We start from the raw sequence: 108716 nt of genomic DNA on the forward strand, positions 1-108716 counted from the left end.
TTGGTTGCATAAACAGGCAGAAAAAAGGGGGCTTTGAGGTCTTTAAAAGATGGATAGGTATAGATAACAATAGGAGGTTAGTTATAAGTATATCTAAAAAATAAAAATTAATAAAAAACACAACTAAAATGAACTGAAGAGAGACTATTTCATTAGTGACATTAAGTGTAGCCTAATCTATATGTATTGTGTATTGTGAATGGTATGGATACTAAAGCAGGTAGTTTTGTCTGAAAGGATGCTTCAAAGACACAGAACCTTCGAGTGAGTCTTTGACAGGTTTGTTTTATTGGGCCTTATGAAGATCTAGCCTACTGTATTAACGCACTAATCATCATTTCAATGAAAGGTTATAACTAGGCTCTAATACACGAAATTAAAAGAAGCACAACAATAAACGATAAAGGCATTAATCCATACCTTTTTTGATAAATAGAGGTTTGAGACGCTGCGGACGACTCTCTGTTGAGTTGGGTCCCAGTTGAATATTTGTAAAGCCCGGTCTTCCAGGTCCCGTGAGCTGCAGAGGTCAGCCACAGCAGCAGCACAATCCAACGGAAACTTTTTCGGCAAAGCGCGGACACGCAGTCCGGTTGATACGCTCCCATTTCCTCGGCGTCAAAAAAGCACAGGCTGAAGAGTTCCTAAAAAAGTGATCTAGTGAGTGGATTTCTTTCCAGTTCGAGAAAAAAATATACCTCAAAGTCCAGGTTTTGGCTTCACCGAGAGGGAGCGCATCACATCATCAACCAAATACATAAAATACAAATATCAATTACACCTTTACCGTTTTAATAGCAAAAAAAGAAAGTGGCTGCATTTTAAAAATCACGAAAAGAAAGGTAAAAATTACACGCCGAAAACACAAATCTTCAAAAATTCACCGACTTTGCAGAAAGTTCCCCACATGCCCAAATATATATGCAGTGTTCGGAAGCAACCAGACGAAGTAGGTTGGCTAATGTGACTGGCCGGTCTCTTTTCTTTTCACTATCAGCTCTCCCTCCCTCTGTCTGTGCGTACTGTAGCCTGTCTCAAGTCGAGCTTCTCACAATGGGCAATAAATTAGTCTCATTGAGTCTTTTAAAAGCACAGCCCGCAGTCTTTTACCCTACCATTCTCTTTCAACCTTTCACCGCAGACAAGGCACGCTTAAAAACAGTTTCCCTTTACGCATCTATCGTCATTATCAACACTGAACCATCCCGGAGTGATTGATATCATTTCCTAATCCTAAATCATTATAGTTTCGAAATTCTACAATGGTAGGCTACATGTGGGATTCATGTGAACAGAATACATTATTGTGAAATAAAGAAGTTAGTCGGATGCATTCTCATGACAATAAACATGCATACATAGTTCAATATTATGGTGGTGATGATGCTGCATGAGTCTTTCATCTCTGTTATTGAGTGTCTATAAATGCCCATGCTTTATTCTAAGGACATAACACTCAAATGCCAGACACACTTTTGCATTGTGTCATCTGGTTTATATTATAATAGAGTAGACATGCTCTGTATCGTTCTCAGTGGCGTAGCGCAGTTTCGCAGGGCACCTTGCAAGGTCCAAGCAAACTAGCAGTTGTATAGCTAATCTCATGCTATTTTACACATTTTGCCATGAGGATGAGAGAAAATGTTGCTGTTTTAGAGCTCAGGGATTCTTGAAAGACGGGACAATCTCAAACATTTCTCTTAATATTAACAACTTGAAATACATATTTTGATAGACCAAAGTATCAGCTATCACACCATGTAAAGCAGAGATCCTCAACTAGATTTTTTTCTTGAGAGAATGGTCGGGCGGCGGGTATAGGCAAGGTCGGCAGGTAGCCTAGAGGTTAAGAGCGTTGGGCCAGTAACCGAAAGGTCACTGGTTTAAATCCCCGAGCCAACTTGGACTTAATCCTAAATACTCATGTAAATCGCTATGGATAAGAGTATCTACTAAAATGTAAACAAAAACATAATCGACTAAAACATAATCATTTCAAACCTTGCTTACGTTTGTTTACGACCACTTGGAAACAGGTTTCATAAATTAAAATCACTTAGAGCTGATTTCCTGGTGTTTTTACAGTCTATTATGTCGGAAAACTTGCGGGGCCAAATAAAACCATCCAGCTGGCAGCTAGTTGGGGAACCCTGATGTAAAGGAACAACCTCCTAATTATAATTTATTTCTCATAAAATGTAACTAACTGGATTTATGTCAACTCTGACAGACACCATAAAAGGCATTTCATTTTCACAATTATTGTCCAACAAGGCCTTGATTGTTTAATTCTAACATTATATTATTCAAATATGTAACACAAATCTCCACATTTATTTTTGTTTTGTTTTATAGCACTACTATATGCTCCAGGGCTAATTTAGTTAGCATTTTGGCATGTGTTTCTAGATTTAGAACATAAAACAAAATGTATAAAGCAAACATTATCCCTTAGGTCTAGCACAGCAAATACTTCAATTGTTTAAGCATATGTTGCAGAACAGTGATTACAAAAAAAATAATCAGAATACAAATAAATACAATCGATCTTAAGGAGGTTAGTCATCAGTGACAGAGTTGACAAGTCACTGACAGAGTTGACAACAGATACTCAAAACAGACATATTTTTGCCTCTAAAAATAAAAGTTCAATACAAACATTTTGTAAATATGGAACATTATTGATTTGAAAATCCCCATAACCATTCTATCAGATCTTTCAGCACTATTGATAAAAGTCACCTTTTCTGAGAGAGATTTACATGGTTATCAAAACGTCAGGTAAGCCTACACGAAACACAGCCCTTATTTGAAGTGTTTCTAAAATTCCCTGTGGGAAAAATGTATGGTGGAAAAACGATTGGAACCATTTCCTTGTTTGACTCATACTGTGGTACTCTGTTCATGTCCTCATTACATCTATTGCAACAAGACCAATCATGTTCTGTACGTTTTTAAGCTCAAATAATGCAAAAGCCATTTTTTCAACTATCAAAATAACGTTTTCGTGCCGGACAAGGATTGTCCCCACTTTCAAGAATCCCTGATCTTATTTCCTGCTATTCTACACATTTTGCCATGAGGCTGAGAGAATATCTGGCAGTTTGAAAGCTAATTTCCTGTAATAAAAAATAATAATGTCATGGTTTATGATGCGTACATATGCTATCTGGGGGGCGTGTGCTATGCCAGTGATCCTTCTTCCTCCAGTCCCTCCTAATCTTGGTCTTTGTCCAGCCTTGAGCTATGTGGTTGCCGTTTGCATCCTTACTCAGCAGCCTGTGGGCAGACCTTGGTGATTGGGCAAGGTCCAGGCAAACACAGCCAGAGAGCAGGGGTGGTGGGCTCTCTGTAACCTCTCTCCCTGTGCACAGTGGAGGTGGGACCTGGAAGGTTTCTGTCCAAACAGCCACTAACCACAGGGCTGTGGGCCGGTCCCAAGCTAAACACCTGGCCCTGCAGCCTGCAGCCCAGTAATCTATATCTGTGGTCAGAGTGACTACACTTCTCAGGTCTCTCAATGGGTAGCACTGTAGGGCTCACCAGCTGCACACAATCATGATGCTGAAGAGGAAGAGAGGCCATCTAAGAGCATGATTCATACCAGCACACAGTTACACCACAACACAGGACAGACAGCTTGGCATCCTGTCCTCCTGAGGTACACAGTATGTTGTATGGTAGTTTGACTCATATCACTCTACTGCATTGATGAGATTATCACTGCACCCCGACTGGCACAGGACTCTCCTCACAGTGCAGTGGAAGCTTTCTACTCTCTCTAAGGCTCACCTGCTCCGAATCACACCAAACGGAAACTGCTTCAGAAAGCTTGACGGGGGGATGGTAGTGTCTGCATTTCTTATTTCAGGGCATCCTTGGCATTTTATGAAGCAGAGTGGTGCCAAGAAGGAACTGGAGGAGTTTAGGGTTAATGTAAATCCCTCCAGTCTCGCGCAGCTGAAAATGATCTTGACCTCTGAAGGGGGAGGTAGGGGTCATTTGCGTTGAGGTTTTTATCTTTCCCCTTCCTTGTCTTGTTACCCTTTTTCCTTCTCTCCATTGTGCAATCAAATATAAAGACTTCCTTTACCTATTGTCTCTCTAAGGTAATGTATTACTGAAGTTCCTTTGACTAATTTGCCGTGCACATACATTAAAAAGTAGACCTTTTGGACTCCTCTATTCTATAGAGTGGCAACACAGACTTTTTACTGCCCCACCCTCCCTGTGTAGGCTCATAAAAGTGTCTCCCGCTCCTCTCCACAGTGCTGTCTGCTTTATGACAGCCATACCAGTGAAACCAGCAGGTGCTATCTGGCCTGCCCCCCTCACCCCTCTTACCATTGCCCCACACTGTCAGGACTAGTCCCACTGCTCACTGCTGTGGGATTATACAGTACAGAGCTCGAGCTGGATGACTTAAATCAGCTAATTCCAGGCAGAACTGCCTATACATGTGCTGTATGTCGACATCATGGTCATGCTAGAGCCCCTCTGTGACCCAGACCGCTGTCTCACCTCAGTACCTGAGATTACTCAATATGATAGTCTATTTGCTCACTCTGAATAGCTAAGGCAGAGAACAAACCACAAAACTTATAGCCAGAGCTCAGTCAAATAATTAAAAAGGAAAATAATATCGGAGGTCTAGGATAAGTTTCACAGTGTGCACTTTGGTCAATGTTTCACTCAGATACACATTTTCCAGACTCCTGGTTTTCCCAATGTGGCAGCTGTAATCCATTTTTAGCCTCTATAGGCAGGAAATATATCTCAAGCTCATTAAAAATGGACTGAATTCCTTTTGGATTATGTATGAAAAAAGATTAAAGATGTTTCAATGAATTCAATTACAAACATATGAAGACAGCACGTACACATCTGACATGTACGATCAGATTCACACCTAAATCTACATTTAATCTGTGGGGATATACATTTTAAAACGTCTACCTTTAGACTAAATCAGAATTGAAGGCCTCCCTTCCCCTATACGCCAGCTCTATGTAGTCAGGGAAAAGGGGGGATGAAATATAACCTGGATAAATAATGTTAAGATTTTAATTAAAACGAATACAAAGCAGACCTTCTTTTCCCAGTGGATTTATCTCCCCCGTCAGTCGGTCGGGCAGCCTGAGCACAGATGCTGGGCGTTAGAAATGTCATGAGGAATAAAGCAGACAGAGGACTTAATAAAGAGATCTGTCTTCAGAGATTAAAAATAGCAGGGGGTTGGGGTTAGAAGCTCTGAGATCCACTGGCACCTCTCCAGAGGACTGACTGGAGACAGGAGTTCTCCACTAGTCTGAGAGGACCCAGGACTGGGGTGGGATGCCACCTAGTGTTAAAGCCGTGATAAGAACAACTGTGGAGTGAAGTGATCCAGAGAAATCTAGTAATGTAATAGTATGCTAATAAGCATGTCACCAAATGTGATATTTGATAGTTTCCCAAACATTTATTTGTGTTGTAGTGATAAAATAAATTCAGCCTTTAAAATGTGTCTTTAAATTATCTTCATATAAATCTAAAAGAAACATAAACATCATCAGTCTGCGTTGAGGCACAGACAGACTCCCTGCAGCACCCAGTGGGAGATGTGCTTGGTGGTGAAGAGATCTGCCTCAAACACCAGCCCCACACCCATAGCATTCCTCCTCATGGAAGTTGTGTACACTGGAGTCCTCAGAGTATTCTACGAAACAAACACACAGACATTTGGACACAGTTAGAAAACGGCAAAACAGACATTTTAAAACAATGAAACTGCATTGCTAGAGAGGCCACTAGCGAAGTCACTTAGCACAGAATCTGAAGTGATAAGGTTGTGAGTGGTGCTGCCCCCTACCTGTAGTTTGAGGCGATGTGCTTCTATGGGGATGACCTTCAGGATGGGCAGCTGGACCACCAGTACTTTGGGTTTACTCCTGATCAGACAACCCCTCTCTGTGTCCCAGTCTGCTCCCTCCAGATACAGGCCTGACACGAAGCAGCCTGGGAGAACACAACCACAACCTTCAGTATCAAAGCATCACTGTGTGTCCGTCTGTCTGTCTGTCTGTCTGTCTGTCTGTCTGTCTGTCTGTCTGTCTGTCTGTATGTCTGTGTGTGTGTGTTAGAGGACTCTCACCCTGTCCAGGCCTCTCGTTGACCTCCTCCTCAGTGGTGTACTGGGTGACCTGTGTGTAGAGTGTGGAGCGGTCCAGCGGCCAGCCGTTCCTCCTGCAGGTGGCCTGAACCAGAGCAGTCAGGTAGGACTCTGGGATCTGCAGCCCAGACAACCACATCACATTGGGCTCCCCTTCATCCACCTGGGAGGAAGAACCATACAGGACAACATAACTACACAACCACTACATACACAAGCATGCATGTACATACTGTATTTACACGGAAAATGTATATTTATATTAATATGTACTATACATCATGGATACTTTGATACCAAGAAAGAGTGACCTTGAATAACATATCTGCATGAGCAACAGCTAATGGGGATCCTAAAAACTAAACCAATCTTCTGAGAGATATGAGCGCAGAATGCTCACCCAGGAGTTGTACTGCTCGTAACGCCTCTTGAAGTGGATCATCCAGTTGCCCAGGGACTTGAGGGTATCAGGTGCCAGCTTCCTCCAGATGGCAGGGATCATGCCGTTGAAGAGGGCGCGTGCCACCTCATCCAGCTCACTACTCATGCCCACCTCACCAGCCAGAGCCTAAAGGCACAAAGACACATTTCTTAGTTCATGTCACCATACCAAACTATAGGTGTGGTATCTCACCTGGTTCCTTTAGTAAATATGCAATAGACAACAGCAAATGTTCTAAAGATAATTATATTTTTATGTAGATACAAAGGAAGGCCACATGACAGTCTATAGGTGTGGTATCTCACCTGGTTCCTTTAGTAAATATGCAATAGACAACAGCAAATGTTCTAAAGATAATTATACTTTTATGTAGATACAAAGGAAGGCCACATGACAGTCTGTCCCTGTAGTTCTTCCTCTTTCTCTACCCCTCACTGTTCCTGCCTGTCTCCTCCCCCTCTCTCACCCTCTGCAACTCAGCCAGAGAGCGTCCAATCCTGACGATGAGCTTGTTGAAGCGCTCCAGCTCCTGCAGCAGCACCACAGAGGTGGGGGAGATCTCCAAGCCAAACTTCTTACGGATCACGTCCAGGTCAAACACCTGGGGCAGCTTGTTCTGGATGTCCCGGGCCACGTTGCTGATGTACTCATCCCTGCTGATGCCTCCGCCAGACTCACCTGAGGACCACGACAGAAAGGTGAGGAGGCCAGATTACCTTCAGTCTGTGGGTGTGTGTGTGTGTGTGGTTTCTGTTACCAGTCTGAGGCTGCAGATCTATCAGATGGGTCCACATGTCGCGGGCTGCCTGTGTGTAGTATCCAATCTCAGCATTAGGGTGCAGACCAAACACCTCTGGAGTGTTGGCCAGGGGCAGGGTCTCAATCTCCCCTGTGATACATAGCAAGTCAATCAGAGAAGATGGATGACAACTACAAGTTAATAACAACAAGGGCTGTGCAGCAGAAATCGTATGTAAAAAGCTACATTTGTAGTCTGTATATCAGACCAGTGAACTACATCCACTGACCAACATAATTTTCCTTGGGCCCGTCAGGAGGGATCTTGTAGTCCACCTCCTTGTTGTGGAAGAAGTGGAAGGGTTGGAAGGTGTCAAAGATGAAGTCTCCCAGGTACTCATCCATGTAGACCGTCAGGATCCTGCGGTCAAAGCTATCTATACACCTGCCTCCATACATTACCTGAGAAAGGGAGTGTAAACACACACACACACACACACACACAGCTAGGCTATTATACTAATAGGATTCTGTATTATCATTGTTAAGTCAATGTGATGTATGAAGAGGTGAGCCTGACCTCTCCTATGAGGTACTTGAGACTTCCCCAGGGGATCTTGGTGTCTCCCTGAGTGTGGGCTTTGGTCAAGTAGGTGTCCAGGATCTCCATGCACACCTGGTCAACATAGGAACATCCACATCAGCACACACAAAGAGTGGAGTTACAGACATTACATTTAAACTGATCAGCAAAAGGAAATTACTATGAAGTAAATGGACATGTAATCAATAGTGTAAGTCCTGTGGATGCTGTTAAAAACAGTAATTTTCCCACTCACCTGGAAGTCAGACTCGTTAAAGTCGTAGGACACGTTCCAGCCGATCTTGCCGTATTTGCGTCTCTCCTGCACCACAGCGTGGAAGAACGACAGCACATAGACCAGACTGCGGTAGGCCGGGTGGGGGCAGCCCATCAGAGTCTCGTGGGCGATCTTAAAGAAGGTTGCCCTCATGTTCAGCTTCAGCCCGTTGGGAGGCTCTGTCACCACCTGGACAAACAGAGAAACAGAGATCAGGTCCTAAAGCTCAATTCGCTTCAATCCTCAATGGCTCAGTTCTGCCGTGATTAGGTGAACGAATCTGGCTGGGAAGACTGTATGGTGTTGGAAGAGTGAATCAGAGACGGACAGACACTTTATCATAAAACTAAGTCACATTGTATACAGTTAGCTGCAGTAAGCAACAGTCTGTGTTAGCTACAGTAGGTAGCAGGCCTGTTTGACTGAGTTAGAGCTCTTCCTCACCTTGAGAGACTTCTGTAGGATGCCGATGGGAAAGTCTTTGATGGGGTCTGTGGTGAGCCACAGTCTGAAGTCAGGGTGTGCCTTGGTGATCCTCTCCAGGGACTTCTCTAGGTCCTTCAGCCACTTCACCAGCAGGTGGCAGTTCTGCAGCATCAGCCACTGGCCCCGAGATACCGCCGTCTCCAGCAGCTGCAGCGCCACCTACAGCACACAACAACAATACTGTATCGTACTAACAACATTACAATTAGCTTTGTGGTTGAATGTGCACCAAAAGTACATGTGGTAACATTGGAAGCTCTATCGCTGTGATTAATGAGTGTTGTCTGGTACCTTCTCCTGGCCTTGTCCCATGGCCAGAAACTTGAGCCTGCTGCCCCCAAAGCCAGACCTCTCAGCCAGCTTCATGAGATCACTGGCTGGGTCGGAGCCGGGGCTCAGGATGAACACGATCGGGGAGTTGGGTGTGCTCTGCTCATAGATGGCCTCGAAACTGATCACAGGGGGCTGCACATACCTGAGAGGGAGGGGGTCGAGGTAGACAGTGGAACGTGAATAGGGAGAAACACTGAGTCCACAAGTCAAGGTATTTTGGATCAAAGCAATAGGAGTTCAGGTTTGTTTACAAGTAGGAGAACGCTCTATTACTTCTCTCCCATGGTGATGGTGACATAGTCAGTGACAGCCCGGTAGACTCTGTCCAGGCGGAAGCAGCGCAGTAACAGCAGCTTCTGGAAGGCAGTCAGGTTCTCTTTATACTTAATGGGGAAGGGCGCCTGCTCCGGCCCATCCAGGTCATACCACTGAGAGGACAGCAGAGAGGAAGGTTAACAATGAACCATTCTACATAGGAACATATTCAGTGTGTCACTAGGTCACAAGATTGGATGGTGTTACTCACAGTCTTCCACTCTGGCAGGTTCTTCTCCACGTCGTCTGGTAGAGTGCCAAACTCAGCAGGGAAGAGCTCAGCCAGTCGTATGATGTCCTCCCAGCCCTGGCCTGGAAGCCAGGGACACGGCTTCTTCCTCTTGCTCATCTCCAGGGACAGGTTGCCTGGATTGGAGAGCACAGAGAGAGAAATGTAAGTGTTAAAAGTGTATGTGAGTTATGTCTCCAAGTTGGTGTGCTGTGTTTATGTGAGTGTATGGTAGATTACATCATATGATGTCTCTCACCCTTGAGGAAGAACTCCAGCTCCTCCTGGGGAGCCCTCCCCTCTGGCTGCCCAATCTTTATGGTCAAGTTGAAGGAGAACAGCAGTTTGTGTCTCTCAAACAGACCTGAGGAGTCACTCACACACATACACACACACACCACACACCACACACCACGCAGCACACACAGTTTCGTATCAATCCCAACTTCACATAACTGTTCCCACAAAAGTCCAGGTTCTACCATTCCTGGACACCCTGTCACCTCACCTGTGCATCCATAGTTGTAGACGTTGTATGTCAGGGTGTCCATGATATTCTTCAGCCTCTTGGGCAGGATGGAGTCAGGCAGGGACTTGCGCAGGGAGAAGTCAAACACCTCCAGGTAGGAGGCCAGAGAGTACTGGTACATGCTGTTCACCAGGGCCATCTCCGCCAGCACAAAGAACAGGATGGCACCGCGCTTGGCAGCGGGACGGTAGCCATCTCGCAGCTTATCAATGTCTGTTGATGTCTTCTCTGCCAGCTTCAGCTTCTCAAACACCTGGGGGGTTACATTAGAGAACACAGACAAAGCATTAAGATTGCCCAGGCCTCATGCTCTCTGACGTCTTCCCCTTGAGAGTGAGTGTATCCCTGTCTCCAGACGTACCTCGCTGGCCTTGGACTTGGTCTCCTCCAGAGTGTGGACCAGCTCCACGTTATCCAGCATGTTGCCTGTGGAGGTGGAGAGCTCCCTCAGCAGAGAGTCCTCCAGGTCTTTCAGCAGCTTCTTGTTCTCACTGGTCTCCTGGATCAGCCTCTCCCGCTGCTCTTCCAGCTCCTTACGCTCAAAGCCCACGATCACACTCAGCAGCTGGTCCTCCAGACCCTTCAGCGTCACTGAGAGAGACACACACACGCATGCACACACACACGCACACAAACTGTTACCCCACACACTCACACCACATACAGTATAGACACAGGTGTCCTGACATACAGAGACGTCTCACCAGTGTAGTTGATGACCATAGCCTTCCCGAACACAGAGGGAGAGTACTTGGGGTTGGACAGCTTGGTGTTGAGGTAGAGTTTGAAGTTGGGGTCGTAGTCTACCTCCTTGTCCCCCAGCGTTATAACCTGCCGGCCCTCGGCTCCTTTCACGTTCTTCTCCAGGACGTTGTCGATCACAGGGTCAATGTACTCATCCACGTCTTGGAACAGGAAGGGAAAGCCATACTTGATGGCCATCTCCAGCTGCTTCAAGAAGTCTGGGTCATTGAATGAAGAGATCTATGGAAAAGGTAAATCACATACAGTGTAAGAATAACATCCAGTAAATGACTTCCAGTAATTTGCAAATGTTAAAGAATAATAGTTAGATCCTGTCAAGTCAGCTGATAAAGTCAGCCGTACCTTGAGGTTGAACTTCTCCTCCTTCTTTTTGATCCAGTTGAGGGCTTGCTGTTGGGGATCGATACACATGGGGAAGCGGCTGGCCCTGGTGGTCAGAATCCCGTTCTGGACTGACAGCTCATCTGGAGGCAGGCCCTCTGAGCCCCATCTACAACACAGACACCTTTACTCTCTCTATTCCTTTTACACAGACACAGACACGGAAACACATGCATAAAAAAAACACGCATTCACGAATGCAAGCATGAATGCACGTACGTACGTACGTACGCACACACACTTACACACACCAACACACAGGTACAGTCCACAGACTGTCTCTGACCTGCTGATCTCCACCTCGTCGGTTAGTAGGCTCTCCACTCTGAAGGGCTGGCTGAGAGGGATGCCTCTCTCCAACACATCCTTCTCCCACACGTCAAACACCATCTCATTCCTGAAGTCCCAGCTGAATGCCCCCTCGTAGCTCAGGAACGCAGCACAGATCAGGCAGTCGCCTAGGAGACGCACACGACGCTGCTTCAACTCCTCCAGGTCATCTGTCCATCTGGGAGGAGGAAGAAGGAGAGGAAGACGAGAAGAGGAGGAAGAGACAGATACAGAAAAGGTAGGGCACAGACGTCATTTCAACATCTAGTTTTGGTTTATATTTGATTGAGTTGTCAACTAACGTGAAATCAACAAAAACATTCACCATGTCATTGGATTTAGGTTCAAAGTTGGGTGAAAAAAAGACTGAATCCCCTTACGTTGATGACTTTTTGCAAATCCAATCAATTTTCCATGTTGATTCAACATCATCACATTGAACGTTTTTGTTGAAATGACATGGAAACAACGTTGATTCAACCCGTTTTTGCCAAGTGGGATATACATTTACATTACATTTGAGTCATTTAGCAGACACTCTTATCCAGAGCGACTTACAAATTGGGGACATATAGACATGGTCCACAGCCTTCAACTGGCTGTAAGTCATGCTGAGTCTGTGTGTATATACACTCCACTGTGCTGTCCTCACCGCTCATTCTCCGAGCCCAGGCCTGAGATGAGTTTGTCAGCCGCGATCAGCCTCCTCTCCATGACCTCAGCCTCCTCCTGCAGCAGCTGCTTCTCCCCCATGGCAGCACTGTACTTGTCCCCCAGCGCCCCCAGCTCCCTCTGGATGGTCCCCAGCTCGTTCTGAATACGCTCCAGCTCACGCTTGCTCTGGAAGAAGTTCTTCTCTAGGCGCGCCACCTGCAACAGACAGCCAGGGGGGTTGAAACACCACTAACACAACACTGCTGATTCTTATAGGCTGGTGCAATTTAACTGGCATGGGCCGTGTGCTGGATAGTGTTATGCCTAAAACGTAATCAAAAGAGATCCATGACTATGGCACTTCCCCTGTGCCGATCAAAGTAAAAGTAACTATCTCTATGACATTGCCTGGATCATGTTACCTTCTCTCTCTTGGGCTTGATCTCCCTGGCGACGTCACAGTAGCCCATGACAGCCTCCACAAACTTGAGCATCCCAGAGCCAGCCTTACTGATGGCCTGCATCTCCTCAAAGCTGGTGTTCAGGTTCTTCAAGAAGCCTGGCCAGGGGAAACACAGGGCAATAGAGTGAACATATACAAGTAACTGCCAAAATAAAGGAAACACTTGAGTAAACGAGGCATACAAAGTATATTGAAATCAGGTGCTTCCACACAGGTGTGGTTCCTGAGTTAATGAATCTATTAACATCCCATCATGCTTAGGGTCATGTATAAATATGCCCAGTTGCCGATTATTTTGGCTACCATGGCTAGAAGAAGAGCTCTCAGTTACTTTGAAAGAGGGGTCTCAAAGGAGCATAGGGGATTTAAAGTGTGTGTGTGTGTGTGTGTCTCAGTCACCACTCACCAGATCTCAACACTTATGGGAGATTCTGGAGCGGTGCCTGAGACAGCATTTCCCTCCACCACAAACACCAAATTATTTATTGTGGAACAATGGTGTCGCATCCCTCCAACAGAGTTCCAGACACTTGTAGAACTTCCGCCAAGGAGCATTGAAGCTGTTCTTGCGGCTCATGGTGGCCCAACACCCTATTAAGACACTGTTGGTGTTTCCTTTATTTTGGCAGTTACCTGGTATTTGCTTTTTGAGTGCTCATAATGTACAGTGAGGGAAAAAAGTATTTGATCCCCTGCTGATTTTGTACGTTTGCCCACTGACAAAGACATGATCAGTCTATAATTTTAATGGTAGGTTTAATTGAACAGTGAGAGACAGAATAACAACAAAAAAATCCAGAAAAACGCATGTCAAAAATGTTATAAATTGATTTGCATTTTAATGAGGGAAATAAGTATTTGACCCCTCTGCAAAACATGACTTAGTACTTGGTGGCAAAACCCTTATTGGCAATCACAGAGGTCAGACGTTTCTTGTAGTTGGCCACCAGGTTTGCACACATCTCAGAAGGGATTTTGTCCCACTCCTCTTTGCAGATCTTCTCCAAGTCATTAAGGTTTCGAGCCTGACGTTTGGCATCTCGAACCTTCAGCTCCCTCCACAGATTTTCTATGGGATTAAGGTCTGGAGACTGGCTAGGCCACTCCAGGACCTTAATGTGCTTCTTCTTGAGCCACTCCTTTGTTGCCTTGAACGTGTGTTTTGGGTCATTGTCATGCTGGAATACCCATCCACGACCCATTTTCAATGCCCTGGCTGAGGGAAGGAGGTTCTCACCCAAGATTTGATGGTACATGGCCCCGTCCATCGTCCCTTTGATGCGGTGAAGTTGTCCTGTCCCCTTAGCCGAAAAACACCCCCAAAGCATAATGTTTCCACCTCCATGTTGATGGTGGGGATGGTGTTCTTGGGGTGATAGGCAGCATTCCTCCTCCTCCAAACACGGCGAGTTGAGTTGATGCCAAAGAGCTCTATTTTGGTCTCATCTGACCACAACACTTTCATCCAGTTCTCCTCTGAATCATTCAGATGTTCATTGGCAAACTTCAGACGGGCCTGTATATGGGCTTTCTTGAGCAGGGGGACCTTGCGGGCGCTGCAGGATTTCAGTCCTTCACGGCGTAGTGTGTTACCAATTGTTTTCTTGGTGACTATGGTCCCAGCTGCCTTGAGATCATTGACAAGATCCTCCTGTGTAGTTCTGGGCTGATTCCTCACCGTTCTCATGATTATTGCAACTCCACGAGGTGAGATCTTGCATGGAGCCCCAGGCCGAGGGAGATTGACAGTTATTTTGTGTTTCTTCCGTTTGCGAATAATTGCACCAACTGTTGTCACCTTCTCACCAAGCTGCTTGGCGATGGTCTTGTAGCCCATTCCAGCCTTGTGTAGGTCTACAATTTGACCCTGACATCCTTGGAGAGCTCTTTGGTCTTGGCCATGATGGAGAGTATGGAATCTGATTGATTGATTGCTTCTGTGGACAGGTGTCTTTTATACGGGTAACAAGCAGAGATTAGGAGCACTCCCTTTAAGAGTGTGCTCCTAATCTCAGCTCGTTACCTGTATAAAAGACACCTGGGAGCCAGAAATCTTTCTGATTGAGAGGAGGTCAAATACTTATTTCCCTCATTAAAATGCAAATCAATTTATAACATTTGTGACATGCGTTTTTCTGGATTTTTTTGTTGTTATTCTGTCTCTCACTGTTCAAATAAACCTACCATTAAAATGATTGACTGATCATTTCTTTGTCAGTGGGCAAACGTACAAAATCAGCAGGGGATCAAATTTTTCCCTCACTGTATGTTAAAGTTGCAATATGTATATAGTTAGACCTATTGTTGTCCTGTTTTGGCATGAACACCACAGAACAGAAGTGACCTACCTACCTCTGACAGTCTTGACCTGGCTGGGGTTGATGGCATCACAGTCCATCTCCATCAATACGCGCAGGAAGTTGCCCTCTGACATCATGCTCTTGGCTGACTTCCAGCTGATCTCCTTCTGGCCTCGCATTACCAGGATGCACTCACATACCACCTGCACCTGTTTGGGTGGCTTGGCAAATGATCTGCAAGGGTTGGCGCGCCAGACGAGAAGACAGAAGCACAACCAGAGAGACAGGCACAGGAAAACAATAATCAATGAACATGAATGGAGCTCTAGGGCAACAACTTTTGTTAAAGCTGGAAACAGCGCCACTGTTTGCCGTAGCGCCTTTGTTATTATTTTGTTGATGAAACAGAGGAGAGGAACGTCTGGTATCATGGTAAAAAAATTAAAATATATCGCAGTACATACTCTGCTGTTCTATTGCGCATGTAATGATGTCTGAGGGACAGTGTTCGTTATTTGAAGTAACTTCTTTGTTGTTGTAATATCCCAAACTGACGTAGCAGATTCACCAAGTACAAATTGCTATTTTAAACGAGTCAAGCGGGAAAACAATCTAAACCAGAATGTCACGACCTCCTCCGAGGCTGCCTCCTCTCCTTGTTCGGGCAGGCTTTGCCGTTCGTCGTCACCGGCCTTCTAGCCACTGCCGCTCCTCATCTCATCATTCCATTTGTTTTGTCTTGTTTATTACACACACATGGTTCATATCCCCTCATCAGTACCTGTATTAGTGTTCCCTTTGCCCCCTTGTCTTTGTGTGTGATTGTTTATTGTGGAGGAGAGAGAGCTCTGTGTATTTTTTATCGCTGGGAGATTTCCCTGTGTGCCTTGTATTTTCCAGTGCTCCTGTTTTGCGCACTGGAGTGTTTTTACGCATTACTGCGTAACTCTGTGGTTCAGAATAAATCCTGTTATTCTGTGATTTACCCTCCTGCGCCTGACTCCTTCAAAATCACCTCATCACAGAATCACACACCGCGACCAAGGAGTCAGCAGGAGAGAAGCACCTGCCTGGAGTCGTGGCACGGGTCCGGGAGCATTCGACTATGCTAATCAGCTTGGGAGAAGCGATGGATCGGGTTCTCCAGGTTGTCCAATGCCTGAAGAGGAGAAGACCCGATCTTTCGGGACCAGCTGAGCGACCGGATCCAGCCACCCACACTCCAGCACCCAGAGGGATTCATATATCTCGACCATGGGATTTTGACGGGACAGCTGCCCTCTGCCAGGGATTCCTCCTACAAATGAATTTATACTTCTCAACCATCAGGCCGGCTCCATCGGAGCGGGTGAGGTGTCCGCCCTCGTCTCCTGCCTCTCAGGGAAAGCCCTGGAGTGGGCCAACGCGGTCTGGAGTGAAGGAGGAGCCGCGTTGGACAACTACGGGGAGTTCGCTCGCCTCTTTCGGGCAGTCTTCGATCATCCGCCCGAAGATAGAGAGACGGGCGAGCGGCTGGTCGGACCAGCCGAGATGATGGAGCGGCGATCCGGGAGAGCGGAGGACGACAGCGCCAGTGTCACTCTTGTGGCACGGGAGGACATTCTGCTGCATGCTGTCGTCTGCGTTCTTTTGGGTCTGGAGGCGGCAGGCAGGGCACTCTCGCGTCACCCCAGGAATCGAACACTCACACTCGTTCAGAGCCCTCTGCTGTGCACTGTACCCTACACATCCACTTTCCTGATTACACGGTAGTTCCACAGTGTAAGGCGCTAGTCGATTCAGGCGCAGCTGGGAACTTTATGGACAGGTCATTTGCACATAGTCTAGGCATTACATTGGTTCCCCTATCCATTCCACTCCCCATCAGAGCATTTGACAGTCGACCATTAGGTTCCGGGTTCGTTAGGGAAGTTACAGCACTAGTCACTATGGATACGCACAAGACTCATCGAGAGCAAGTCACATTTTTTATTATTGAGTCTCCTGATTTCCCTGTCGTGTTAGGTCTTCCCTGGTTAGCACTACACAACCCCACCTTTTCATGGCTGCAGAGGGATCTAACCGGGGTGGTCGTGAGAGTGTCCGGGTAGGTGTCTAGGTGTTTCCGTTGGTGCAACCACGGTGGAAAGTCCAGACACTACCTCCACCGTGCGCATTCCCCCCGAATACCTCGATTTGGCGCACACGTTTTCCAAAACGCAGGCGACCAAATTACCACCTCATTGGGCGGGGGATTGCGCGATAAACCTCCGGATGGATGCTGTGCCTCCCAAGTGTCACGTCTATCCCCTGTCGCAGGCTGAAACGGAGGCTATGGAGCCATACGTGTCCGAGTCCCTGCTCCAGGGGTTCATACGTCCCTCCACTTCGCCTGCCTCCTCAAGTTTATTTTTTGTGAAGAAGAAAGACGGAGGTCTGCGCCCTTGCATTGATTACCGAGCACTGAACAAGGGGACAATACGTTATAGTTATCCTCTACCCCTCATTCCATCTGTGATCGAGTCAATGCATGGGGTGCACTTCTACACAAAATTAGATCTCCGGTGTGCGTACAACCTGGTGCGTGTCCGAGAGGGGGACGAGTGGAAGACCGCATTCAGCACAACCACGGGGCATTACGAATACCTGGTGATCCCTTACGGTTTGATGAACGCTCCATCCGTCTTCCAGTCCTTGTGAATGAGGTGTTTCGGGACATGCTTGGTCTGTTTTTCCAACAGTCCGTCTCCTTCCTCGGATACCGCATTACCACCTCAGGTGTGGAGATGGAGGGAGATTGCATTTCAGCCGTGCGTAATTGGCCGACTCCAACCACGGTCAAGGAGGTGCAGGGCTTTATTGGCTTTGCCAACTACTATCGGAGGTTTATCCGGGTCTTTGGCAAGGTCGCAGCTCCCATCACATCCCTGTTGAAGGGTGGGCCGTCCTGGCTCCGCTGGTCTGCTGAGGCTAACAGGGCCTTCAGTAACCTGAGGGTTCTGTTCACCTCAGCCCCGGTACTGGCCCATTCCGATCCATCACTACCGTTCGTAGTGGAGGTGGATGCGCCCGAGGTAGGGATAGGTGCTGTCCTCGGGCACGCCACCCAAACTCCGACCCTGTGCTTTCTTTTCCAAGATGCTCAGCCCGGCGGAGAAGAACTATGACGTTGGTGATCGGGAGCTGTTGGCTGTTGTCCGAGCCCTGACCGTGTGGAGGCACTGGCTAGAGGGGGCAAAACACCCTTTCCTCGTCTGGACGGACCACCGTTACCTGGAGTACATCCGGGCAGCGAGGAGGCTGAACCCTCTCCAGGCCAGGTGGGCCCTATTGTTCACCCGGTTTGATTTTACTCTATCTTACATCCCAGGTACGAAGAAAGTGAAGGCAGACGCACTGTCACGGCTGTACGACACAGAGGAGAGGCCCATAGACAACACCCCCATACTCCCGGCCTCCTGCATTGTGGCACCGGTAGTATGGGCGATGGACGCGGACATAAAGCGGGTGTTACGCACAGAGCCATCTCCACCTCAGTGCCCAGCTGGGCTGCAGTACGTGCCTTCTCTTGTCCGTGACTGTCTGATCTATTGGACACACACAGCCCCCTCCTCTGGTCACCCAGGTATCGGTCGTACAGTGCGCTGCCTGACCGGGAAGTACTGGTGGCCTACCTTGGCTAAAGACATGAGGATGTATGTCTCCTCCTGCTCGGTGTGCGCCCAGAGTAAGGCACCTAGGCACCTCCCAGCGGGTAAGTTACAGCCCTTACCAGTTCCACAACGGCCATGGTCCCACTTGTGTATATTCTTCCCTACTGATCTTCCCCTCTCTCAAGGTAACACCACCATCCTTGTCGTTGAGGACCGCTTTTCCAAAGCCTGCCGCCTCCTTTCTCTGCCCGGTCTCCCCACGGCCCTGCAGACTGCGGAGGCCCTGTTTACAAACGTCTTCCGGCACTACGGGGTGCCAGAGGACATAGTGTCTGAACGGGGTCCCCAGTTCACATCCAGGGTCTGGAAGGCGTTCATGGAACGTCTGGGGGTCTCGGTCAGCCTGACCTCTGGTTTTCACCCCGAGTCTAATGGGCATGTGGAACATGTGAATCAGAATGTGGGTAGGTTCCTGCGGTCCTACTGCCAGGATCGGCCGGGGGAGTGGTCGGTGTTCTTGCCATGGGCCGAATATGTCCGAACTCTCTCCGCCACTCCTCCACTAACCTAACGGCATTTCAATGTGTTTTAGGTTATCAGCCGGTTCTGGCACCGTGGCATCAGAGCCAGACCGAGGCTCCTGCGGTGGATGACTGGTTTCGGCGTGCGGAGGAGATGTGGAACGCTGCTCACATCCACCTCCAATGCGCCGTGGGTCGCCAGAAGGCCAACGCTGACCGCCACCGTAGTGAGGCCCCGGTCTTCGTACCGGGTGATTGGGTCTGGCTCTCGACCCGGAATCTGCCCCTCCGCCTGCCCTGCCGGAAGCTGAGCCCGCGGTTTGTGGGGCCGTTCAAAGTCCTGAGGAGAATAAACAAGGTTACCTATAGGTTACTACTCCCTCCAGATTACCGCATTAACCACTCGTTCCATGTGTCTCTCCTTAGGCCGGTGGTGGTTGGTCCGCTCCAGGAGTCTGAGGTGGGAGAGGTCCCTCCGCCCGGCGTACTCCGTCCGTTCCATCCTGGATTCGAGGCGTCGGGTGGGGGGCCTTCAGTACCTCGTGGAGTGGGAGGGGTACGGTCCGGAGGAGCGGTGCTGGGACCCGGTGAGGGATATCCTCGATCCCTCCCTTTTGCGGGATTTCCACCGCCGCCATCCGGCTCGCCCTGCTCGACGTCCTCCTGGTCGTCCCCGAGGCCGGTGTCGGTGCGCTGCTGGAGCTGCGTGTCAAGGGGGGGTACTGTCACAACCTCCTCCGAGGCTGCCTCCTCTCCTTGTTCGGGCAGGCTTCGCCGTTCGTCGTCACCGGCCTTCTAGCCACTGCAGCTCCTCATCTCATCATTCCATTTGTTTTGTCTCGTTTATTACACACACCTGGTTCATATCCCCTCATCAGTACCTATATAAGTGTTCCCTCTGCCCCCTTGTCTTTGTGTGTGATTGTTAATTGTGGAGGAGAGAGAAGCTCGGTGGAGCTCCGTGTATTTTGTATCGCCGGGAGATTTCCGCCTGTTTTGCGCACTGTAGTGTTTTTACGCATTACTGCGTAACTCTGTGGTTCAGAATAAATCCTATTATTCTGTGATTTACCCTCCTGCGCCTGACTCCTTCAAAATCACCTCATCACACAGAAAATGTTTGTTTAGTTTTTATCCATTGGCAAAAACTACACCTCTCCAAGGGGGGAATATACAGCGTCTCAACACAGGACTGCAAGATCTGTAAAATAGGATTTATAGTGACTTCAGAAAGTATTCACACCCCTTGACTTTTACCACATTTTGTTGTGTTACAGCCTGAATTTATAAAAGATTGGATTTGAGATTTTGTGTCATTGGCCTACACACAATACCCCATAATGTCAAAGTGGAATTATGTTTTTAGAAATGTTTACAAATTAATAAAAAATGAAAAGCAGAAATGTCTTGAGTCAATAAATATTCAACCCCTTTGTTATGGCAATCCTGAATAGGTTCAGGAGTAAAAATGTGCTTAACAACTCACATAATATGTTGCATGGACTCCCACTGTGTTTAATAATAGCGTTTAACATGATTTCTGAATGACTAGCTCATCTCTGTACCCCACACATACAATTATCTGTAAGGTCCCTCAGTCAAGCAGTGAATTTCAAACACAGATTCAACAACAAAGACCAGGGAGGTTTTCCAATGCCTCGCAAAGAAGGGCACCAATTGGTAGATGAGTAAATATAAAAAAAATAAGACTTTGAATATCCCTTTGAGCATGGTGACGTTATTAATTACACTTTGGATGGTGATTCAATACACCCAGTCACTACAAAGATACAGGCGTCCATCCTAACTCAGTTGCCAGAGAGGAACGAAATCCACTCAGGGATATCACCATGAGGCAATGGTGACTTTAAAACAGTTAGAGTTTAATGGCTGTGATAGGAGAAAACTGAGGATGGATCAACAACATTGTAGTTACTCCACAATACCAACCTAAACGACAGAGTGAAAAGAAGGAAGCCTGTACAGAAAAAAAATATTCCAAAACATGCATCCTGTTTGCAATAAGATGGTAAAGTAAAACTGCAAAAAATGTGGCCAAAACAATTAACTTCATTTCCAAAATACAAAGCGTTATGTTTGGGGCAAATCCAACACAACACATCACTGAGTACCACTCTTCATATTTTCAAGCATGATGGTGGCTGCATCATGTTATGGGTATGCTTGTCATCGTCAAGGAGTAGGTTTTTTATCCTTTTTTTAGGATAAAAAGAAACGGATTAGAGCTAAGCACAGGCAAAATCCTAGAGGAAAACCTGGTTCAGTATGCTTTCCAACAGATACTGGGAGACAAATTCACCTTCAGCAGGACAATAACCTAAAACATTAGGCCAAATATACACTGGAGTTGCTTACCAAGATGACATTGAATGTTCCTGAGTGGTCTAGTTACAGTTTTTACCTAAATTGGTTTGAAAATCTATGGCAAGACTTGAAAATGGCTGTCTAGTAATGATCAACCAACTTGACAGAGCTTGAAGATTTTTTAAAAGAATAATGTGCCAATATTGTACAATCAGGTGTGCAGAGCTCTTTGAGACTTACCCAGAAAGACTCACAGATATAATTACTGCCAAAGGTGATTCTAACATGTATTGACTCAGGGGGTTGAATACTTATGTAATCAAGATATATTAGTGTTTTATTTTTCATTTTAAAAAATACAAATGTTAGAAGTTTTCTTCCACTTTGACATTGAGTATTCTGTGTAGATCGTTGACAAAAAATGACAATTAAATCAATTTTAATCCCACCTTGTAACAACAAAATGTGGAAAAATCCAAGGGGTGTGAATACTTTCTGAAGGCACTGTACGTTCTTTGGAGGAGTGTTGAAATTTAGTTTTTTATGAATTAGGATAAGGATCACGGAAAAAAGCATAGGTCACACTAGGTTCGTACTTACATCTTCCTTCAACAGATGGCATAAAAACTCGAAACGTATTCACAGTGAATGTTTTTAAAGTGTGGGAGTGATGTATTTGATATTATATGTTTTTATTGATTTGTGTCTAACCAAAGCTGCCTCCTCTATCTATGAAGTTAGTGGTCTGGACCAGGTTTGTTCAGTTCCGCTCCTGGAGGTCTGCTTTGCTCTGTGTAAGCTTTTAAAGCCACTGAGTAACTTGTTCCATTAATCAACATCAAACATTTCCCAAAATCACCATCTGTAATTTTCCTATGACACAATTTTCCTTCGTTCAAAGCCAAGGGCCGGGGAAGAGGCCAGATGACAACGTGACACTCCATCAGGACCAGACTGCTGACTCCTGGCCCATACTTTCTGATCTGTCTGATGAGACTCACCACTACATTATGAGTGCCTCCAAAATTACACTCTATTCCCTATATAGTGCACAGTCAAAAGTAGTGCACTATATAGTGAATAGGGTGCCATTTGGGACACAACCTCTGTTTAACTTGTGGGACACAGAATCAGGGGGGGTGATGTGGAGCAGAGCAAAGCAGAGCACAGAGGGGGGAAGGCAGGGAGGGGCACCTGATCTCAGTGACGTCAGACTTGTCCAGGCTCTGCAGGGCGATGCGGGCTGCCTCCAGAGCAGGCAGGGCCTCAGCCAATGAGCTCTCAGCATCCCTCTTCTCCACAGCGATCACCTTGTTCTGCTCCTCGATCTCCTTGGCTTTGTCCTCCGCCAGCTTCTTCTTCTCCTCAGCTACATGAGAAGGAGAGTTTTGTTTACTTGTGCTGCCCTGTGGGCTATAATTAACATGGTATTGGTACAGCGAACGTGTCTTAAGGCTGCTTCCCAAATAGCACCATATTCCCTATATAGTGCATTAGCGTATGAGCCCTGGTCATAAGTAATGCACTAAATAGGGAATAGGGTATATGGAATTGGGGGACATTTGGAACTAAGCCTAATGCTGTGTTGACTGCACTGACCCACGGTGGTGTTGGTGGCTATCTCCTGCAGTAGGATCTCACAGGCGGAGGATTTCTCTGCTAGAACCACCTTCTGCTCTGCCAGCTTGATGTTGAGCTCAGCTAGCTGCACACTGGCCTCCTCCAGCTTATCCAGACCACCCTCCAGACGCTTACACTGAGCTGGGACACCACACAAGGGACAGAGGGAAAAAATAATACCATCGCAATACAGCACAGCAGTAGCAGAGAACCAAGGCTCTTTAATTAGGCTTGATATTTTTCCCACTCTGTGCTGCCTCTTACCCAGGATGTATTGGTCCTTGTCCTGCAGGAGGTTGGCGTAGGTGCTGATGAAGTCCAGGTAGTTCTTGGGGGTGACGTAGTTGCTGCGTCTGAGTTTCTGCAGGAACATCTTGCTGTAGTCACCCACCGAGCCGTGCACCATACACACGTGAGCAATTACGGCTGCCGAGTGCCTCTCAGGAATCATCGGGCTCTCACCTGTGGCATGACATTGATTGGTTCAGTTGCACCACTATAAAGCTTGTATGAACACCCTAATCACAGTCAGAGATAAATTAATTGATTGTACAATTCTAGTACATTGTAGTGGTGGTGGAAGCGTGAATCTGTGCTTCCATACCCAGGAAGGACTGAGCCACAGCATGTAGAGCCTGAGGAGGCCATGGCAGGAACCAGTCAATCCCAGTGTTGTTCACCAGCCCTGTGACATAAACGAGACAAGGAGCATTTACATCGATTCTTCAGACAATAGACAAAGCCAAGTGAACAGTAGTGAAGGGTTGTGTACCTGGGAAGTTCCTGCAGCGTGTCCTCAGGGTGTCTCCCACAGGGGACATTCCCAGGACAATGTGCAGGTTGTTGGCACTCTTGTTGACAAAGTACTGCCACACGCTCTCCTTGGACGGGCCAGAGCCCATCTTCATGGCCTCATCACGGAGCTGGTTCAGCACCATCTCCTTCTCATCATCTGGGAACAGAGCAGGGACCATACCTGCACACACAGAGCGTTAGTCAGACTGCAGAGCCAGACACAGTGGGCAGGGCTATAGACAGCCAGTGGCTGAGTCCCAAATGGCACCCTATTCCCTAGATATTGCACTACTTTGGACCAGAGCCCTATCTGGTCCAAAGTAGTGCACTATCTAGGGAATAGGGTGCTATTTGGGATGCACACAATGTGTGGGAGCTGGTGTATGCTCAAGTTTTTACCCGAGGTGAGCATATTGTTGATGAGTTCCAGGAAGCCCTCCTCAGCCACGTGGGCATCAGTGAAGAGGAAAACCGTCTTCTTGTCCTCAATGCCCAGCTTCAGATACAGGATCTTCAGGTCCTCACGGAGGTTGGTCTCTGAGTAGCCTCTGCTCAGTGTAATCTCAAACACCTTGAGAGGCAAACAACAGTCCATATAAGAAGGTATTTTTCTGGTGTCTCATTAAAGGTGTCCTCCCCTATTAGCAGTAGCAGAGGATGGATGTGTCCCAAATGGAACCTTATTCCTTACATAGTGCACTACTTTTGACCAGAGCAAAAGTAGTGCACAATATAAGGAATAGGGTAACAGTTGGGATGCAAAATATGTGTCTGGCTGACCTCGCAACCTGCGGTAAATGCGGCCAGTTTGGTAAGGGACTGCTTCCCGGAGCCGCCCACCCCCACCAGCAGGGCGTGGCCGCGGTCCATCCTGATGATGCGGTGCACTCTGGTCAGGTGCTCCAGGGCGTCGTCAAACAGAACCAGTTTCATCCTGGTCTTGTTCTCATTGTACTCCTCCAGGATCTCCTACAGAGCAGTGACAGGGACAGGTCAGCAACGAGACAAAGGCTTGAGACTGGGCAAACTGTAAAGTTGTGATATTTTGAACATATTGAAAAAAGGGTGCTGTTTAATTTTGCCTAGTACAGATGACAGGGGACAATAATAAATGTAAAAATCCAACACACGTTTGAAAGTCATCATCCAAACTTCTGAGTACCTGGAACAAGGCTTTGGAAGCGTCATAGTCCTGTATGTCCTCATAGACGCGTGGCTCAGACTCGTTGAGGGCGGTTCTGTAGTCACCAAACAGGATGGGGTCCCTCATGGCTGACTCCAAGTCTGACTTAAAGTGCTCATCTATCAGGTTCTGTATATGGCCCTGGACCTGAGACAACAAGACAGGGGACAGATGAGAATGGAAAACAAGTACAATATAGTAAGAGGAAGTTACTGTAAAGTCATTAATACATTTTTCAAGATTAAGCAGAACAGAATCATGCAGATGAACGTACCAGAGCTTTGTCTATTTCATTGATGAGCCTGTCATGGAAGACCCTCAGGCACTCATTCCTCCACACACGCACAAACTGGGTGACTGTCAGAAACCTACAGAAGAGAAACGTTCAGAGACTTAACATGACACAACACTTAACATGAGCTTCTAGGTGTTAGTAACATCTTCTTAACACATGTTATTTAGATTCAACTGAGGGTAATGTTTAAGACCTCTCAGCGTTGGTGAGGACCAGACCGTTGTAGACCCTGGACAGGTCCCTGAGGTTGAAGATGTAGTGGAACTTGGATGGCGTGGGCGGCAGGTCTTTGATGATGTTCTTGTACAGCTCCAGAGTGCAGAAGGTCAGCTTGTCACACATCTTCTGGATGCACTCCTCAAACGGCTACGGTTTAAATGGTTAGAGTACAATCAAGTCATTTCATACAATAGTTAATGTGTGGGAATGCTGTTTTTGGTGGTAACAGCTGTATTTTAACATCTGTGACAGTGTGTCTCACCCTGGTGTGTCCTTTGAGGATGGAGGAGTAGATGAGATGGAGGGAGTCCTCGTCTGGGAAGGGGATGTTGAAGACACTGAAGAGGGAGATGAAGCGGGTGTCCACCTCGTTCCTCCCACCTCCTGCCTTCCCCATGGCTGCGATGAAGCCCAGGTCCTTCAGAACTTTGTAGTTCAGCTCCTTCCCTCTGTCGTACATGCCTCCTCGGTCCAACAGCAGCTTCAGCAGGGCAATGGGCTGCTGGGTCCCATACTCATCCACCTGATAGGACACAGGTACAATTACACACCAACATACAATCAACCAGACAAACCAACACGCTAACCTACATTAACACAGACACACATGCAAAGGATGCAGGTTGAGGAATGGAAGAGAGGGTGATGGGGTGCCAGAGAAGAGCAGGCAGGTACCTACCCTGGGCATGTTGAGGTCATCCATAAAGACCAGCAGTCTCTTGCCCATGGGAGGGCCGTATATCTCCTTGGTCCTCTTCTCCACGCTGGCCTCAAGGTTCCTCTGGAGGTCCATGGAGGTGGTCCGTGATGAGAAGTTGATGGTCAGCATCATCTGGAGACACAAGGAAGCAACATTAAACATAGTTCATACACATGGTGTGTGTCCTAAATTGGACTTGGTCAAAAGTAGTGCACTGAATAGGGAATAGGTTGCCATTTCAGTGTCATGTGCTCTGCCTGTGTCTCTGTGACATCCTATGTTGTAAACTCACGGTAGTGTCCATGTTGAGGTTCTTCAGGAAATTCTGAGTAGTGGCTGTCTTGGAGGTGCCAGACTCTCCCACCAGAACTACAGGCCTCTTGATCTTCACCATCTGCTCCAGTAGCCAGCTGGCTCGCGTGGTGTCCACGGTAGGGACTGTAAGAAAGAGATGAAGAGAGAGATTGAGAGAGATAGAGAAAGAGAGAGATGGAGGAGGGAAAAAGAGGGAGAAGGAAGAGGGAGAAGAACAATTATGGTGAGGGAGAAAATGAAAGTGAGGTTTGAAAAAATGGTACATTTGCTATCTGTAGGAATCCAGTGGATGGCTTATTTATTTGTTTTCTGATGAGCACATATGCATTGATGCTTTACCCAGGATATCGATGAACTTCACATCAGGGCTGTGGATGTATTTGGTGACCAGGGAGCTCCAGGTAACCCACTTCTTCTTGGTCCCATCAAAATGGAAATCGTACAGAGTTGGCAGGTAACCTGTGTGAACGGACATCCCAAATATTCATTTTATGAATAACTTGTAGTTTTGGGTATCTAATAGCTGAATTAAAAATTTAAGTATGACTGTATCTGACCCTTGGCTTGGACAGTTTGCCTCTCTCACCTGGAATCTCTCCAGGTCCAGCAAGAGCCTTCTCATCATGAACAGTGGTCAAGCTGGACAGTTTCTTGACAAAATCATCAAATTTGGCCCGTCCGTTGTCCAGCAGGCAGGCCCCCAGAGAGCAATACAGAGCCTCCAGGAAGAAACACTCCAGAACATCAGCATCATAGACCTCTGTCTCCAGCAGGGCATCCAGCATCATGGACAACTGTGTCACCTGTACACACAACACAACACAACACACAACAGACAGACAGGGGTTATGGACAGCCATCATGAAAATGGACTATGGAACTAGAAATGTAGGGTAAGAAGTTTGCTGAATCCAATCTTAGGTGGGTGATACAGCAACTGATTTTGTTGCAGGAAATACTGCATTCTGTTCATGAGATTCAATTTGGGTAAATATAATTAGCAACATGTTATAACACTCATGTTATAACACTCGAGAAGGCCAGGCTGTACCAACCATGTTGAGATCTGTCTGAGGGACGATGGTCTTCAGTTTCTCCACCTGTTTGCCGTCAACAATACCCTCCACTATCATGTCGATAGTGCTGGGCACGTATTTTACAAACAGCTTCTCCAGGTGTGGCTGTTCCTGTCCAGGAAAAGACAAGTGGATACAAGATGAGACATTGCAACATCCATTTTGATAATGCTGAAAGGATAAATATTCTTTATGCATATTACTGTATCATGTCCTTACCTTTGGAGGTCTGTTGCTGACCCATTTCTGCCAGTAGGGCGTATAACGAAGATTTTTGGGGTCCACAAACACCATCCCACAGCGAGAGACTGTAGCAGGGGAGGCATACTGCAGATCTCCAACCTACAACACATGATGGACAATTTGATTTATGATTCGCATTGAGAAATTCTTTAAGTGATAGTTCACCCAAATTACAAAATGACACAATGATTTCCTTACCCTGTAAGCAGTCTATGGACAAGGTATGACAACAATTCATGCTTTGATTTAGTTTCCCTGGCACTGTTTCCACATGCTAACATTTTAGAATTTGTGGCACAAATCCTCTTCAAGTCATGAGACCGATATAAAAAAAAATGTGCGCATCATCTCCAAATTTTTCACAAGTATCTAAAATTGATTGTGAAGCTCAACAAAGTCACGTATAGATGATTTGAACATGCTAATATGGGTCCCATGACTTGAATGGGATTTGTGCCACAAATGCTAAAACGCTAGCATGTGGAAACAGTGCCAGGGAAACGAAACCAAATAATGGATTGCTGTCATACCTTGCCCATCGACTGCTTACAGGGTAAGGAAACCAATATGTCATTTTGTTATTTAATTGAACTATCCCTTTAACAACTGTGCAAGTAAGGTGTGGTCTGAAGAGACTATAGTGATCTTAGTGACAAACCTCAAATAGCATAGCACAGTGGTTCTGCAGGCGGATCCTCTCTCCATTGGCCAGGGTGAGCAGCTTGTTATCATCCATTACTGAGTTCATGTTCTCCACCCACAGAGCATCCACGTCCCCATCAAACAGGATGTACCTGTAGTTAAGGGTTCATGTGTCAACAAGAGATATACAGTCATGTCCCAAATTATTGGCACCCTTGATTATGATTAGCAAAAAAGACTGTATAAAATAAATAATACTAATACTGTGCTATACTGTATGGAAATTATGGAAATTATATTATTTTATACTAATACAATTGTTCAGAGAAAGTGATTTTGTTTTACAAGTAATATTTTTTTCTCAAAAAGATATGTGTCAAAAGGAGACTGAGATGGCCATTGCAAAATGTTGATTTTGTGGTCAATTAACCATTTCTTTGTGGATTTTGATGTGTGCTTGGGGTTATTGTTTTGCTGTAAGATCCCCTTGCGGACAAGTTTCATCCTACTGGCAGAGGCAACCAGCTTTTTGTCCTGGTGTTGGGTAAAGTTCATAATGCCGTAGACATTAACAAGGGCCCCAGGACCAGTGGAAGCAAAATAGCCCCATAACATTAAAGATCCAACACTATATTTTACAGTAGGTAATGGGTATGGGGTTATTTTCTGCTTACGCCCCCTTATTTCCTTATTGGTGTGCGTGGTCAAAGAGCTCTATTTTCATGTCATCCAACAAATGTAAACGCCTGGAGTTTGCTACCGGCATTGTCACTTGGATTGGAACTGGTGCTATGGTCAGATTACATGAAAATAGAGCAATTGTATTAGTATAAAATTATATAATTGTCCCTTTTTCTTTCTTCATACAATATAGCTAGCTCAGTATTTGTATTATACATTTTTACAATAATTGTGGACCTGACTAACGTTATGTATACAGTACCAGTCAAAAGTTTGGACACACCTACTCATTCAAGGGTTTTTCTTTATTTTTACTATTTTCTACCTTGTAAAATAATAGTGAAGACATCAAAACTATGAAATAACACATATAGCATCATGTTGTAACCAAAAAAGTGTTAAACAAATCAAAATGGAGATTCTTCAAATAGCCACCCTTTGCCTTGATGAAAGCTTTGCACACTCTTGGCATTCTCTCAACCAGCTTCACCTGGAATGCTTTTCCAACAGTCTTGAAGGAGTCCCCACTTTTCCTTCACTCTGCGGTCCGACTCATCCCAAACCATCCCAATTGGGTTGAGGTCAGGGGATTGTGGAGGCCAGGTCATCTGATGCAGCACTCCATCACTCTCCTTCTTGGTAAAATAGCCCTTACACAGCCTGGAGGTGTGTTGGGTCATTGTCCTGTTGAAAAACAAATGATAGTCCCACTAAGCCCAAACCAGATGGGATGGCATATCGCTTCAGAATGCTGTGGTAGCCATGCTGGTTAAGTGTGCCTTGAATTCTAAATAAATCACAGACAGTGTCACCAGCAAAGCACCCCCACAGCATAACACCTCCTCCTCCATGCTTTATGGTTGGAACTACACATGCAGAGTTCATCCGTTCACCGACACAGCGTCTCACAAAGACACAACGGTTTGAACCAAAAATCTCCAATTTGGACTCCAGACCAAAGGACACATTTCCACCAGTCTAATGTCCATTGCTCGTGTTTCTTAGATCAAGCAGGTCTCTTCTTCTTATTGGTGTCCTTTAATAGTGGTTTCTTTGCAGCAATTCGACCATGAAGGCCTGATGCACACAGTCCCCTCTGAACAGTTGATGTTGAGATGTGTCTGTTACTTGAACTCTGTGAAGCATTTATTTGGGCTGCAATTTCTGAGGCTGGTAACTAATGAACTTATCCTCTGCAGCAGAGGTAACTCTGGGTCTTCCATTCCTGTGGCGGTCCTCATGAGAGCCAGTTTCATCATAGCACTTGATGGTTTTTGCGACTGCACTTGAAGAAACTTTCAAAGTTCTTGAAATGTTCCGTATTGACTGACATTCATGTCGTAAAGTAATGATGGACTGTCGTTTCTCTTTGCTTATTTGAGCTGTTCTTGCCATAATATGGACTTGGTCTTTTACCAAATAGGGCTATCTTCTGTATACCCCCCTACCTTGTCACAACAGAACTGATTGGCTCAAACGCATTAAGACGAAAAAAAAATGAATTAACTTTTAAGAAGGCACACCTGTTAATTGAAATGCATTCCAGGTGACTACCTCATGAAGCTGGTTGAGAGAATGCCAAGAGTGTGCAAAGCTGTCATCAAGGCAAAGGGTGGCTATTTGAAGAATCTCAAATATAAAATATATTTTGATTTGTTTAACTATTTCATAGTTTTGATGTCTTCACTATTATTCCACAATGTAGAAAATAGCACAAATAAAGAAAAACCCTTGAATGAGTAGGTGTGTCCAAACTTTTGACTGGTAGTGTATATAGCATTGGATACAACAAAATACCTAGAAAATTCAGGTTGAATTCTACAAGGGAATGGCAGTGACATGGTCTTTACCTCCTCTCCTTTTTGTCGGTGGGCTTGTTGATGTCTCTGAAGATGTTGGACAGTATCCCATCAGTCCAGTCTCGGGTGACAGGGTCCAGAATGCCGTACACCTCGATGACACTCATGGCTTTAGGGTTCAGGGAGTACAGCTTGGTCACCAAGCCTAACCTGTAGGTAGGAAAACAACCACAATTATGAGGGCTACTATCCCTAAAAACACTCTCCGTTGAACGCTTTGAGAAGCCAGGCTGTTGTGATGCCAGCTGTCACAGTGGTCTGAGAGGCACTGACCTGGTCTGGGCCTGGCACAAGGTGCTGATGACCACTGACTTGCCTCCACCTGTGGGGCCCACCACCATAGTGGTGTGTCTGGTCATCATGGTCTCATACATCTGGACCACCTTGTCCACCTGAACACCACAGACACTCAGCATTAGGAAGAGGGACTTATCAACATCTCCACTTTGTCATCTTTCAATGCGTATGGTCATTTTCACAAAGTTGCCTATGCCCTGAGATTTCAAGTTGAGACAGAGATGGGTAGCCAGGGCACCTGGTTGGACAGGATAAGGTATTTGTTCTCCATCAGGGTCTGCTCCACAGCATCATTGAAGCTGGGGTAGCACACACGGGGGCAGTCAAGCCCCGGGAACAGGTCTGAGATCAGCCCTAGGAACAGAGGCACATCCTCAAACACAAACTTAGGCAGGTTCATGTCACGCAGGGCACGCATCAACACCACATCCTGAGAGAGAAAAGGGGAGAGAGAGGGTGAGGAGGTGAGGAAGGAGAACGGGAGAGAGAATGAAAAAAGACAGAGGTAGAGAGAAAGAGAGTGATTGTCAAAGATGTCTTCAAGGGCATAGAAATAAAACCACCCAAAACCTCCAGAAAATCATAAATGCTCTCTTTGTCTCCTTACTGTAAGTGCAACACAGAGGAATCGTATCACAGTGGACTTTCCAGAATTTTACCTCATTGAGGTCTGGTGAGCCTCTCTTCAGTTCTCCTGCCATCACTAACACAGATTTAAGAGCCCGCAGGCCAAAGTCATAGTGGAACTGCTTAGACAGCTGCTCCCTGGCCAGCTTGTACAGCACCGTCATCTTCTTGGCCAGAATCTACATTCAAAAGAAGATGACTAACTGAGTGAGTGTGTGTTTAACAATGTCAGACACAACATTTATCTACAACATTGTATGTGTATTTGTGTGTGTGTGTGTATGTGAGAGTGAGTGTGTGTTGATGAGAGGATGTGCTGCTCACCTTGGCCAAGAGGAATCCCTCTGAGAAGAGCATGATCTCACAGATCATCTGCAGGTCTGGGACGATGACCACCACAGGTCTGAACAGGGCTTTGACTGACTCAGGCAGCTCTGTGCGTCCAGCGTAGCCAGGGTTCATAGTGATGAAGATGCCCATGCGGTCGTCCATGCTGATCTCCTGGCCCTCAAACTGACACCCACAACACATAGAGGGTACTGAGTTCAAAGCGTCCTGAGTCAATGTCACCAACAGTCTTTAGGGAAAACGTTTTGTGGCTACCTACTCAAATTGCAAGGTTTTAGTATCACCCTCTCCCAATCCAGAACTGTCCAGGCAGTCTCCAAACATCGAAGAGATGACAGTGTGTCATAATAACTTACATGGAACCTCTTGAGGTGCAGGATGAGAGCGTTGCGGATGGTCTGGATCTGGGAGGAGATGACAGACAGCACAGAGGCATCGATGCGGTTGAACTCATCAAAGCAGCCCCAGGCACCACACTGGGCCAGGCCAGACAAGATCTTCCCCACAGCCTGGACACAGAGGAGGGGGAAGACAGAGGAGAGGAGAAGCATGATAAATTAATACACAAGGTAAATAAAGAAACTATTAATGTGGACTACAATAGAGGAAATAAAGCTTTCATTTTGGCGTGAGGAGGGGCATCACCATGTAGTCCATGCCCTCTCCACAGTTGGTGACCACACACAGCAGGCCCAGAGCCTTGGCCAGGTCCTTGGTGGACTCTGTCTTCCCTGTTCCAGCCGGCCCCGCGGGGGCTCCACCCAGGTACATGGACAGGGCCTGAGGCAAGCCCAAACACAGTGGTAGTTACAGTTAGACAAAATCATACACCTCCATCATTAAACAGTGTGTAAATACAGACTGACAAAGCTTTCTGAGGTTCAGGTATTGTACCTGTGTGAGGGTGAGGTAGATGCGGTCAGTCAGCGGGGTGATGACCAGACGACCATTCAGCCCCATGTACTCATAACCGTAGGAGAAAGCAGCGCTGCACTGGCGCACAAACAGATCATCGGGCTCCCGGTCCCAGTAGAACCTCAGCTGGCTCTCCCACTCAAACTCACGGGCGTCCATTATACTGCATGAGAGAGAAATTAGGATAAAATAATCTTCTTTTCATTTGAAGTCATATGTCACTACATGCAGTACAGTAAGTGTAATAACAAAGCACTATGTTGTTCCCTACCTGTCCCGGACAAAGTTGTCCACAATGTCTCTGGCATGGACGTCGATGATGAGGACAGTGTTGATCTTGCTTCGGTCGTTCTTCTTCATGGGCTGAGTAATGCGTGTCACCAGCTCGTCTATCTGCAGGTGCATCTTCTTGGCGTAGTTCTTCAGCGCTTGCTTGTCTCCCTTCTTCACCTTCTGGAAGACATCCTCCACCTCCCAGGTCCACCACACTTGGTTCCCAGCCAGCACCACCATCCCCTGGTACAGCAACATCCAGTCAATCCTGAGGGAAACACACCACAACGTTAGGTTCATCTCCTTTTTGAACAATATCAAGTATCATCTTTCACACACTATGGACTGGTGCTGCTGAATATTTCACAGGCATCTTATACACAGACAAAGTTTTACTTTGAAGACAGAAGTAGGTCAGTTTCTGAAACACACTGACCTGCCCCTGTCTTCACAGTAGCGGAAGATGGCTTCCTTGGTGATGAGTCTGTTGGTCCTCCTCATCTCCAGCAGTACTCCAGTCATCCAGTCCTCCACCCGGCCCTCGGCTGGCACCGGCTGCTTCAGGTCCATCACCTCTCCCTCCGCAGACACCAGGGCCCCCGCCACCGTCTCCCCGTTACTCCCCACGTCAAACCGCAGAGACGCTATGTTGTCATACATCTGGGTGGGAGGAAAAAGGGAGAAAATTGCAACGTTAATTCCACACACTTTAGGAGCCAACTTTTACCAGAAGAAAAGAGCAGGTTTACAGTACCCGTCTAATCCTTGCTTAAAATCTTGAGCAAGAAGAGCCACAAATTTGACTACACCTTGATCACTTGAAGAGAACCATCTCTGGCCTGTAGTGACATGCTACAGTACCTTGATTATGTGCTCCTGGACGCAGACAGGGTCGCTGCTACCCAGGATGCTGAGCAGCTCGTCGTCGGAGATGAAGAAGAAGCGAGGGAAGGCATTGCGTTTGGAGTCCAGGTAGTCGTTGAGACTCTTCTGGCAGCGCTCCAGACCATCACTCAGACTCTGCAGGTCAGCCAGCCGGTTGGGCACCAGACAGCACCTCTTAATTCCTGGGTCCTTCACTGTATCTGTCATGATCTAGAGTAGACCATGCAAGCACACAAAACTAAGTAAGACAATACTGTCTAAAAGCATTATGTGTTGTGTTTAATTATGTTCTAATAGAAGTGGGAGTCAAGTCAATCACCTTTTTGAACATTTTGTCAATGTTGTCAAATTTCTTGGCTTCCTCAGGTAACTGAGAGCGGATATCCCCTCCAATGAAGATGCTCTCTAGGTACATCCACTTGCGCTGCACCAGTATCCAAACCTTAGGAGATGCCATATCATTTCATCACAGATCCTGTATGGGTGGTTACCATTATACTCAACGGTGGTTTCAAATGACAATGAACTTGTGATGAGAGGTGAACGCAACAGTATTTTAACTCTTCCGTGATCTATGACCCAAAGGTCACTGGCTACGTCCCAAAGGGCACCCTATTCCCTACATAGTGCACTATGGACCCTGGTAAAAAGTAGTGCACTATTTAGGGAATAGGGTGCTATTTGGGACGCACACATTGACTGACCTCTATGACTTCGCTGATGAGGGACAGGCTCTTCTCCCACTGTTGTATGGTGGCCAGGAAGGGCCCTACGAAGCGGCTGCCTGCCATGCTCTGGAGGTTCATGGCATTGTCATCCAGGTTCTGCAGGATCTCGTCCACCACCCCCAGGATTGAGCCACGTTCCTGGGTGCCTTTGAAGTAGCGCTGCACACTAAACTTCATATTCTCCCAGGTCTCCACCACCTCCTTCACTCCCTGTATACACACACACACACACAGACACACATTACCACAATGTAAATGACATATAAACTCAATGTTTAGTTATTGATACTGACCATACAATGTTGAACACACCGCAAAGAGAATTGTACAATTTCAGCTTTGTGTGATGAAATAACAGTCCTAAAGGGGTTGCTTGCCTTCTCAATGCTGAGCTCTTTGACAGCTGAGGTGACAATCTCACCGATTACATTGCCATACTTGTTCAGCTCCATGGCAAACATGTTCTCCAGAGTGAAGGTGTCTGGATTCATCTCAAAGCTTGTGTTAGTCCTCTCCATCAGCTCCCTCCAGTGTCTGAGCGGGATCAAGGACAAACAAACGTTCACATACTCTCTGTATAAATAAATACATTAAAACCACATTCATTTAATTTGTTTTTTCAGGAGGTATTTTGTTGGTCATGTAGGCTCTGCCCTACTTTATGTGCTCTCTGACACCTGGAGTTGCATGGCAAATGGTCCAGGAACACAAGGAAAGCACAAAGGACAATGCTCATGGACTAGTTAGCCCTTCCCCCTCTGAGGGGCCAAAATGTATCTCTCTGTTACAGTATCCAGACGACTGGCTATTGAATGAGTGATAGAATAATACTATATTATCCATGTTTGGTATCTATCTGAAACTTGTTCACTGAGGATAACTCTGATGCTATCTATATGGATGTATTATCTATGTTGTTACTTGTATCTGTACAGGGTGAACTCTAAATTACTCTATTATGCAAAGGTTTTGTCTTCTCAGGAATTATGTCTTATTTACATTGGTCTCATCCCCCACACAAGCCTTTAGATGCTGTGACACCCTGTGGAGATTGGGCCTGGGAGTGTTTACGTTACTGTAAACTTGGTATCGTTTGATTGGTCAATGGTGGTTGGTTTTAGGTTGAAAGGTTACACTTTCAGATGTTATAAATGGAATTAAATGCCTTTGTTCTTGCTCTTATGCTGTATCCAGTCCATGGAGGAAGGTTGTATGATCAATTCTCATTTCTTAGGCTTCTAGGCCTCTGGCCTACTAGGCATCTCTTTGTTCATGCTTTGTCTTCTAAGTTAACCTTAGGATCTATATGCCTAGAAGTATGCTTTGTAATGCTTGTTAATGCTTTGCAACTTAAGCTTTATGCCTTGTATGTGAATCCATTCATTTTACAATGTTAATTAAATATCTGCCTTTGATATAGGCAATTCTCAGACCAATTCTTGCTAGTCAACATCAACTCATTGACTAATGCTTGATTGTATATTTTAATTATCTTTATGGAGTCAGATGAACATTTTAATTGGCTAATTGCTTAGTCTATTTACGAGTGGCATGTGATGTATATATAATATACTGTATATACACATATCAAATATTACTGCCCACTACAGTCATGTGATTGTTATAGGGCCTGTGTGTTGATATCAGGTTCTGTCCCCTAAACATCCTACTCTCTAAGTCCACATCCATAGGTGATTAGGTGTACCTGTCTCTGAGGGCCTCGTTCTTCAGGTCCAGAAGGAGAGGTAGGGACTCTTTGAACTCCTTCATGCGTCCCTCCAGGAAGAAGGACACAGGTAGGCCCCGCACATCTTTAGGCAGCTTCCTCAGACTCTTAATGAAGCTCTCAACGCCCTCCTGCAGCAGCTGGATGTTCAGGTTCACCCACAGAGTCTGGGACCACTCCGTCTTAGCTGCCTGAAAGACACACATAAGGCAACACACATAAAGGCAATAAACACAGAACTCTAGAAAACATTGGAGCCATACTTGCAAACATAAGCATGCATTTAAAGTTAAACAGGTTTTCACGCACAAAATGCGTATCAGCCAATTAAAATAGTCGATTTACTAGCATGTGACCGAATGTTAAATTGTAGCTGGTCCCATCAGATAACATGGTACAAGTTAGCCCTATGCTAACCTCAACAGGTGGAAGTGATTACATCCCGGCACAACTTCCGCTTCAGCCTATCAAAGATCTTAGATTTTCTATCCACCAACCAATGGAATTTCTTAAAATAGGTCAACCCTGGCCACTAGAAGGATATGTTAAACCTACAAATTCAAGGTTTACTTGTTCCATTGGTCTGTAACAAAATGTTGTGTGCCAATATTGCACTGATGCATTCTTGACTAAGCTACTAGCTACTAGTAACAATAGACAACATTTTCCCATTTTCGCATATATGACAATTTCACTCACATCCATGTGCTTTTATGGAAAAAAACATAAATGAGGTCCTTACAAGAAAGCTTATTATACATCGTTAAAAAAACGAAGAGCCTTATAGATTTATCAAATCGCAGTTCTCATCACTTCTAGGAGGCACATACTACTAAAGTGGTTGACTGGTAATTGATAGTGCTTTTTAACAATGGGTTCGAGCCCACCTCGCATTAAGCTTTTTTGTTGAGGAAAACTCTGTTCAATGTTGGTCCTTGATGCTCGATTCAAAACGCATGTGACAAAGGGGATTATTATAATAGTGCATAAACTATAAAACATTGTAGGCCTGCATGTAAGTGTAGCATACATTAGAATATACTAATGACAGCCAAGTGTCTTACTACAGTAAGACTGTTGATTTAAGATGCAATACCGCCACCTGTAGGATGATAACGAGAGTGCAAACTATTTCTACTGTATTTCCACTTTGGATCATCCTTCTCTAGTGAAATAACACTTTAGACAAAGCAGATGATTATAAAAATGCATATAAAATGTTGGCCTACATTTAGGTGTACACGTCCATGTAAGATAGCCTATGCAATGAGATTTTTAGGCAATAGCGGTGTGTTTGTGTGCAAGGCTGAAATTAAATGAATGTCCTTTTCAACACACTAACCCACGTGTCAAACTCATTCCACGGAGGGCCGAGTGTCTGCGGGTTTTCGCTCCACCCTTGTACTTGATTGATGAATTAAGGTCACTAATTAGTAAGGAACTTAATTGAAAGGATAAACCAAAAACCCGCAGACACTCGGCCCTCCGTGGAATGAGTTTGACACCTCTGCACGCACTAACCCAATAGGCTACATGTAAATCTATATTTCAAAGGGGGGGGGGGGGACTAACGTGATTCGAACTCTTGCGAAAATCTGCGACGACTACATGGACTAGGAACTTTACACAGAGAGCAATTTGACCAGTCAGTCAAATACACATGATAGCCTAGTTGCTTTGATGATCAGAATGTGTTGTTGGACTGAGGTATGTTAAGGATGCTTCCATGAACAAGTGTTGGAACACGTCCAACTACTTCTATGATTTTAATTGGCTGCAGGATGTAACCATGCCACCTGGTGAGGTTAGAAAAGGGCTAACGTGTGCCATGTCATCTGATGGGACCAGCTACTATAGAGTACCACAGTATGAGTCATAATACCCATAAAACCTAGAGGTTAAACAGGGAAATGGTTCCAATCGTTTTCCCCACCATTAATTTTTAGAAACACTTAAAATAAGGGCTGTGTTTCGTGTAGGCTTACCCTGGCGTGACGTTTTGATATCCGTGTAAATCTCTCTAGGACAAGGTGACTTTTATCAATACAATCACCTTTGTTTCCACTGTGGGGCTCTATTTAGCTTTCTGTCACATGCAAGTAAATCAACCATTTTGTGCGTGAGAACCTGTTTAACTTTAAATGCTTGCTTATGTTTGCAAGTATGGCCCCATTGTGTTTTCTACTACACAAACACACACTGTACTCAACCCACAAACTCTTACCTTCTGAGACGTGTAGATCTCATAGATCTGTCGCAGGCCCTTCATCTCCTTCTGTACATTTTGCAGCTCTGTGTACATGGTGATTGGCAGGTCAAAGAGCTTCTCTGCATTGGCCAACTCTTGACGTCCCGCCTCTATCTTGGCTAGTTCTGTCTCATAGGTCCCCATCACTGTCACTCCTACACAGAGAATTGGAAAAGACAGGTCCAGTAGAAAGACATATTAAATCACCCAGAAAGCAGTGATGGGGCTGTTAGGACAGTCTGATGGGAAGGGGGTTCAACACTTACCTTTCTCCAGGTTGTCTCCAACAGCTCCAGGTCCATGCATGTTGAAGCTCTCTGCAAAGATGGTCAGCTCCTGCTTATACTTCTCAATCTGCTCCTTAGTAATCTGTGAGACAGGGGAGAGAGGGGATGTAGGTTTTGGGATGAGGATCATAATGATAGATATAGGTGAGACTGTGATGGTGAAGTTAGTGTTGGTCAAGGTGTCGTGGCGTCTGTCTCACCTCAGTGAAGGTCTTCTTGACCCGTCCCAGGCTGCGGTCCACCAGTCTGGATTCTTCAAACAGCTCACTCCACAGCCGACCGATACTAGCCGACAACTCCAGCTCCTCCTCCGTGGCCTGCAACACACACAGGGATCCACACTCAACCAGGGGACAGCAACACAATACACTCAAAAGGGAAAACTATACAGACAAATAGCAAAGAGACAATATACAGACACTTGAGTAATGTATGTTCCTCACCTCTACTTTGTACATGCCCAGGGTCCTGTATCTCTCCTGGATGTCAGTGAACCTCATCTCCACAGCCAGAGACATGTCCCTGATGTCTGAGATGGTGCCCAGGACAAACTTCAAGTCCTCCAGGGTGTTTGGGCTCCTCTTCAGGTTCTCAGACTGTTGCTATTCAACAATACAATCATACACAAACATGAGGGGTTGCTTAGTAAGAAATAGAGTTGAGGAGTATAGCAGCAATTCATAGTATGTATTTATTTTTTATTTAACCTTTATTTTATCAGGGAGTCATACTGAGACCAAGGTCTCTTTTACAGATGAGCCCTGAATTACAGAAATTACAGAAAATACACACATCAAAATATAAATACAGTGCTGTGAAAAAGTATTTGCCCCCTTTCAGATTTTCTCTATTTTTGCATATTTTTTATACTGAATGTTATCAGATCTTCAACCCATGTCGTCCAAAAAGATATACTTTGACTCATCTGTCCATAGAACATTCTTCCAATAGTCTTGATGATCATCCAGGTGCTTCCAGGTGCTTTTTGGCAAACTTCAGTCACCTTTTTGGACGAGATGGGTCCCATTATGTCTGGCGAAAACCAAACACTCCATTCCACAGTAAGAACCTCATTCCGGTCAAGCATGGTTTTGCCTTAATAGAAGGAACCATCAATTCTGCTCCGTATCAGATAATTCTACAGGAGAATGTCAGGCCATCCGTCTGTGAGCTGAAGCTGAAGCGCAGCTGGGTCATGCAGCAAGACAATGATCCAAAACACACAATCAAGTCTACATGAAAACTGTTAAAAGGCAAAACATTTGAAGTTTTGGAATGGCCTAGTCAAAGTCCAGACCTAATTCCAATTGAGATGTTGTGGCAGGACTTGAAACAAGCAGTTATTGTATGAAAACCAACAAATGTCGCTGAGTTAAAGCAGTTCTGCAGGGAAGAGTGGGACAAATTTCCTCCACAGCAATGTGAGAGACTGATCAACAACTACAGGAAGCATTTGGTTGCAGTCATTGCAGCTAAAGGTGGCAAAACCAGTTTTTGAGTGTAAGAGTGCAATTACTTTTTCACACAGGGGAATTGGGTGTTGCATAACTTTGTTAATTAAATAAATAAAATAAGTATAATTTGGGGGGTGGGTATTCGTAAACTCAGGCTCCCTTTATCTAATATTAGGTTTTGGTTGAAGATCTGACAACATTCAATATAGAAAATACGCAAAATAGAGATAACCAGAAAGGGGCCAAATACTTTTCACGGCACTGTACAAAATGCAAGCAGAGAGAAAATCACAGTCATAAAAAACAAACACATTCATCAGTAATAAGGTCCTCAATCAGCTTTCTGAATTGCCCTAGAGGCACCAAAACATCCAATCTAAGAAGGTTTTTTCAGAGTTAGCCATCCCTGAGACCGGGTGTGGTAACTCATAAGTCTAAAGTTTAGTAATGATGTTAGGTACAGTGGGAGTTTATGTAAAAGGACTTTATAAATGAAAACATAGCAATGTATCAACCTACGTGACATCAAAGAGGGCCAACCAACTTTCTGGTAGTGATGAGCAATAAAACTGTCTGCCGTAATAAAGCGCAGTAAGCTATGATAAACTGCATCTAACGGCTTTAATGAAGTGGCAGCTGCGCTCATATACTGTAGATGATGTCGCCATAGTCTAGGACCGATAGGAACGTTGACTGAATAATAAGTATGCCGTACCAGTAGCTCATCCCGCAGGTTGAACAGGTCCTCTCGGGCTGACTCGTTGAGCAATCTGCCCAGAGAGTTGACCCAGGCTTGGGCGTTCTCCTGCACGGTGCGGGCCAGAGGCTCCAGGTTCAGCCTTATAATGTGCTCATCCTTCACCAGCGGCTGCAGCGCCACCTCCACGCTGACCCGGGCATAGAACTGCAGCTTCTCGTCATACATGACATAGGAGGGCCTCTTTGCGGCAAACTTCTCCATGACGATGGCCTTGTCCAGCTTCCAGAGGGGCCGGTAGCGCTTCCAGCGGTTGAGGTAGCGTCCCACGGCGCTGAGTAGGCGCTGGATATTCTGGGAGACGGCCATGGCCCTTTCATTGACCTGGGGGTGCTGACACACCTCGCTGTAGAAACTGAACACCACCGACTCATCCTCTCCATCAACACGCTGAGGAGGACACTCTATACAGGTGCCATGCATCCAACGCACAAACCGCTAGTGGGAGAAGAGAGTCACACCAGTCATACACTACACAGGGATGTTGTTATATGTTGGTAAACAGGTATGGGGGAAGGGAAGGGTGTTGTGTCCTACTTTGGTGCTCTCTACACAGTCTCTGACACACTGCATGAGGAGCTTGTACACCTCGTTGTTTTTGGGGTGCAGCACAATCTCAGGGGCAGACAAGATGGTTTCAATTTGGAAAAGTGGGGTGTTGCCCATCATGGCCATGTTAAAAGTCTGGATGTTCCTACGAGAGAGAGATAACAGAGATAATGCACTGTTATGTTCACACCTTTCATCTCAAATCATGAAACATTATCAATTTTTCCATAGCTTACAATACCACAATGTGTATTTGCCTGTAGTTAAAGCCACCTGGAAAGAGGTATGCTAAATGTCCCACCTGAGCACCATCTTGGTGAGGGAGTCAAAGACCTTGCATTCCCAGTAGGTGTAGTACTGGCCCATGCGCTTGGCTTTGCCACTGTTGGTCTGCATGATCAGACTCTCCATCTTGGTGAGCAGGGGGCCAATGGCTGTGAACTTCCTACTCAACAGATTCAGATCCTTCGCCCTCTCTCGCTCGATCAGCTCACAGAACTCTTTCACTCCTAAAACCACAGTTACAGTGAGGAAGGCTAAACTACTGAAAATGCCAATTTATCAGACTCTTGTTCCCACTTGATGTGATATTTTAGCTTACCCAATGTCATTCTAAATAGTATTGACATTCTGTTTACCTGGTAGGTCATCTGATTTGTCTGGGGCTGGAAATTTGAATAAGTTGGCTGTCTCAATGGACTGCAGCTTGGCATCAATGTCCCTCTCATTCTTCTGAATTTGATTGACAAGCGACTCAAACTTAGACGCAGCCTGGGTGCCTCGGTTGATGAACTCAGAGATGCCTTAAACCAGAAAGGACAGGTACCTCTGAGTATTGTGACATGTACTCACATTGGGGAACGAAAAACAATGAAAACATCAAATGCACTTTTATTTCATCATGTCAGAGCAGAGCGTATGTACCCAGGGCGTTCCAGTTGAGCCTCTTGTATCCTGAGCGCATCACCCTCCTCAGCTCCTGGATCTGCTCGGCCAGTAGGAAGAACTCTGCATCGTTCAGACAGTCCATCAGAGAGTGGTAGCGGTTCACCAGGTTCTTCAACCCATCCACATATCTAGTAACATAGTGTTAAAGCAGGTTAGGACAACTGTGATGAGTACACAAACTGGTTTAGCCGTTTCCATCTGTTGTCACTTAGTGTTGGTTGTGTGGAAATATCACCTGAGGAATTTGTCCTCTTGCAGAGCCACATTACGGGCCAGCTCAGGCACAGAGTAGCCCAATTGCTCCAAGTACTTGGTCTCTGAAATGATCTCCTTCAGCTCCGGGGCAAAGTTCATCATGTAACGCACCCCCCTCTCCATGTCCCGCTCAGTTGCTGGGCCAGTCTGAGAAAGAAAGAAAGAAAGAAAGAAAGTATGCAGAGATGCAAGGACATATGACCCAAGAGACAACGTTAAGGGACTTCACAAGATCTTTACAGGATAGACTTGTTCATAAAAGCCTTGTTGGTGAGGAAAGGTGTATTTCAGCCTAGGCCCAGCCGCCCAATGGTGTGTTACTAAGTACCATGTCTAGAGGGGCCTGTTCTCCGGTGACGACCCCTGAGCTGTTGACCATGACCAGCAGGGTCCTCTTCATCAGCAGGGGCAGGCTCTGTTCCGTCTCCTCACGCCAGCGCTCATACTTCTTCTGCTCATATTCCTTCATACGGATCCCCACTTCCAGGTACTTGGCCTTGGCCTAAGGAGGAGAGGAAGATGGTGCTGTAAAAAAGCTGTTTCAGACAAAGGTTTTATCCCAAATGGCACCCTATTCCCTATGTAGTGCACTACTTTTGACCAGGGAATAGGATTCCATTTGGGAGACATCCAAAAAGACCCTCATTAAGACATACATGTGATGTACAACATGGAGCAATTACTTGGATTAGTTAGTTAGTTGCTCAGTTATCTCACCGCTTTGCCAGGCTCACTCTCCAGCATATCTGTGACCTCCAGGAAGCGGATGATGGTGTGTTTGATGTGGTGGAAGAGAGAGCGCTCCCAGTAGATGGCTCCAGCCACTGGGGGTTGGTTCTTATTCAGAGGAGGGTTGTCCTTGCACTTCACAAATATCCCGTTGATTATGTCCACCTATCTCACAACACACAACAGAGCCAAGAAGTGACCCAGCTTTCCTAAAGCTCACACCATTACCATGACTCCATCCAGATGCCACATTGTGTATACAAATTATATTATTTGAGTGCGAGTACCTTTTGAACTCTACAAATTCTATGAAAAATATAAGATTATATATTATAAGGCTGGAACTTATTTCAAGACAAATCCAATCAACACATTTGTGTTATTTTCTGTTCTTTTGATGTACCTCTTTGCAGTACTGGGCCAGGATGTCGTTGAACTTCATCATCATCTGGTTGTTGATGGCCTCTCTGGAGCGGATGTGTTTGAACTTCAGCAGCATGTCGAAGGCTGCCGACGCAGAGCGCAGCGTCTTGAAGGACTGGTCAATGAAGTTGATGGCCTCTCCTTCGACAGCCTGGGTAGACAGGCAAGGTGAGAGGAGTGAATCATGGCTTGGTGATGAATGAATCAATGAATGTGGATTCCAAAATTGCTACCAAGATGTCCTGCTGCTCCCACCTGAACCTTGGCCTTGAAGTCCTGCATGACCATCTTCCAGCTGCCCATCTTGCGGATGTTGAAGGGGTCGAAGCTGAGCTCCTCGATGGGCACCACCAGGCTGTCTACCCAGCGCAGCACATCGTCAATACGCTTAGGATCCCCCGTCACTGCCTTCAGCTCTGGACCAAAGATGTTATAGAACTCCTCCAATATCTGCAAAAGTATGTTCCTATTGTGTTTAGCCAGAAGTGAATGCCTTACAATTGGTTTTCATAAAGCAAAATTGTTGAGCATTCATAGAACGCATGGAAAAACAGGGTGTGGGTTAGTCATTGAATCAATAAAGGATATGGATGTGGTCGGTCTGTTTAAGGTTAGATTGAGAGGATGTTGAGGTGTTTGTCAATCAGGCAGGTTGAACTGACCTGCAGGATATTGTACAGGTCCTGGCAGATGGAGGCCATATAGTCGGTCTTCTCAAACAGCTTTTTACGGTCAAACTCCCAGCGTGGGTCTCTACCTGATGTCTCAATCCTGGCCCGCACCTCAAAGTAACAAGCTTTCCACTGGTCCAGCACCTGCTTTCCATCCTGAGCTTTGGCCTTCGCTACCTCCCTCTTGTCTCTGTCCATTACAAAGAATATAAAATTCAAGCCAAGACAGCGACATACAGTACATGTCATTGTAAAGAAAGGATGAGAAAACATGACTTTGGTATAAAACCGTTTTAGGGTTATGGATTACAGTTAGGATTCCAAAACTAAGGGTGGAGTTACAGTTGAAGTCATGAGAAGAGGTAAGAGGGCAGGGTCAACTCACTTGAAGAGCATGCGGACATTGATGACGCGAGCCACACGCTCAGACAGCTCCCATGCAATACGCTCCATAAGGGGCACCATGCGTTCGTCCTTGTTGTAGTGGCTGGAGATGATCCACACCATGCGCAGGCCGTTCATCATCAGAGGGATGGTGTCCAGGATCACACCAAAGTCTGCCCCCGTGGCCAGGTTCTGGAACACACAAGACACATGCTAAGTCAAGGCATGGAGAAGAGCCTACAATTTAGCCTCCGGGATATAAGGATGACATATCAAAATAGCTTATTCCATCTGTCAGCAGCAGAATAGTCAGACCTACATCTTTCAATAATACATAGCATGTTTCTGCCATAATGTGAGGTTTGGGGAGAACAGGGTCTCTTCCTCAGGACTATGAGCCCACCTTGAAGTGTCTCTCCAGTGTACTGAGGAAGCGCACATTCTCCACAGACTCCACGTGGAGCTTGCTGAGCTCGGTCACGGTCAGGTCCAGGTTCTGGACAGTGACCGGGTCGGCTTTGGTCATCACCTCCAGGATCTTTTTCACCACAGGCAGTTTGAGCTGCTCACTCAGAGCACTCAGGATGGCTGTTCGCTCCCGCCAGAAATCTATCTCTGCCATGGGGCCTGGCACCTGGGAATGGGAATAAGTGTAAAACAAACAGAAATAGTAGTAACCAGCCATTTTTACTTAAAAAACAACAACAATGTTACTAATTTATTTTCATTTTGAATCATAAAAGGTCTGCATACATAAAAGGTATGGGCCCAATAGGCTATTCCCTCTCTCTCACCTGTGGTTTCTTCTTCTGCTGCTCCTCGATGACGATGGTGATCTGAGTCTGCCAGTTCATCACACACTGTTCCAGCTTTTCCACCACCTCTTGAGTGGCCAGCAGCGCATCCACCTCTGGCTCCAGGTCCAGTTCAGGGATGTGCAGCTTAATCTCACCTGAAATGGAGAGGCCACGGAATTATCATTCACCACATAAACCTTCAGATACAGTGTAAAACACCAGAGAAAACGGTGCACTTGTTACATGATGCATGCATTCACACACATCATGCTTAGAGAGAGCATGGTAGCTGCTGAACTAATTCCTGACCCTGTTGATGGTTGGGTCCTGTCTTGGAGGAGGAACTATTTCATGGTATGATATACAGTTGAAGTAGGAAGTTTACTTACACTTATGTTGGAGTCATTAAAACCCGTTTTTCAACCACTCCACAAATTTCTTGTTAACAAACTATAGTTTTGGCAAGTCGGTTAGGACGTCTACTTTGTGCATGACACAAGTAATTTTTCCAACAATTGTTTACAGACAGATTATTTCACTTATAATTCACTGTATCACAATTCCAGTGGGTCAGAAGTTTACATACACTAAGTTGACTGTGCCTTTAAACAGCTTGGAAAGTTCCAGAAAATGATGTCATGGCTTCAGAAGCTTCTGATAGGCTAATGGACATTATTTGAGTCAATTGGAGGTGTACCTGTGGATGTATTTCAAGGCCTACCTTCAAACTCAGTGCCTCGCTGCTTGACATCATGGGAAAATGAAAAGAAATCAGCCAAGACCTCACAAAAAAATGGTAGACCTCCACAAGTCTGGTTCATCCTTGGGAGCAATTTCCAAACACCTGAAGGTACCACGTTCATCTGTACAAACAATAGTACGCAAGTATTAACAACATGGGAGCCGTCATACCGTTCAGGAAGGAGACGCGTTCTGTCTCCTAGAGATGAACGTACTTTGGTGCGAAAAGTGCAAATCAATCCCAGAACAACAGCAAAGGGCCTTGTGAAGATGCTGGAGGAAACAGGTACAAAATTATCTATATCCACAGTAAAACGAGTCCTATATCGACATAACCTGAAAGGCCGCTCAGCAAGGAAGAAGCCACTGCTCCAAAACCGCACATGGGTACAAAGATCGTACTTTTTGGAGAAATGTCCTCTGGTCTGATGAAACAAAAATAGAACTGTTTGGCCATAATGACCATCGTTATGTTTGGAGGAAAAAGGGGGTGGCTTGCAAGCCTAAGAACACCATCCCAACCGTGAAGAACGGGGGTGGCAGCATGATGCTGTGGGGGTGCTTTGCTGCACGAGGGTCTGGTGCACTTCACAAAATAGATGGCATCATGAGGAAGGACAATTATGTGGATATATTGAAGCAACATCTCAAGACATCAGTCAGGAAGTTAAAGCTTGGTCGCAAATGGGTCTTCCAAATGGACAACGACCCCAAGCATACTTCCAAAGTTGTGGCAAAATGGCTTAAGGACAACATAGTCAAGGTATTGGAGTGGCCATCACAAAGCCCTGACCTCAATCCTATAGAAAATGTGTGGGCAGAACTGAAAAAGCATGTGCGAGCAAGGAGGCCTAAAACCTTACTCAGTTACACCAGCTCTGTCAGGAGGAATGGGCCAAAATTCACCCAACTTATTGTGGGAAGCTTGTGGAAGGCTACCCGAAACTTTTAACCCAAGTTAAACAATTTAAAGGCAATGCTACCAAATACTAATTGAGTGTATGCAAACTTCTGACCCACTGGGAATGTGATGAAATAAATAAAAGCTTAAATAAATCATTCTCTCTACTATTATTCTGACATTTCACATTCTTAAAATAAAATGGTGATCCTAACTGACCTAAGACAGGGAATTTTTACTAGGATTAAATGTCAGGAATTGTTAAAAACTGAGTTTAAATGTATTTGGCTAAGGTGTATGTAAACTTCCGACTTCAACTGTACAAACACAGACACACACACACCTTCCAGCTGCTGGAGAGTCCTGTCGATGTGACCCAGGAACTTGTGAGTGCTGTTAAGTAACTCATCACGAATCATAAGTACTCCACGGGACTCCACAGGCCTCTCATCCTTGTCCCCATTTCCATCACCAGTTGCCTCCTTATCCTTGGAGGCAGCTGCCCCCTGCTGGTAGCCTCCATCAGTCAGCTTCAGCTGGTTGACAGACAGCATTGGGATGTACACCTGGAATCACCAAGAGACAGTAGGATAATGATGGCTTGAGACTTAAAGGGCTCATCTGAAACAACTAAGAACAGAAAGCAGTGAGCTCTAATGGGCCACTTGCAAAGAAGAGTGCATATTATACATGAGTCATAAACCTGAATATCCTATCTAACGTTCATCAGGTTTGAAGATTTAGTCTCAAGTAGAGTATGAATCCCTTGTATATTACACACATAGTTGAGCATGTCCTTCAGCATCAGTAGGGAGTGTCCATTCAGCATGCCAATCTCCAACAGTTTGGGCATCAGATTGTTGGCCTCGTTCATGTCAATGGGCTCAATGATGGTTTCTAAAAACAGAAAAAATATATATATAAATGAAACATTAAAAAGGGATGTCTTGAATGCTTTCTCTACGACAAATTAGGGACACACAATTTGCCATGTAATAACACCATGCAAACAAAAATCTGTCAAATTAATTATAATTTTTTGAGTAGACCTGTCTTCTTTGGTTCCCTTTTCTCACCCACCTTTAGTGTTCCTGAGAAAGTAGAGAATGTTGGATTTCATGAACCTCTCTGGGACATGATTTACTGCTACGTGAAGCTCCATGTGGTACACGACTCGAACCTCAAACCTCTGTGACAAGAACACAAAATCATACAGATAAGAAGATAAATGTGCTTCCATCTCACTCAACTAATATGACCTTCACCTTAATTTCATGTCCAATACACAGATAATATTATTTGACCAGATTCCAGATTCTTGTTATAGCCTGGCCCACAATAGACTACTATTAAGTGATATTTATTTTATAACACCTTGAATCATGTTTGAAAGGGAAGCTGTAGTCCCACACAGAGGGTAAATCTTACAGTGAGGGGAGGATCATCTTCTGAGTCAGAGGTGCCCTCAGTTTCGTGGGCCTGGGAGTCATCTGCAGGGTGGGTAGACTCTGTCTTTGGGGCCTCTGAGTCCCTCCCCTTGTTCTTTTCTGTGGCCATACGGAAACAAGTGTCAACACATACAATGACAGTAAACGCTTGTATCAAATAATAGGAGGACATAGGATAGGTCTACTGTATGTATTACGTGTACCACTACACCACAACCAGTCACATTGTATCTAAGCAGATACTACACTAGTAGTACTGACTATCTCCAGGGGACTTGTCTCTCTCAGAAGCAGGTGTGTCACAGGAGGGTTTGGATGACTCTGCCAGGCTGCCTTCATCCTCATTCTCAGCCAGTTCCAAGGGACCTTCATTCAGAAAACAGAGGTAGAAAGTATTTTAATGTTACACATAATAGTAATTACTAGCTGAAAAACTGAAAACATTGTTTGCTGTCAAAGTCACTCTTGGTCATGTAGCTAGGTTTAGATCAGCAACCTCTGCTGATGGTTAGCAAATCTAGCTAACATAGCTAGCTAGGCTACCTGGGTCTGCTTTGCTAGCAGAAGTGTCACAGGCCTTTTCTCATTTGGGCAAAAGTCTGTCTTCTACCCTCTCTCCTCCGTCCTCTCTCCTCCGTGACCCGGAAACCGATAAGTGGCCGAGGAGATGACAATTAGTTAGTAGGCGAACGGAAGAGTGTATGCTACCCGAGTCCTTCCCTGAAGAGTTTTGAAATCTGCCACACCATATTTGCCATATATTTATCCAAAGCCTAAAGGAGTGTGTGCATCCACAGTTTGCTGCCTGTTCTTAGTAAATTGATGGAGAGAATTGTGTTTGAACAAATACAATGCAATTTTTTAAGACACAAGTTAACTACTGACTTTCAGCATGCATATAGGGAAGGGCACTCAACTTGTACTGCACTGACTCAGATGACTGATGATTGGCTAAAATAAATGGATAATAATAAGGTAGTTGGAGCTGTATTGTTAGATTTCAGTGCAGCCTCTGATGTTATTGATCATAATTTCTTATTGAAAAAATGCACTTGTTATGGCTTTACATCACCTGCCATCACATGGTTGGAGAGTTACTTATCCAATAGAACTCAGAGAGTATTCTTCAATGGAAGCTTCTTTAACATCAGATATGTACAGTGCGGTATCCCTCAGGTCAGTTGCCTTGGGCCGTTACGCTTCACTATTTTTTACAAATGAGTTGTCTTACAAGAAGCTAAAATGACTATGTATGCTGATGATTGCACACTACACATCAGCACCTACAGCCGGTGAGCGCACTGAGACTCTTAGCAAGGAGTTACAGTCAGTGTCAGAATGGGTAATTAATAATAAACTGGACTTAAATACATCTAAAACCAAAAGCATTGTATGCACAACTGGAGTTGTGCATAAAGGGTGTAACCATTGAACAAGTTTGAAGAAGCTGAACTCCTAGGAGTAACATTGGATGGTCAGTTATCATGGTCAAGTCATATTGACAAAGTTGTTGTGAAGATGGAGAGAGGTATGTCTGTTATAAAAAGCTGTTTACTGAGTAAAGGGTCTGAATACTTACACTACCAGTCAGAAGTTTGGACACACCTACTCATTCAAGGGTTGTTCTTTATTTTTACTATTTTTTACATTGTAGAATAATAGTGAAGACATCAAAACTATGAAATAACACATATGGAATCATGTAGTAACTAAAAAAGTGTTAAACAAATCAAAATATATTTTATATTTGAGATTCTTCAAATAGCCACCCTTTGCCTTGATGAAAGCTTTGCACACTCTTGGCATTCTCTCAGCCAGCTTCATGAGGTAGTCACCTGGAATGCATTTCAATTAACAGGTGTGCCTTCTTAAAAGTTAATTTGTGGAATTTCTTTCCTTCTTAATGCGTTTGAGCCAATCAGTTGTGTTGTGACAAGGTAGGGGGGGTATACAGAAGATAGTCCTATTTGGTAAAAGACCTAGTCCATATTATGGCAAGAACAGCTCAAATAAGCAAAGAGAAACGACAGTCTATCATTACTTTAAGATATGAATGTCAGGATCGTCGGGAACAGAGGACCAAGGCGCAGCGTTGCAGGCAAACATACTCTTTAATTAGAGACACGATCAAAACAACAAACGATACGTGACAGTTCACGGTCTAACATAAACAGACTAGAAACAAGATCCCACAAACACAAATGGGAAACAGACAGTTTAAATATGGCTCCCAATCAGAGACAACCAACGACAGCTGACACTCGTTGCCTCTGATTGGGAGCCACTCAGGCCAACATAGAAATACACATACTAGATAAACAAATGAAATGCACACCCTGGCTCAACATACAAGTGTCCCCAGAGCCAGGGCGTGACAGTACCCCCCCCTAAAGGCGCGGACTCCGACCGCGCCCACCAAACACCACAGGGGAGGGACCGGGTGGGCACTCCGCTTAGGCGGCGGATCCGGCTCCGGACCTGATCCCCGCTCCAACCCCCCAAAGTACCCCTGGTCCGGTCTGGCCCCGCTGGCCGGAGCTGGACTGCACACTGGTGGAGCGGATTGCTCTAGCTCCGGCGTGAAGCATCTGACCGGTGCCGGACCAGCCACCGGTGGAACAGGCACGGGCCGTGCCGGACTGACGACGCACACCACTGGCTTGGTGTGGGGAGCAGGAGCGGGCCGCGCCGGGCTGACGAAACGCACCACTGACTTGGTGCGGGGAGCAGGAGCGGGCCGGACTGGGCTGACGAAGCGCACCACTGACTTGGTGCGGGGAGCAGGAACGGGCCGAGCTGGGCTGACGAAACGCACCACTGATTTGGTGCGGGGAGCAGGAATGGGCCGGACCGGGCTGACGACGCGCACCACTGACTTGGTGCGGGGAGCAGGAACGGGCCGCGCCGGGCTGACGAAACGCACCACTGACTTGGTGCGGGGAGCAGGAGCGGGCCGGACCGGGCTGACGAAGCGCACCACTGACTTGGTGCGGGGAGCAGGAACGGGCCGTGCCGGGCTGACGAAGCGCACCACTGACTTGGTGCGAGTGGCAGGAACAGGCCGGACCGTACTGGGAACACACACCACTGGCCCTACGTGGGGATCAGGAACAGGCCGGACCGGACTGGCAACACACGCCAGTACCTCTCGCCGTGCCTCTACATCCTCCCTCCCCCTGGTGACCAGTGACTCCCGTAACCTGGCGGCCTCCTGCTGCCCCGTCGTCCACGGCGTTAGCCCCCCCCTAAAAAATTGATGGGCTTCACTCCTACCCGTGGCCAAGGCCTCCATCCCTCTTGCCAGACTCGCACTCATCTCCTCCCAAGTCCATCCTCTCTCCTCGTCACGCTGCTTGATCCAGTCGAGGTGGGATCTTCTGTCAGGATCGTCGGGAACAGAGGACCAAGGCGCAGCGTTGCAGGCAAACATACTCTTTAATTAGAGACACGATCAAAACAACAAACGATACATGACAGTTCACGGTCTAACATAAACAGACTAGAAACAAGATCCCACAAACACAAATGGGAAACAGACAGTTTAAATATGGCTCCCAATCAGAGACAACCAACGACAGCTGACACTCGTTGCCTCTGATTGGGAGCCACTCAGGCCAACATAGAAATACACATACTAGATAAACAAATGAAATGCACACCCTGGCTCAACATACAAGTGTCCCCAGAGCCAGGGCGTGACAATGAAGGTCAGTCAATACGGAAAATTTCAAGAACTTTTAAAGTTTCTTCAAGTGCAGTCGCAAAAACCATCAAGCGCTATGATGAAACTGGCTCTCATGAGGACCGCCACAGGAACGGAAGACCCAGAGTTACCGCTGCTGCAGAGGATAAGTTCATTAGAGTTACCAGCCTCAGAAATTGCAGCCCAAATAAATGCTTACATTTACGTTTACATTTACGTCATTTAGCAGACGCTCTTATCCAGAGCGACTTACAAATTGGTGCATTCACCTTATAGCCAGTGGGATATCCACTTTACAATTTGTATTTTTTTTTATTTATTTTTTTGGGGGGGTGGGGTAAGGGGGGTAGAAGGATTACTTTATCCTATCCCAGGTATTCCTTAAAGAGGTGGGGTTTCAAGTGTCTCCGGAAGGTGGTGAGTGACTCCGCTGTCCTGGCGTCGTGAGGGAGCTTGTTCCACCATTGGAGTGCCAGAGCAGCGAACAGTTTTGACTGGGCTGAGCGGGAACTGTGCTTCCGCAGAGGTAGGGGGGCCAGCAGGCCAGAGGTGGATGAACGCAATGCCCTTGTTTGGGTGTAGGGACTGATCAGAGCCTGAAGGTACGGAGGTGCCGTTCCCCTCACAGCTCCGTAGGCAAGCACCATGGTCTTGTAACAGATGCGAGCTTCAACTGGAAGCCAGTGGAGTGTGCGGAGGAGCGGGGTGACGTGAGAGAATTTGGGAAGGTTGAACACCAGACGGGCTGCGGCATTCTGAATGAGTTGTAGGGGTTTAATGGCACAGGCAGGGAGCCCAGCCAACAGCGAGTTGCAGTAATCCAGACGGGAGATGACAAGTGCCTGGATTATGACCTGTGCCGCTTCCTGTGTAAGGCAGGGTCGTACTCTCCGAATGTTGTAGAGCATGAACCTACAGGATCGGGTCACCGCCTTGATGTTAGCGGAGAACGACAGGGTGTTGTCCAGGGTCACGCCAAGGCTCTTCGCACTCTAATGGGATGCTTCACAGAGTTCAAGTCACAGACACATCTCAACATCAACTGCTCAGAGGGGACTGTGTGAATCAGGCCTTCATGGTCGAATTGCTGCAAAGAAACCACTACTAAAGGACACCAATTAGAAGACGAGACCTGCTTGGGCCAAGAAACACGAGCAATGGACATTAGACCGGTGGAAATGTGTCCTTTGGTCTAGAGTCCAAATTGGAGATTTTTGGTTCCAACCGCTGTGTCTTTGTGAGACACGGTGTGGGTGAACAGATGATCTCTGCATGTGTAGTTCCCACCGTAAAGCATGGAGGAGGAGGTGTTATGGTGTGGGGGTGCTTTGCTGGTGACACTGTCTGTGATTTATTTAGAATTCAAGGCACACTTAACCAGCATGGCTACCACAGCATTCTGCAGCGATATGCCATCCCATCTGGTTTGGGCTTAGTGGGACTATCATTTGTTTTCAACAGGACAATGACCCAACACACCTCCAGGCTGTGTAAGGGCTATTTTACCAAGAAGGAGAGTGATGGAGTGCTGCATCAGATGACCTGGCCTCCACAATCCTCCGACCTCAACCCAATTGAGATGGTTTGGGATGAGTTGGACGGCAGAGTGAAGGAAAAGCAGCCAACAAGTGCTCAGCATATGTGGGAACTCCTTCAAGACTGTTGGAAAAGCATTCCAGGTGAAGCTGGTTGAGAGAATGGCAAGAGTGTGCAAAGCTGTCATCAAGGCAAAGGGTAGCTATTTGAAGAATCTCAAATATAAAATATATTATGATTTGTTTAACACTTTTTTGGTTACTACATGATTCCATACGTGTTATTTCATAGTTTTGATGTCTTCACTATTATTCTACAATGTAGAAAATAGTAAAAATAAAGAAAAACCCTTGAATGAGTAGGTGTGTCCAAACTTTTGACTGGTACTGTATGTAAGTGTAATATTTCCTTTTTTTTTTTTTATTATACATTTGCTAAAATGTCTAAAACCTGTTTTTACTTTGTCATTATGGGGTATTGTGAGGGAAACAAATTATTTAATCAATTTTAGAATAAGGCTGTAACATAACAAAATGTGGAAAAAGTCAAGGGGTCTGAATACTTTCCGAATGCACTGTATATATGAATAGTGTGTCAATAGTATTTTTTTTGTCTCTTGGTGTCTTTCCTATATACACTGAGTGTACAAAACATTAAGGACACCAGCTCTTTCCATGACATAGACTGACCAGGTGAATCCAAGTGAAAGCTATAATCCCTTGATGTCACTTGTTAAATCCACTTCAATCAGTGTAGATTAAGGGGATGAGACAGGTTAAATAATTATTTTTAAGCCTTGAGACAACTGAGACATGGATTGTGTATGTGTGCCATTCAGAGGGTGAATGGGCAAGACAAAATATTTAAGTGCCTGTGAACATGGTATGGTAGTGGGTGCCAGACGTACCTGTTTGTGTCAAGAACTGCAACGCTGCTGAGTTTTTCACGCTCAACAGTTTCCTGTGTTTATTAAGAATCGTCCCCTACCCAAAGGACATCCGGCCTACTTGACACAACTGTTGGAGTCAACATCGACCAGCATTCCTGTGGAACGCTTTCGATACCTTGTAGAGTCCATGCCTCGACGAATTGAGGCTGTTCTGAAGGCAAAAGGGTGGCTATGTAACTCAATATTAGGAAGGTGTCCTTAATGTTTTGTACACTCAGTGTATAACTTTTATTTAATTTTTTATTTTGAATTTAATGTAATATTTTATGTTGTTCTTGTCTATTACTGTTCTGTAGTTTGTCATGTATTTGCACGTTTTATGTGGACCCCAGGAAGATTATCTGCTGCATGTGCAGTAGCTAATGGATATCCTAATAAACTAAACTAAATTAACACCACCTTTGAAAGCAGAAAACACGTTTAAAATAAATATGCTAGTTATCGTTTTATCAATAATAAGTCTTGCACAACTAACTTAATTTGTTTAAATCACTTTACACATTTATTTTGGGATTACCAGTTGTCTACTGTAGGGGATCTTGGTCCATTTGACTATGGATTAATATATAGAGCACTGCTAGCAAGCAATCTTATCCATCAGGGGCTGTATGTCTCAGAGTAGGTGCGCTGATGTAGGATCAGGTTCCCCTTGACCATGTAATCTTACCAGTATTCATTATTATCTCAAAGGCTAAACTGATTCTAGATCAGCACTCCAACTCTGAGACGCTTTGTGAATACAGCCCCAGAACTAGCCTACTCATAATGGTGTAGAGGTTGAGGCCATCTTTTGTTTACATGCACGAATGTACGCATACATCAGTTGCATAAAAGTTTCATACAGTACCCTATAAAGTGTCATACAAAAGTATTTGCTGGGTGAGCACTGCACACACACTGTAAAAAAAAAAAGTTACTGTTTCAATTGTATTATTATTAAGTAATTGGTTCCACAGCCTTTTTTTTGTTTACTCAACTTTTCAGTCCAAGTGTTACCTGAACAAAAAATAAATAGTTGGCCCAAACTATTTAAAAATTATGTGTTTGCTCAACTTCTCATATGTTCATTCAACTATAAATTATTATTTGGGTATCTTAACAAAAAAATGCTGTGCAACTGGTTACACACACACACACAAACAGTGCTTTTAACATACAATGTTTTCAACTTACATACACTACATGACCAAAAGTATATGGACAGCTGCTTGTCGAACATCTCATTACAAAATCATGGGCATTAATATGGAGTTGGTCCCCCCTTTGCTGCTATAACAGCCTCCACTCTTCTGGGAAGGCTTTCCACTAGATGTTGGAACATTGCTGCGGGGACAGCCTCAAGAGCATTAGTGAGGTTGGGCACTGATGTTGGGCGATTAGGCCTGGCTAAAGGTGTCATCCTATGACAATGCCACGTTGAAAGTCACTGAGCTCTTTAGTAAGGCCATTCTACTGCCAGTGTTTGTCTATGGAGATTGCATGGCTGTGTGCTCGATTTTATACACCTGTCAGCAATGGGTGTGTCTAAAATAGCCGAATCCACTAATTTGAAGGGGTGTCCACATACTTTTGTATATATAGTGTATTTGACACACGTTGACATAGATGATTACATTGTGCATGTTATGTTCATTTATACAGTAATTATTATTCAACATGTTAATGGCATTCCGATCTTCCTGCTACGCCCACCATGTCTGTGTCAATTATCAGTTAATCTGACTATTCTTTCATCATTGATTTGATTTACTTATTTCAGCTATTTTAGCTTTTTCTGTATAGTTGTCTAATGTTGGTGGGGCATATAATGTTAATGTTACACTTAATGTGTACTTTTAACAGTGCTGAGATTTTCTTTGATGTGCAAAGTGTAGCAATACAGGTGAAATCAGTAATTGACACAGACATGGTGGCATTGCAGGAAGATTGGAATACCGTGAACCAAGAGGTTGTGAGTTCAAATCCCAGGTGAATATTAATTACTGTATAAATGAACACGCACAATGTGTGCCAAATATGTAAGTTAAAAACATTGTATGTTAAAAGCACTGTTTGTGTGTGTAACTATGTAGTTCTACATCCTTTTTTAGGTAAGCTGCTTAAACTATTTGAGCAAACATAAATTATATATATTTTTTAGTTACACTTGCAGGTAACACTTGGACCGAAACGTTGAATTAAAAAAAGGCGGTAGAACCAGTTTCTTAATAATAATTAGTTGAAACAACTCGATTTTTTCACAGTGTAGTTTAGGGAACTTTCGTGACACGACTCTGACAGTTTATTCCCTATAAGCTTGCTCTTTGGGGGAGTTAAGGCTCCCAATTCTGTAAAAGTAGTTTGTGACAATGTCTTGTAGCCAAAATGCTATCTATACAAATAAAATGTAGGCTATAGGTAATTGCATTGAATCAGATCCATGATTTGTTTATGATGTCACAGAGACAGCCATCATCTCCTCACCATTCTAGATCATAGATGCGGTAAAGAGGTCAATGGAATGCAGGATGCTGTGACGCCGTCATTGGCGCACATTCTACAAATCTGATCTAAAAAAGTTGTTATTCGTCAAATCCGTAATGTATTGTAACAGGTCCACAATGTGGTTACTAAAGTCCGATTTGGCTATATTTGGCTGTTTTCGCTGCATAACATTTAGAAGTTGTCCCTCTTCAGATTTAGAAGAAGTAACTGCTAAATGCTAACTCCCATTCGTATGAGCTGGTAGCATAGCTAGCATACAGAAATCGGTGGTGGTAGTCAAAGTCGTTTTTAACTGTAATGCAGTTGATTGGTGTTACAGGTTTTGGTTTTTCCATTTATGTTTTGAGGTTGGACTTCAGTACGTATAGCACGTAGGGCGCATCGATTGGTGTCACCTCATTAGTCAGTATGTGTTATACCTGTGCTGGTTGCCGTCTCATTAGTGGGAAGGTGTTTCACCTGTGCTGGCCCAGGTGCTATTTAAGAGTGGCTGGCCCAGTGCTCCAGTTGTCTTGATAGATGTGGAGCGTTAACATGTTTAGTTAGACAAACAATCCTTTATCTGATTTCGCCGATTTCGTTTTGCGCCACCTTTTTGGTTTGCTTCCTGTCTTTAAGTTGGGTGTGGGTTTTTCTTTTGGTTTGCCTCTACTTAGGCACATTTAGTGGGCGCTCATGGTGGGTGTCTTTTAGACCCCAGTTGTTGTTGCTATGCAACTTTAAGTGGACACCCCCATGAGTGTCTTTTAGAACCCCTCTAAAACCCCACCTGTTTAGTTTTGGTTGATGTCAGTGACTCTTTATAAGTGATTATTTGTAAAATCGAGCACACAGCCATGCAATCTCCATAGACAAACATTGGCAGTAGAATGGCCTAAACTGAAGACCTCAGTGACTTTCAACGTGGCACTGTCAAAGGATGCCACCTTTCCAACAATTCAGTTCGTCAAGTTTCTGCCCTGCTAGAGCTGCTCGTCGGGAGCTTCATGAAATGGGTTTCCATGGCCGAGCAGCCTTACACAAGGAATAATGGTCTGTTTTTCATGGTTCGGGCTAGGCCCCTTAGTTCCAGTGAAGGGAAATCTTAACGCTACAGTATACAATGACATTCTAGACGATTCTGTGCTTCCAACTTTGTGGCAACAGTTTGGGGAAGGCCCTTTCTTGTTTCAGTATGACAATGCCCCCACGAACAAAGCGAGGTCCATACAGAAATGGTTTGTCGAGATCGGTGTGGAAGAACTTGACTGGCCTGCACAGAGGACTGACCTCAACCCCATCGAACACCTTTGGGATGAATTGGTACGCCGACTGCGAGCCAGGCCTAATCGCCCAAAATCAGTGCCCAACCTCACTAATGCTCTTGTGGCTGAATGGAAGCAAGTCCCCGCAGCAATGTGACAACATCTAGTGGAAAGCCTTCCCAGAAGAGTTGAGGCTGTTATAGCAGCAAAGGGGGGACCAACTCCATATTAATGCCCATAATTTTGGAATGAGATGTACATTTGGCCATGTACTGTATATTGGGGTTGACATCCATACAAGCATTATACTCCAATGTTTGCCTCAACATATTGTGAAATACACATATAAACAATATGCTAAATCAAGGCTAATTTTGCTGGGGGGCAATGAGGAGATTCGGGATCTTTACCCCACGGCATCTTTCCCCCACACGTTTCCATGGCATTTCCATTGTTTTTGTCGATTTCATTGTTTCTTAAGTAATGATTTCCAGACTATTGTTTTTTTGTCCTTGAGCTTTCAAAGACCACAGCCAAGACCACTGCTAAACTACCGCACCACCAGAGGACCAGAGATGCCCAGGAAACATATCAAACTCCAGCCCAGGAACCAGTCCAAACACCCAGTGTGGCTCAGCAAGAGACCAGGCCTTACTGGAAGTGTGGGATGAAACAGACTTACCAGATGAGAACCAGAGAGGCACTGATTCAGCCCCCAGCTGGAAGACTGGCTCAGGACCCATCAAGGAACTGTTCGCACCTTTGGTTCAGGAAACTGACCATCCAGGTGGACATTATCCCTGTACTGGCCCAGGAACCTCTGGCCCAGGAACCTCTGGACCAGGAACCTCTGGCCCGGGTGGAAGGCAGAGGGTGGAAGCCTACTTGGAGTTGCCTACTGAGGACCTACCTTCCTGAATTTTCGGATCCCCATTAGCTGATGCTATGATGTCAGCTAATCTTCCTGAAACACCTCTGGCCTAGGAATCTCTGGCCTGGGAACCTTTGGTCCGGGTGGAAGGTAACCTAGCGGTTAAGAGCGTTGGGCCAGTAACCGAAAGGTCGCTGGTTTGAATCCCCGATCCGACAAGGTGGAAAAATATCATACTAAATGGAGTGTCTTGAATTTACGTACAGAATAATACGAAATGCTCTGAGACCAGGTTGCAGCCCCAGCTGTGAGTTTATCATTGGGAAGGCTCTTGCAGAGAAGTGTGCCCTATACCAATCATCGCATTCCTCTAAATTTCCATTCCCAACTCGATGTTCAATTACTTTACATCAATTTATTTTCAACAATTGCTTTGGTCTAGTAAATGCCATTTGCCTGATGATGCGCAACTGGAGGAGGGTTTCATACAAGCACATTTTTGTCCACGTTCCCTCTCCTCACCACCTCGCCTCGATTACCTTTGACCTTTTCAAAAGGAAGCATGAGAGGATGCAGGAGTTGGGCAAATCCAATTGAGAAAAGGCCAGTGTGATGATGAGTGGCAGTCATTATGGTGCTTTCAAGACAACTGGGAACTGGGAAAAAACGAGGTCAAATCATGACGTCAGTGATCTTCAGGTTGGAAAGTGGAAGATCTAGAAAGATGTCTGAGTTTTCGAATTGGAATTTCGAGTTGGATGACTGTTCAAAACGAATTTTCCTAGTCTGAGCTTGTTTTTTTCAGAGTTCCCAGTTGTCTTGAACCATATAGATAGCTAGATAGATTTGATAGATTATATAGATAGATAGATGACTCATCTTTGTATCTGTGCCATTATAGCGTCTATGACAGCATGGGCAGCACCATTGAGGCAATCTCTATTTTGATGTAGTCAATTTTCTTCTTCAGGATTGGCTGATCCCTCCTTATGACCCAGTTGGACATGACTCCAACATGGTCCCCAGGAGGGATAAGCCAATGAAGTTGGAAGTCCCACCCAGTTGACTACATTAAAATGGTGGAAGCCCTCAATGGTGCTGCCCATGCTAATACGGCCTTTTGGCCACTAGAGGCCTCTATCATTCTCTATGTCTTGAACGCACTGAAGTCAGAGATTTCCGAGTTCCCAGTTGTTTTGAGCATGGCATAGGATGATGCCAGAGTTTCTGATTGGAAAAGGCTATAAGGACACGCCTGATGCCTAAACCGATATTTCATTTTAGAATGTATTAAAATTAGGCTAGGGTTAAGGTAAGGGACAGTTTTAGGTTTGATTCCTTATTGATGTCACTTGTTAAATCCACTTCAAATCAGTGTAGATGAAGCGGAGGTGACAGGTTAAGGATTTTAAAGTCTTGAGACATGGATTGTGTGTGTGTGCCATTCAGAGGGTGAATGGGCAAGACAAAATATTTAATAATATTTGAACGGGGTATGGTAGTTGGTGCCAGGCACACCAGTTTAAGTGTGTCAAGAACTGCAATGCTGTTGGGTTTTTCCATGCTCAACAGTTTCCTGTGAGTATCATGAATGGTCCACCGCCTAAAGGACATCCAGCCAACTTGACACAAATGTGGGAAGCATTGGAGTCAACACATGGGCCAGCATCCCTGTGGAACACTTCTGACACCTTGTTGAGTTCATGCCTCGACGAATTGAGGCTGTTCTAAGGGAAAAAGGGGTGCCACTTGTATTAGGAAGGTGTTCCTAATGTTTTGTACAATAGTCTCTCCCTTTCCGAATTGGAATTCGTGTTTTACCAAGTTGAACTTGAAGTTCCCAGTTGTCTTGAACGCACTGAAGTCTGATATCGATTTTCGAGTTCCAAGTGGTCTTGAACGCGACATTGGCTACTCCACACTCACTTACCATTCGGAATTTCAACTTCAATCTCTTCCTCTTTGACTCCTTTGAAAAACAGCATCGTCGATGCCGACTCTTCCTCGGTGACTTCATTCAGAAATCGGATTATCTTCTGCTCTTCTTCTCCATCTCCGCGGCTCAGCAATTCCTCGAAACAACCTGGCTCCGGCAAATAAAAACAGGAACATACCCGGTTTCGGATCCACTCCACCCGCGGATCGTCGAGGGACATTCTATCCCACAATTAAGTTACAACAAAGTACGAATGTTAGCTTTTTAGCTAACGAGCTTCAAACTTCGTCGTTTGTGTTGATGTAGCTAGCTACTTGCAACAACTGACAGCCTCATGTCACTATGGCAACTGGTCAACTTTCTGAGCCATGCGCCCCCTTTGGCGCCCTCCAGTGCCAACATCGCATAGTCTCGCGTGGCGCTTGGACACTGGTGTCTGGCGCAAGAGTATTATAACGATAATGACAGTAACATTGTCAGTCAAATTCACCTTTATTCAGTCAGCTTTATTCACCTGTTACATTGACAACATGTTCACCATTATCAGATAGAAAATAATCCAGCAAAGACAAAACAGAGGGATGTATGCATACCACTAATGTAAGTATGGAGTTAATTATGCAAAGAAATCAAATGTTTACATTATTCTTTAAAATAAATAAGATTAAAATGGACTACATTAGAACAGGAACAGATATTTACAGCAACCCCTTCAACAAACCACACACTTTGTGTAATCAAGGATTAGAAATTAAACCCATTGCTAATCAGACTTCACATCTAAGAATTAGTGGTCATCATAGTTGTAGAAAAGTATTTTCTAGCCACTATTTTAACATTACCTAGGCATTTTCTCTATTGCAGACTCCTTAGTCCACTCTCCTCGCCTCCTTCTCACATGCCATTGGATGAGAAAGCCAGAGGTCCTTCCCCTCTGAACTTCTCCTCCAATGGGTTTTGAGGAGGCGAGGAGCGAGGAGGCGAGGAGTATGCAATTGAGATTCTCCCCTAGTCTCAATTTCACAGCAGCATTTCCCATAGGATCCTGCTTTAGGGGCATCTTTAAGCATCAATAAGATACAGCACATTACTATTTGATAACACAGCAAGTTAGTTTACAATGAAATGGTGCAAGCTCCCCATAATGTTAAAGTTCCATGGTAATCACAATTCAATCAATTAGCACCTCTTCAGAGGGTTTAATACCATCATTAGGACATAAAACCATTATCAAAAAAATTACTCCCCCAAAAAAAATATTTTATTTTTCCATCTTGGAAGGTACAATTACCCAACAGCATAAACAACATTCTCCTGCTTTGGTGCAACAGGATGGGAATATAGGAAAAGGTTTTAGAGATAATTGATCTCTGCACTGGTCCAGTGCCTGCTTTTCCTGCCTTATTCCTAATCAGGGATTGTTAGTGTCATTAAATGCCTCTTGACCAGCAGAACTATCTCTGTGAAAGGATGTCTTGAGCTATACTTTTAATTTCCATGCAGTTTTAGGAGTAGTCTCCAACAAAGCAATGGAGGCATAGGCAACATGTCTTAGAACAATTTGTCAGCATTCAGCACAACACGGTAGGCATACATTCAAGAGAAAATTGATGCACCACTTTCTTAAACCTGTTATAGTCATTCAAATGTTAATTTCTCATTCAAACTTTATCACTCTATAAAAGAAAATGTACATCTCTCCCACATTCATCCAAAAATACTTTTCATTTACGAACAAGACTGAAGGAGGCTTTTCCTTGCAATGTTTTGGTAACCCAGAATATCATTCAATTGAAAATAGAGCATGATACACAGATATTTGGTTGTACTTATGTAAGGCAGTCAGTCAGTGCAACAAATAGTAGAAAAAACAACTATGAAATTGAACTGTACATCGATGAGGCTCAATAGAAGCCTGGGTAACAATCTGTTTGTGCCATCATGCCACTCCTTGTCATGTAGGAGTGGCATGATGGTACAAACCGACTAGTACCTAGGCTAGCTCAATTAGCACTGGATCCTGCTGGCACACTGTGGCAGTTTGCCTCTGGGAGGGCAGGAGCATTGTGTGTCCCATTCACAGCAAGTCATCATGCTCAAAGCTAGAGGGCAGGAGGGAGAAGGCAAAGGGAACAAACTTGATTCCAGTCCCAGTGTAGAACTTATTTTGGAACTCCACCCTATGGAGACAGAACAGAGATCACTGAATATAGTGTAAGCATTAATAAAAGCATTATAAAGGCATGATGTGTTGAATTTTTACACATATTTCCTGTCCTTCACTCTGTCAATTCTGCAAGTATAGTGAGTAACTAACCAGTGCAGCCTGAGAGCATGGAGGAAGGCAGACAGACCCTCCATAACCAGGAGGATAGACACAGTGAGCACAGCGAATATCCCAAACACTGGCACCAGAAACATGATGCCCAGGCTGGTGTCCATCCGCAGGCCCAATCGCATCACCATGGACCACAGCACTTCCGACAGCTCTGGGGGAGCAGGGGCAAACAAACACTGTCAAATCTCTGATTGATTCATTTTATTTAATAATTTAAAAGAAGAAGGTTGCTCCAGTCAGAGAACATTACATACATAAACAATTAAACTCGCTCAAAAATAAAACACACTTTAAATGTTTATCCTTCAAAGATTAATAAAAATAATAAAAATGTGATGTGGTGTGGTGATACTCACGGGCATGTGCCAGACTCAGAGCCCAGAGGCGCAGGTAGGAGGCTGTGTTGGAGATGCAGCCCAGGCAGTACTCTATGGTGTGAATAGACTGGTGCAGGAACATGTCCCCAAAGTCAAACTGTAAAACCCAACACACAGACAGGAGGACCTATTACTTTCGGTACCCATAGTGTACTGATGCCTGAATGAGAGGCTAGTGGGAGGTGGTGATTGTGTTGTCATCAGCTAACCTCCTCTTTCTGGTGCTCTCTGCTGGTGGAGAGGTCACTGTGGACACTGCCCTCCTCCATGTCATTTGCCCTCATCAGGGAGAGCTCCTCCTCGCTGTGCCGTCGCACACGCTCATAACCCTGTTGACAAACACCACACACACTCTTCATGTTACAACCAGAGCGCACTCCTATAAACAGATTACACACACACACCACCATAGACTATGTTACAACCAGAACACAGACCCATATATGGACACACTACACACACATGCTTATGACTCTTAGGTCAGATAGAGCTACAAACTCAAAGCCTCACCCTGTACATTCCAATGCGGTTGGCTCCTCCGTTGTGCAGCCAGTAGAGGTAGACTGGTTTCCCCAGCAGTAAGACAGGCACCGATAGTAGAGCAATGACCACCAGGAACACCTGCAGCCCAACCTACAGTAGGAGAGGGAAACAACAGACAGGTCTGTTACAGTCTCACTGAAGTAGCTTCAGAGCGGGTTGGGCTTGTATACATGTCTTCACTGAGCGAGTGGTTTTACTGAGAAGTCCCAGTTCTATATTCAGTGGGTGTGTCCGAAATATCACACTATTCCCTTTAGTGCACACCTCTTGACCAGGGCCCTATAGTAGTGCATATAGGGAATAGGATGCCATTTGGGACACACCCACTGTGGGAACACACATGTACCTGTCCTGGGAAGAGGGGCGGCACCCCGTCCCCCTGCATGAGGAACATGTTGATGAAGTGGATGAGGATGCTGGGGGCCATCTGGGAGTCGCGGGCAGAGAAGGCCAGCCACTTGTAGATGATCATGAAGACCAGGTAGCCAAACAGGCACAGCAGGAACAGCAGCTCCGGGAGGAATACCAAGTACAGGTTGAACTTTTTCCTAAAATGCCTACACAGATAGACACAGACAACAGAGCTATAACGTGCTTTCATAGACACACACAAGGGCTGTAAAGTGTGGGTGGAGTGTGTGCTGTAACTCACAAGTGGTTAAAGACACCTAGGATGACCCCGAAGCTCATGTGAATGATACCCACAATCACAGACATCTTCATCTTGTATGAGTTCAGAAAGGTCAGACGATTTGACGCCAAGTTCCAAATCTACACAGTGGAAGAAACAAGGAAAATAACCCCGTCAGGTTGAGGTATGGACAGACTACATCACAGTCAGACTGATGGGATTGTTAACAAAACATTGAAATATTGTTATAAGAATATTAAAATGACGATGAGTAATGATCCATGATACAGTGCTATGAAAAAGTATTTTCCCCCTTTCTAATTTTCTCTACTTTTGCATATTTGTGATACTGAATGTTATCAGATCTTCAACCAAAACCTAATATTAGATAAAGGGAACATAAGTGGACAAATAACACAACAATTACATATTTATTTCATAAACAAAGTTATGCAACACCCAATTCCCCTGTGTGAAAAAGTAATTGCCCCCTTACACTCAATAATTGGTTGTGCCACCTTTAGCTGCAATGACTTCAACCAAATGCTTCCTGTAGTTGTTGATCAGTCTCTCACGTCGCTGTGGAGGAATTTTGGCCCACTCTTCCATGCAGAACTGCTTTAACTCAGTGATGTGTGGGTTTTCAAGCATGAACTGCTCGTTTCAAGTCCTGCCACAACATCTCAATTGGGATTAGGTCTGGACTTTGACTAGGCCATTCCAAAACTTCCAAATTGTTGCTTTTTAGCAATTTTCATGTAGACTTGATTGTGTGTTTTGGATCATTGTCTTGCTGCATGACCCAGCTGCGCTTCAGCTTCAGCTCACAGACGGATGGTCTGACATTCTCCTGTAGAATTCTCTGATACAGAGCAGAATTCATGGTTCTTTCTATTAAGGCAAGTCATCCAGGTCCTGAGGCAGCAAAGCATCCCCAAACCATCACACCACCACCACCATGCTTGACCTTTGGTATGATGTTCTTACTGTGGAATGCAGTGTTTGGTTTTCGCCAGGCATAATGGGACCCATCTCGTCCAAAAAGTTGACTCAAGTTTGCCAAAAAGCACCTGGATGATCATCAAGACTCTTGGAAGAACGTTCTATGGACAGATGATTCAAAAGTATAACTTTTTGGACGACATGGTTCCAGTAATGCCTGGCGAAAGCCAAACTCTGCATTCCACAGTAAGAACATCATACCAAAGGTCAAGCATGGTGGTGGTGGTGTGATGGTTTGGGGATGCTTTGCTGCCTCAGGACCTGGACAACTTGCCTTAATAGAAGGAACCATGAATTCTGCTCTGTATCAGATAATTCTACAGGAGAATGTCAGACCATCCGTCTGTGAGCTGAAGCTGAAGCACAGCTGGGTCATGCAGCAAGACAATGATCCAAAACACACAATCAAGTCTACATGAAAATTGCTAAAAAGCAACAAATTGGAAGTTTTGGAATGGCCTAGTCAAAGTCCAGACCTAATCCCAATTGAGATGTTGTGGCAGGACTTGAAACGAGCAGTTCATGCTTGAAAACCCACACGTCACTGAGTTAAAGCAGTTCTGCATGGAAGAGTGGGCCAAAATTCCTCCACAGCGACGAGAGAGACTGATCAACAACTACAGGAAGCATTTGGTTGGAGTCATTGCAGCTAAAGGTGGCACAATCAGTTATTGAGTGTAAGGGTGCAATTACTTTTTTCACACAGGGGAATTGGGTGTTGCATAACTTTGTTTATGAAATAAATTAAATAAATATGTAATTGTTGTGTTATTTGTCCACTTATGTTCCCTTTATCTAATATTAGGTTTTGGTTGAAGATCTGATACATTCAGTATCAGAAATATGCAAAAGTAGAGAAAATTAGAAAGGGGGCAAATACTTTTTAATAGCACTGTATACTTTATTGGCTCTGGTTGGTGAGAGGCAAATGTGTATGGTTATGAAGAGACAGGGAATAACTTGTGTGTATAGTGAACATAGAGACAAGACAAAGCCGTTTATGACCATGGATCATAAAGCCATGTACTTACCGGGTCAATGCCCAAAGGGTAGGGTCCATTGAAAACCCCAGGGACATTGGGATCAAGGGTCAGAAAGGCATTGGTGCGGAGTGTGGAATTCCTTTTAAAGAAAATATAAAAGTGAACAATTAAAAGAGCAAGCTATGTCACATACATCTTCGCAATTTTTATACTTTATTTTACATGTAATTAATGTATAATTGAAAAACCAGTCTGACCAATCAGTGATAGGACATCAAAAACCAAAACACATTGGCATTGAGCTGTGATCATGTGGCCTTTCACCCTGATCTAATCATCTCTGCAATCGCAGGAAGAGATATTACAGTACAGAACATATTACAGTACAGTACTTACCAAGTCCAATTTCCAGATTTAAACATGGCGTTGACGCTCCAGCCCGAGCCAAAGATGTTCAGAGACTTGGAGAAGCAGTCGTTGTAGATGAGTCCGGTATATACCGAGAAGAAGCCCATCATCAGGATGATGTAACGGCCCTCGAAGAACGTGTTCCAGATCTGAGCATACAAACACACCATTGTCAACGTAGGGGGAAGGATCCAGCTAACCACAACATTTACTGTTTGCTTATTACTCATTTAGCTCATTTAGACCAGAAACAATTCCCCCACACACCCGGTCTACATCCCAAATGGCACCCTATTCCCTATGTAGTGCACTGCTTTTGACCAAATCCCTATAGGCCCTGGTCAAAACTAGTGCACTACATAGGGAATAGGGAGCCATTTGGGATGAACACACTGACAGCCTCTCCTCTGCCCCTCTCACCTCGTTCCTGGTGCTTTTCAGTTTGCCATTTTCCTCATACAGCACCATCCAGAGAGCAAACAGAGCCATGATAACACCATGGCCCAGGTCTCCAAACATCACAGCAAACAGGAAGGGGAAGGTGATGATTGTGTAAGGAGCTGTTAGACACAACAGACAATACATCATCATTCCTCCATATACACATTCAACTATCAATAAAGTGTACAACTTTATTGTCCATTCTTGTTAGGAGTGGAAATTTGTCTTCGGCGACAGGCATGTGGCTCATACACATAGCAAACAAACAGAAAAACAGTAGGGCTAATGATAGCATGTGATATCTTCCTAAATGTAGTAATCAGCGGTCATTGGCTGGCGAGGGCGTACTGTACCTGGGTTAACCTCTCTATAGTTGCCCACTCCATAGGCCTCCACTATGTTCTGGAAGCCTGATGTGAACTTGTTGGTCCTTATTAGGGTTGGCGGAGTGTCGTTGCTGGGGATACGGTTGACAAAAGAAGGCACTGTGGCTCCACTTTTCCTCTGTAAAGGTAAGCCAATAATGTCAGACAGTGGATTTTCAGACCGGGATTATTGTAATGTTAGCCTATTAAGGTTGCATGGAGGTTGTTTGAGTGAGGGCAACCCAATTATTTGAGACATAATTTGTTTTCTCCAAATGGAGACAGAAACCTAACATCTCATCAAACAGTTAGTTAGTTCAAATATTTTAGACCATTCAAGACCGTTCAAATATATTGACCATTAAAGCTTCGTCTTTAGAAGCCTCATTTAAGCCTTTTAAAGGACTAAAACCCCTGGCAGAACCCTGGCATGGGCTGCTGTCATTGAACTGAATGTGACCTTCATTATTCACGTCATTAGCCAGTGTAATGTAATAATAGACAGAAGCCCTGGTAGACTTCAATTGGGGCCCAACAGGACCCATGACTAGACTAGTTTAATAAATAAAACCAGAGCCATGTATTTAGAGAGTTGTGCCATTGAGGTTTCTGCATTATGCGCATTTCCATGACTACAACATTCTATGGCAGCCATGTTATCGCCCCATTAACATTACATGGGAATATTAAAATAATGCTATGTAACTGAATGTCTAGAATTAAAACAATATTCACAATTCTAAAAGTTGGCCCAACTCTCTAAATACCTGGCTCTGTCTAAAATCATCAGAGGTGGTCAAGATGAGATCAATTTCCCTTTTTCTACTACAACCAAAACCCCATTACTAAAGCAGGTCATGCTGACTGGGTGTGTGACTGTTGTTTAGCCAAATACTGAACAAAGTGAACTTAGGAGGGGTCACAAACAATGATATTACAATCCAAAACGTAAAAAGAGTTAAGCCCAACAATGACATTACACAGGGAGCCATGGTAACAGGGAGCTGACTAACCGAGCCTTCCTCTAACGCCCTCCGCAGGATGGGCAGGTCGTTGACAGGGCACCACACCTCGGCTATCAGACACTTGTTGGTGACGTCAAAGCTACACAGGTTGAGGATGTGGTAGATGGCCTTCATCTTCTTGACCTGGATTACCCAGGTGTAGATGGACTCAGAGGCCTTGTTCAACACTTGTCTCAGGTAGTCCTCTGTCCTGTGGAGTACCTGGGGGAAGCCGGGGGGGAGTATTAGTATGACATTTTAACTAATGGGAGGGATTTCACATTCATTCAGAATATCAAAAGGGTGTGTAGAATTGACTTAGGCTCGTTGAGCGCAGCCTCCACTGAGTGCAAGGGCTTGCTATGTATCGGCCCATAGCTTGTTTGGGTATTGAAGCACAGGAATGTTTTGGCACAAAACACAGTTGGGGAATTGATTAATGAATGTCTAAGAATATTGTGTGAGGGCTAGAGTATCTGCAATGAAAATGCCAGGGAGGGAATTTGAGTGTGTGTGCTTTAAGTTCTGGTATGTGTGTGTGTTTGCATGAGGGGGGGGGGGCAGCCTTCAGCTGAGACCTCATGGAGATCATGTGCTGGGACCAGAGGTTAATTTAATAATTTTTTTCTTCAGAGGTAGAACTTCCAAAAAGATTGATCTTAAGTCTTCCAGACAGCAAGGCATAAGCCGAGTCAAGTGACCCCAGAGTGGTCACGCTCTGGTGCCTGAGTGAGAGCACTCTCCCTCTCGTTCCTAAAACTCTATCCCTCACATGCCATTCTGCTTCTTATCATCTTTGCCGTAGCTGGAAGCACAAGGCCCATTCTTTAAGGGATACTGTTTTAATGTCACCATTGGCCTGTATCTTTGTAGTGACTGTATATCTTTGTAGATGGCTAAAAATAAAAAAACAGACATTGAATATTCCTTTGAGCATGGTGAGATTTTGTGTCACTGGTCTACACACAATACCCCATAATGTCAAAGTGGAATTATGTTTTTAGAAATGTTTACAGATTAATAAAAAATGAAAAGCAGAAATGTCGAGTCAATAAGTATTCAACCCCTTTGTTATGGCAAGCCTAAATAAGTTCAGGAGTAGAGATTTGCTTAACAAGTCACATAATAAGTTGCATGGACTCACTCTGTGTTTAATAATAGTGTTTAACATGATTTCTGAATGACTAGCTCATTTCTGTACACCAGACATACAATTATCTGTAAGGTCCCTCAGTCAAGCAGTGAATTTCAAACACAGATTCAACCACAAAGACCAGGGAGGTTTTCCAATGCCTCGCAAAGAAGGCACCTATTGGTAGGTGGGTAAATATAAAAAAAGCAGACATTGAATAGCCCTTTGAGCATGATGACTTTATTCATTACACTTTGGATGGTGTATCAATACACCCAGTCACTACAAAGATACAGGCGTCCTTCCTAACTCAGTTGCCGGAGAGAAAGGAAACCACCCAGGGATTTCACCATGAGGCCAATGGTGACATTAAAACAGTTACAGAGTTTAATGGCTGTGATAGCAGAAAACTGAGGATGGATCTAGCAATGATCAACAACCAATTTGACAGAGCTCGAAGAATTTTGAAAAGAATCATGGACAAATATCGTACAATCCAGGTGTGCAAAGCTCTTAGAGACTTACCCAGGAAGACTTACCAGAGCTGTAATCGATGCCAAAGGTGATTCTAACATGTATTGACTCAAGGGTGTGAATACTTATGTAAATGAGATATGTCTGTATTTCATTTTCAATAAATGTGCAACATTTATAAAAACATGTATTCACTTTGTCATTATTGTGTAGATAGGTGAGAGAAATCTATTTAATCCATTTTTAATTCAGGCTGTAACAAAATGTGGAATTAATCAAGGGGTATAAATACTTTCTGAAGGCACTGTATTTCAACAGTTCAAGCCGTTGGTAGCTTATATTTTAACTAGCCAGTGACGTTAGGGAGCGATCTCTGGAGCAAACCTTTTCTGGTTAAAGAATACATGGGTGTAATCATTTAAAAAAATAAACATTTCTATTTTTAACTGTACAAATTTGATAGCCAAAAAGTTATTTTCATGACTTAAAGGCAAAACCAACTAAAAAAACATCACCCACTATGTTGTTGCTCACAAGGAGTTTAGAGAGCTTACAGTGTGCAGGTCCTGGATGCGAGTCCTGAGTCCCTCCACAACATCATTCCTCTCCTCCTTGCTGTTGGGGTATGGATACACGTGACAGTGGTAGCTGAGGGGCAAAAAGAAAAGCTCCATGATGTTATCACATAGGTTAAAGCCACAGTCTTCAGAGCTTGTTGGGGGCAACATAATAGGCCTAATGGTTTGACAGGGAATCACCTCAGGCTGAAAGTGTAACAGGTCAGTTGGAGAGGTGTTTTAATTACCAGTCACAGATCTTCTTGACTTTCTGTCCGATCTGCTCGCCCCAGTAGGAGATGAGGAAAACCACACTCTTAGTTGGCTCACCCTGCAATAACCAGAGAACAGGAAGCGGTTTAGAATATACACACGGTAAGGCTGAGGTGAGATGTTATACTTCTCACAGGCCTAACAGGGATGCTGTTATATTTAGCTATGTGGTAAGCAGTATCTTATTATTTTATCTCACACTCAACCATTTAGAAAAGGGTTAAGAATCTCTCTCAGGCAGAACAACATTGACCCACCGTGTCAAGGTCCTCCAAGTACTCGTCAATTTCAGAGTAGCTAAGGATAGTGTAGCCCTTACACACTCTCCAAAGCATGCGCTCAAAGGCCTCTATCTTCACCCTCTGAATCATCCCTGATATAAACCTGCGGGAGTGAGGGTGAGATCAACAGGGTATTACAGTAAACAGGCACACATACCCAAGTGTGTATCAATATGACTGCTGATAGCTCTTTACCCTAGTTTGGCCCCTAGTCGCTGCATGCTGGTGTAGTCCATCATGGAATCCTTTTCTAGGAAGGGGAACTCCTCATACTGGACCTGCGGGGGCTCACGCTGTGAAACATAACCCAGTGTGAGGACACACACAAAATACATACCCCAAATCCAGACCAGTAGAGAAAACACATACACCCCCATAACACATCGTTAGAAAAAGGGCAACAATTTGCCCATGCATGAATTTATAAAAGACAAGTAGCAAGGTTTTGGCTAACCCCAGATTTATCCCCCAAAATATCCTCTATAAAGAAAAAAAAGAGAAGAGAAAGTTTCAATGTTATGCCGCCAAGCCAAATCATGTGACACTCAAATCTGCTCAGTCTCCTCATCAAGTAAATCAAAGTCAATGCAAGTGCTCTGAACTCAAACTGAGGGGCAGAGCGTTGTACAGTGGTGGGATCCTGCTTTGTGGGGCAGCTGTTGGACCTACCTCTGCGCTGCGGTGCACAAAAGTGCGTGTGATGCGCAGCATGTGTGTATACTCTGTCAGCTCCAGGAGGTTCTTCTGTAGCTTCTCCTTATTCCTGGTCACCTCGCTCAGCTCCACCTCCAGCCTCTGCAACTGCTCCTGGAGACAGCCATACATACAGAGTCAATAGCAATGTCAATATGGGATGTGTCCTAAATGGCACCCTATTCCCCATATAGTGCACAACTTTTGACCAGGGCCCTGGTCAAAAATAGTGCACTGTATAGGGAACATATGGTGCCATTTGGGACGAAGACAATACTTCATTCTTGTGATAAAGGATTCATAACATTCTAGAGAATGAGAGACAGGTAGAGGGCGCTAACCATTATAACTAGGACCTGCTTCGGCAGGGGTGCAACCGGGTTCACTTCTACCTCTGGACGTGGGATGTCTGCCCTCTTGATTTCTCTTAGAATGTAACCTGTCAAAGATGCAATGAAGTCTTAGTACACAACACACAGAGTCACTGTGTTCCAAACAATCCATTTGTTTCAAATAATACATGTATATCAATAAGGTTAATCTGTTGTAATTTACACTGTGTTTTTCATCAAGCCCGCACTTAGCCCAGAGCTAACAGCCTCCTTAGCCCTGGGCTAAGGGAGATTTTAGCACGGGGCTAAGCAAGTGCACCAACCTTAACCCAGGGCAAGGACCGACTTTTCGGGGGTTAGCCCCAGAAACACGGTGCCAATATATCCAGTGTTTTACGGGGTCAAGAACAACACGTTGAATATTCACTGTCCAATTCTTTTTTTATGACGCACATTTTCTCCTCTCCTCCATACCTGACTGCATGTGCTGCCATAGAAATAGAATGAATGGAACCGGCGTCCTCATTCAAGTCAATGATGGCATAATGGGTAGACTGGCGGCCATTGTGAGTATACCAATAGGAAGTAAAAGCAGGAAGTAAAAGCAGGAAGTAAAAGCAGGAAGTAAAAGCAGGAAGTAAAAGCAGGAAGTAAAAGCAGGAGGAATACACATCAATATGGGTCGTCACTAAATAACACAGCCAAAAAGTCATAATTATGTCTAAACCACGCTTGAGATTATTAAAAGGTAGACTCAGCGATAGATATGACGTAGATGCAGAAAGTAAACAGCATAGTGGGTCAATTTCCTGAACAACAGAGCATTGACGCGCAAAGCTCAACTTCTCAGCTGTTTTGGTGCCCTGCGCAGATACTGTGTGTGATGCGAGAGCGAAGTCTTGCATCTTGCTCATCTCAATATCTACAGTGCTGCTAGTGGCTTCATTTCGCTGAATCGAACATCATTTGAATGGACATTCTACATTACCATGGAATGTAGAACGTTTGCAATAACACCTTGCTTGTTTCAGCAAGGAGCAAAAGAGTGTAATAACGTTGTTAAGAGTCCATATTACCGCAGAAACGGTCTCAACTGAATGAATGCCCAGCTGTCCAATCTTCAGTCAGTAATACCGGCACTGAACAAAAGGGCCACTATTTTCAAAACCCCACTGATCCTCTGATATCCAAAGGTTAGCAATGCTAACAAGTAAATGTCAAATCCCATAGAGAATGCTAACGAGTGCAAACATTTTATACAGTCTCTGGACTAAGGTATTTGTAGGACAGACATCCCAGCTCATAAAGTTATACAAGCAACAACAAAAAAACTATTCACAGTTTGCTGCACACACAAAACAAATATTAGCCAGCAAGGCTCTTGATCCAGGAGGTGCTTCTCTGCGGTTACCAAGCAAAGCCTGATTTTGGAAGAAGCTAACCCCATAGCTAGATAAATTAGCAAACCAAATGCACAACTGCAGAGCATTTAGCGCATTTTAGACAGTTAACTTAATAGGTATAAGATATCTAGCTGGCAAATATTTATTTGTGAACATCAAACTGTAACTACACTGAACAAAAATATAAACGCAACATGTAAAGTGTTGGTCACATGAGCTGAAATACAAATTCCCAGGAATGTTCCATTCGCACAAAAAGCTTATTTCACTCAAATGTTGTGCTCAAATTTGTTTACATCCCTGTTAGTGAGCATTTCTCCTTTGCCAAGATAATCCATCCACCTGACAGGTGTGGCATATCAAGAAGCTGATTAAACAGCATGATCATTACACATGTGCTGGGGACAATAAAAGGCCACTCTAAAATGTGCAGTTGTCACACAACACAATGCCACAGATGTCTCAAGTTTTGAGGGAGCGTGCAATTGGCATGCTGACTGCAGGAATGTCCACCAGAGCAGTTGCTAGAGAATTGAATGTTAATTTCTCAACCATAAGCAACCTCCAACGTCGTTTTAGAGAACTCGGCAGTACAGTGCCTTGCAAAAGTATTCATCCCCCTTGGCGTTTTTCCTATTTTGTTATTATTTCAAATTGGTGAAGTGAAACGAAAAACATAACTTGTTTCAGAAAATTCAAAAAAATAAATAACGGAAAAGTGGTGCGTGCATATGTATTCACCCCTTTTGCTATGAAGCCCCTAAATAAGATCTGATGCAACCAATTACCTTCAGAAGTCACATAATTAGTTAAATAAAGTCCACCTGTGTGCATTCTAAGTGTCAAATGATCTGAGTATATATACACCTGTTCTGAAAGGCCCCAGAGTCTGCAACACCACTAAGCAAGGGGCACCACCAAGCAAGCGGCACCATGAAGACCAAGGAGCTCTCCAAACAGGTCAGGGTCAAAGTTGTGGAGAAGTACAGATCCGGGTTGGGTTATAAAAAAATATCCGAAACATCCCACGGAGCACCATTAAATCCAATATTTAAAAATTGAAAGAATATGCCAACACAACAAACCTGCCAAGAGAGGGCCACCCACCAAAACTCACAGACCAGGCAAGGAGTGCATTAATCAGAGAGGCAACAAAGAGACCAAAGATAACCCTGAAGGAGCTGCAAAGCTCCACAGTGGAGATTGGAGTATCTGTCCATAGGACCACTTTAAGCCGTACACTCCACAGAGCTGGGCTTTACGGAAGAGTGGCCCGAAAATAAGCAAACTGCATGTGGGAGACTCCCCAAACATTTGGAAGTAGGTACTCTGGTCAGATGAGACTAAAATTGAGCTTTTTGGCCATCAAGGAAAACGCTATGTCTGGCGCAAACCCAACACCTCTCATCACCCCGTAAACACCATCCCCACAGTGAAGCATGGTGGTGGCAGCATCATGCTGTGGGGATGTTTTTCATCGGCAGGGACTGTGAAACTGGTCAGAATTGAAGGAATGATGGATGGCGCTAAATACAGGGAAATTCTTGAGGGAAACCTGTTTCAGTCTTCCAGAGATTTGAGACAGGGACGGAGGTTTACCTTCCAGCAGGACAATGACCCTAAGCATACTGCTAAAGCAACACTTGAGTGGTTTAAGGCTGAACATTTAAATGTCTTGGAATGGCCTAGTCAAAGCCCAGACCTCAATCCAATTGAGAATCTGTGGTATGACTTAAAGATTGCTGTACACCAGCGGACCCCATCTAACTTGAAGGAGCTGGAGCAGTTTTGCCTTGAAGAATGGGAAAAAATCCCAGTGGCTAGATGTGCCAAGCTTATAGAGACATACCCCAAGAGACTTGCAGCTGTAATTGCTGCATAAGGTGGCTCTACAAAGTATTGACTTTGGGGGTCTGAATAGTTATGCACGCTCAAATGCATAACTGATACAAAACCCCAAATGATACAAAACCCCAAACAATCCATTTTAATTCCAGGTTGTAAGGCAACAAAATAGGAAAAATGCCTAGGGGGGTGAATACTTTCGCAAGCCACTGTATGTGCAACCGACCTCACAACCGCAGACCACGTGTAACCACGCCAGCCCAGGAACTCCACATCCGGCTTCTTCACCTGCGGAATCGTCTTGGGGGGGGCTCCAAGGCCCACCCATGGCTGCATCCCTGCCCGGTCATGTGAAATCAATAGATTAGGGCCTTTTTAATTTATGAACTGTAACTCAGTAAAATCTTTGCAATTGTTGCATGTTGCGTTTATATTTTTGTTCAGTATAGATCACCTGTGGCTGTTTTTACTTTGCATATTGTAGGGATTTTGTCAGAGGGAACATATCCGATTCAAACAGATAAGCCGTAGTGGAGATTCAGAACCATGGATAGCGCTGCAGTTGATCAATTGCCCACGAATCTAAACCCGCTGTAAATCATGTGCCATTCTAAGGTATGCTATATTTTATATATAACAGCTAATATTGACTTATTGCATTCATTATCATTCGTTAGCCTGAAAATCAAATGGTGGGCCTATTCTAGCAATACATTTAATTATCATCTCAAGGTTTTGTTTAAAAAAATGTATTTAGTCACAGCATAAAATAAATGAAATGTCTGCCTTCTGGCTACACAAACATAGACCACATAATACAATTTAATAAACAAGTCAAGACCCAGACATTATTATTTTCCATTATTACTTTTATTCAAGACAGAAAAACAAAACATTTCATAAATTCAAACCAAATGTTATTTGTCACATGCTTCTTAAACAGGTGTACAACAGGTGTAATGACAATACCCCATAATGACAAAGTGAAAACATGTTTTTAGAAATTGTTGCCAATGTATTGAAAATCTCATTTACATAAGTATTTACACGACTGAATCAATGCATGTTAGAATCACATTTGGCAGCGATCACAGCTGTGAGTCTTTCTGGGTAAATCTCTTAGAGCTTTCCACACCTGGAATGTACAATATTTGCTCATTATTATTTTCAAAATTCTTCAAGCTCTTTTCAAGAGGATTTAAGTCAAAACTGTAACTTGGCCACTCAGGAGCATTCACTGTCTTCTTGGTAAGCAACTCCAGTGTAGATTTGGCCTTGTGTTTTAAGTTATTGTCCTGCTGAAAGGTGAATTCATCTCACAGGTCTAGTGAAAAGCAGACTGAACCAGGGTTTCCTCTAGGATTTTGCCTGTGCTTTGCTCTATTCCGTTTCCTTCTTATTCTGAAAAACTCACCAGTCCTTAACAATTACAAGCATACCCATAACATGATGCAGCCACCACTATGATTGAAAATATGGAGAGTGGTACTCAGTAATGTGTTGTATTGGATTTGACCCAAACATAACAATTTGTATTCAGGACAAAAAGTTAATTGCTTTGCCACATTTTTAGCAGTATTACTTTTGTTGCAAACAGGATCCATGTTTTGGAATATTTGTATTCTGTACAGGCTTCCTTCTTTTCACTCTGTCAATTAGGTTAGTATTGTGGAGTAACTACAATGTTGTTGATCCATCCTCAGTTCTCCTATCACAGGCATAAACTCTAACTGTTTTAAAGTCACCATTGTCATCATGGTGAAATCCCTGTGCGGTTTTCTTCCTCTCCGGCAACTGAGTTAGGAAGGACGCCTGTATCTTTGTAGTGATTTAGGCTTGCCATAACAAAGGGGTTAAATACTTATTGACAAGACATTTCAGCTTTTCATTTTTTATTAATTTGTAAACATTTCAAAAAATATAATTCCACTTTGACATTATGTGTAGGCCAGTGACAAAAGAAATCTCAATTTAATCCATTTTAAATTCAGGCTTTAATACAACAGAAAAAGTCAAGGGCTGTGAATACTTTCTGAAGGCACTGTCTATACAGAGAGTACCAATACTGAGTCGATATGCAGGGCTACGAGGTAATTGAGGTAGCTATGTACATACAGTAGAGGTAAAGTGACTAGTCAAGAGGATAGATAAGACAGTAGCAGCAGCGTATGTGGTGAGTGTGAATGTGTGTGAGTGATTGTGTGTGTGTGGGCGTATGTAGTGTGTGTGTGTGTGTGTGTGTATTGGGGTATAAGTATTTGTGAGTGTGAGTAGAGTCGTGTGTGTATAGAGCCAGTGTGGGAGAGTTAGTGTAAAAAAGTGAGTGTGTGTTGGGGTGTCAGTGTATGTGTGAGTGTGTGGGTAGAGTCCAGTGTGTGTGCATAGAATCAGTGCAAGAGAGTTAGTGCAAAAAAGGGTAAATGCAGGTAGTCTGGGTAGTCATTTGATTAGCTATTTAGCAGTCTTATGGCTTGGGGGTAGAAGCTGTTCAGGGTCATGTTGGTTCCACACTTGATGCACTGGTACCGCTTGCCGTGCGGAAGCAGAGAAAATAGTCTACGGCTTGGGTGGCTGGAGTCTTGACAATTTGTTGGGCGTTCCTCTTACGCCACCTGGTATATAGAGGTCATGGGTGGCAGGGAGCTCGGCCCCAATGATGTACTGGGCCGTACTCACCACCCTATGTACCGCCTTGCGGTCGGATGCCTTGCAGTTGCCATACCAAGCGGTAATGCTGCCAGTCAAGATGCTCTCAATGGTGCAGTTGTATAGCTTTTTGAGGATCTGAGGGCCCATGACAAATCTTTTCAGCCTCCTGAGGTGGGAAAGACGCTGTCGTGCCCTGTTCACAACTGTGTGGACCATGTTAATTCCTTACTGATGTGAACACCGAGGAACTTGAAGCTCTCGACCTGCTCCACTACAGCCCCATCAATGTGGATGGGGGCGTGCTCGCCCCTCCAGTTCCTGTAGTCCACGATCAGCTCCTCTGTCTGGCTGATGTTAAGGGAATGGTTGTTGTCCTGGCACCACACTGCCAGGTCTCGGACTTCCTCCCTATATTCTGCTTCATCGTCGTCGATCAGTCCTATCACCGTCGTGTCGTCAGCAAACTTGGTGTTGGGAGTCGTGCGCGGCTATGCAGTCGTGAACAGGGAGTACAGGAGGGAACTAAGCACACACCCCCGTGTTGATGGTCAGTGTGGCAGATGTGTTGTTGCCTACTTTGACCGCCTGGGGGCGGCCAGTCAGGAAGTCCAGGAACCAGTTGCAGAGGGAGGTGTTCAGTCCCAGGGTCCTGAGCTTGGAGGGGACTATGTTGTTGAATGATGAGCTGTAGTCAATGAACAGCATTCTTACATAGGTATTCCTCTTGTCCAGATGGGATAGGGCAGTGTGCAGTGCGATGGCATCATCCGTGGATCTATTGGGGCGGTATAGGGTGTCGGGTAAGGTGGAGGTGATATGATCCTTGACTAGGCTCTCAAAGCACTTCATAATGACAGAAGTGAATGCTACGGGGCGATAGTCATTTAGTTCAGTTACCGGCATCAATCTGCATTTACCCCATTGGACACAACCTCCTGATTGTTATTATAATCAATTATTTTCTATAATAAATATGAATATAAAAATAATTATTCACTCAAAATTCGACTTTTGTTTTGTTTCAATTACAAAGTATGTAATTGCCCTTTTAAGAGGACATTTCCCCTTTAAGAGCTCTGTAGTGCGGCTGAGCCTAAGCCATGCTTGAAACTCTGGTTGTAAAACTGCATTTGTAAAACGATGCTACACCCGCAATTGAAGGAGTAGATAAATAAATGTGGTAGCAATGTAAAACTGGGATCCCCATCTTTTTTTAACAAAGGCCAACACTGCTTTCAAACTACATTTGCCAAAACTGCTTTCAGGGAAGTGTTTTCCCGCAATTGCATTATGAATTGTTGTGCATTGACTGCTTGTCAGAATAGGACGTTTCCCCTCTTACGGCTCTCGCAACTTGAATGTGCCTCAAGGAATATTTATCTCGCATAGAATACACAAGCTGACTAGGGTTGTCTGATTTTGTTTTAATAACATTAGGCCTACATGGCAAAACTAGTAGCACTGGAAAGTTACATCCTGAGTGATAAAGATAAAGTTACAGTAGGCTACACACCGCTGTCTGAGTTGAGCGATGGTGTGCTGTGCATTATAGACCATTTTATTACCTTCATCTGAACATCGGAATGTCATCAATAATCATGCATGTCAGTTCTAGTGGTGCGCGTTTCAGCTGTTCGTTCACCCGCACCTGACCGACTTTATGCGATAGTGAAAATCGGAAGCTCGCACCCGACCTTAACCCGCTAATACAGAAAATGTGCTGAAAGCTAGTCAGACACAGCGGAACGATTTGACTGAATTATACAAACATATAAAACGCAACATGTAACAATTTCAATGACTACTGAGTTAGAGTTCATATGAGGAAATCAGTCAATTGAAATAAATTAATTAGCCCCTAATCTATGGATTTCACATGACTGGGAATAAAGATATGCATCAGTTGGTCACAGATACCTTAAAAGAAATGGGCCTCAGGATCTCGTCACGGTATTTCTGTGCATTTAATTTGCCATCGATAAAATGCAATTATGTTCGTTGTCCATTGCTTATACCTACCCATCCCATAACCCCACCATGGGACACTGTTCACAACAGCATACAGCTCGCCCACACGACGCCATACACGTGGTCTGCAGTTGTGAGGCCGATTGGACATAATGCCAAATTCTCTAAAACGATGTTGGAGGTTGCTTATGGTAGAGAAATGAAAATTAAATTATCTGGCAACAGCTCTGGTGGACATTCCTGCAGTCAGCATGCCAATTGCACGCTCCCTCAAAATTTGAGACATCTGTGGCATTGTGTTGTGTGACAAAACTGCACATTTTAGAGTTGCCTTTTATTGTCTCCAGCACAAAGTGCACCTGTGTAATGATCATACTGTTTAATCAGCTCCTTGATATGCCACACCTGTCAGGTGGATGGATTATCTTGGCAAATGAGATGAGCTCACTAACAAGGATGTAAACAAATTTGTGCACAAAATTTGAGAGAAATAAGCTTTTTCTGCGTATGGAACATTTCTGGGATCTTTTATTTTAGCTCATGAAACATGGGACCAACACATTACATGTTGCGTTTATATTTTTGTTCACTGTAGATATGTTTCTGCTTATAATTTCCGACATTTTGGTAGGCTATTTGTTAGTCAACTTGTCTATAATTAGATGCATGCAGCTTCTCTATGGTCATTATACACTGAGTGTACAAAACATTAAGAACACCTGCTCTTTCCATTACAGACTGACCAGGTGAAAGCTATATGATCCCTTATTGATCAATCAATCAATTTCAAATCAGTGTAGATGAAGGGGAGGAGACATGTTATAGAAGGATTTTTAAGCCTTGAGACATGGTTTGTGTGTGTGCCATTCAGAGGGTGAATGGGCAAGACAAAATATTTAAGTGCATTTGAACAGGGTATGATAGTAGGTGCCAGGCGCACCGGTTTGTGTCAAGAACAGCAACGCTGCTGGGTTTTTCACACTCAACAGTTTCCCATGTGTATCAAAAATGGACCACCATTCCAAAGGACATCCAGCCAACTTAACAAATGTGGGAAGCATTGGAGTCAACATGGGCCAGCATCCCTGTGCAACGCTTTGAGGATATTCTGAAGGGAGGGGTGCAACTCAATATTAGGAAGGTGTTTCTAATGTTTGGTATACTCAATGTGTTGCCCTAAGACGAAATAAACCCTTGCTCACCAGAATGTCATAAATCGATAGAATGAACGCTTCAATCTAGTTGACATCAGTGTAGTTGACATCGGTGAATGCTTAAATCTAGTTGCCTTGTTTGGTGTATCATTTTACTGCAAGAAATGCTTAATTCTGCAGGATTTAATACTAAAGCGATGTGAGAGGTTATAGACCTACAGTCAGCGTCCAGAGTTCAGTTTCCATTTAACCCATCTGAACAGTAGGCTAGAGTTGGCGCGTGCAGTTAGGCCCACGCACGAATGCCAGATAGCCTAAAATAATGAAAGTCAAACCTCAATGTAGCCTATAGATATAAATTGCACAAGAATGATACATTTTCTCTTTATTCAACCCGCACGCCATGCACCTGGCCTTCACCCACACAATATTTATTGACCCTAAACCTGCCCGCCAAGTGGATATGTCTACACGCGCATCACCAGTCAGTTCAGTGCACAAAGCGTAACAGAGAAAATAAACACATTTAGAACACATTTATTTGGGAATATACACATGACCGAATGTATGTGGACACCTGCTCGTCAATCATCTTATTCCAAAATCATGGCCATTAATATGGAGTTCGTCCCACCTTTGCTGCTATAACAGCCTCTACTCTTCTGGGAAGGCTTTCCACTCGCTGTTGGAACATTGCTGCAGTGACTTGCTTCCATTCAGCCACAAGAGCATTAGTGAGGTCGGGCACTGATGTTGGGCGATTAGGCCTGGCTCGCAGTCGGCGTTCCAATTCATCCCAAAGGTGTTAGATGGGGTTGAGGTCAGGGCCCTGTGCAGGTCAGTCAAGTTCTTCCACACCGATCTCAACAAACCATTTCTGTATGGACCTAGCTTTGTGCACGCGGTCGTCGTCTTGCTGAAACAGGAGAGGGCCTTCCAAAAATTGTTGCCACAAAGTTGGAAGCACAGAATTGTCTAGAATGTCATTGTATGCTGTAGCGTTAAGATTTCCCTTCACTGGAACAAATGGGCCTAGCCGAATCATGAAAAACAGCCCCAGACCATTATTCCTCCACCACCAAACTTTACAGTTGGCACTAAGCATTCGGGCAGGTATCGTTCTCCAAACCCAGATTCGTCCGTCGGACTGCCAGATGGTGAAGCGTGATTCATCAATCCAGAGAACGTGTTTCCACTGCTCCTGAGTCCAGTGGCGGTGAGCTTTACACCACTCCAGCAGACGCTTGGCATTGCGCATGGTGATCTTGGGCTTGTGTGCGGCTACTCGGCCATGGAAACCCATTTCATGAAGCTCCCGACGAACAGTTCTTGTGCTGACGTTTCTTCCTGAGGCAGTTTGGAACTCGGTAGTGAGTGTTGCAACCGAGGACAGACAATATTTACACACTTCAGCACTCGGCGGTCCCGTTCTGTGAGCTTGTGTGGCCTACCACTTCGCGGCTGAGCCGTTGTTGCTCCTAGACGTTTCCACTTCACAATAACAGCACTTACAGTTGACCGGTGCAGCTCTAGCAGGGCAGAAATTTGACAAACTGACTTGTTGGAAAGGTGGCATCCTATGACGATGCCACGTTGAAAGTCACTGAGCTTTTCAGTACGAGCCATTCTACTGCCAGTGTTTGTCTATGGAGATTGCATGGCGGTGTACTTGATTTTATACACCTGTCAGCAACGGGTGTGGCTGAAATGGAAGAATCCACTAATGTGAAGGGGTGTCCACATACATAGTGTATATTTCGCAAAACAGACATGCTTCGGTTTGTATTAGGCTATGTCATCTCCAACCCCCCCAGGATCTCTCAAAAACGACCTCTCCTGAATCAATGACGGAAATCCGTTGCAGTGGAGAACTTTAACCCGAGTTGAACACTTTCCACGACTACACTGTACTTTACTCTTCACTTGGATCCCAATTAGGAAAAATATTCAATTTGGTGATATCTTTAAGTAGTTTGTGATTTTTTTCCTAGGTCTGGGTGATATCAGTTCAGTACTTTATCCAAATGTTTTCCAACAGAGAGAAACAAAATGGTGCAGTTTGAGGCCATGTGGTGGAGAATGATGCAGGCGCTGGAGGTGGGGGTGTGAGCATGTGGGTCTGGGCAGGGTGATATCATTGATGTTTGTATGCTGTCGTTTGTATGTTTTGTATCATTTCAAAAATATATATTTTTAAAAGTATATTTTCCTTACACTACGCTCGTTATTATTTTGAGGTTAGAGACTACCCTAATAAACCTTTATTTGACATAATCTGTGTAATCTGACTGACTTGTTTTGTACTGTATTTACACCAGAGTAGTCCATCCATCTTTCTAGATGTGTACCCTCCTGTAAGTCTACTAATTTGAAGTGAAAACCGTCAGGAGCATAAAGGAAATCAGTTTAGTAAATAACTCTAAAACCATTTCAAAATTACAATAATGATGCCTATATGCTAGATAAAAGAACACACAAATATTGTTTCTTAGACTGACTTGTTTTGTACTGTATTTACACCAGAGTAGTCCATCCATCTTTCTAGATGTGTACCCTCCTGTAAGTCTACTAATTTGAAGTGAAAACCGTCAGGAGCATAAAGGAAATCAGTTTAGTAAATAACTCTAAAACCATTTCAAAATTACAATAATGATGCCTATATGCTAGATAAAAGAACACACAAATATTGTTTCTTACACAAGTTTGTTGCCCACACAAACTTCCCTTATTTACATATGATTTATGTTTTGTTGTAAGCCACCCTCTTTCAAAAACCGAGAGCGTACTCAGAAATGTTTTCACACTTTCCCAGGAACCACCAAGTCTGACATAAGGGAAAGCTCCTTCCCCATTCAAAAGATGTGCATCCTGTGTTGCGTGGCAATATCTCCTCGAAGTTGTAGCAGCTCAGCCGTTGTTGGTGACAGCACTTCATGGAGTCTTGGTTAATTTGATCTCAGGGTCATTCTTCTTGGTAGCCCCAATTGAGAGCCCAGTCTTCTTAACACTGCCCACTGAAGTTCTGGGATGTAGGTGTAGTCCTCTCAAGTTTTCAATGCTGAGACACTTCACCTTCGTGACTTGTTATTGTAGAGTCTCCTGTAGTTAAATAAAGGTAAAAAAAAAAAAAAAAAAAAGAGTCTCCTGTAGCTGAAGATAGAAATGAAATTCTATAGACCAAATAATGACCAAATATTATTCTATCAGTGCAGAACTATAGTTTTGACACTTACATCTTGTTGCCCTCCACATTCTCTGAGGCAGGACGATGGTTATGATGGTTACAAGTGCTACCAGCAGGGTTCCAGCCTCAGACTGGAGGATGGAAAGTAAACCATGTACATGAGTATGTGGTTCTAGAAGGACTCCAGCTCAGATGTAGACCTAGATCAGGGATGGGCAACTCCCGTCCTCTGGGGCCTGATTGGTGTCACACTTTCCCCCAGCCCTTTATTTAAAAAAAAAATGCTATCACACCTGATTAAACTAATTGCATTCTAAACTGAAGACCATGATTAGTTGATTATTGGAGTCAGGTGTGTCAGCTGGGGCTGGGGCAAAGCTGTGTCACCAATCAAGCCCCCGAGGACTGGAGTTGCCCATCCCTGACCTAGAGATTCAAAAAAATTGAATATGCTCCATCAATCCCAATCTCGAATCCGATTTTACCATTTGACAACTGGGACAGAATTGCCTTTGATGACCACCAATCTTATATTTCCAGGGTAAATACATTCAGTTTAGGATGAATGATAATTGGAGGAGGCTATTAGGCACACAATGTTTCCAGTCATTTAATACAATGTCATGTCACAGTCTTATACTCAATACATGTGTAGCTTTCGGGCTACATCTCAGCCAGACAGCTCAAATGAGGAATAACATAGTAATATCTCTGTGCAGTAGGCTAATCTATTGGGATAGTATGCCATCATTAAGCAAAGAAAATCCCGGGTAGTTAATTTTCCTAAACAGCTTAGCCACATAGATGCCTAGCATTAGAAGACGTCTACTTTATTTTTAGTAGAAACATTATTGTTCTTGGCCAGCTATGGGAAATACGATGTTGGAACAGACATGGCCAAAAATACTTTGCTAAATTCTGCTTCCCGATCTGATTCAATACTTGACAATGGTGGGGCTGGAAACACACCCCGCTTGGTAGGCGTTGATGTCGATCGATCCCTGTCATAACTGAAAAAGCCGCAATATTTTTGTTCAAAAATATTTTCTAGCTACAGCTTTGTCGTCAAATAATGATCATGGCTATTCCGTGCCACTATTGTGAAGTGAAGTAGCTGACTAGCCAATTATATGCACGGTTTTAAGATCACAGACATCAGAAATATAACACAAGGTCAAGGATACATATAGCTAGCTACAACTTAATAGCGAAGCAACATTTTAAATAAAATGAAACAAACAAATGCCTGGTGCAGTCAGCTAGGTAACAAGCTAGCTACACTAGCTAGCATGGCTTGAAAACAACATTCCAAACAAGTAATCCATAGTAGCTATGAACACTCACTTCCATATTTACAACTAAGAGCCCCCAAAGCGAACTGACACCATCTCGAGAGGTGGTCTGATTTCGGTTTGCTTGAATTCCGCGGTCCGGTAAATTTTTTTTTAGGACAATGTGAACACAAAGCTCCCCAGGTTCGCTTGTCATTTCCCGCACCACACACTAGACTACTGCAACACTGTTTCCCCTGCTATAAACCCTCACTTTGGTGCCACAAATGAGAGAAGATGTGCAGGTTCACAGAAAAAAAAAAGTGTGCTGTTTTTGGATATTGATTAGCGATTGTCAGTGACGCACAGAAATACCAGTTTTTAGTTTAGATTATTTGTTTGAAACGTGATATATAGGCTAAGAGAGCTTCATAAGATGTTTATTGATTGTGGGGTTTGAATAGTGTGAGAAGACAATACAATTGGTGAGAATCACAACACACGGTACAAAATCTATTCTAGCTCTACCTTGGGTGTGCAATTTTCAGTTACAGCATTATTTATTGTGCAGTTATTGTGCAGACCCCTTGACTTTTTCTACATTGTTACGTTACAGACTTATTCTAAAATGTATTACATTGTTTTTTCCCCCTCATCCATCTACACACAATACCCCTTAATGACAAAGCATGTTGTCTTGGCTGTGTGCTTAGGGTCATTGTCCTGTTGGAAGGTGAACCTTCACCCCAGTCGGAGGTCCTGAGCGCTCTGGAGTAGGTTTTCATCAAGGCCTCTCTGTACTTTGCATCATTCATCTTTCCCTCGATCCTGACCAGTCTCCCAGTCCCTGCCGCTGAAAAACATACCCACAACAGGATGCTAACACCACCATGCTTCACCGTAGGGATGGTGCCAGGTTTCCTCCAGACGTGACCCTTGACATTCAGGCCAAATGGTTCAATCTTGGTTTCATCAGAACAGAGAATCTTGTTTCTCATAGAGTCTTTAGGTGCCTTTTGGCAAACTCCAAACGGCCTTTCATGTGCCTTTTACTGGGTCGCCGCTTCAGTCTGGCCACTCTACCATAAACGCCTGATTGGTGGAGTGCTGCAGAGATGGTTGTCCTTCTGGAATGTTCTCCCATCTCCACAGATGAACTATAGAGCTCTGTCAGAGTGTCCATCGGGTTCTTGGTCCCCTCCCTGACCAAGGCCCTTCTCCCTCGATTGCTCAGTTTGGCCAGGCGTTTGACCGGGCGGCCAGCTTTAGGAAGAGTCTTGCTGGTTCCAAACTTCTTCCATTTAAGAATGATGGAGGCCACTGTGTTTTTGGGGACCTTCAATGCTGCAGAAATGTTTTGGTACCCTTCCCCAGAACTGTGCCTCGACACAATCCTGTCTCGGAGCTCTACAGACAATTCCTTTGACCTCATGGCTTGGTTTTTGCTCTGACATGCACTGTCAACTGTGGGACCTTATACAGACAGGTGTGTGCCTTTCCAAATCATGTCCAATCAATTGAATTTACCACAGGTGGTCTCCAATCAAGCTGTAGAAACATCTCAAGGATGATAAATGGAAACAGGATGCATTGGAGCTCAATTTCGAGTCTCATAGCAAAGGGTCTGAATACTTACAGTACCAGTCAAAAGTTTGGATACACCTACTCATGCAAGGGTTTTTCTTTATTTTTACTATTTTCAACATTGTAGAATAATAGTGAAGACATCAAAACTATGAAATAACATCATGTATTAACGAAAAAAGTGTTAAAGATTCTTCAAAGTAGCCACCCTTTGCCTTGATGACAGCTTTGCACACTCTTGGCATTCTCTCAACCAGCTTCATGAGGTAGTCACCTGGAATGTATTTCAATTAACAGGTGTGCCTTGTTAAAAGTTAAGAAGGAAAGAAATTCCACAAATTAATAAGTTTAAGCCAATCAGTTGTGTTGTGACAAGGTAGGGGTAGTATACAGAAGATAGCCCTATTTGGTAAAAGACCAAGTCCATATTATGACAAGAACAGCTCAAATAAGCAAAGAGAAACGACAGTCCATCATCAGCTTTAATATTGCAGATAGATTGTAACTTCCATCAATGTAATTGTCTGCATCACTTCCAATCCCCCATATGTTTTTCTCGCAAATACATACATAAAAATATTGTCATTTAGAGCATTTATTTGCAGAAAATGACAACTGGTCAAAATAACAAAAAAGATGCAGTGTTGTCAGACCTCGAATAATGCAAAGAAAATAAGTTAATGTTCATTTTAAAACAACACAATACTAATGTTTTAACTTAGGAAGAGTTCAGAAATCAATATTTGGTGGAATAACCCTGATTTTCAATCACATCTTTCATGTGTCTTGGCATGCTCTCCACCAGTCTTTCACATTGATGTTGGGTGACTTTATGCCACTCCTGGCGCAAAGATTCAAGCAGCTCTGCTTTTTTGATGGCTTGTGACCATCCATCTTCCTCTTGATCACATTCCAGAAGTTATCAATAGGGTTCAAGTCTGGAGATTGAGCTGGCCATGACAGGGTCTGGATCTGGTGGTCCTCCATCCACACATTGATTGACCTGGCTGTGTGGCATGGCGCATTGTCCTGCTGGAAAAACCAATCCTCAGAGTTGGGGAACAATGTCAGAGCAAAAGGAAGCAAGTTTTCTATCAGGACAACCTTGTGCGTGGCTTGATTCATGCATCCTTCACAAAGACAAATCTGCCCGATTCCAGCCTTGCTGAAGCACCCCCAGATCATCACCGATCCTCCACCAAATTTCACAGTGGGTGCGAGACACTGTGGCTTGTAGGCCTCTCCAGGTCTCCGTCTAACCATTAGACGACCAGGTGTTGGGCAAAGCTGGAAATTAGACTCAGGGAAGACGACCTTACTTCAGTCCTCTACGGTCCAATCCTTATGGTATTTTGCAAACCTCAGCCTGGCTCTTCTTTGCTTCTCATTGATGAAGGGCTTTTTTCTAGCTTTGCACGACTTCAGCCCTGCCCCTAGGAGCCTACTTCAAACCGTCCTCGCCGTGCACTTCACCCCAGCTGCCGTTTGCCATTCTTTTTGTAGGTCACTTGATGTCATCCTACGGTTGTTGAGTGACATTCGAATGAGTTGGCGGTCATCCCGGTCAGTAGAGAGTCGTTTTCGACCCTCTGCCGGTCTGTAGCTTTGTTGTCCCCAATGTCTGCTGCTTGACCTTGTTCTTATGAACCGCCGTCTTTGAAATTATAAGGATGGAAGCAACCTGACTCTCACTGTATCCCTCTGCCAGTAAAGCCAGAATTGAACCCTGCTTTTCCTCACTCAAAACTTTCCTTTTCAACTCTTTTGGCATGGTCAATAGTTATTTCTTGATCAATATTACGTTTGAGGTACTATTAGCACTGTTTTTGCCATCCAGCTGGTCCTATTGCAAGAGGATAGTGATGACCACAGCAGTGGTTTTTATACTTTTCCTCGTTAAATAAGATTTGGTTCAGGTGATCACCTAATTCAGTAGAATGAGGTGTGCCTGTGTTGGAATTCAACCGACACTGGAATGGAATGGCTGTCATACATGTAGAGATGCTGATTTAAGGAAAATGTGCAGTGGTCTCAATTTTTTCCAGAGCTGTACACACACACATACATACACATATAAATACACACACATATACTATTTTGTTGCCTTACAACCTGGAATTTAAATAGATTTTTGGGGGGTTTGTATTATTTGATTTACACAACATGCCTACCACTTTGAAGATGCAAAATAATTTTTGGGGTGAAACAAACAAGAAATAAGACAAAAAAACAGAACTTGAGCGTGCATAACTATTCACCCCCCCAAAGTCAATACTTTGTAGAGCCACCTTTCGCAGCAATTACAGCTGTAAATCTCTTGGGTATGTCTCTATAAGCTTGGCACATCTAGCCACTGGGATTTTTTCCCCATTCTTCAAGGCAAAACTGCTCCAGCTCCTTCAAGTTGGACGGGTTCCGCTGGTGTACAGCAATCTTTAAGTCATACCACAGATTCTCAGTTGGATTGAGGTCTGGGCTTTGACTAGGCCATTCAAAAGACATTTAAATGTTTTGCCTTAAACCACTCGAGTGTTGCTTTAGCAGTATGTTTGTGGGTCATTGTCCTGCTGGAAGGTGAACCTCCGTCCCAGTCTCAAATCTCTGGAAGAACAGGTTTCCCTCAAGAATTTCCCTGTATTTAGTGCCATCCATCATTCCTTCAATTCTGACCAGTTTCCCAGTCCCTGCCGCTGAAAAACATCCCCACAGCATGATGCTGCCACCAACATGCTTCACTGTGGGGATGGTGTTCTCGGGGTGATGAGAGGTGTTGGGTTTGCGCCAGACATAGCGTTTTCCTTGATGGCCAAAAAGCTCAATTTTAGTCTCATCTGACCAGAGTATCGTCTTCCAAATGTTTGGGGAGTCTCCCACATGCGTTTTGGCGAACACCAAACGTGTTTGCTTATTTCTTTCTTTAAGCAAATGGCTTTTTTCTGGACTTTAACTAATTATGTGACTTCTGAAGGTAATTGGTTGCACCAGATCTTATTTAGGGGCTTCATAGCAAAGGGGGTGAATACATATGCACGCACCACTTTTCAGTTATTAATTTTTTATAATTTATTTGAAACAAGTAATTTTTTTCATTTCACTTCACCAATTTGGACTATTTTGTGTATGTCCATTACATTAAATCCAAATAAAAATCCATTTAAAATACAGGTTGTAATGCAAAAAAATAGGAAAAACGCCAAGGGGGATGAATACTTTTGCAAGGCTCTGTATATATATATATATATATATATATATATATATATATACACACATACATACATACACACATACATACATACATACATACATACACACACACACTGCAAGGAGGCATGAGGACTGCAGATGTGGCCAGGGCAATAAATTGCAACGTCCGTACTGTGAGACACCTAAGACAGCGCTACAGCGAGACAGGACGGACAGCTGATCGTCCTCGCAGTGGCAGACCACGTGTAACAACACCTGCACAGGATCGGTACATCCGAACATTACACCTGCGGGACAGGTACAGGATGGCAACAACAACTGCCCAAGTTACACCAGGAACGCACAATCCCTCCATTAGTGCTCAGACTGTCTGCAATAGGCTGAGAGAGGCCGGACTGAGGGCTTGTAGGCCTGTTGTAAGGCAGGTCCTCACCAGACATCACTGGCAACAACGTTGCCTATGGGCACAAACCCACCGTCGCTGGCCCAGACAGGACTGGCAAAAAGTGCTCTTCACTGACGAGTCGCGGTTTTGTCTCACCAGGGGTGATGGTCGGAGTCGCGTTTATCGTCGAAGGAATGAGCGTTACACCGAGGCCTGTACTCTGGAGCGGGATCGATTTGGAGGTGGATGGTCCGTCATGGTCTGTGGCGGTGTGTCACAGCATCATCGTACTGAGCTTGTCGTCATTGCAGGCAATCTCAACACTGTGCGTTACAGGGAAGACATCCTCCTCCCTCATGTGGTACCCTTCCTGCAGGCTCATCCTGACATGACCCTCCAGCATGACAATGCCACCAGCCATACTGCTCGTTCTGTGCGTGATTTCCTGCAAGACAGGAATGTCAGTGTTCTTCCATGGCCAGCGAAGAGCCCGGATCTCAATCCCATTGAGCACATCTGGGACCTGTTGGATCAGAGGGTGAGGGCTAGGGCCATTCCCCCCAGAAATGTCTGGGAACTTGCAGGTGCCTTGGTGGAAGAGTGGGGTGTAGCTCAGCTGGTAGAGCACGGCGCTTGTAACGCCAATGTAGTGGGTTCGATCCCTGGGACCACCCATACACAAAAATGTATGCACGCATGACTGTAAGTCACTTTGGATAAAAGTGTCTGCTAAATGGCATATTATTATTATTATTATTATTATTATATCTCACAGCAAGAACTGGCAAATCTGGTGCAGTCCATGAGGAGGAGATGTACTGCAGTACTTAATGCAGCTGGTGGCCACACCAGATACTGACTGTTACTTTTGATTTTGACACCCCCTTTGTTCAGGTACACATTATTCCATTTCTGTCTGTGGAACTTGCTCAGTTTATGTCTCAGTTGTTGAATCTTGTGATGTTCATACAAATATTTACACATGCTTAGTTTGCTGCAAATAAATGCAGTTGACAGTGAGAGGACGTTTCTTTTTTTGCTGAGTTTATACACACACACACACACACACACACACACACACACACATCCTTTAAAAATATATATTTCCCTTTATTACTTTCCAACCCCACAGTCCATCATTACTTTAAGACATTAAGGTCAGTCAATCCAGAAAATGTCAAGAACTTTGAAAATGTCTTCAAGTGCAGACGCAAAAACCATCAAGCGCTATGATGAAACTGGCTCTCATGAGGACCACCACAGGAAAGGAAGACCCAGAGTTACCTCTGCTGCAGAGGATAAGTTCATTAGAGCTAACCGCACCTCAGATTTCATCACAAATAAATGCTTCACAGAGTTCAAGTACCAGACACATCTCAACAGCAACTTTTCGGAGGAGACTGCGTGAATCAGGTCTTCATAGTCGAATTGCTGCAAAGAAACCACTACTAAAGGACCCCAATAAGAAGAAGAGACTTGCTTCGGCCAAGAAACACAAGCAATGGACATTAGACATGTGGAAATCTATCCTTTGGTCTGATGAGTCCAAATTTGAGATTTTTGGTTCCAACTGGCGTGAGACGCAGAGTAGGTGAATGGATGATCTCCGCATGTGTGGTTCCCACCGTGAAGCACGGAGGAGAAGGTGTGATGGTGTGGGGTGCTTTGCTGGTGACACGGTCTGTGATTTATTTAGAATTCAAGGCATACTTAACCAGCATGGCTACCATAGCGATACACCATCCCATCTGGTTTGCGCTTAGTGGACCTATCATTTGTTTTTGAAAAGGACAATGACCCAACACACCTCCAGGCTATGAAGGGCTATTTGACCAAGAAGGAGAATGATGGAGTGCTGCATCAGATGACCTGGCCTCCACAATCACCCGACCTCAACCCAATTGAGATGGTTTGGGATGAGTTGGACCGCAGAGTGAAGGAAAAGCAGTCAACGAGTGCTCAGCATATGTGGGAACTCCTTCAAGACTGTTGGAAAAGCATTCCAGGTGAAGCTGGTTGAGAGAATGGCAAGAGTGTGCAAAGCTGTCATCAAGGCAAAGGGTAGCTATTTGAAGAATCTCAAATATAAAATATATTATGATTTGTTTAACACTTTTTTGGTTACTACATGATTCCATATTTGTTATTTCATAGTTTTGATGTCTTCCCTATTATTCTATAATGTAGAAAATAGTAAAAATAAAGAAAAACCCTGGAATTAGTAGGTGTGTCCAAACCTTTGACTGGTACTGTATGTAAATAAGGTATTTCTGTTTATAATACATTTGCTAAATTTCTAAAAACCTGTTTTTCGCTTTTTTATTATGGGTTAGTGTGTGTAGATTGATGAGGAATTTATTTGATTTTATCCATTTTAGAATAAGGCTGTAATGTAACAAAATGTGGAAAAAGTCAAGGGGTCTGAAAACTTTATGAATTCACTGTATCTAGCTGTCCGTTAACACATTCTGATTGAATGGCTTGTCCTGCACTTTGTAAAAACCCGGAGTGCATGTTGGAAAAAAGGTCTTGGTTCCTTTCTAAACATAGCAATGTGAATGCAAAGAGGACTCGGCCCACAAAATAGGTGAAGTGAACTGGCAAAAGAGTCAAGTCCTCATTCAAATGCAAGGGCAGTGTGAATACAAAGAGAACTGTTATTTTGCTTATTTTTTACCCCAGAGTTCACTTTAAAGAGGACTGAGATCGGTTATTTTAAAGATGACTATATGTGAAAACACCCATAGCCTGGGGCTAAGGATAGCCCAGGGCTAAGAACAATGCAGCGTGAAAAGTCCTCAAGAGTCAAATGTCTACTCTGCCTCACATTTATCCTTTCTCTCAGGAGCTCACATTTCTGAGAAACCCACCCCAACACCCCTCGCACTTTCCTTTTTTTGGGACCTAAATTGAATCTCCAAGCATTGGCCTCAAATTAAGCCTGAGTTTAGCTGCCATGTACGAGACTCATTGGCCAGAGCAGTGTATCTCATAACTTTACTGTGGCCATGGAGACTGGGATTTGCACAGTAACTAATAGTGTGAAGGTTGTTGAGTTATTCAGGAGTGAATCTACGCCCATCATCAATTTTAGTAAAGATTAAACAGACCGGTTTTATCCTTACCTAAAATTCTCTCCATCTCCTCACATCTTTTTAGCTCAGTGACAAACTTCCGCTGGAATAGATTTACGCTGGGGTTGAGCTGAAACAGTAGGAGCAGAGCCACATTGTTACTTTCACCACAAACACACACACCTGTCCGAGCAGATTGACTGGATTTTGCAAATTATCGCCGACATTCCACATTATCCTCTACAGCAGTGGTCACCAACTGGTCGATCGCGATCGACTGGTCGTTCTCCAAGGCATTTCTAGTCGATCACCAAACATTTCTGTAAAAAACCCAACTATAAAGCATTTTGCGTTCCTATAGGCCTACCACTGGCCAATCAGATAGCTCAGATCACTGTGTCTGCAGTTTCCTCAAGCTATAGACTGTAAATAGAAGCCTCGAACACACAGCAAAGTTGATACTGTGAGATTTCAAAACCATGACTAGAGACTCAACTAATACAGCAAAGAGCTAATGTTTTTATGTGTAAGTTCATGTTTGAATTGTTATTCAGCTCTGTCAACACTTTGTTCAACACCTTTATAAGCCACCAGCACTGCAGCTGCAATGAATGAGTATAGCAAAGTGTTCTGATAAGCTTGCGTTGTTATTATTAGCGGCTTGTATATATATTTTAATATCAAGGAATATTTCACTTTCTCTGGTCATAGGAGTAACAACATCAGCTGGAAGACTGTGTCCCCTTTTCTCAGCGGAGGGAAGGAGGGCGGCGGGACAGTGAGTCAGTGAGTCGGGTTAGAGAGCCTCATGCTGCTCCCTCCCCTCAGACTGACCATCAGATGCAGGCCATCAGTCCAGTAAAAAAAATATATATATTATTGCTCACTTAGCTGTGCATCACAAGTAATATAACAAATGATCTATTACCAGTGTGATCATATACCTCAATTGTTTAAATATAATTTTAAAATGATCTGAGAAGAACAACATTGGCAGTGCAATTCAAATATAGCCAATATGCAGCGATAATGTATTGGGCCTATAACCTACTGCACAAACCTCATTACTACAGAAATGTTTTTAATTGGCTATTGTTGCATGGCTTACGTTTTTTAAGTCAGTAGATCTCTGCTTGCATTTTGACTCAGAAAGTGATCTTGCCTCAGGAAAGGTTGGTGACCACTGCTCTACAGGGAAAGTTGCAACACTGAGATATCATCATGAAATCAAAATGGTCCACAGACTCCTCACAAGAACCTGTTATCAGTAAAACAAGCACAATCTACTGTATGGTTAGACAATACTTGCTATATAAGCCATCTTGTGTTAGGGACACCCATTGGGCAACATTTTACCTTCTTGATCATGTCTGACAGTGACAGCTCACAATACAACAGAACCAAAGAGAGAGGAACTTTTCAATTTGTTTTCATACAGCTGTGCTAGTTAGATGACAGTTTATTTGGGGATCAATACTTACGTCTCTGAATTCCACCATACCCATTTCTCCCAGTTCGCTGATGCAGTCGTATGCTGATCCAGACTGCAGAAACAGCTGGGTCAAACACATCTCTTCACTTCGGAACAACGAGACCATCTTGACAGCCTGCTCTTCTCCTCACACAATACAACCGGCTTGCTAGTTTCAGCTACAGCTAGCTAACGTTAGTCGCGAGCCCAAACCACTTCACTGGGTAGGCTTAGCTGACGGCTCCGGCGTCTTAGAAGTAGCTAACTAGCAGGCACGCAAGCTAGCAGCTAGCTAGCAAACTACCGGTGCATTCGCTTCAACACAGTGTCAATCATTGGCCCATCAGTGACACGTCTCCAGTCCAGTGAGTCTCAAGACGTTCCCGTCGAAGTGGTTGTTGGAGTCATCTTGCTGTAGCCATATTAACGTGGCTATCGATTTAGCGAACCAGAAGGTCCACTCTGTCACTAGCGCTAGTAGTTGGCTAGCTAACTTTAGCTTGCTACCTAGATGGTTTCGTGAACTCTCTTCTCAATCCAGTTGTGGTAGCTAGCAGTAGAAACAATCACGTTTTGGTCGCTAACTATGACTATAAGCACATTTTAAACTTGAAACTTCAATAAATACCAACTTGCTTTAAATACTCATGCCCCCTTTGATATGGAGCTTGTAAGCAAGTTATGCCGCGTTCAAAACAACTCGGACATCTCCTATTTCAGTGCGTTCAATAAAACTGGTAACTCGGGAAAAAAACGAGCTCTGATTAGGAAAAATCGTTTCGAACGGTCATCCAACTCCGCAAGTTTTCTTCTTCTTCTTTGGAGTTTAACGGCGGTTGGCATCCAATTTGTTGCATTACCGCCCCCAACTGGACTATAATATAAATCCATTAAACTTTCGTGATACAAAATGGGAAAATGAAAAACAAAACTCAACACTCATTAAAAACCCACTACCCTATTCCACTACTTTGACCCTATCTGCTCCTGCACCATGCCAACGGCCTGGGAGGACGGGACACCACCACTAAACACACCCTGTAACTCTTCTGAAGTCAAATCTCGTATGCCCAAATACTTCTCTGCAGCTGCTACAACATCTATTTTCTGTGATTTACGTTCCATTTCTGCGGTACAGTTGATAACCATTGCTATGAACGCTAAGAAGCCAACCTTACTGAAGCACATGTCACTCGTTGGCCTATCCCTCTGTGCTGGCACAGATCTACTACTCACAGGGATCCTCTCAGGATTCCTCACCCTTGACCCATCATCCTCTACTTTCTTCACTGCCTCAGCATATGACACCTTCTGCACTACAATGACTCTAGCCACCTCAACCTGACTCTCTCACACCGGACACTTCCGATCCCCAGCAACATGGGCACCTCTACAGTTGACACACACAACTTTATCCACCGAAACTACACAATCCTCTATCTCATGCCCTCCTGCACACTTCCCACATCTTGGAATCTCCCTTTTACAAACTGCTGCGACATGACCATAAACATTGCAGCTGAAACAGCTCAGTGGATTTGGCACAAAAGTCTGCAAATAAAAGGACATTATCCCAGGTAGAGAGGAAGAGGCGAAGCGAGAGGTTTTACTGTCCATGAAAAAATAAGCCCACAAAGTGAGGAATTTTTGTGTGGAGGTCAATGAGTGTTGAATTTGGTCAAAAATGTAATTGCTCATTTGCTACGTGAGGCTTATTTGATCAAATATAAGTTTCATAATGTTTAGGTTGTTACGAATGCACTGATATGAGTGGCAACTTTTAAGAAAAAAAAACGACTTTATATCGGAGTTGTGCCTATTGTCATAGAGGACTCATCATGGATATAACCCGCTTTAGCATGGGCATGGCCATTGAGGGCTTCCACCATTTTAAAGTAGTAAACTAGGTGGGGATTCCTTAGCCGTTACTCCTTAAGGTCCAAGGACCTTATGTTATTTTCAGAGGTAGACTGGCTCTAGCAGCTAAAACAGCTAAACACTCCATCTAAACGTGAATTGATTCTCAATTGCAATACGGTTATAGTAACATAAAGCCCTTTACTTTCATATCACATCAAAATAATTTAACCAATGCAAAATATACACTTACTGTACACTGTTTTAACCGGCTTTATCACAGTTTATCACAGTATTTTTCAGTGACAACACGTTTCTGGCGGCCTTCTTCCATTACACACAGGTGTTCGGAGCATGCTAGATAGCTAATTAGCACAGGCTGTCCCTCTGTCTTCTGTCTGTCTTCCGTAAATACCTGCTGTAACATGGAGATATGGCCGTGTGGGAACACTAACCCTAATCCTATAAACGTGTGTATCAATTTAACTTTTTTTTTTTTTGCTGATATGAACGATAAGATCCTTATGCTTCCAAAACCGTACTGAAAGCGATGCGTGTTCAGACCCAGGGCGGGGTTCCCAGGTGGTGAAGGTAGGCAACAACACCTCCGCTACACTGATCCTCAACACGGGGGCCCCACAAGGGTGCGTGCTCAGCTCCCTCCTGTACTCCGTTCACCAATGACTGCGTGGCCACGCACGTCTCCAACTCAATCAAGTTTGCAGACTGACAACAGCGGTAGGCCTGATTACCAACAATGACGAGACAGCCTACAGGGAGGAGGTGAGGGCCCTGGCGGAGTGATGCCAGGAAAATAACCTCTTCCCCAACGTCGACAAAACGAAGGAGTTGATTGTGGACTTCAGGAGACAGCAGAAGGAGCACGCCCCCATCCACATCGATGGGGCTGCAGTGAAGAGGGTGAAAAGCTTCAAGATCCTCGGCGTGCACATTACTGACAATCTGAAATGGTCCATACACACAGTGTGGTGAAGAAGGTGCAACAGTCTTGGCCCCTAAGACCCTCACAAACTTCTACAGATGCACCATTGAACTTTAGTCCGTTTCTAGCCGGCTACCACCCGGTACTCAACCCTGCACCTTAGAGACTGCTGCCCTATGTACATCATTTATATTTATTTTATTTTGGGGATTTGCGTGTATTGTTTTGTATTGTTAGGTTACTGCTCTGTTGGAGCTAGGAACATAAGCATTTCGCTACACCCGCGATAGCATCTGCAAAATATGTGTAAGCGACCAATAACATTTGTTTTCATTTGTTAATGTTCAGACCGAGCGTCGGGGCTCTAACACAACTCCCCAGTACAGAAGACGCCTTCGTCCAATGACTCATATGTAATGTATTGGAGCTGAGAGTCATGATCAAGGGCTAGGGGGATTCCTATGAGTTGGGCGCAATCAGCCAATAAAGAAGAAAATTAACTACTAAAGTTCAGTACTTTATCTGAAAGTTTTCCTTCCTCGCTTTTGTTATTGAGGTTACAGACTACCTTGTATTCTTGTTTATCTCCCTAATAAACCTTTATTTGACATGATCTGTGTAATCTGACTGACTTGTTTTGTACTGTATTTACACCAGAGTAGTCCATCCATCTTTCTAGATGTGTACCCTCCTGTAAGTCTGCTAATTTGAAGTGAAAACTGTCCGGAGCATAGATATAATTATAAAACCATTTCAAAATTACAATAATGATGTCTATGCTAGATAAAGGAATGCACAAATATTGTTTCTTACACAAGTTTATTGTTGCCCACACAAACTTCCCTTATTTACATATGATTTATGTTTGGTTGTAGGCCATCCTCTCTCAACAACATTTCTGAGTACTCTGTAGGTTTTCACACTTTCCCGGGAACCACCAAGTCTGATGTAAAGGGAAAGCATTGTCTATTATATAGGGATTCCTATGAGTTGAGCGCAATCAGCCAGTGAATAGGAAGAAAATTGACTACTATAAAATGGAGATAGCCTCAATGGCACTGCCCATGCCATCACAGATGCTATAATAGCACAGATACAAAGATGAGTCCTCTATCTATCTCTATGCCTGTTGTTCACACACGTATCTGCCATCTCATTGGCTAGAATGGTCCCACCTGATCTCACCTCCTCCATCGTTAGAGCAGTCACTCGACTATCTCATCAATATAATAGACAATCTTTGTCCCAGTCCAGATTCACATTTCAAGTTAATCATACATTTGATTTTCCAAAAGGTAACAAAAACTTTATTACAAAATACAAATCAACTTGATAATTTACATTTTTACAAACCATGAAAAAACCTGCTGAAACTGGTCAAGCTTACCACCTGAAAATGACTTCATTTCTTTACATCAATAACAATGTTCAGCCATTATTTTTCAAACAGCAGGATCAAGCAGATTCAAGCCTCAAGAGTTAGTGCATGTCAATTTGTCTGATTACTACCTCACTCTTTCTCAGATACCTGGGTTTAGAGAAAAGCACTTCTCCATGCCTGTTCGGATCGGTTTCCATGGAGTCCCGAGAATGGAGGCAGCGATGAAGGAAAAACCCCAGGATAAGGGTGAAGGGACAGCTTTAATCCTAGTGCCATCACCTATTTATCACATCTTGGGACAGCAGTGTCTCACCCGTGTAATATCTGCTGAGGGGGAAACAAGCTGGGGCCAGCACACATCATTCCTGTCGAAGTCATACTCTGTAAAGTTAATCTGAAACCTGAAGGACACCAGGGCAGAACCACATCAGAGTTTTATTCACTGCACTTACCAAACCTTTCAACGTAGTCATAAAAACATTACACTGAGGCTGTTTATTTCAATTCTGAGGGCTTTAGAATGTCAGGGGTCACCTGGTTTTGGGTATTGAAGTGTTGATGGGGATATTAGTGAAGGTGATGGAGGAGGTGACATGGAAAGACTGAGTCCCAGTCGGGTCCAGACAGGGTGTTTGGATTTTTCGTTATTTAGCCCTCCGAAAAGGCTCACCAGGAAGCACACAATGTCATGACTCGTGTTTTGTCCTTAATTTTATTTTAAATCAAATGACCACAGGTCATAAACCTGAAATACAACAAACAAATAATGACACTATATTATTCATATATATAATGTAAATATATTATTCAAATAATAATGTAAATAATGAAAATCAAATAAGCCTGCAACACCATCAAAAAAGTGGTAAATCTGGCTTAAAACAACATTGACTACATCACCCAGAATGCCAGCGCCAGAAGAGCATGCGCACAGTGACTCTGCCGTCACTGGTTGCTATGGACGCTGTCACAGGACATAGAACCCATGCCACCACATGCCTCGTCCAAAGGATTTACACACGCACAAACGCAACATAACGCGGCACTCCACCATGGATCACCGAACCAAACCACCGCCACCAGAAACCAGCAGAGTGCTCCGAATAACAAAAGCCTAATGCTATACAGCATCTGGGTCATTGAGCTACCGCACCCAGCGAGCTACAAGTTACTCTCGACCATCAAACACCGACTCAGTGCTCAAACATATAAGTGACTTAAACATTAATGCTAGACTGTGAGTAGTTCGCAGTTACATACCAACGGGCTGTGTGCTCCTGATGATTGTCTGCGGTGAAATGATTACCAGCTGCCATAATTTAAGTCTCTAGTGAAGCTGCGCATGCGCACATAACGTAACATATCTGAGCATCTAAGAAACTTAAAGAAATCACTCGTTCCCCATTTAATTGAACACATCAGACCCATTTGCTTCTCTTTTATTTATATATAAAAAAAAAATCCTGAGTGAACTAGAAGTCTCAACACAGGGTGTTGGGTCACCCCCTCCACGTGGACACATTGTCACTATGCAGGAGCAACACTCACATCAGAGACAGTAGTCCTAACAAGGAGGACTTTATTCAAATCACACCTTTTTTTTTTTGTACGAACAGAGGGACAGCACAGACAGAAAGGAAAGATAGGTGTGATGGCAATGGACAGTGTTATAGGCTTTTGCCACTTATCTGACTTCCACTGCTTGCATCTCCCACTGAGGCAACCCCCCACCACCTCGTCACAATGTTCTTACCGTGGATGTGCTGGTGAGACGGAAGCTGGCTGGAGTTCAGTTCCACAACTGTGACTTATTCAGTGTGTTGGTCACAGAAGTGGAATGGAAGAAGCAACAAAGCCAAAATAATGAATTAATAGGGTTAATTTTTAAGCTAATATTAGGATTGAATTGAATAGTTAAAAAGGTTTGTTCAACCAGTCAGCCAGGGTCAGGAAATCTGAGTCTCCATTCCTGGCTGTGTTTTGCTGTGATCAGTGCCCTCTGAAGAGAGGCCACAGTCTGACTAACAGAGGTAAAAGAGGAAGGTCAAACATTCTACAGAGAGACATGGATCCATCTCATTTGTATGCATTGAGCGGTATTTTGACCAACTTGTCAGTGTGTGTATCCAGTGATTTACCCGAGCAGAATACATTGGGTCATGTTCTGTAGGCTCACAGGTAACAGTTCTCCCCAAACAGAACTGGCCTCATCTCAGCAGAGTCGCACAGTCCAATGCTTACTGATGACAGAAATAGAAAAACATGAATACACATGCACCTACTAAACCAGGAAACAACCGATCTAAAGCAGTGGTAAATAACACCAGTAACTGCTGGTTCTCACTATAGTCCAATCCAAGTGCCTTAGCTAAATAAAAATGTACATAAAGACATGCACAGTTTGGTAATTGAGACCTTTAAAGCCATTGATTTGAGTGCACTATTCAGGTTACAAAGATGGCCGTTACCTGGCTTCCAAAGATTGACTGGGGTCCTCTGTATGACTGTGCCATTCTCCAAGGTGTTCACAACCCCAACAATCACAGGCCTGCCCACCTGGTAAGCTGAGAGAGTTAACACAAAGCTTTATCCGGAAATCTGTGAAATATCAGTCTCATCTTTTTATGTTGCACATTAAGCTCCCCATTTTGAAACGCTTATAAGTGTACAGTTGAAGTCGGAAGTTTACATACACCTTAGCCAAATACATTTAAACTCAGTTTTCACAATTCCTTACATTTAATCCTAGTAAAAATTCCCTGTCTTAGGTCAGTTAGGAACACCACTTTATTTTAAGAATGTGAAATGTCAAAATAAAAGTAGAGAGAATGATTTATTTAAGCTTTTATTTCTTTCATCACATTCCCAGTGGGTCAGAAGTTTACATACACTCAATTAGTATTTGGTAGCATTGCCTTTAAATTGTTTAACTTGGGTGAAACGTGTTGGGTAGCTTTCCACAAGCTTCCCACAATAAGTTGGGTGAATTTTGCCCCATTCCTCCTGACAGAGCTGGTGTAACTGAGTCAGGTTTGTAGGCCTCCTTGCTCGCAAACGCTTTTTCAGTTCTGCCCACAAATGTTCTATAGTATTGAGGTCAGGGCTTTGTGATGGCCACTCCAATACCTTGACTTTGCTGTCCTTAAGCCATTTTGCCACAACTTTGGAAGTATGCTTGGGGTCATTGTCCACTTGGAAGACCCATTTGCAACCAAGCTTTAACTTCCTGACTGATGTCTTGAGATGTTGTTTCAATATATCCATTACATTACATTTTACATTTTAGTCATTTAGCAGACGCTCTTATCCAGAGCGACTTACAGTTAGTGAATACATATATATATTTTTTTATACTGGCCCCCCGTGGGAAGCGAACCCACAACCCTGGCGTTGCAAACGCCATGCTCTATCAACTGAGCTACATCCCTGCCGGCCATTCCCTCCCCTACCCTGGACCAATTGTGCGCCGCCCATGAGTCTCCCGGTCACGGCCGGCTGCGACAGAGCCTGGATTCGAACCAGGATCTAGTGGCACAGTTAGAACTGTGATGCAGTGCCTTAGACCACTGCGCCACTCAGGAGAGTATAATTTATATCCACATAATTTTCCTTCCTCGATAATGCCATCTATTTTGTGAAGTGCACCAGTCCCTCCTGCAGCAAAGCACCCCCACAGCATGATGCTGCCACCCCTGTGCTTCACGGTTGGGATGGTGTTCTTCGGCTTACAAGTAACCCCCTTTTTCCTCCTAACATAACGATGGTCATTATGGCCAAACAGTTCTATTTTTGTTTCATCAGACCAGAGGACATTTCTCAAAAAAGTATGATCTTTGTCCCCATGTGCAGTTGCAAACTGTAGTCTGGCTTTTTTATGGTGGTTTTGGAGCAGTGGCTTCTTCCTTGCTGAGTGGCCTTTTAGGTTATGTCTTTATAGGACTCGTTTTACTTTGGATATAGATACTTTTGTACCCATTTCCTCCAGCATCTTCACAAGGTCCTTTGCTGTTGTTCTGGGATTGATTTTCACTTTTCGCACCAAAGTACATTCATCTCTAGGAGACAGAACGCGTCTCCTTCCTGAGTGGTATGACGGCTGCGTGGTCCCATGGTGTTTATACTTGCGTACTATTGTTTGTACAGATGAACGTGGTACCTTCAGGTGTTTGGAAATTGCTCCAAAGGATGAACCAGACTTGTGGAGGTCTACAATAATTTTTCTGAGGTCTTGGCTGATTTATTTTGATTTTCCAATGATGTCAAGCAAAGAGGCACTGAGTTTGAAGGGAGGCCTTGAAATACATCCACAGGTACACCTCCAATTGACTTAAATGATGTCAATTAGCCTTTCAGAAGCTTCTGAAGCCATGACATCATTTTCTAGAATGTTCCAAGCTGTTTAAAGGCACAGTGAACTTAGTGTATGTAAACTTCTGACCCACTGGAATTGTGATACAGTGAATTATAAGTGAAATAATCTATCTGTAAACAATTCTTGGAAAAATTACTTGTGTCATGCACAAAGTAGATGTCCTAACCGACTTGCCAAAACTATAGTTTGTTAACAAGAAATGTGTGGAGTGGTTGAAAAAAGAGTTTTAATGACTCCAACCTAAGTGTATGTAAACTTCCGACTTCAACTGTATATGGTTGCACAAACCTGGGTTCCCTGAGTTGGGCTAAGCCAAAGCATCTGAGAAACACAACTGAATACCTGGCTGTCAAAGCCACTGTGAGAGGAAGAGGAAATACAAACGCATAACAGCAGGACAATTAGGTGTTAATCGGTGACAAACACAACGTCAGCTTTTTAATGATATTACAGATACGTAGTTATACCCAGCAGAGAAAACTAAAAGAAAGAGGCCCCTACCACTAGCAGAAGGGACATTCCCAAGTGTGCGGGTTAGTGTGATATATGGGCTGTTCCCTCCCCAGAATAATTGATAATCAAGGTTATATTTTCTCACAGCGGTCTGCCATCTTCAGCCACAGGACTCGAGACAAAGGGGCTCAGGTCAACAGCCATTTCATCCGTGACATCCACTGTGACCACACTTAAAATGTTTCCCCAATGAGCACACAAAAACACAATGCAAATCAATCAGAAAAAAACATAATAGTCAAGTAATTGCTCTGCTCATGGAGAGAGAGACGTACCCCCTTGGCCATCCCTCACATGCAACCTCAGCTCAGTTGGTGTCATCAGTAAGGGGGGGGTCGAGTTGGGCAGGACAGGAGACGGGCCACACACTGCGCTTAGTTTTTCAAAAATGCCACAATGGCATTATCTACACACTGGCCAACCAGGAAGAGCTGAGGGATTAAGAGAAATTAGACATAACAGTTACTGTGAGTTCTGACTGTCCATTTACAAACACATACAGTTCATACACACATAAAGAGTGATAGAGAGAGAGCGGGCGATAGAGAGAGAGAGAGAGAGAGAGAGAGAGAGAGAGAGAGAGAGAGAGACACACACACACACAAGGCTAACCAGAGGAATGGCGAAACTGATCACTTGTGACGAAAATGGGATGCCCCTGCTGGTAGTCATCGGTGGTCAGTGGCGCTGACAGCCCTACACTTTGGAAAGATGGCCTGGGCTTTGGTGTGCTGGAGCAGTTATAGAAGAAGGCACAACACATTTCAGGTCAAGACAATGATAATGCTGTAATAAGGGACATATAGCAAACACAAAAAAAGCTATCAATTAAGATTAAAGTCTATGTCTATGACACCTGGGCATAAATCCTAGCCCGGATGAGCAGTGAGGCAGACACACACAGTCTCCAGCACACACAGTGACTTAGGACAGCAGTCTGTGTCATTCTTATTACCACACAGGAGCAGGCTGTGGTTCAGACTCAGCTGCACTCGCACACAGAGGCAAGAGTTTGCCAGGAGACAGAAATTAGGCAGTTAGCATTATTGCCATGAAGTAAAAATCTGAATGGCATCAACCATTTTATGTCTTTGTGTGTTGACAAGCCTTATTGGTTGCTACATATTTTATGACTAATTTAATTTAAGCCATGGTTTGTGGTGCTGAAAGGAAAGTCCTGCTACTTGGCCAGATAGAGATAGCAGCCCTCTTTTTGATAGCAGTGGTCAGGGTGTACTCTGCGGTGCTGAACAACAGCTACCCAATTCAATCAGTTTAGCTCTATAGAACTCTCACTGGTGAGAGCAGATGGTGGGCAAGCTGTGTGACAAACTCCCGTGAGTCAGAAAGTTTGAGCATGATGGGGGTGGAAAGCGACCTGTCAAAATGAACCCAGAGGGAAATACCAGATGTGTTTCCAAGCAGGAACGCCGACAATCTAGGTCCAGATGTGTCGAGATATGACGGCTGAAAAACTAGAAAAAGGGACTGATTGATTGATTGGTGTTACCCAGGTAGCTAGCCAACGTTAGCTATCTAGCCTTAACAGTAGTGGGCCATCCATCAAGTTACGTTAGTTGATTGATGGGACATTTCTAAGAGTTGAAAGACTTACCGACATTGCTCTTTGCATCCGTAATCAAAACAATCAGAAGTATGCATGCACATCGACATAAAGCAGATGCAGGTGGTGGCGACAGTATATTAGCCATTGCTGAAAATATCTGTTCACCAGGTAGTAGTCTTCTTCTATGGTATATTGGCGATCGCACAATTTCATGTGCTGCCCGCCACTTACTGTGCGGGATGGAAACAGGATTCCAAAAAATGGAACTAAATAAATAAATATATATGATCCCTACACAAGCTCAAGGGCAACCTAGGAGGACGGGTCTTCCAGCTCCAGTACCCCTTGCAAGTCTTCATATGTAAAATATTTAAGTCCCAAAAACGTTTCTGCCGCAGCCACAATAATGTCCAGTTTCTTAGACATCTTTGAGACTTGTGCCGTACAGTTTATGACTGTGGTAATATACGCCACAAAATCCACCTTTTTAACACACAGGGTATCTTTTGATTGGCAGCAAACATTTACTACAGGCTGTGGTGCGTCCACAACCATATCTTCACTAGCGTCACTTGTTTCTCAATTATTTTAAACGCCTCCGCATAGGAGATTCGATTGACTGCTCTAACTTTTGCCACCTCAATCTCCTTCACTCTTACAGGACACTCCAGGAACTCGGGATCATGATCACCACCACTGTCCTTCTACACACCGTTCTTCAATATACTACCATCTGCACACACTTTAAACATGGCCAAATCCTTTACAATTCTTACACTGCAATTGTTTGGGGGACGACAGCTCTTACAGCGTATCATACATAACCAAGCTTTACATGCGTAGGTATTTGCTCTTTATAAA

General features: G+C 44.2%; 3 protein-coding genes and 1 pseudogene across 8 annotated transcripts in view; all 4 read right to left on the bottom strand.

The window, feature by feature from the left end:
- LOC311141294 (EMI domain-containing protein 1-like) overlaps window positions 1–1024 on the bottom strand; it is a 66570-nt gene extending 65546 nt beyond the window's left edge. For all 5 annotated transcript variants that reach the window (XM_084176584.1, XM_084176582.1, XM_084176583.1 and 2 more), the window contains exon 1: window positions 421–1024. In XM_084176584.1, coding sequence (XP_084032710.1) covers window positions 421–608 — 188 coding nt within the window. In that variant the 5' untranslated portion in view covers window positions 609–1024. The remainder of the gene's footprint in view (window positions 1–420) is intronic.
- A 4527-nt stretch (window positions 1025–5551) lies between these two features.
- dnah10 (dynein axonemal heavy chain 10) lies at window positions 5552–62416 on the bottom strand (the record flags this gene model as incomplete). The annotated part of the gene is made up of 79 exons (XM_084176368.1): window positions 5552–5698; window positions 5852–5997; window positions 6134–6314; window positions 6552–6719; window positions 7060–7271; window positions 7351–7482; window positions 7622–7793; window positions 7912–8007; window positions 8171–8380; window positions 8636–8836; window positions 8969–9152; window positions 9284–9438; window positions 9537–9691; window positions 9814–9918; window positions 10063–10336; window positions 10445–10674; window positions 10788–11067; window positions 11191–11338; window positions 11516–11737; window positions 12212–12429; window positions 12636–12772; window positions 15029–15210; window positions 22649–22823; window positions 23054–23215; window positions 23339–23536; window positions 23679–23759; window positions 23847–24050; window positions 24269–24440; window positions 24650–24838; window positions 25032–25199; window positions 25327–25420; window positions 25541–25713; window positions 25829–26089; window positions 26246–26398; window positions 26559–26704; window positions 26921–27040; window positions 27168–27384; window positions 27637–27768; window positions 27877–27999; window positions 28559–28694; window positions 31074–31232; window positions 31356–31474; window positions 31618–31809; window positions 32039–32185; window positions 32331–32519; window positions 32711–32863; window positions 33000–33134; window positions 33249–33432; window positions 33541–33810; window positions 33979–34202; window positions 34404–34637; window positions 34747–34869; window positions 35132–35365; window positions 35533–35689; window positions 36861–37072; window positions 39106–39284; window positions 39396–39498; window positions 39617–39733; window positions 39860–40018; window positions 41586–42065; window positions 42165–42321; window positions 42478–42685; window positions 42815–42979; window positions 43101–43252; window positions 43360–43526; window positions 43708–43881; window positions 44097–44273; window positions 44512–44682; window positions 44787–44981; window positions 45194–45392; window positions 45588–45778; window positions 45990–46220; window positions 46381–46538; window positions 48369–48591; window positions 48807–48922; window positions 49106–49214; window positions 49454–49572; window positions 49735–49839; window positions 62191–62416. 79 exons carry the CDS (start codon window positions 62414–62416, stop codon window positions 5552–5554), a joined length of 13872 nt encoding a protein of 4623 aa, XP_084032494.1.
- A 255-nt stretch (window positions 62417–62671) lies between these two features.
- On the bottom strand, window positions 62672–97446 carry LOC311141552 (V-type proton ATPase 116 kDa subunit a 2-like). The gene is made up of 20 exons (XM_084176911.1): window positions 97233–97446; window positions 95803–95881; window positions 74040–74137; window positions 73675–73812; window positions 73201–73298; window positions 72982–73108; window positions 72700–72782; window positions 72449–72542; window positions 70298–70510; window positions 69273–69423; window positions 68899–69038; window positions 68467–68627; window positions 68119–68209; window positions 66107–66225; window positions 65801–66011; window positions 65422–65544; window positions 65121–65240; window positions 64891–65008; window positions 64514–64685; window positions 62672–64376 (listed from the first exon to the last, which is right to left on the bottom strand). Exons 1-20 carry the CDS (start codon window positions 97347–97349, stop codon window positions 64274–64276), a joined length of 2556 nt encoding a protein of 851 aa, XP_084033037.1. The 5' UTR covers window positions 97350–97446; the 3' UTR covers window positions 62672–64273.
- Window positions 97447–103575: 6129 nt separating this feature from the next.
- LOC311141101 (tectonic-2-like) lies at window positions 103576–107051 on the bottom strand (annotated as a pseudogene). The gene is made up of 6 exons: window positions 106901–107051; window positions 106560–106719; window positions 106277–106460; window positions 106064–106133; window positions 103872–103967; window positions 103576–103643 (listed from the first exon to the last, which is right to left on the bottom strand). The product of its transcript is annotated as a tectonic-2-like (transcript).
- Between the last annotated feature and the right edge of the window lie 1665 nt (window positions 107052–108716).

The sequence above is a fragment of the Coregonus lavaretus genome (genome assembly GCF_964263955.1).
Source record: "Coregonus lavaretus genome assembly, chromosome: 14".
Classification (NCBI taxonomy): Eukaryota; Metazoa; Chordata; class Actinopteri; order Salmoniformes; family Salmonidae; genus Coregonus; species Coregonus lavaretus.

Coding starts and splice junctions, on each gene's coding strand:
- LOC311141552 (XM_084176911.1), bottom strand. CDS start 97,349: ATGGTCTCGTTGTTCCGAAGTGAAGAGATGTGTTTGACCCAGCTGTTT. Junction 72,783..72,981: donor ACTTGGAGGACCTTGACACG/GTGGGTCAATGT, acceptor TGGTTATTGCAG/GGTGAGCCAACTAAGAGTGT. Junction 64,686..64,890: donor TCTGAGTCTGGCACATGCCC/GTGAGTATCACC, acceptor CTGCTCCCCCAG/AGCTGTCGGAAGTGCTGTGG.